Here is a 144,179-nt window from a genome sequence, read left to right as displayed (position 1 = left end):
CTTCATCCAGTTCATGGTCCTCGGCTATGTCCCTTGGGAAACACTGTGCAAAAAGATCAAACTCAAGACGCTTGTGCATGTGGAGACTGAGCCACATGTCGATGAACCACCAGGGACCTCCCAAGTTGCCGATGGGCTGGCCGAGTAGGAGTTTTCTGGTCAATTGGTGAAGGAGGTGATAGGCTGCACCGAGCAGGTATCGGCCGAGGGGAAATCGGCCACCGTTAGCCAGTCTCTGTGCTGCCGATAGATAGACGGAGGTCGGGCCTGCCGATCGGCCACAGAATACGAACTTGTCCAGCCACATGTTCAGAAAGGTGGTTTGTTCCTTTATATCGATGGACCCCGTTTTGCGGTACTTCTGAATATACCCGGACCAGCCGCCGATGGAGCGGGTTTCTACCTTGGCACTAGGCGTGGTGTCAAAGAAATGGGTGCTATCGGCAGAAGATACATCTAGGCCAGTGAGCATAACTACATCGGCAAGTGTAGGGGAAGCAGGGCCGTGGCCAAAGACGAAGGCATTGAGCGTGTCCGACCAGAAGTATGATGCAGCTATCAGCAGTGATTCATTCCTATGCATATCGACAATGGACAACCTGATGCATTGGTCTAGTTTTCTCTCGCCCCATTTGACTTCATTTGAGTGGCTGACCCTCAAGAACCAATCCTTCCATCCCACGGTAAGACTGGGCCAGGAACGGAAGGCATCCTTCCATAGATCCAAAGAGAAATTCTCGGCTCTAAAAGGGATCCTGTTGGTTTCTGCGTTAATGAGGTCGGTTGGATCTGGATTCCCTAACGGACCAAGACATTGGAGGTGTGGTTGATCGGTGGGGATGACGATTTTGTTGGACAGATTTTAATGGTTTTGAAGGTAAAAGAAGAAACAGAGAAAGAAAAAGAAAATGTTCAGTAAAATAGATTGCGGATGAACAGGGATGCGAGAAAAAGCACAAAAGGTGGAGTGAAGAACTGACCTCAGGAACGGTGAAGTTGATGGCCATCTTGCCACGAAGAGGATGATCGAGGGCTTCGGAGTTGGTGAAGAAGGACTTCGTCGGAGATCTTGGAGCTCTCGAACAGTGCCGCTGCCGGGAAAATGGAGTTGGAGCTGTGGAATGATGTGATGGGGAAGGAGTACCCGAGAAGGAACTATTTATAGGACAAAAACGGGCAAGAGCAAATCTGACTTATCTCCTCGCCGTATCCGTGAAATCCAAGGGTACTCAGGTAGATATGGTAACTGATCGCACGATGATCAAGGGATTGTGCAGGCGATTTGACAGGAAGCGGTCATTATCCAGAGATATTTTACTGTGCGAGATCTCCTAGTCGGTCCATCGGCAGCGCCTTGTAACGGTCATATTGCCGATGGGCGAATAAAGTGAAGATAGCCGTTTGGGAGGATAAGATATGGACGTCCTGGTCAGTCCATCGGCAAGTCCCTGTAACGGTAATATTGCCGATGCGCGACTAAAGTGGAAATGTTCGTTGAGGATTTCGAGGAATCTGCACAGGAATAGGATCAGAGTTGTTCAGATTAAGGCTGTCGGTTGCTAGATTGGGAGCATTGATTGCGGAAAGACATCATTACTGCAGAGAATTTCAGAGCATTAATGATTTCATACTCCAAAATTGGGGGGCATGTGTTGACACCGTTTTTGGGCACGTACCCAGAGACCAGCAGAGTATAGATCGGCAGGTGGAGCAAGAGTAACTAGCTTGCAGAAGAGTTGCCGATGAGGATGGGTGCCGATGAAGAGAAGATTGAATATGACTAGATCCAAAGGTGGTGACGTGTTCTTGCCGATGATCAGTATTGGTGTTTGCCGATGGCCATAACAGGAAGACTGCCGATGACTCTGAAGGAAAGCGTGGAGGTTGCCGATTGATCTGTGGCGGTGTCCCGGTCGGTTACAACGGGGTGGTTTTATGTTTTCCTTAGTTGTTTAAATTTGTTTTGTATACAGATTCTGTTTAATTTAGAATTCGAGTCCTAATCGTGTCTGATTGTGGCTCTTTGAGCAGGGTATAAATGTAGACCCAAGGGTTTTGTAATCTTTCTATCAAAGAATCAATCAAACACAAGTTTCTACTCATATTCTAGCATCTACTTTTTCGATGACTTCGTCATAACTTTTTCTTTTCATTACGAGTTCTTAGGAATTCGTCGACTTAAGCTCGGCGTGTTCTCAAGTTCCGCGTGAATACCTCTTGGCCGTGGCATCCGGGTGCATCGCTGTTGTCGGGACCAAAGTATTCGAGTTATCACCTTTGCCGATAGTAAGGTCAAATCGGCTGGCACGCCTTAACGTTTAAATCGGGTATTAGCCCTTTGTGTTTGCAGATCAACTTTTGCATGAACAACATGACTGTCACTCCTGCGATCTACCTCAAGCTTCGGAATATAAGGGGTAATCACAGATAAATACGGTCTAGGCACCACGCCTACACAATATTTACCACTTACCCATTAATCTAATGAGTAAGCGCTATATGATCCTATGCATAAACATAATTCTAATCTAGCTACACTAAGCATATAATCAAGGTAAACTAATAACAATATAATTGAGAACATACGCAAATAGAATAAAGTCAATTCTAATATAATTAAATAGATCAAAGTCATATTCATAGTAGCAAGAACTAATATAAATATAACAAAGAGAATAAGAGTTTACCAAGAACTAAAGATAGATTCGGACTCCAAGATTGACTTGACTCCTTCTAGATCTTCTCCTTGTAGCTATGCTAAAGAACTATAGAGATCTAGTAGAGATGGTGGCTAAGAACCTATAGAGACAGGTCCATTCGAGGGACCCCTCTCTATCTAATTCTTCTCAGAAATTTCTTCTTCTTTCTTCTCCGGGGGGTTAGGCTCTTTATTTATAGCCCCCTAGAAAGCACCACAACCCTTGGATCAAACTGACTTAAACGTGCGCTTAAGATTAATCCTCAAAGTCAGTAGAGGCAAGATCCGTGAGGTGGAGCCTGATTGGCTCTGCCCTCCGGGCGGCCGCCCCTGACAAGGTGGGGCGCCCGCCCCTGCCCTATGGCAGGTGGGCCCCACCTTTCAGGTGGTGTCTTCTTGAGCCTTCTGGAGTATTCCTGAGTTGACGTTTCACATATTCTCTCTATCTAAATTTGACTTGTGGACCTCCTTTTATTCTTATTCTGAAAACCCCCTGCAGAAATAGACAATCACCAAAACTTGTGGAATTCTGTTAGTGATAACTTCTATAGCTCGATAGTATTCTAATTTTTGTCCTTTCTCATGCTATGTTGACGGTTAAAAAGAGTACTTATCTACCGTCAACAAACTCCCCAAGCTTATCTTTTGCTCGTCCCTGAGCAAAGATAGACTCAGTGATGGATGAGAAGTTAATACTTTCATGCCTCACAAGTACACATGTGTTCAAACAAGGTCTCTCCTCTAGATTAGAGTGAACTATTTTGACTCAAGACTCACCTATATTACCTTTCACCATGGAGCTTATAGCTATCACTTAGGTCTTGGGCAGTTGAAAGATAGAACAGTCAAGTCGAGCACTATGCTACTCACTCTTTGATCAACTATTACTCCAGAGTTTTTGCAAGATTTTCAAATAAAACTCAAGATTCCTTGTATGACACTTTCCAGTCTCTCATATGTGGTATTTTTGGATCCTCTCCAAGGCAAGTGAGTATGCCTTCTCTCAGCTCTCAGAATATGTGGTAGGACTAAGGCATAGTTGCCTTCTCTCTCTCTCTCATCCTACTTCTAATTGGCTTATGTGGAACTCATAGGTGGGAAAGACTATTCAAACCTACTTACATGTATTGCATAGTTAAATTATGGATCCAGAGAAACTAATTATACAATCAAGTCATATGTGCATGTGAGTGAATGAAGTGAATGATAAGGATGATGGTAATAATAGTGAGGGGTGATAACTGATGGTGAATATCTAATTCTACAATTGCTCCTTGGGGATAACATACCTCTCTAATCTAAGAATAAGGACTTGGTTGTCTTTCTTTTGCATTGGGACTTTTGTCCTCTTTCTTTCTTTTCTCATTTTTTAGAGTTCAGCCAACCCTTTCAATATACTGATAACAACAGGGAGTATCAACTGAAATAACTAGAACTTTATTGGATAAGTAGAAATAGACATAATAGCAATGGATATTTTTTGGGTATTCCCTCCTAGTGTAGGAGTAGAACAGTTTCTAAGTGGATGTGGAATGTATATGGGTGGTACTTCCAGGAACAGAAGTAGCACATAGTGATGTGGTGGATGTAAGTGGTTGTGTACTTTTGAGGACAGAAGTAGCTAAGATCAATGGATGGAGATCACATAATATTGGCTTTAACTACATGACTAGTTCCTTAGGGTCTACACAAATTAACTACACTCAATGCTTATAGGTTGAAATATAAGTGAAGGTTTTCCTAATCTAGCAAGCATGAGTATTTGGCTGTAGTAGGAATTTAAAACTCTCATCATAAAGGAACTCATCATGTAGTACTTTAAGATTTTCAAAATAAAATTCTCTAGAAATCTAGCATCTCTAGGAGCAACTCAAAATCTTCTCATATCATATTGTAATACCTGATTTTAAGGACAAAATCAGATATGCACCATATGTGAGTTTTAGAAGTCAAATCTCACATATAGCTACAAATAACGGGTAATATCAAAAGACAATGCATAAAATATTATATAACGTACATAATAAATTAGAGATAACCTTAAGCAGCAAACAACGGAAGATAACTCCAACTTCGGGTATTAACTCCACTCTACAGGATCCAACTGACTAGTTGATCACAAGCCTAAACTTCTCCTGAGGTTTGGGGGAAATAGCGAGAGTGAGTCCATGTCGAACTCTACAAGTATAGCAACTAGATTGTATAGATCCCACAATCTCATGATCAATGTGACATAAATAATGTAGAGCATTAAATAATAAATAATAGGCTTATTTAACACACAAGAATCATCACCGTCGATGCAAGAATCCCCAAGGCCGCTCCTGACCATGAGCTCGGCTAGTATACTAGTTTTTAACACTCTGCAGAGGTTGCACATCTTTACCCATGAGTCATGATTTACCCTTTCGCCCGAGGTGATCAGCCTCTTAACCCACTTCCAAGGAAGGTCGACAGGGATCACTATGAAGCCTTTCAAAGGTTTCGTCTAACAAGATAGGGCCATTAGATTTACTCGGCAGGCAGATATAGAGCCCCCCTTCCATGGCACATAACCCGCAGCCTATACACACGGACAGAGGCCACACTATACCCAACGTGTCTAGCCATTCTTACACCATTTAAGGTAACCACTAACAAGCTAGAAAAAGGTCCTCATACTGAGCTAAAGCCAGAGCCATTATAGCCCTCATGGTTGCACTGTTGTCCCGGTTATCACTTACAGATAAATCATCAAGTGGCTAAAAAGTCATTTTTATCATTTATTACTTAACATTAATCAAGTCACAAGATCATGGTCACAGAAATAAAATCCAAATGCTATACTTGCATTGATCCAATTGCTCCTGCTAGTCTTGCTAGCTCTGCTGATCTTACTTGTTGCCAAGGCTTTGATCTTGATAACTGTAGTAATGCTCATCGTCTATTCTCGACCATCGAATAGAAACACACAAGCAATCGGAACCAAACATACACGAAGCAAATAATAGAACTAAATTAGAACAAACACCAAACAATAAAAAGGTTTGAAACTAATCCATGTATCGCCACGAGCACACAGACGGAAAAAGCACGCTAATGAGAGCGTAATAGAACTAAGACTACCAAAAGATTTATTTTACGAGAAAAAGAAAACTATGAGTTTTATTTATTTTATTTATATATATATAATATGTATAAGATACTACAGGGAAAAATACCTAAATTGAGTTAAGTCAAATTATGTTTAAATTAGAAAGCCAAGGTAAAACTAATCATATTTTATTTAGAAATATTTAAGTAGTATTCAGATTAGTTAAACTCAAGTTGTTAAAGAAAATAAATATATGAAAACATCCATTTCAATTGCATATGACGTGAGTTAATTTAATCAAATTTTAATTTCAGAACACATTAGTGATTAGTGATAGCAATCAAATTGTTTTCACACTTGCGTATAACTTATTGAAGTGTAACTCATATGTTATTATTTTTAAAAAAAATAGAAAGCTAATCGTACCCATTACTAATTAAATTATATTTATTTATGTATGGAAACATGTGACGAATTAACATTGCTGCTACGTATGAAACTAACGAACAGAGCAAAACGGAGCTACAAAGACCAACGCTAAATGATTTCTTAAGCGGGATTAACTATAAATATTGGGAGTTAGCAAGAAAAACAAAGGTTTAAAGGAGATGAGTAGATATGTACCGTCCATAGACATATTTGACTGCTGATCCTTTTACTGGCCATGTATAGGCATGGGTGCGGAGCGCCACTTGCTTGCAGAGCACACGGTTTGATATTTGCTTGATGTTGTGTTCTGCATTAGCTTTTCTAGAGGATTGGATCTCGGAACTCCAAAGATGAAAGAGATTGACTGAGCATGCATGGGCTACCGGACCTGATATGCATAGAAACGCATGAATAGATTGAAGGACCTGCTACTGGCATATTGAGAAGGATGGTTGTTTGGGAGTCATGGCATACCAGCGAGAAGCACTTCAGCTATGGGCGACGGTGAGTTGTGGCACGAAAGTGAGCGCACACAGGAGGTGAATGCTAGCAGGATCTCGGCTGGGTGCACCATGGTAGGAGAAGGACGACACACCACCGATGATGAAGGTTGGACGCGATAAACCTTAGTACTTCCACACGTCGGCAGGCGTCAAGCATGTGGATACGATCAAAATAAATTTCCTACCTTAGAAATTCTCAAACTAGAGATTCTCTTAGAATAGTTTTGATATGCTTTGCCCAAGAGGTCGGTACGTATATACAGGGAGGAAAACTCTTCACATATAAATCAACTAGCGATATGGTACTAATTGATGATACATCTTCCACCTTTACTAATAGGCCTAAATAAAATTAAAGCCCATTAGTAAATAAAGACAAAGGCCTTTGATAGTTGGTGGAAAATAAGAGATTTATTATTTTCGAAATTAATTAATTTGTGGATAAAATAATTCTAGAAAAGTCTAGAATTATTATTTAAGCCACGAAAAATACTCCGAAAGCTCCAAAAATTCGGGAAAAATTCTCAGAGATATTATAGAACATGGGGAACCCGAATAACGATTTTGGAGCTCATGATAGGATTGTTTGGAGCATCTAAAAAATTAGATCATGCTCAGAGAAAAGGCTAGAAAAAATACTCGAGAAGTTTGTAGAGATTGCTTGATGGACGAGAAATTAAAAGAAGTGCTTTGAGTGACAAAGAAAAGATTTTCGGAAGCTCCTAATAAAAACTTGAGCTTAGAACCAAGGAATTTGGTTGTAGATAAAGATAAAGATGTACTGACCAAGGAACTAAATGCAATTTTAAAAACTTTGCTTAGTCTCAACAGATAAAGGAGCAATAAACAAACATCACATAAAACATATGTACCAACATGTATGCACAACAATATTGCTAAACCCTATGATGAATTTTAATTTAAAGAAAAAATTTATTTTACTATATTTTCATGAGCACAGAAATATAAAATAAATTACTTTATCTCTATTCTCAAAGAAGCAAAATTTAGGGTGTTACAATTCTACCCCTCTTAAGATGAATCTCATCCTCGAGATTCGGAAGACAGTTATCAAAGAGACGTAGATTTTGAATCTTGTTCATTTATTAATTAAATTTGATACTTAAGGACCATCAACACCAACCACTCATATAAACCAAACTTAGTTTTGAAAGCAGTTTTCCATTCATCTCCCAATTTCATACGAATCTGGTGGTACCCACTGCGCAAATCAACTTTGGAAAACACAACACCACCACTCCATTCATCAAGCATATCATCTAAACGGGGAATAGGGTGTCTATATCGAATGGTGATATTATTAATTGCCCTACAATCAACACACATTCTCCATGTTCCATCTTTCTTTGGCACCAAAATAACTAGAACAACACAAGGACTAAGAGACTCACGTACATAACCTTTATCGAGGAGTTCTTGCACTTGCTGCTGGATTTCTTTTGTTTCCTCCGGATTTCTCCTGTATGACGTGTGGTTTGGCAAAGATGCACCAGGAATAAGATCAATTTGGTGCTCAATCCCGCGTATAGGTGGCAGCCTGCCGGTATCTCACTTGGAAAAACATCAGCATACTCCTGCAAAATGTTATGGGCAAAGAATGCAGCATATCTTCAATTGAAATCAAAACACCCTTACATACCAAAGCATAAGCAATAGATGTGGAAGCAATTAGTTCATTAACATCAGATTTAGTAGCAAGCATGCAATGTCCATTTAATCTTATCTCATCTTTGTTATTTCCATTGGTATCTGCATTGTTCGTAATTTTAGCCTTGGTAATTTTAGCAACTTCATCACGTACGATAGCTTCGGGAGACATAGGTAGCAAAACAATTTTCTTATCATGGTGCATAAACGAATACTGATTTGATCTATCATGATGTATACATTCCTTATCAAATTGCCATGGTCTATCTAGGAGAATATTACAAGCTTCCATAGGTACAACATCACATTCAACAACATCATGGTATGAACCAATAGTAAAATTAACTCGCACCAGTTTTGTTACCTTGTCCATACTACTGTTGTTTAGCCACCGAATGTGATATGGATGTGGATGTGGTTTGGTGGTAAGTGCAAGCTTCTCCACCATGTTGCTACTAGCCAAGTTGTTGCAGCTACCTCCATCAATAATCAAACGACAAGAACGCTCTTTAATAACACACTTTGTTTAGAACAATGTATGCCGCTGATTCTGCTCTGCCTTCTCCACTTGAGCACTAAGCACACGCTGCACAATAAGACTCTCATAATGCTCTACATTCTCTGCACCTATCTTCTCTTCTGTTGCTTCATCCCTACCTGTATCATCAGCAGCAAGCAAAGCACGTGTATCATCATCAAAATCACTAGTAGAGGAATACCCACCATCAGCGTTGACCACCAAAACACGCTTTTTTGGACAATCTCGCTGTATGTGCCCATAGCCCTTGCATCGATGACACTAAACATCTCTTGTTCTTCCCGTGGAATTAACCGAGGAGGCACTAGCAATTGGTCTCTGGGCTGATTTGGTTGCTGTATTTGTGGAAGAATCACGTGGTTTGTCGCTGTAGGAAGGCGATGGTGCTATTGATCGGCTTGATGGAAGAGGTATACCACCCGACAATGTAGCAGATGTGCGTTGTTGCCAGGATTTCCCTGCAGAATTGTTAGATTTGGCATTAGAACATCATCCCTGCACTTCCCTTTCAGCTTTACAAGCAAGATGAAACAAACGGGTTATGTTAGTATAATCTTTATAAGCAAGAATGTCCTGGATTTCATGATTAACCCGCCCAAAAGTCTAGCCATATCAGGTTCTTCTTCCTCCTCTAAATTACATCGCAGCATACCCATTTGTAATTCCTGATAATATTCTTCTACACTTTTACCACCTTGTCTCAATTGCTGCAACTTATTAATCATGTCACATGCATAGTAAGAAGGAACAAATCTAGCCCTCATGACTCGTTTCAACGCATTCCAAGTTCTAGGTATGTTATTAGGATTTTTCTTGCCATGTTCTATCCACCAAACGGAAACAAAATCGGTGAACTCATTAGTAGCAGCCCTAGCACATGTATCCTCAGGGAATTCATGACATGTAAACTTTTGGTAAACAATAATCTCCCATGTAATGTATGCATCAGGGTCATATTTACCATCAAAAGGAGGTATTTTAAATTTAATCTTACTAAAAACATCATTATTATTGTGTACCTCGCGTCGGTGGTGGCCACCCATACCTCTACGGGTGTGACGTAGGCGACATCGATGATGAGTGTCTTGATCATCTCGTTCAGTATCAGCAATGTAATCATCATCATAATTGTCATCCACTCGTGTAATACCCGATTTTAAGGACAAAACCAGATATGCACCATATGTGAGTCTTAGAAGTCAAATCTCACATATAGCTACAAATAAGGGGTAATACCAAAGACAATGCATAATATATATATATATATAATGTACATAATAAATCAGAGATAACCTTAGGCAGCAAACAACGGAAGATAACTCCAAACTTTGGGTATTAACTTCACTCTATAGGATCCAACTGACTGGTTGATCATCACAAGCCCAAAACTTCTCTTGAGGTGTGGGGGAAATAGCAAGGGTGAGTCCATGTCGAACTCCACAAGTATAGCAACCAGATTGTATAGATCCCACAATTTCATGATCAATGTGACATAAATAATGTAGAGCATTAAACAATAAATAATGAGTATTTTAACACAACAAGAATCATCACCCTTAATGCAAGAATCACCAAGGCCGCTCTTGACCGTGAGCACGGCTAGTATACTAGTTTTAACACTCTACAGAGGTTGTACATCTTTACCCATGAGTCATGATTTACCCTTTCGCCTGAGGTCGCGAGTCTCTTAACCCCCTTTCTAGGGAGGTCAACAGGGATCACTATGAAGCCTTTCAAAAGTTCGTCTAACATGTTAGGGCCACAAGGTTTTCTGAGCGCGCAGATATAGATGCCCCCTTCCAAATGGCCCAATGACGTGCAGCCTATACACATAAGGACAGAGGCTCGCACTATACCCAAACGGCAAGCCCCTCTAGCACCCTTTTGAGTAACCGCTAACAAGCTAGAAAAGGTCTTCATACTGAGCTAAAGCCGGAGCCATTATAGCCCTCATGGTTGCACTATTGTCCTCGTTATCACTTACAGATAAATCATCAAGTTGCTAAAAAGTCATTTTTATCATTTATTACTTAACATTAATCTAGTCACAGGATCATGGTCACAGAAATAAAATCCAAATGCTATACTTGCCTTAAACCAATTGCTCTTGCTGATCCTTTTGGTTCTGCTGGTCTTACTTGTTGCCAAGGCTCTCATCTTGATCTCCAAAATAACACTCTTGATCACCCATGAATTGTTCACCGGCTAAACTCGGTCATCGATCACCAACACACAAACAAACAAAGACAACATACACAAAGAAAACAAGGCTATAATTAGAACAGTACACCAATCATATAAAAACAGTATGAAAAGTTTATAAAATGATTCTACGCATCGCTACGATCACACGGACGTAAAGATCACGAAAATCGGAGTTAAAACGTAGAAGATATGAATTTTCTAAGATTTTAAATAGAAAAGAAATTAATTAAATAGGGTCACATAATTAAAAGGTTTGAAACTAGGAAAATAAAGTTACTAACATGTAGAGCACATTAATACGAATCCAACGCAATTGGAATGGGCCAAAACGGAGTTAAAACGAATATTTTATAGCCAAAACAAGTTCAGTGGCAAACTTGTAAATTCTAGAAAACATATTTTGAATTCAAGCCGAGCTGTTTTACGTTTTACAAGTTGGAAAGCGTATTCAGCGAATGCGTAAAGGATGGCGGGTTTATTCCTAAAAACAGCAGGGGCTCTTAAGCAAAATCTACCCCGAAGGGGTATCTTCTAATCTCGGCCCTTTCTTTTGGATCGGATGGCTCAGAGTGACTCCAGGGGGTGAGGAGAGTTCCCTGGCCGGAAGAGAGGGAGACCACGGCGGCTCCATGGCAGGAAAAGAGCAGAGCTTGCCGGAGTTGGTGGAGACGGCACTAGGAAGCTCGGTTTTCGATGGGAAAAGTTCTGGGAGCAAGAAAGGACCCTCGCGAACTCACCTGGGGGGTTATCGAAGCTCGGGGAGGTCTCAGGAGAGGCGCACATTGAAAACCGTGGACGGAAGTTTCCCTGAACACTTCGACGACCTGCGACGAGTGGTATAGAGCATGAATTAACGAGAGGCAAGACTTACGGGCTTCGCAAACGCAACACGAAGCTTGGCAGAAAGGTTATGGTGGCCCGGAGACAATGGCCGTCGGATTTGGCAATGGCGGGCGGCTCCTGTGGCTCGGCGAGATACAAAGAACGAGGGGAACAACTCGGGTGGCTTCTGAGCGTATAGATGGAAAAAAGGTAAGCTCGGGAGATGGCCAAAGGTCTTATAGAACGCTCGGTTGGCAAAAAGGCAAGGAAATCATAGCTGATTCGCTAGAATCCTGCTCAGTCACGCTGGGGAAGAAAGGGAAGACGCCGACACGTGGGACCCACATGGCAGTGACTCAACGACGCGGGACCAATTGGTCAGTGAAAGAAGGGGGAGGCGCGCACGTCTGCGGGTTGAGCGGGCTGGTGACTGGGCCGCGCGTGGGGGAGAGGGGAAAAGGATGAGTGCGGGGCTGGAGAGTGTTTGGGGCCGGTGACCAAGAGGGGAGGGGACCTGGGCTGGCCCGCGCGTAGGTTAGGGAGCAGGCCGGAAGGGGGAGGGGAGGGTTTGGGCCTTCGGGCCAAATAGATGGACGAGGGGGTTTTGTTGTTGTTTTATTTTTATACTTTCTAATTTCCTTTCTTTTATTCCAAAGCCATTTTCCAATCTATTTTAAAATCACTTTTGAAATATTTATGAGCTTTAGTCAAATCACTCATGTCAACAAAAATTAATGCAAAGGCATGAATGTGCAACAAGTTGCTAAGTCCTATGATAAATTTTAATTTAATGAAAAATATTATCTCTCTATATTTCATGAACACAAAAATATAAAATTAAATCATTTTCACCTATTTCAAAAAGGAACAAATTTTAGGGTGTTACAACTCGGTCTTCCTCCTTGTTTTCTTCCTTATACTTCTCTTTATCCATTGTGTGGAAGTCAACAAAGCGTTTGAGAAGAGCAGCAAGACTTTTATCCATACTAGCAATAGATGCCTCCATATTCGTAATCTTGTTGTTTGTGGCAATCTGCGTGTCCTCCAACTGCCCAAGCTTGTCATTTGTCACATTCAAGTCGTCATCAAGCCCCTGTATGTGTAGCTTCACTTGCCTTTCAAAATGTTGTATGATGCCCTTAGTGTGAGGTGACTGTGGAATTTTGTTGGCATCCTCTGTCTCTAACATGGTTTAAAAAAACACAGTGGAAACAAGAAAAACAGGTGAAGAAATAAAAATCCTACGGCTATTAGGATGTGGCTACTGTAAGACGCTCTCTATCAACCTGTCTAACAAGTTCTTACCAATTCTTACCTTGCTCAATAGGAGGGATTGGCTACCAACAAATCCACAACAATGGACGAAGTGTATCGGTGCCGCAGCAATAAGACCTATCAAGCTGTAGAATATGTGTAGCTATAGGTGGGCTGAAACAAGGATCGAACTAGCACCACGTTAGTTATAAAAAGCAAGTTGAATAAACGCTCAACGGTGGTACTATGCTGGTCCTAGCCTAGACCGTGCTAGAGATGCGAGCCTAGACACAAAGGAAAAACACAGCACACCACCGGAAACAAAATGAGCAGCCCTAATAGAAACAAAAGGAACAACAATCCCCTTTTCTTTTTGGTTTTTTCTTTTTTATTTCTTTATTTCTTTCTCTTTTCTTTTTTTTGGGAACCTCGAAACCTGATTATATAAACAAAAGAGTACAAAATATCACTTCACCACTCTCACCCTCTCACTAGAGTAAGGCTGAACCTCAAAATTCAATATGTCTAGTGGATCACGTTGATGGAAACGCAGAATAGACCAACAAGTGGCTGCACCTATGATCAAGATCTACTCAAATTCCAACCCACAATATATTGGATGCAGTTGTGACTAGATGGTGACAAAGAACTCAAAACTCTAAAGGACTAAACTAAAACCAGCACTGGATACGACCGAAGCAAACACTCATTCAACCAGTCCTAACTAAGTAGTACTAGCCATGACACAAAGGATTTATAGGATTATGGAAAACAAATCTGCTATATTTTTTGGCTTTTTTTTGGACTATAGGAAAAACAAACACAATGAATTGGAAATCTCTCACCGATAAACATTGCTCTCATTACCAACTGATGTGAACCCGCTAGGGTTTTCACCCGAAATTTCGATGAGAGGCGCTGGATAACTCGATTGGTGAATGAAGATGACGTTCACGGCCCGACTACAACCTTCCAAGGCCGCGCCTTAGCAACCGATACACCTCCTCCAATGGCTGTCACTATCTTGTGGAGCGCAACACCCGGCCACTAGGGCACTCATCCTGCAAGCAATCGAAGAACCAGCAAGAACAAGTACTAAATTACTAGATGTAAATGAAGGTTTCAAACTCAATCTCCAATGCAGTGGGGTTCTGAAAACAAGAATACGGGTGGTTGGATCAGCACGTGCGTTTACAAGCAAGTAGCGAAGGCTAAACTTTATCTAATCAAAATCCAGTTGTTCATGGCAGCTCTACATGCAAATAAATAGAGGGGAGGACGACCAAAGGGGTGCTAGAGTCGTCCTCCAACCCTAGGACGTGTCCCTAATGGACTCAACTTGATACATGGGCCATTGGTCCAAAATAGGGTGATGCAGCACCAAAACAGAAAAAGATGTCGGCACAAAAACAAGGACTGCACATGACTCATAAGCTGCATAGATATGTGGTTGGACCTGAAAGAGCATCTAGGCCCCTAGTGATTTTGGTGATTAATGACAGTGTTGATTACTATGACTAACGTGTGTTTTGCAGAGGCAAAGTCATAGGTAAGGTCATGGTAAATAGGTACTCGATGGACAGGGATGTATATGCCTACTTAATAGTGGAAATCGTTTCGGTTTTCAAAGGATGGATGGACATCATCAAGACTAGACTAGGTCTAAGTGCCTTATGGTGAAGAAGGGCACTTAGAGTAGTTTAGGACTTTGTTTTTCTTTGACCGTACTATTAAGAGGGGCTTTGATCTAGTAGCTTGACTTAGGCAAGGCTTTAGGTTTAGGTGTGGTGCACACTTGGTAAACCTAGCACTAGGCAGCTCAGAGATAGTCCTTAGATCGAGAGGAACAAACTTTGTTTTGGAGCGATCGCGTTTCGATGAAGTTAGGGTGCCCAAGGGGGCATCGGACGCTGCACCGGACGCTCTGTGAGTGCGTCCGGTGAGGTCCTTAGCCGTTGGAACAGTGCCGTGCTTAGGGTTAGGCACCGGACGCTGGCACCAGACTCACCGGGCAGCGTCCGGTCCCTTACCCAGGGAGGTTGCAAACCTGCCCTGAGCACCGGACGCTACGGGTAGCGTCCGGTCCCATGCGTAGGGAGCATGTAAGTTTCCCCGGAGCACCGGACGGTGCACCGGACGCTGGAAGTTAGCGTCCGGTGACCTGTCAGAAGCAAGTACAGTTAGCCGTTATGGAGCACCGGACGCTCGGTGCAGTGCGTCCGGTGCAACATAATGTGCGTCCGGTGACCCCGTTTTCAGTGGAAAATGGTTGGCTGACCTTTGAACTTCGTGGGTAGTATTTATACTCCTCCACCTCATCCATGAGAGGCCTCTTGCCCATTTAAACATCAGAGAAACTTGTTGTGGAGCAAGAGAGTAGCAAGAGCCTAGAGAAGATTGAGAATTGAGTGATTTCTTGAGAGAATCCTTCTCTAGTGAGTTCCAAGAGTCAAGTGTGCATCCACCACTCTCTAGAGCCTTGGTTGGGTCAAGTGAGAGTTCTTTGCTTGTTACTCTTGGTGATCGCCATCACCTAGATGGTTCGGTGGTGATTGGAGGCACGAAGACCGCCCGGAGTTCTTGTGGGTGGTTCGTGTCAAGCTTGTGAGCGGTTTTGGGCGATTCACCGCGACGGAGTGTCGAAGAATCAGCCCATAGAGAGCACTTGGTCCTTGCACGGACTAAGGGGGAGCAAGACCCTTGCGCGGGTGCTCCAACGAGGACTAGTGGAGAGTGGCGACTCTCCGATACCTCGGCAAAACATCGCCGAGCACTTTCTTCCACTACTCCTTACATTCTAGCATCTAATTTGTGTTTCTACATTCTTAGAATTGTCATGCTAGAATAGGGTTGGAACTAGGTTGCAAAACTTTTTATCCGGTAGCTCTCTAGGTCACACTAGGCACAAGGGGTTGAATTGGAGCTTATAGGTTGCTTAAATTTTTAGAGAAGCCCAATTCACCCCCCCTCTTGGGCATCTTGATCCTTTCAATTGGTATCAGAGCCTAGTGCTCATTATTTAGGCTTTACCGCCTAGAGAAAAGATGTCTAACGGGGATGGACCGCCACCCATGTTCGATGGGGATGTCTTCCCGTATTGGAAAATATGGATGGAGTGATACCTTGAGGCATGCGAAAAGTGCCTAAAAGCGGCGACCGAAGGGTTTACCCCTCCGGCAAAGGACACCGCTCTTACTCCACAAGAGAAAGAAAACAAGAAGTGGAATGCGAAGGCCAAAAACCACATTTTTAGAGGCCTTTGCAAAGAGGTGTTCAACCGCGTTCGGAGCCACAAAACCGCCAATGAACTTTGGAAGGAACTTTGTGCGCTCCATGAGGGATCAAAGAGTGAATGCGAGGAACGTTATCACCTAGTGATGAACAAGCTTAATACATTTGGGATGCTTCCTAAAGATAATGCTAATGAAATGTATTCTCGCTTGAATGTCATTGTAGAGGAGCTAAATGGACTTGGGCTCACTCAAATGAGTGCGGCGGATGTAGTAAGGAAAATACTATGTGTGCTTCCCATTGAGAAATATGGGCACATAGTAACGGTGCTTCATCAAGGTGATCTCTCCACCGCTACAGCAACCGCCATATTGGGGAAGATCAATGCTCATGAGATGTACAAGCACATGAACCCCCAAGATGGCTCCTCATCGGCCAAGAAAGAAAAGAAGGAGTTGGCTCTCAAAGCTTCTCACAAGGGTAAAGCTAAAAAGATTGAAGTTGAGTCATCAACTTCAAGTGATGATGATGCATCTATTGCTCTCTTGGTGAGAAGAACCACAAAGATGTTGAAGAAGCTCAACAAGAATGGAGTCAACTTTGACTCCAAGAAGAAGAAGTTCTTCACAAGTAGCAAGAGGAAGCCCATCTCCGAGATGGATTGCTACAATTGTGGTGAGCTTGGTCATCTTGCTCATCAATGTCCAAAGCCCAAGAAGGACAAATACAAGAAGAAGAACAAAGAGCAAGATGATTCAAGTGATGATGAGAATAATGACAAGAAGCAATACAAGAAGAAAGGTGGCAAGAAGAAGGAGCACTACAAGAAGAAGAATGGCAAGGCTTACATTGTTGGTGATTGGCTCACCGACATTGAGAGCTCAAGTGGTGACTCCTCCGGCAATGAGAGTGATGATGAGAAGGTTGCCGCCATTGCCATCGATGCTCCATCACCATCATCTTCACCACCATCTACATCCTCAACACACCTATGCCTCATGGCTAAGGGTGACCGGAAGGTACAAAGTGAGGATGAGAGTAGTGAGAGTGATAGTGAATACGAATCACCCTCTTATGATGAACTTATAAAATTGCTTAACAAGTACACAAAAGTCATAAGAAAATCTAGAAGTGAAAATGAAAAGCTTGAACTTGAAAATGAAACACTTCTAGCAAAGCTTAAGTCTAGTGATGAGCTTAGAGACCAAAATGAGATCATGACCACTAAGCTCAAGGAGCTCAAACTCTCTTTAAAAGAGCTCAAAGAAAAACATGATAAACTTGAGAGTGTGCATGATGAGCTTATCACTAGATATAGAGCAATGAAGGAAGAGCTAACAACTCTAAAAGCAAACTATGACAACCTTGAAATTGCTTATGAACTTGCAATTGATGAAACACATGTTGCTACTAACAATGTTGCTAAGCTTGATGAAGCCACATCTTGTGATGAGCACAAGCACAAGAAAATGTGTTGATTGCAAGGGCAAGAAAGTGGTAGTGGCCGAGAGTTATGAGGACACTATCAAGCTCAAGGATGAAATTTTCATGCTCAAGAAAGAGTTGCAAGATCAAGCCAAGCATAAGACCATCGTAATTGAGTCACTTGATCAAGACAAGAAGCTTGCATATGAGAACAAGTTGCTCAAGGAAGAAAATCAATATCTCAAGCTTGGTTTGATGTATGACAAGCAAGAAGAAGATGAGACATTCATCTTGGATGAGTTAGCTAGCAACAATGACCCAATCATCAAGAAAACTCAAGAGAACAACAAGCTCAAGAAAGAGAAGGAACACCTAACCATGGGGTTAGCAAAGTTCACAAAGGGGAAGGACCTTCAAAGTGAGCTTTTCATGAACACCGTCATGAAGATGGACAAGAGTGGAATTGGCTACAAGGCTCATCAAACAAAGCTCATCAAGTCACTAGCCACTCATGATCAACCAAGCAAGCCAAAGCCAAAGAGATGCTTTGAGTGTGGCCAAGAAGGACACTTTGCTCATGAGTGTAAGGCACCACTACCACCACCCTTGCCCAAGCATGCAAGACCATTTGCCTTCAATGCTCACTACATTGTAAGGGAAGACAAATGTGGCAAGGTCAAGGTTAGCTTCATGGGGCCGCCCAACAAGCAAAGGCCAAAGAAGATTTGGGTGCCAAAGCAACTAGTAGAGAAGGTCAAGGGCCCTAAGCAAATGTGGGTCCCTAAATCTCAAGCTTGATCTCTTGTGTGTAGGTGAACTACAAGACCAGTGGATCACATTGGGTAATTGATAGTGGTTGCAATCAACATATGACCGGAGATCCCCGGATGTTCACCTCTCTTGATGAAGATGTTGACAACCAAGAGAAGATCACATTTGGTGACAACTCAAAAGGCAAGGTCAAGGGACTAGGAAAGGCTGCTATATCAAATGACAACTCCATCACCAATGTGCTCTATGTGCAATCATTGAGTTTCAATTTGCTCTCGGTTGGACAACTTTGTGATCTCGGATTTGAATGCCTATTCAAGAAGAAGGAAGTGATTGTGACCAAGGAAGATGACAATGAAGTGATATTCAAAGGCTTCCGACACAACAACTTATATGTAGTTGATTTCTCATCCGATGAAGTTGATGTCAAGACTTGCTTATTCACCAAGACTTCACTTGGGTGGTTGTGGCATACAAGGTTAGCACATGTTGGAATGGGCACACTCAAGAAGTTGATGAAGAAAGAATTGATTAGAGGCTTGAAGGATGTGACATTTGAGAAGGACAAGCTTTGTAGTGCATGTCAAGCCAGCAAGCAAGTTGCAAACACTCATCCAACCAAGGCCTATCTCTCTACTTCAAGAGTGCTTGAGCTACTTCACATGGATTTATTTGGACCAACCACATATGCTAGTCTTGGAGGAAACAAATATTGCTTGGTCATAGTTGATGATTTCTCCCGGTACACTTGGACATTCTTCTTGCAAGACAAGGCCGAAGTTGCATCAATATTCAAGAAGTTTGCAAAGAATGCCCAAAATCAATTTGATGTCAAGATCAAGAAGATTAGAAGTGACAATGGCAAAGAGTTTGACAACACCAACATTGAAGAGTATTGTGATGAAGTGGGAATCAAGCATGAGTTCTCCTCAACATACACACCACAACAAAATGGGGTTGTAGAAAGAAAGAACTGGACATTGATCACCTTGGCAAGAACAATGCTAGATGAGTATAACACTTCGGAGAAGATGTGGGCCGAGGCAATCAACACCGCATGCTATGCTTCAAACCGGCTCTTTCCTCACAAGTTCCTAGAGAAGACACCATATGAGTTGCTCAATGGGAATAAGCCTGATGTCTCATTCTTTAGAGTGTTTGGATGCAAATGCTACATCTACAAGAAGTGCCAACACTTGGGAAAATTCCAAAGAAGATGTGACATTGGCTACTTGGTTGGCTATTCATCAAAGTCCAAGGCATATAGGGTCTTTAACCATGCCACAAACATGGTTGAAGAAACTTTTGATGTTGAATTTGATGAAACTAATGGCTCCCAAGAAGCAAGTGATAATCTTGATGATGTAGGTGGTGAACCATTGAGGGATGCTATGAAGAACATGCCGGTAGGAGACATCAAGCCAAAAGAAGATGATGATGATGTGCAAATTATTGAGCCACCATCCACCTCACATGTTCCACAAGATGAAGACAAGGATGTGAGAGATGCTCATGAAGACACTCAAGTCTCTCATGAACAAGCGGTGGCACAAGCACAAGATGTTGATGCTCCCCAACCAACCCCTCAAGTGGCACCAAGAAGAACATCACATCTCCTCCAAGATCACTCTCAAGATCTCATCATCGGGAGTCCATCACGTGGTGTAACTACTCGCTCTAGACATGCTTTATTTATTGAACATCATGCTTTTGTGTCTCTTGAAGATGAACCAAAAACTATAGAGGAAGCTCTTCGTGATGCGGATTGGATCATGGCCATGCAAGAGGAGTTGAACAACTTCTCTCGCAACCAAGTATGGACACTTGAAGAGCGACCCAAAGATGCAAGAGTGATTGGAACAAAGTGGGTCTTCCGGAACAAGAAGGATGATCAAGGAAAAGTGGTGCGCAACAAGGCAAGGCTCGTGGCAAAAGGCTTTTCACAAGTGGAAGGTCTTGACTTCGGCGAAACCTTTGCACCGATGGCAAGACTTGAAGCAATCCGTATCCTACTTGCATATGCATCTAGTCATGATATCAAGTTATTTCAAATGGATGTGAAAAGTGCTTTTTTGAATGGATATATTAATGAGCTTGTCTATGTTGAGCAAGCCCCCAGTTTTGAAGACCCTAGGTACCCCAAGCATGTCTACCGGTTGTCCAAGGCTCTCTATGGTCTCAAGCAAGCTCCTAGAGCTTGGTATGAGAGGCTTAGGGATTTCCTCATTGAGAAGGGCTTCAAGATTGGGAAAGTTAACACAACACTCTTCACCAAGAAAATAAATTGGGAAATCTTCATTTGCCAAGTTTATGTTGATGATATTATTTTTGGCTCTACTAATGAAGATTTTTGCAAGGAATTTGGTGATTTGATGTCCAAAGAGTTTGAGATGTCCATGATTGGCGAGCTATCCTTCTTCCTAGGATTTCAAGTCAAGCAAATGAAGGAAGGAGTCTTCATCTCTCAAGAGAAGTACACTCAAGATCTTCTCAAGAGGTTCAAGATGATGGATTGCAAGCCAATCAAAACTCCCATGGCATCGAATGGGCATCTCGACTTGGATGAGGGAGGTAACCCTATTGACAAGACTCTCTATCACTCCATGATAGGAAGTCTTCTCTACCTCACCGCATCTAGGCCCGATATCATGTTCAGTGTGTATATGTGCGCTAGATATCAAGCAATGCCTATGGAATCTCACTTGATTGCGGTCAAGAGAATTCTTAGGTATCTAAAATACACACCTTGCTTAGGTATGTGGTATCCCAAAGGTGCAAGATTCCAACTTGTAGGCTATTCCGATTCGGATTATGCCGGGTGCCGGATTGATAGAAAAAGCACATCCGGAGGGTGCCATTTCCTAGGTAGATCTCTTGTCTCTTGGATGTCAAAGAAACAAAATAGTGTTGCCTTGTCAACTGCCAAAGCGGAATACATTGCCGCCGGTGCTTGTTGTGCACAAATACTCTACATGAATCAAACTTTGCTAGACTATGAAGTAGTACTAGACAATGTACCTTTGTTGTGTGACAACGAAAGTGCCGTAAAACTTGCAAACAACCCGGTTGAACACACCCGCACAAAACATATTGACATCCGCCACCACTTCCTTAGGGATCACGTTGCTAAAGGTGACATATCTCTAGAGAATGTGGGAACGGAAAATCAATTGGTGGATATCTTCACAAAACCCCTAGATGAAGCTAGGTTTTGTATGTTGAGAAATGAACTTAATGTGCTTGATCTCTCTAACTTCACTAAAAGATAAAAGTTATGTGTTGAAACTTGTAAATAGCTTTTGCCTTGCATTTCATGCATACGAAAACTAAAATACAACTTGCATGTAGGGCTTGTCTAACATGGTTAAGATAACCCCCTTTGTGTGTGTGAAAAAGCTTAACCTTGGTTCAAACTTGACAAGCATTAGTTTACTTTCAAGCATTGCATTACAACTCATATCATATGCATGCTTGTTAGTTGATCGTTTCTTTTCGGTTATTCTTTGAGCATCCGCTGTGTTCGTCCATAGATAGGGGGAGCATTCAAAGCTCTTTGTGATCCAAAACCCCTAGCTTTATGGCCATATGATGCTCCTTGGTGATTTCTCCAATTATATTCATAAAAACTACTAAGCCTATGGCTAAATATTTGTGAAAATTTGAGGGTTTGAGAGAAGTCACTCCTACCAGTTCCATTTAGTGTTTATTTGTGTGTCTTTGAAGATGGAACTTGGTTGGGTCAAAGTCGGACGTGGTGCTTAGTTGAAAAAGTGCTCAGAGGAGCACCGGACGCTGTCTCGGTGCGTCCGGTGCGTTGTGAGTGCCACACTGCACTCACCGGACGCAGGAACAGTATCCCTGCAGCGTCCGGTGAGTTGCGTCCGGTGCTCACCTGGCGTGCTCTAGGGCACCGGACGCTAAAGCCAGCGTCTGGTGGCCATCGTCCGGTGCGATGCAGTTTTGCATATCTCTCTGCGCATGAGTCCGGTGGTCACCGGACGCGTCCGGTGCCACTTTAAGTACGTCCGGTGACCCCACGGAGGGCACATTTAACCTGCGCCCGGGGGTTGACTTTGGGACAGTATCTTCTTTCCCCGCGCGCCGTCGTCTTCGCCCGTGCCCTAGCCTCGCCGAAATCGCCGCCGCCGTCGAAGTTCGTCTTCTCCGGCGACCTCGAGGCTTTTCCCTCCACGCGCAGATCCTCCTCGCGGCCCTCTCTCTTTCCCTCTCCTCGCAGGGAACTCTTTCCTGTAAAGGAGGTTAGGGTTTGGGTAAGTCCTAAGTTTCCTGCCCTCAAGGTGTTCGATTCAATGTCTGAATGAATTTAATTGTTGTTTTTGACGACAATTCGATTCGTTCTCTCTTTGTAGCACTTTGAGGATTGGATTCGCGTTCCCCTGCAGATCTCGATCGCAATCTTTCATCTGGAACGCGTCTCGTCACCCGATCCGCGTTGATCTCCGCTGTCAGTTAGCCTTTGTCGGCAGTTCATTCAGTAGTTTGCTCGTGCGATGGCTCGTACCAAGAACATCAGTGGTCCGGCAGCTGGCTCAGGAGGGGCTCTAGGAGGTGATGGTGGAGGTGATCCTCCTCGTCGCCTGTCCGCGGCAGAGAAGGGCAAAGGCAAGAAGCTAGCCACCAAGAAGCGCAAGGCCAGCGATAGAGAGGCAGAGGTGGCAGAGGCAGTTGCAGCAGCAGCTGAGGCAGCCGAGAGGGGTGGTCGCTCAGGTGCCCTGAGGATTGGGGATGACCTCACACCACAGCAGCGACATGCAGTTCTTGAGACAGAGGCTCTTCATGGATCCCCTCCAGGCACCGTTATGATTGGAGGTCAGCGGGTCAGACTTGTGGTCAGAGATCTAGCTCAAGAGGATGTAGATACAGAGGTAGAAGCCCAGGCAGAGGATCCAGTAGAGGCACAGGAGCAGCCCCTCAGAAGGTCGACTCGTGCACGTACCCAGGCCATTCCACGCACTGGTACGCCTGGCCAGTCTACCTCCACTGCTCGTGCCACACCAGCCAGAGGCACTCCAGCTTCTCGTCAGAGGCCAGTCAGGATTCACAGGGATCTCACTCTAGTGTCAGCCCGCGAGATCCAGCAGCTACGCTTTGTCCCGTTTCCTACTTGGTTCCTAGCTGCTAGGGATCCTCGAGCCGGTGCCAGGTTCTATACAGTCGTCCAGGAGGACATCTACGAGGCACTGGTTCGCTCTCAGTCTCAGTTCAAGGAGCACAGAGTGATTAACCTTGAGATACTCGGGAACGTGGTTGGGGCAGATATCCGTCAGTACTTCACCTACCTCCACGGCCTCCCAGAGTTGCTTGCTCTCCCTGGTACTTACTGTGAGCAGTGGGTTCGAGAGTTCTACGCGTCAGTGTGGGTGTCTCCGGATCATAGTTATATCCACTACGCACTGGCAGGGACTGACTACAGGGTCACAGCACAGAGGGCCAGAGAGGTGCTTGGGCTGCGAGCTTCTCCCACCAGGTTTCACCAGCTGTGCTACGGGAACTTTGAGCCTCCCCGACGTCCTCATGGTGGTGAGATACCACCGGTTGACTTCGTGGCTCCTTGTTTCCGTCCACCTTTTGGAGAGGGCTCCAGTCGGACAGTGGGAGACTTGACACGACCAGCTAGGATCCTCGACTTTGTGTTGAGGAAGACTCTTCTCCCCAGGATAGGTTACAGAGATGGATTCACTCGTATCCAGCAGTGGCTAGTTGCTCACCTCATCTCCCAGACGGAGTTCGACTTGTGGGATTTGATCATTTCAGAGATTGAGGACACTATCTCAGAGAGTTTCAGGGGACGGCGTCAGTTGCCATACGCACATTGGATCACTTTGCTTATTCTCCGTGCCAGGCCACTACCCCTACCAGCTCACTTGCAGAGGGAGTTGACAGAGTCAGACACAGTCTTCCCCCACTACGACCCCAGGCAGATGCTGCAAGCACACCACGACCTCGGAGCTACTCCACCTCCTCGTGCACCACGTGGACCGGTGCCCCCACCTTCTCCTCAGGGCACTCGTAGTACAGCAGCTGTACCAGAGACAGAGGAGCAGCAGGACATAGCCATTGGGGCTTTCGCAGATGCAGAGGCTGAGGGAGAGTTTGACTTCGCCTCAGACAGCTCGGATGATGACTATCAGCCGTCAGTGTCAGACCTCCCTCCTAGAGCACACGACCACGAGGCAGGGGGCTCTTCTAGTGCTTTAGACCCAACTTTACTTGCTATCTTAGAGGGTATGAGGGCAGATCAGCGCCGTGCACCTGAGGAGCAGGCGAGGAGAGACAGGGACCAGGCTGCCATCAATGCAGCCGTGCAGGCTAGGAAGGATGAGCTCCAGCGACAGTTTCTCACCTTTCAGGAGCAACAGCTTGCGTTCCAGGCCCAGCAGACAGCGATGATGGCCGCTATCATGGCCGCCTCAGGGATATAGATTCCGCAGATCCAGCTCCCAGGCACTTTGACTGTCAGGCCACCCACTCCAGCGCCTCCGACTCAGAGTCAGTCACAGCAGCCCTACAGCTCCCAGCTCAGAGTCAGCCGTTCTCGACGCCCAGCACCAGGTCTCCTAGGGTGCTATCTCCTCTGGCTTTGAGCAGGTACCTCAGTTTATGCCTCTCCGCTCTGGTTTTACACCGCAGTCAGCGTCAGCGTCACAGCTAGTGTAGGACTCGTCGACAGACCCGCACCTCAGCTTCTCCTACAGTGCTCTGACTGGTGACCCTACGCCTCCACCTCTGCAGGCTCCAGCCGCCTTTACGGCGCCAGTCACCACTAGTGAGCGTCTGTCGTCGTCTGTAGCGTCGTCCGAGCAGCTTGCACCGTCTTCCACAGTACTAGAGACGTCAGCTACAGCGACCGAGTCCGTGCCAGCTTCGTCAGTAGGACTCGAGCAGCCAGCACAGCCAGTGACAGCTCCCGCACCTACAGAGCAGACCCGGACCGCTTCGTCAGCTCGTGCAGCTTCAGAGGGTCACTCCACCTCCTCTGCCTCGACGGCTGACAGCTCGGACGATGCAGCTCGCTTCGAGGCCGTGCCGCAGGACTCCACTGCTTCGCCTCCTCCACCGGCTTCTTAGTTTTTTTGGCGTTTGATGCCAAAGGGGGAGAGAGAGAGTGTGAGTATGAGAGTTAGGAGTTAGGGGGAGCTAGAGAGCTAGAGAAGAGAGAGTGTGAGTATGAGAGTTAGGAGTTAGGGGGAGCTAGAGAGCTATAGAGGGATTTTTATTCTTTTGAGATGCTTTTATGTGTGCTACTCCACCATGCATCATGTTTATGTTTATGCATTGCACTTGTGTGAGATACTTGGTTGTGAGACATGACTTGTGCTTATTGTGATATCTTAATGTCATGTGTTTTGGCTCATATTACCTTTGGTTCCGCATTTTACTCCGATGTACTTATGAGCCTTGTGATTATTATCCTGTTGTATACCACTCACATATTTGGATGCAGGGTGTTGGACTTGGTTGATATAAGCATTGCTAATCCCTTTGCTCTTATAGTAACATTCTTATTGAAACCAAGTCATTTGGAAACCTCCACTCTTTTCATACTCGAGGTTGTCATCAATCACCAAAAAGGGGGAGATTGAAAGAGCATCTAGGCCCCTAGTGATTTCGGTGATTAATGACAGTGTTGATTACTATGGCTAACGTGTGTTTTGCAGAGGCAAAGTCATAGGTAAGGTCATGGTAAATAGGTACTCGATGGACAGGGACGTATATGCCTACTTAATAGTGGAAATTATTTCGGTTTTCAAAGGATGGATGGACATCATCAAGACTAGACTAGGTCTAAGTGCCGTATGGTGAAGAAGGGCACTTAGAGTAGTTTAGGACTTTGTTTTCCTTTGACCGTACTATTAAGAAGGGCTTTGATCTAGTAGCTTGACTTAGGCAAGGCTTTAGGTTTAGGTGTGGTGCACACTTGGTAAACCTAGCACTAGGCAGCTCAGAGATAGTCCTTAGATCGAGAGGAACAAACTTTGTTTTGGAGCGATCGCGTTTCGACGAAGTTAGGGTGCCCAAGGGGGCACCGGACGCTGCACCGGACGCTCTGTGAGTGCGTCCGGTGAGGTCCTTAGCCGTTGGAACAGTGCCGTGCTTAGGGTTAGGCACCGGACGCTGGCACCGGACTCACCGGGCAGCGTCCGGTCCCTTACCCAGGGAGGTTGCAAACCTGCCCTGAGCACCGGACGCTAGCACCGGACACACCGGGTAGCGTCCGGTCCCATGCGCAGGGAGCATGTAAGTTTCCCCGGAGCACCGGACGGTGCACCGGACGCTCGGTGCAGTGCGTCCGGTGCAACATAATGTGCGTCCGGTGACCCCGTTTTCAGTGGAAAACGGTTGGCTGACCTTTGGACTTCGTGGGTAGTATTTATACTCCTCCACCTCGTCCATGAGAGGCCTCTTGCCCATTTAAACATCAGAGAAACTTGTTGTGGAGCAAGAGAGTAGCAAGAGCCTAGAGAGGATTGAGAATTGAGTGATTTCTTGAGAGAATCCTTCTCTAGTGAGTTCCAAGAGTCAAGTGTGCATCCACCACTCTCTAGAGCCTTGGTTGGGTCAAGTGAGAGTTCTTTGCTTGTTACTCTTGGTGATCGCCATCACCTAGACGGTTCGGTGGTGATTGGAGGCACGAAGACCGCCCGGAGTTCTTGTGGGTGGCTCGTGTCAAGCTTGTGAGCGGTTTTGGGCGATTCACCGCGACGGAGTGTCGAAGAATCAGCCCATAGAGAGCACTTGGTCCTTGCGCGGACTAAGGGGAAGCAAGACCCTTGCGCGGGTGCTCCAACGAGTACTAGTGGAGAGTGGCGACTCTCCGATACCTCGGCAAAACATCGCCGAGCACTTTCTTCCACTACTCCTTACATTATAGCATCTAGTTTGTGTTTCTACATTCTTAGAATTGCCATGCTAGAATAGGGTTGGAACTAGGTTGTAAAACTTTTTATCCGGTAGCTCTCTAGGTCACACTAGGTACAAGGGGTTGAATTGGAGCTTATAGGTTGCTTAAATTTTTAGAGAAGCCCAATTCACCCCCCCTCTTGGGCATCTTGATCCTTTCAGGACCCATTGGAAAGTAGACTTCATAAGCTTTCCAACAAGTGTAGGAACGTCCCAGTTGGAGTTCATATGACGCTGTGGTGACCCATACAAGTTGGATTTATTTTCCAGTCCGAATCCAACTCCCAAAACGTGTTGGGTTTGGACTCTTTGTTTCCTTGCTTTAGAAGCGATGTGGTAGCTTGATAGAGGATGTTGTGGAGGCTTGGACCTGATCTCCAATCACCTTTGTTAAGTTATCACTCTTCCCATATGCAATCAGCCCTTGAGTTGGTGTTGCCTCGCATTCCGAATGCAGTTGAACCTTCCCTTGTTGATCTTGTCCATTATTCCTGAGCAACACGAAAGTGCACGTGTCTCCATTGTCTAAATATGATTGACAAGAGTTTAAAATTGAACTTACTTGAAGGATGAGTTGACAGACACGTGCATGAGTAAGAGGGCCAACTAGTGTAGGTGCGGATATATCGATGGTGTTGATGTCCTCATCATCTCTCAAAAATTTCTCGTAGGTTTAGCACTTGGTAGTGATGGGAGAGGGGAGCTCGAGTTATCTATTTTCTGGAAAGAAAGAAGTGAAGCATTCTGTTCTATGTTCGCGAGATCCAGAGAGGGAGGAAATGGAGCGCTCAGCCTAAATTACTTGACCAGCCAGCTCTCCCAACAGGCAACTACAGTGCCGTTTGCCACAACGGGCAGTAGCATAGGCACTGAGTGGCCCTCTGCATTCTCTCAGCAATGGGCCCCATCAAATAAATGAGAAAGTGGCAAAGAGCTGCAACCTTCAGCAGTTCACGCGCATGCACGCCTGCCACTCTCTATTTTAAATGAGACGAGCTGCACCTCAAAACAATTAAGTACCTACTTGTACTTGAGTGGACCCCACGCTATGAATAGCAAAGGTCAATGGCTGCCTCCTTTTCTCAAAGCATATTCACATATGCATGCAAGTATGCAAAACAATGCACGAGACGGGCAGCAAGCAGCAGCTGCAAATACTTTTAACTGATTCCAACTAGCTGCAACTACTTCCAGCTTTCTTTGATCTGCTTGCTGTTGGACTGCACACTAGTTTTAACTAGTTGCGACTATTTCCAGTTTCCTGCAATCATATTTATTTGCTTGCTATTGAGCTGTGCACTGATTTTAACTGGTTCCAACTAGTCGCAACTACTTCCAGCTTTCTTTCTCCTGCTTGCTATTGGACTGCACACTAGTTTTAACTAGTTGCGTGTAACACCCGATTTTAAGAACAAAATTAGATATGCACCATATGTGAGTTTTAGAAGACAAATCTTACATATAGCTACAAATAAGGAGTAATATCAAAGGACAACGCATAAATTATATAACATACATAATAAATCAGAAATAACCTTAGGCAGCAAACCACGGAAGATAACTCCAAACTTCAGGTATTAACTTCACTCTATAGGATCCAACTGACTGGTTGATCACAAGCCCAATACTTCTCCTGAGGTGTGGGGGAGATAGCAAGAGTGAGTCCAAGACAAACTCCGCATGTATAGCAACTAGATAGTATAGATCCCATGGTCTCATGATCAATTTGACATAAATAATATAGAGCACTAAACAATAAACAATGAGTATCTTCACACAACAAGATTCATCACCCTTAATGTAAGAATCCCCAAGGCTGCTCGTGACCGTGAGCACGGCTAGTATACCAGTTTATTAAACACTCTGCAGAGGTCATACATCTTTACCCATGAGTCATGATTTACCCTTTCGCCTAAGGTAGCTAACTGTTGACGGTCCTTAATGCTCACATTTAACCGTCAACTAATCATGGAAAAGGATCCAAATGCAACCAACACCCAGACTAAGGGTTTTATCTGACAGAATTCCACGAGTTTTGGTGTTTGTCTATTTCTGCAGGGGGTTATCAGGAAATATGGAGGAAAGGCCCACACGTTGGGTTTACATAGAGATATTAACGTGTGCGCTAATTTTCTATCATCTAGAAGACTCCAGAAGCCACGGGAACGAACGGGAGGCCGAGCGGGCCTGGGGGCAGGGCGCCCGCCCTCCCTCTTTGGGTGCCCGCCCAGCTACAGGAGCCAATCAGGCTCCGCCTCGCGGATCATGCTCCACCGACCTAAAGGATTAAGGAAAACCGTGCGATTAAGGTCGGTTTGATCCACGGTCCACGTTCATTTGGAATGGCTATATAAGCAGGCTCCCTAGCCCTTGGAGAATATACCTCTTCTATAGAATCAAAGCTAGGGTTTTAATTATTCATCCATGTAGAGAGGATCCCTCTAGTTCATCTAGTTCTAGTTCTAGTTCGTCTAGTTCAAGTTCTAGTTAGTTCTAGTTGTAAACTAGAAAATAGGGAGAGAGAAGAGGAGAGCGGAGGAGGTGCCGGATCTGTCGGATCTTCCTCAACATTGTACTTTTGCAGCAACCGGTTCGTTCTTCATCGTTCTCCAAGTTCTTCAATTCATAATTCCTGAGTTCTTTAATTACTTTTATTTACATTCAAGTTATTTATTGGATTCCCGCTTGCATCAAGTGCTCTAGTCTTTATAACGCTAGAGTAGTAATTAATAGATTAGACGTGGTGTTTAGTCTTGCAATTACCTGGAATTGCATCCAATCCTGCGGATTATTGTGGTAGCTCTAGGGTAGTGACAGCCCTAACGATCGATGTATCCCACCTCGTTTGGATCAGTGTTTGTAGAACCGTAGTCAGAGCTTCCTAGCCCCCTTCTCATCTCTTTCTGTGGTTAGTGTTCTGATGTCCCGAAATAAATAATCTTTGAAGTAATTCTCGATTCTTAGATCAACTAAAGAACTCTCAGGAAACTTTGGGACAACTTTTGTCTCGCTTTCTTCCCACTTTTTCGACTTGCTGACCTTAGAATCGAAATTCTTACATTCAAACAAAGAGAGAAGGAAACTTTAGGAGCAGCTTGGGCTAGGTTCACAAGCCTTAGCAATTCCGGTCCAAACCTTTCCCTACCTAACCATGTATTGTACTACCACTTTTATCGTGGTCTAAACAAGGAAGCTGCTCTTCACCTCGACATTGCTTCAGGAGGCTCATTCACACACAAACTCATAGATGAGGGGAGAGCTATCCTAGAGAGAATCCTTGAAAATACCCCTTTCACAGGCATTTATGATGAGTTTCCTGAAGAAGAAAAAGAAGTCGAGCCTGATCCTAAACCAAAAGATGAGGAACTTGCAACCAAGTTAGAAATTCCACCTGACCCATCTATTAATTTGGTTGTAGAGAAACCTCTTGATAAGGGAATGCAAAACCAACTAAGGGATGATGAACCACCACCTTTAGAGCATCCCTTTGAATTCGAGGAAGATCTTTTTGAAGATTATGGAAACACCTCGAATTTTCCTATCCAAACACGACCTCTAGCAGGGACCACTCAATCCGTTCTAAGAGTAGAATCTATTGACATAGAACACATCAAAAGCCTTTCGGCTATTCTGAGTTATGAATGGCTAACAGAACTAGAGCTGTCTCCTGAGGTAGCTCGGATCATCACTCCTTCAACCATTCTTATGTGCCAAATTAGAGGGTCTGCTAGGAAGGTCCACTACAATCCATATGTTGGGATAAATGTTATTTCCAAGGAGTTAGCTGACACTCTTTATCCCAACGAGTCCATAACCCCATCTCAAAAACTTTAACAAAGTCCATCTAGATTAATTCTAGAAAGCCATGGGGTATTAAGGGCAGTTCCTGTAAGAATCAAGGACTCTGGAATATGTCTAGATTTTCACATTTTTGACATACCGGAGATTCCTCTCTTGATTGGCAGACCAATCATGAAACTTCTACAAGAACAACCACAACGAGGTCATTTAGACTTCAAGGTTGGGAATTCCACTATTGTTGTTCCTCTTGCTAGATCAATTAACACGATAGTGGAACCCAAACTTGAACCACATCCTATTGAGGAGATCTTAATGCTGACTCAAGAGGAGATGGCCCAACCATTCTTTAATCATGAACACCTTGTTCAAGAAGAAGAAGAGTTGGTAGAACCCGTTGAGCTAGACAAAAATGAACAACCTTCACCTCCTTCGATAGAATTAAAACCTCTTCCTTCTGGCCTTAGATATGTCTTTTTGCACAACAACCCAAAAACTCCAGTAATTATCAGTGACAAGCTTTCCGATTATGAAACACAACAACTTGTCACTATTCTTGAAAGGCATAGATTAGCATTTGGCTACTCTCTCGAAGATCTCACGGGCATTAGTCCCATTCTCTGCACTCATCATATCCCTATTGATCCCAATTTTACACCTTCAAGGGAACCACAACGGAGACATAATAATGCTATGCGAGAGGTTGTTAAGAAAGAGGTCCTCAAACTCTATAATGCTGGGATTATTTATCCTGTGCGACATAGTGAGTGGGTTAGCCCTGTCCAAGTAGTGCCAAAGAAAGGAGGAATGATGGTCGTTAGGAATGAGAAGAATGAACTCATCCCTCAACGAATTGTCACTGGGTGGCGTATGTGAATTGACTATTGAAAACTCAACAAGGCTACAAAGAAAGATCACTTTCCGTTATCTTTCATTGATGAAATGTTGGAACAGCTTGCAAACCACTCTTTCTTTTGTTTCCTTGATGGATATCACCAAATCCCAATCCACCCAGATGACCAAGAAAAGACTACCTTTACATGCCCGTATGGAACTTATGCATACCGACGAATGTCGTTCGGACTGTGCAATGCTCCAGCTTTCCAACGGTGCATGATGTCTATTTTCTCGGACATGATTGAGAAGATCATGGAGGTTTTCATGGATGATTTTACCGTCTATGGCAAAACCTTCAATCATTGTTTGGAGAATTTAGATAGAGTCTTGCAGTGATGTGAAGAAAAGCACTTAATCCTGAACTGGGAGAAATGCCATTTTATGGTTCAGGAAGGAATAGTGCTAGGACATAAAGTGTCTGAACGTGGTATAGAGGTGGACAAAGCAAAGATTGAAGTTATTGAAAAACTTCCACCTCCCATGAATGTGAAAGGAATGCGTAGCTTTTTGGGACATGCAGGGATCTATAGACGCTTTATCAAGAACTTCTCTCAAATTGCTAGACCCCTAACTAGTCTCCTAGCTAAGGATGCACCTTTCATCTTTAGTGATGAGTGTCATGAATCTTTTCAAACTCTTAAGAAAGCACTCATCTCAGCCCCGATTATCCAACCACCTGATTGGAATCTTCCTTTTGAGATCATGTGTGATGCTAGCGATTTTGCGGTTGGTGCCATTTTAGGACAAACCAAGGATAAAAAGCACAGCTCAATTACACTATAACTGAAAAAGAGCTTTTGGCTGTTGTCTTTTCTATAGACAAGTTTAGATCTTACTTAGTGGGGGCAAAGATAATCATCTATTCAAACCATGCTGCTCTCAAGTACCTCCTCACTAAGAAAGATGCTAAGCCTCGTCTAATTCGATGGATTCTTCTACTCCAAGACTTTGACATAGTGTTGGTGCAAAAGCTGATCTACAAACACAAAGGGCTAATATCCGATTCACACGTTAAGGCGTGCCAGCCGATTTGACCTTACTATCGGCAAAGGTGATAACTCGAATACTTTGGTCCCGACAACAGCGATGCGCCCGGATGTCACGGCCAAGAGGTATTCACGCGGAACTCGAGAATACGCCGAGCTTAAGTCGACGAACTCCTAAGAACTCATAGTGAAAAAGGAAAATATGACGAAATCGTCAAAAAGTAGAAGCTGGAATATGAGTAAAAACTTATGTTTGATTGATTGATCGATTATTCATTACAAGGCCCTAGGGTCTACATTTATACCCTGCTCAAAGAGCTACAATCAGACACGACTAGGACTCAAATTCCAAACTAAACAGAATCCGTATACAAAACGATTTTAAATAACTAAGGAAAACATAGAACCATCCCCTCGTAACCGACCGGGACACCGCCACAGATCAATCGGCAACCTCCACGCTTCCTTTTAGAGTCATCGGCAGTCTCCCTGTTATGGCCATCGGCAAGCACCAATATTGATCATCGGCAAGAACACGTCACCACCCCTAGACTTAGTCACAATCACTCGTCTCTTCATCGGCAGCTCCCCTCATCGGCAACTCCTCTGCAGTCTAGATACCGTTGCTCCGCCTACCGATCTGTACTCTACTGGTCCCCGTGTACGTGTCCAAAAACGGTGTCAATACATGCCCCCTAGTTTCAGAGTATCAATTTCTTAATGCTCCAAAATTCTCTCCATTAATGACGCCTTTCCACAGTTAATTCTCCCAATTTGGCAACCGACCGTTAAAGCCGAACAACCCTGGCCCGATTCTTTCGCAGATTCCTCGAATTTCTCAACCTCCCAAACTGGACACCCCACTTTATTCGTCCGTCGCCAATATAACCGTTAGAAAGAGCTACCGATGGACCGACTAGGAAATCTTTGCACAGTGAAATATTTCCAAAATCATGACCGCTTGCTGTCAAATCACCTGCACAATCCCTTTATTACCGTGCGAACAGTTGCCATATCTACCTGAGCACCCTCGGGTTTCACGGATGCGGCAAAGAGATAAGTCAGATCTGCCCCTGCCCGTTTTGTCCTATAAATACTTCCTTCCCAGGTACTCCTTCTTCATCTGTCATTCTACAACCCCAAAATCCACTTCCTTGGCGGCGGCACCGTTCGAGGACTCCAAGAATTCTAGCAAGAACTTCCTCCAACAACCCTCGAGTTTTCGATCTTCTTCCCTGCGAGAAAATGGCCATCAACTTCATCGTGCCTGAGGTCAGTTCTACTTCTCTCCTGTATTTTCACTGCACCCCTGTTCATCCACAGTTCATCTTACTGAATACTTTTTTTCTTTCTTTTGCTCTTGTTTTACCCCCAAAAACTTCTAGGATCTGTCCAATAGAATCGTCATCCCTACCGATCAACCACACCTCCAATGTCTCGGTCTGCTAGGGAACCCAGATCCTACCGATCTGATCAACGCAGAGACAAACAGAATCCCCTTTAGAGCCGAGAATTTTTCTCTAGATCTGTGGAAAGATGCCTTTCGTTCCTGGCCCAGTCCTACCAAGGGATGGAAGGATTGGTTCTTGAGAGTCAGCCATTCAAATGAAGTTCAGTGGGGTGAGCGAAAACTGGATCAATGCATCAGGTTGTGCCTTGCCGATATGGATAGGAATGAATCATTGTTGATTGCTGCATCGTATTTCTGGTCAGACACACTCAATGCTTTTATGTTTGGCCATGGTCCTGCTTCCCCCACACTTGTCGATGTGCTTATGCTCACCGACTTAGATGTATCTTCTGCCGATAGCACCCACCTGTTTGACACCAAACCCAGTGCTAAGATAGAAACTCGTTCCATTGGCGGTTGGTCAGGGTACATCCAGAAATACCAACAAACAGGCCCTGTCAACATAAAGGAACAGACCACCTTCCTGAACATTTGGTTGCACAAATTTGTATTTTGTGGTCGATTGGCAGGACCAACTTCTGTCTACTTAGCAGCAGCAGAAAGATTAGCTAATGGTGGCCGATTTCCCCTCGGCCGATACTTGCTCGGCTCGGCTTACCACCTCCTCCATCAAGTAGCCAGGAAACTCCTGCTCGGCCAACCCATCGGCAACTTAGGGGGTCCCTGGTGGTTCATCAATATGTGGCTTAGCCTCCATATGCACAAGCGTCTTGAGTTCGACCTCTTCGCACAACGCTTCCCTAGGGACATAGCTGAGGATTATGAACTGGATGAAGAAGAATCGGCAACTCGTCCTCCTCTGAACTTTGGTGAGGCTGCCATAGTTTTGCCTGGCACAGGTGGTAACGCAGACCAGGTTAGCCAATTCTTTCAAACTTTGTACGAAGGCTTGACCAGAGAACAGCGAGCATGGATGCCTTATGAAGATCCGGACACCAGATTTCCTTTGGTCTTCCATCCATTCAATGATGCTCTCAACAAGGATCACGATGTGATGATGGCAATCATCACCCCAAGAGCCATACCAGTTAACTTATTTGGTGGTGGAAAAGCTTCCATCCAGACCTACGAATTCTACAACCCATCGGCACTAGCTCGTCAACTAGCTTTTGGCCAACTGTCGATTGCACTCTGCTACACCGATGTGATAAAGCCAAGGGAGACCATCACCAATTATCTCGAGTGGATCAGGGTAGCCCAACTCCCACCGAATGCCGATACAGATGTTGATCTATCGGCTTGGGTTCCAGCTCTCTTCATCACTCAGGCATATAAACAATGGTGGGAAGAATGGAAAGAACATATGTTTTGCAGATCGGCTCTCACATACCATGGCATGATCGATCCCCAGTACAAAGTCCCTGATAATGCTATAAGTATCTCAATACCGATGTTTTAATTTCTTCACTGTCCTTTTCAATCGGTAACCCCCTTTCTTTGTCACATACAGGTTGACGATACATCACCATCGATTAGCAGGAGTGGCAAGCCGATTGAGCTTTTTCCATCAGGTCCGATCTCCTCGATCGGCAATAACGCTCCCACCTTGGCTGCTATAATGCATTGTGGTGTGCGCCTTAAAAAAGTTACCACTAAGCGGACAAAAACATCCCCATCGGTAGCTGCCTCTACTTTGGCATAAGCCTTCAAGGTAAACTTTCGAATTCTTTTATTCACACCGATTTCATTCTTATACTTATCATACTTGTACTCACAAACTTCTTATTGTCATACCAGCATACCAGTACATCGGCAAAGACCAGAAGTTCGACTGCCGATGCCCCCCAATCCAGTCAACCGAAGAGGAAAGGCTCCAAGAGTACCAGATCACAAGCAAAGCGCCAGAAAACAACAACGCCTCCTCTTCCCCCAGTATCTCCGATCCCAGTAGAATCATCCCCTTCTTCTCCAGAAGCTCAGACACAGCAGATACCTTCTCCTCAGCCACAAGAAGAAGAACCCCAGCCAGAGGACCTCAGCCAGAAGACATATCGGCTGACGTGCACGAGCAAACTGCCGATCCAGCAAGTTCAATCATAGCATTGGTAGTTTCCTCAATCCAAACAAGTACTGCTCCCCCTCAAGGTAACATACTCTCTATGAAATCATTGCCGATGAACCTACTTTTCCGTCTTATAATTACCTCTGTTACTCTTTCAGCTGACATAATCTCATCGGCAACTCGAGCCGATCAGCCCGTGATTCCATCGGCTTCAACCAATCAGAGGCGAGAGATAGCTCTGAAACAAGTAAGTTACCTGATCTCTACCTGTATTGTTTACCAGTGCTTGATCATAGAATAACTTATTTTATTTTCTTTTTAGGAGCAAGACTCTCCTAACAGCTTGTTCTCCTTTCCCATCGACATCTCTGAGGATGAAGGCGAGGAGGCAAGTTCTTCTCGAGCAGTTGGAATCACATCGGCAGAAATCAGGGCAAAGTTAGAAGAATTATCAGCCCTCCTTCATCAAGACACAGCCCAATTAGTCGATGACTCCGATCCGGCCAAGGCCTTGTTCAAGACCCTAAGAGGCCAAATTCCCGCCGATGCCGAAGAAATCCTTTTTCAAGCTGCACATCTAGAGAGCCGTCAGATGCAGTATCAAAAGGCTGCCCAGCGTCTTGCCGACAGAGCTGCTCACGCTCAGCTCTCTGAGGAGATGATGAAAGTAAAGCTCCTTGCCGATGAGAAGCACAAGAGCATCGGCATTCTGACATCCTCAGGAGATGTATTGAAGCAAAAGATTTCTGATCTATCGGCGAGAAGGGAAGCCCTGTTGGCAGAACTCAAACAGGTAGAAGAAGCCTTGTCTCAAGCCCAACAAGAAGAAAGCCAGCTGCCTGAAACGATCAAGCTTCTTGAACAAGAGCGAAATATCCAAGCCCGCAAAGCACTGCAGATGAAGAAGAAGCTAAAACCAGTGGAAGGTTCTGCCGATGATGACGTGAAGGAAATAGAAGAAGCCAACCAGATCCGTCTGCACGCCATATCGACGATCCAGGCGCTGTTGAACATGTGAACTCTTCATCGACGACATACCCTGCTCTCTTCTTTCCAATCCTCCTGATATTTTGGTCTAGCCGATAGGACTGTTATCGGTACCTTTTAAAACATTGAGTTTAGCCCCAGACACACTTTGATCTAGCCGATAGGAATGTTATCGGCATTTTAAACTCTTATGCATCAACCCATATGCTTGGGTGATATTTCTTTAAATACTTGCCATTCAATGCTCTAGAAAATTCAACTCCTTCGAGAGTTTCTAAGATATAGGCATTGCCAGGAGCAGACCGATTTACCCGATAGGGACCTTCCCAATTGGGAGACCACTTCCCAAATTTTGAACTTTTAGACTTGATCGGTAAGATTAGTTTCCATACTAAGTCTCCATCGGCAAACTCCTTAGGTTTTACCTTCTTATCATACCATCTGGCAACTCTCTTCTTATTCTCTTCTATACTCATCAAAGCTCTTAGCCGATGCCCTGCTAGATCATCCAACTCGTCTGTCATCAAAGTAGCATAATCATCGGCAGCCAATTGATCTTGAAAAGATAATCGCCTAGACCCAGTCTTAATTTCCCAAGGAAACACTGCATCATGTCCATACACCAACGGATAAGGTGAAACTTTTGTCGACCCATGACAAGCCATCCGATACGACCATAAAGCTTCATTTAACAACGTGTGCCACCTCCTAGGATTATCTTCAATCTTCCGTTTAATAAGCTTGATAATTCCTTTGTTAGATGCCTTGGCCTGCCCATTAGCTTGAGCATAATAAGGAGAATAATTTAATACTTTAATTCCCATACCGATTGCAAATTCATCAAACTCCCCTGACGTGAACATAGTACCCTGATCGGTAGTAATTGTTTGAGGAATTCCAAATCAGTAAATAATATGCTCTTTCACAAAATCAATCATATTAGTCGATGTAGCTTTCTTCAAAGGAATAGCTTCAACCCATTTGGTGAAATAATCGGTGGCAACCAAGATAAACTTATGTCCTTTGCTAGATGGCGGATAAATCTGGCCGATCAAGTCAATAGCCCATCCTCGGAACGGCCAAGGTTTGATAATAGGATTCATGGCCGATGCGGGTGCTCTTTGAACATTGCCAAATTTCTGACACCCTTGACACCCCATGAAATATTTAAAGCAATCTTCAAGTATGGCTGGCCAATAATACCCATTCCTCCTGATCATCCACTTCATCTTAAAAGCCGACTGATGTGCTCCACATACTCCTTCATGGATTTCTCCCATTAAACTTTTAGCCTTATCATCACCTAAACACCTGAGAAGAATCCCATCAATAGTTCGATAATATAACTCATCTTCAAGGAGCACATACTTGGTGGCTTGAAACCGAACACGTCTCTCAACTTTCTTGGACGGATCTTTTAAATAATCAATGATTTCTTTTCTCCAATCATCGGCATTGATTGCCGATACTGCGTTTATCATGGTCTGATATCCCGAGGCACGCTGAGCCAACCGATTGGCCTCTTCATTATGCAACCGAGGAACATGCTCTAATCGGAAATCCTTGAACTCCCTTAATAACTGCATACTCATTTCGTGATAAGTTATCAGGACTTCGCTGCGGCATTCATAGCTTCCAGCTAATTGATTTATAACCAGCATAGAATCCCCAAAGACTTCAACAACATCAGCATGAACTTCTCTTAATAATTCCAACCCTTTTATCAAAGCTTGATATTCGGCTTGATTATTTGTTGATGTGGCAACAATCGGCAAGGAGAACTCATATTTCCTTCCCCAAGGGGAAATTAGCACTATGCCGATTCCTGCCCCCCGGTCACACGTGGATCCATCAAAGAAGAGTGTCCAAGGTACAATTTCCAAAGTCTCCACTGCACCACAATGTTGAGTCACAAAATCGGCCATAATCTGTCCTTTAACCACTTTAGCCGATTCGTAACGCAGATCGAATTCCGATAGTGCCAAAATCCACTTACCGATTCTACCACTCATGAACGGCATAGATAGCATGTATCGGACCACATCATCTTTGCAAACAACAGTGCATTCGGCCGATAGCAAATAATGTCTTAACTTAATACAGGAGAAATACAAACATAAGCATAATTTCTCAATAGCCGAATACCTGGTCTCAGCATCAATCAACCTTCTGCTTAAATAGTAAATTACACGCTCCTTCCCTTCAAATTCTTGAATCAAAGCCGAACCGATGACCATCCCATCGGTAGATAAATACAATCTGAAGGGCTTTCCTTGCTGAGGTGGAATCAGAACTGGAGGATTTACCAAATAATTCTCGATTTCATCTAAGGCCAACTGTTGTTCTTTCCCCCATACGAACTCTTGATCGGCTTTCAATTTGAGTAAAGGACTAAAAGCACGAATTTTACCAGACAAGTTAGACATAAATCTCCTGATAAAATTTACTTTGCCGATCAAGGACTAGAGCTCAGTTTTGTTGGTAGAAGCAATTATTTTGTTTATAGCATCAATAGATCTCCTACTAATTTTAATCCCCCTTTGATGCACTATGAAACCAAGGAACTGTCCTACCGATACACCAAATGCACACTTGTTAGGATTCATCTTCAAACCATGCTTCCTTGTGCATTCCAACACCTTTCGCAAATCGGCAAGATGTTTTGTGAAATCTCCAGACTTAACCACCACATCATCAATATAAATTTCCACCAGCTTGCCGATGAACTCATGAAAGATAAAATTCATGGCCCTCTGATAAGTAGCACCAGCATTTTTCAAACCAAAGGTCATGACTATCCATTCAAACAACCCAACATGATCAGGACACCTAAATGCTGTCTTCAGAATATCTTCTTCAGCCATGAATATTTGATTGTATCCTGCATTGCCATCCATAAAGCTAATGATTTGATGCCCAGCCGCAGCATCAACTAGCAGATCGGCAACCGGCATTGGGTAGCCATCCATCGGTGTAGCTTTATTAAGATTCCTGAAATCAATGCAAACCCGAAGCTTCCCATTTTTCTTGTAGACTGGAACAACATTGGAAATCCATTCGGCACACCGGCATTGCCGAATAAATTTAGCTTCAATAAGCTTGGTTATTTCGGCCTTAATATCAGGAAGGATATTAGGATTACATCGGCGAGCTGGCTGCTGATGTGGCCGAAATCCAGACTTGATAGGCAACCGATGTTCAACAATTGATCGGTCTAAACCAGGCATCTCAGTATAATCCCAAGCAAAGCAATCTTTATATTCCTTTAACAAATCGGTTAACTGCTGTTTACACTCAGAATTTAACTTAGCACTAATGATGCGTCACGTTGTCCCGATCTTCACGACGTAGGAAGAACACCGATAACTAGCTGAAGAACAGCCGGATAACTTGCTGCAAGCAGCGATAACTAGTGCAACCTGGCAAATAAAACTCGAAGCCAACCACCGTCTTTAACCGGCAACCTGAATCGAGGATTCGCCCAACCACACTCTCAAGGAACCAACCAACACAGCCTACAATCAATCAAGGAATACCTTGAACGGAGTAGGAGCACCAATTGGGAGCGGATGAAGCCGCCGCCTATGTAATCCCGCGAGGAAATCACAAGAGCAAAGGGGTAGAGATCACTCTCTGGATTTGTTAGCACGCAGCTGAACAAAGGGGTTCTGTATTTCAATTATCAAAGTCTTAGATTACAATGAGTCTTAGGGGGTATTTATACTAGCAACAGCCCTGCTAGATAGGTTTGAAAACGAAATAGAGTTTCTGAGGGAAGACAATGTGAAAGGTCCCCTCGAAATGGATTCCCGAAGTGGCTTTGCGTGACTGTTGGCCTCCAGAGCAGTTTCCAATAAACTGACCATAACTTTTTATTGGGAAGTCCAAATGATGAACCGTTTCTTGGGTGTGAAACTAGACTCAAAGGGCTTTCCATCAATGTATGCCAACCAGCACGAAACTTTGTAGATTGGTACAGTTTTACTTGGCAAGTTGTACCAACATTCTGTCATGACATACTGTTGACCTTCTGAGCAGTCTGTACTAATTCTGGTCTGCAGGCAATATGGAGTATCCAAACTGGTCGCCACTAAATTCATTGGAAAGTAGACTCGTCAAGCTTTCCAACAAATGCTCATGGACCTTCATAGCATTTGTGAGCAAAAAGTTATGAAGATTCTTTGCACTGGTCCGTTTTTGACTTTCACTGGTCCGTTTTTGACTTCTTCTGGAACTTGCACTGGTCCGTTCTTCATGGTCCGATTCTTCCTTCTCTTCTTCTATATACCTGAGTACAATCAAGGTACAACACTTAGGTAGTATATAATTATCATTAATGTTAAAATGAATCTCACAAAGTAGCGCGTGGACCTCTTGTTGTAGCTTCTTTGCACGACTACGTGTAATCGGTCCATCGATGACTTGAGCTGGTGTCGGTGTAGGTGAAACTTGAGTGGGTGTAGCTTGACTTGGAGCTTGTGACATCTTGCTTGGTGGCATGGTCATATCATCCTCCCCCCCTTGAAAAGGAGTCATCCTCGACTCTAAAGTGTCTTCACTTGTGAATGGTGAGAGATCAGCAACATTGAAGGAGTTGCTCACGCCATAACTTGCAGGAAGATCAATCTTGTATGCATTGTCATTGATCTTCTCAAGAACACGAAATGGACCATCTCCTCGTGGCAGCAATTTTAATTTGCGCTGCTGAGGAAAGCGATCCTTGCGCAAGTGTATCCACACCAAGTCCCCGGGTTCAAATAACACCTTCTTCCTATGTTTGTTCATACTTGCAGCCTTGCGTCCTGCCTTGAGTTCAATTGCTTCCTTGGTCTTCTCGTGTATCTTCTTGATGTATGCAGCACGCTTGGAGGCTTCCATATTGGTTCTTTCCTGCAATGGAAGGGGCAACAAATCTATCGGAGCAATAGGTTTGAACCCATATACAATTTCAAAAGGACACATATTAGTGGTAGAGTGTACTGCCCTATTATATGCAAACTCCACATGTGGCAAACATTCCTCCCAAACCTTCAGGTTCTTTTTCATCATAGTTCGCAGCAACATTGACAATGTGCGATTCACCACTTCAGTTTGTCCATCGGTTTGAGGGTGACAAGTGGTGGAGAACAAAAGCTTGGTTCCGAGCTTTGCCCATAATGTTTTCCAAAAGTAGCTCACAAACTTGACATCACGATCAGATACAATGGTTCTAGGCATTCCATGCAGCCGCACAATTTCCCTGAAGAACAAATTAGCAATATGTGAAGCATCGTCGCTCTTGTTACAAGGAATAAAATGAGCCATCTTTGAAAATCTATCAACCACAACAAAAATTGAATCTTTTCCTTTCTGAGTTCTAGGCAACCCCAAGACAAAATCCATGCTTATGTCTTCCCAAGGAGTTTTAGGAGTAGGTAAAGGAGTATATAAACCATGAGGGTTCAGTTTAGACTTAGCTTTGTGACAGGTAACGCATCGCTCCACGAATCTGATGACATCTCTTCTCATCTTGGGCCAATAAAAATGATCTTCTAGCAGCTCATAGGTTTTTCTTTGTCCAAAATGGCCTGTCAATCCTCCCCCATGAGACTCCTGCAACAAAAGCAATCTAACCGAAGAATTTGGAACACAGATTTTGTTAGCTCCAAACAAAAATCCATCATGTATATGATACTTTTCCCAACCTTTTCCATTTTTACAATGATTATATGGTTCTGAAAATTTAGGGTCATTACAGTACAGTTCTTTCAAACTTTCAAGTCCCAAAACCTTTACCTCAAGTTGGTTTAGCAACACACTCTTTCGTGACAGAGAATCAGCAACAACATTGTCCTTACCTTTCTTATATTTCACAATGTATGGAAATGTTTCGATGAACTCAACCCATTTGGCATGACGACGGTTCAGTTTTGCTTGTCCTTTCAAGTACTTCAAAGCTTCATGATCAGAGTGAATAACAAATTCTTTTGGCCATAAGTAGTGCTGCCATGTTTCAAGCACACGCACCAAAGTATATAATTCTTTATCATACACAGAATAATTCAGTTGAGCACCTCCTAGTTTTTCACTAAAATATGCTACAGGTTTTCCTTGTTGCATTAAAACTCCTCCTATCCCAATTCCACTAGCATCACATTCTATTTCAAAAGTTTTAGTGAAATCAGGAAGAACAAGTACAGGTGCTTCAGTCAAACGTTTCTTTAATTCTTGAAATGCATTTTGTTGTGATTTTTCCCATTTAAAGTCAACACCTTTCTTTGTCAATTCATTCAAAGGAGCAGCGATGGTACTGAAATCTCTCACAAACCTCCTATAAAAACCAGCAAGGCCATGAAAACTTCTTACTTGACTTACATTTGTTGGAGTTGGCCAATCCTTGATGTCTTTCACCTTGCTTTCATCCACTTCTATGCCCTTTCCTGACACAACAAAGCCAAGAAACACAACGTGGTCTGTGCAAAAATTGCACTTCTCAAGATTAGCAAATAATTTCTCCTTTCTAAGCTCTTCCAAGACTTGCCGAATATGATTCACATGTTCCTCAAAAGACTTGTTGTAAATTAAGATATCATCGAAGTAGACAACAACAAATTTTCCAATGAAAGCTCTCAAGAAATGGTTCATTAATCTCATGAAAGTACTAGGAGCATTAGTCAAACCAAAAGGCATAACTAACCATTCATACAGCCCAAATTTTGTTTTAAATGCAGTTTTCCATTCATCCCCTGTTTTCATTCTTATCTGATGGTATCCACTTCTCAAATCAATTTTAGTGAATATGTTGGAACCACTTAATTCATCAAGCATGTCATCTAAACGTGGGATAGGATGGCGATAGCGAACAGTGATGTTATTTATAGCTCTACAATCAACACACATTCTCCAAGAACCATCTTTCTTAGGTACTAAAATTACAGGAACAGCACAAGGACTTAAACTTTCACGAACAAAACCTTTATCAAGAAGTTCTTGCACTTGCCTTTGTATCTCCTTTGTTTCTTCTGGATTGGTTCGGTATGGTGGTCGATTAGGTAGTGCAGCCCCTGGAATGAGATCAATTTGATGCTCAATCCCACGAATTGGAGGTAGTCCCGCCGGTGTTTCTTCTGGAAAAACATCTCCATAGTCCTACAAAAGATGAGACACAACACTAGGAAGAGAGGTCATGTCGTTAGCTGAAATTAAAATGTCTTTGTATACAAGTACAAAGAGCACTTGTTCAGGGTTGTTCCTCACTTCTCTCATTTCAGATTTTGTGGCTAGCATGACTAAATTCTCTCCCTCTCCTTTCTTTTTCTCCCTCAAATTTGGCTTGTGGCACTCACTCACCGAATTGTGGATGGCACTCAATTTCTTTTGCTCTCCTTCCTCTCTACTCAGTGGAACAATTTCAGATTTCTTTTGTAAATGTTCAGCCATGATTTGTTGGGGTGTCATAGGCTTGAGAACAAACTTCTTCCCCGTTAGATTGATAGTAAACTGATTTGTTCTCCCACAATGTTGGCTATATCGATCATATTGCCATGGCCTTCCAAGCAGCAAGTGACACACCGACATGGGCGCCACATCACACTCTACTGTGTCAACATATTCACCAATCTTGAATGGAATGTTTACTTTATATCCAATCTTGATATCTCCTGAATCATTCAGCCACTGTACATGATATGGATGAGGGTGTCGTAGTAGCTTCAGGCCAAGTTTATCAGCCATCTCACGACTAGCAAGATTATGGCAGCTCCCTCCATCAATAATCACCTTCACCACCTTATCATGTACCTTTGCTCTGGTTTGAAATAAATTATGTCGCTGCCCATTTTCAGCTTCTTTCATTTGAACACTCAAGATTTGAGTCACCACAAGAGCAGCACCATGCTCAAATTCACAGCCAGTATGTTCCTCATCTTCATGGGCTTCACCAACATGTTCTTCCTCAGCTTCCTCTTCACTAGCTGATTCAAATTCTCCACTATCATTCACAATGACCACACGATTATTTGGAAACTCTCTTGATACATGTCCACGGCCTCCACACTTGAAGCACTGAATTCCACTACTCTTGGAAGTGGAACCCACTGAAGTAGTGTTTGATGCTGCTGGTTTTGAACTTGCGACAGCAGTGTTCTTTCCACTAAAAGTACCCTGAAAATTAGATCGTGAGCCTCCACTTGAGCCTTTCACCAGGGATGGTTCAGCAGAAAACTTGGTGATTGATCTGCTTCCTCCAGAGATGTTCCTCATACCAAAGGACAAGGACTTGCTGCTCTTAGCTTCTTGCTGCAATTGACGTTCAGCTTTGGTTGCTTGATGTACCAAATCAATAAGATATCGGTATGGCTGAATATTGCGATGCAGCGCAGCCATAAAACGTGCAATAGTTTGCTCTTCATCTTCATACACATTGGCTCTAATCATAGATTTCTCCATCTCCTTATAATACTCTTCAACAGAGAGACTTCCTTGCTTCAAATTCTGCAATTTATCAAAAAGATCACGCCGATAGTGCTTCGGCACAAAACGACTTCTCATTTCTCTCTTCATTTCATCCCAAGTTGCAATAGGATGTCTTCCATCTTCTTCACGATCACTGAGGAGCTGCTCCCACCATATTAGTGCATATCCTTCAAACTCCAGAGATGCCATTGCCAGCTTCTTCTCTTCTGAATAATTATGCAAGCGAAAGATTTTATCCACTTTCAGCTCCCAAGTGAAATAAGCTTCAGGATCAGACCCACCATCAAACTTTGGCATGGTAAACTTCAGTTTTCCTAGCCTCTCCTCATGATTGCCTCTTCTACGATATCGGCGACCATATCGATATTGAGAATGATCATCATCATCCTCTCTTTCAGATTCTTCATTATCATGATTTCTTCGACCTTGACCTCTTCCCCTACCTCGGTTCCTCCTTCCTTGTTCCCTTGAGCTTCTACTAGCAGCACTTCTATCACTCATATCTCCATCTTCACCATGGTTGCTTGCTCCATCATGAGGTTGGCGACGCCTTCTGATTTCAGTCATAAGGTTCTGAAGATCTTGTGTCAACCTATCTTGCTTTTCTTCTATGCTTTGTCGGAGTTCATTAAATTGTGCCAAAGTGACACAATCCTCTATTCCATCACCCATCTTCCTGTAAGGTTAGCTGAATACAAATAATTTGTATTTGTGGAATATGAAAATTTGGTGGCCCTCACAACTCACCTCTCTAACCACCAAGGCTCTTATGAATTCCTCTGCTGCAGATTACAAGGAAAACAAATGTGTGGTGGCAACTGCAAGTGATGGCGAGGCGAATACAAGAACAGAGAGTACCAATTACGATGGTTTTTTTATGTGGAGCTTGGTGGGGAGTAATACACAAGGAATGCAATCTGAATTCTAGTTGTTGTAAAGTTAAGTAACGATCCAAACTAGAAGTTCTTTGCCTAGTGCTGATCAAAAGATTCGAAGTGTATAAATAGATCACACACACGAAAAGAAATTTCAGAACTGATGCAAACAAGGAGTATGATTGGGATGCAAGTGTTGCAATCAGACCCAACCAAAGTTTTGCACCAAACAAAGATAGCAAACTGGTTGTAGAACTTGATATGAAACTTTCAGCACTTGTGCACATAGACCAACTAATCTTTCACACTTTCTCTCTGAACCTTTCTCAACTTTTTTTTTCACTTCAGTTTTTTTTTGCACTTTCTTTTCTTTTTTTTTGACACACTTTTTTTTATATATAGAACTAAAAACAGGGATCAGATTATGATACTTGCACAACTAAAGACAGAAATAAAACAACAACCAGTAGCTAGATAGGATCAAAGTTAACACAAAGGATGATATAGGCTATAGAGATTTTTTTTTGTGGGAATTTTTAGATATAAAAGAGGCACAAAGAACACGCGAAGGATAAATGATCAGCAACTAAAACAAAGACTCTAATGGACTGCGACTTAACCGAACTCACTAAAATAACAGATTGAAACAAAGGTCTAAGTAATATATTTTTCTGGCTTTTTGGTGGATAGGACGAAGCAAAATTTATATGTAGCTAGGGATAAAATTCCTACCGTGGTAACGAAAGCTTTGATACCAGATGATGCGTCACGTTGTCCCGATCTTCACGACGTAGGAAGAACACCGATAACTAGCTGAAGAACAGCCGGATAACTTGCTGCAAGCAGCGATAACTAGTGCAACCTGGCAAATAAAACTCGAAGCCAACCACCGTCTTTAACCGGCAACCTGAATCTAGGATTCGCCCAACCACACTCTCAAGGAACCAACCAACACAGCCTACAATCAATCAAGGAATACCTTGAAGGGAGTAGGAGCACCAATTGGGAGCGGATGAAGCCGCCGCCTATGTAATCCCCCGAGGAAATCACAAGAGCAAAGGGGTAGAGATCACTCTCTGGATTTGTTAGCACGCAGCTGAACAAAGGGGTTCTGTATTTCAATTATCAAAGTCTTAGATTACAATGAGTCTTAGGGGGTATTTATACTAGCAACAGCCCTGCTAGATAGGTATGAAAACGAAATAGAGTTTCTGAGGGAAGACAATGTGAAAGGTCCCCTCGAAATGGATTCCCGAAGTGGCTTTGCGTGACTGTTGGCCTCCAGAGCAGTTTCCAATAAACTGACCATAACTTTTTATTGGGAAGTCCAAATGATGAACCGTTTCTTGGGTGTGAAACTAGACTCAAAGGGCTTTTCATCAATGTATGCAAACCAGCACGAAACTTTGTAGATTGGTACAGTTTTACTTGGCAAGTTGTACCAACATTCTGTCACGACAGACTATTGACCTTCTGAGCAGTCTGTACTAATTCTGGTCTGCAGGCAATATGGAGTATCCAAACTGGTCGCCACTAGATTCATTGGAAAGTAGACTCGTCAAGCTTTCCAACAAATGCTCATGGACCTTCATAGCATTTGTGAGCAAAAAGTTATGAAGATTCTTTGCACTGGTCCGTTTTTGACTTCCACTGGTCCGTTTTTGACTTCTTCTGGAACTTGCACTGGTCCGTTCTTCATGGTCCGATTCTTCCTTCTCTTCTTCTATATACCTGAGTACAATCAAGGTACAACACTTAGGTAGTATATAATTATCATTAATGTTAAAATGAATCTCACAAAGTAGCGCGTGGACCTCTTGTTGTAGCTTCTTTGCACGACTACGTGTAATCGGTCCATCGATGACTTGAGCTGGTGTCGGTGTAGGTGAAACTTGAGTGGGTGTAGCTTGACTTGGAGCTTGTGACATCTTGCTTGGTGGCGTGGTCATATCAACTAATAAAAGTAGGTTTAGGTTTATCACCACTACCTATATCTACTTCTATCAAGTCATCGGCCGATGTGAATCCCTGGCCTAATTTTCCATCATCGGCGAACCTATCCATTAAAACTCCTCATCAGAACCGACTGCTTGGATCGGTGGAATTTCATAATCGGCAACTTTGAGGAAATCCTTCTCCCAAATCTCTCCCGAGATACACCTAGTTCTTTTATTGTTATCTGCTTCTGCCGATGCAATGACATAAGAATAGTCTCCCGGGACAATCTCAATCTTGTCACCTACCCACTGAACCAAGCATTGGTGCATTGTAGACGGGATGCAACAATTAGCATGAATCCAATCTCTCCCTAGTAGCAAATTATAAGCACCCTTTCCACTGATCACAAAGAAAGTTGTCGGCAAGGTTTTGCTGTCGATGGTCAACTCGACGCATATTGCTACCTTAACCGGAGACACATTTCCCTCAAAGTCTTTTAGCATCATATCGGTCTTGGTCAAATCCTGATCTCCTTTTCCAAGCTTCCGATAAACTGCATATGGCATTATATTGATAGCAGCTCCACCATCAATCAATATCTTGGCCATCGGTTGACCATCAACTCTCCCTTTGACAAACAGAGCCTTAAGATGCTGCCTTTCATTGTCGGCAGGCTTTTCAAAGATGGTTGTCATCGGATCCAGAGACAACTGAGCTATCTAGTCGGAAAACTCCAACTCCTCGTCATCACTGGATGGCGCCAGGAATTCCATTGGCAACATAAATACGATGTTAACATCTGACGATGGCCCTTTCCCCTTAGGATCTGATGGTCGCTAATCCCCAGACTGACCAGAATTCTCACCCTTACTTAGCTCTTCTCGTCTCTCGCGTTGCAGTCTCCTCTTCTGTGTCTTAGTCAACCCCTCTGGACATCATGGGGGAAGGGGTGACTGCCTTGCCGATGGACGACGATGTTCCCTTGACTCCATCTGATGTGTATTGGCGTCCCTGCAAAATATGAACTCATCGGGAACTCGTGCATTAGCCATCTCCTCAAGCTCTTCCTGATTCCTGGGAAAATATTCAACACGATCACCAAGCCTATCATGCACACTGAGTCTGCCCCCCCAGCCGATCATGAACGGACGCTCTTCCCCTAATCGGCCCATTAAATCGCCGATCGTCACCGTGATAGCGCCGGTCAGATCTGTCATACCGATCATAACCATTGCATTCAGGGCAATCTCTAACAGTGGGCAGCTTGATGTTCTGCTCCTAGCAATGGATAAAGAACGGGCGATTCCAATGATCCTTGTGCCGATTCCACTCTTGACGGCGTCTTTCTTCTTCCCGACGATAATCCTCTTGCTGGCGCCGATACCGATCCTCACGCCGCTGCCAAGTTTCCCGAGGCCTTCTATGAGTTATCACAATACCGGATCGGGAAGGCCTTCCTGAGTTAGTTCCCTCTTGGATTAAACCTTTTCCTTTGGCATCGGCAACAGTAATTTGATGCTGGGGATCTACCGATGCACTCTTCTCAGCTGCTTCCGATGTCAAGACTTTGGTTTTTCCCTCAGCATCTAACATATTTGTTGGGAAAGGATGTTGATCAATCTTCATCGGCTTCTGGGCTTTGGAACTATCAAATTTGATTCTCCCAGATTCTATAGCCGATTGCAGTTGTTGTCTAAAAACTTTACACTCATTGGTGCTGTGAGAAGTTGCGTTGTGCCACTTGCAATATTTCATCTTCTTCAATTCCTCAGCCGATGGGATCACATGATTGGGTGACAACTTGATTTGCCCTTCCTGAAGTAGAAAGTCAAATATCCTATCGGCTTTAGTGATATCAAATGCGAACTTCTCTGGCTCTTTATGCTCGAAAGGGCAAGACATCGGCTTCTTATTCTTTACCCATTCTGCCAAGCCGATGACTGGCTCCTCATTAGAATCCGAGCTTGTTGCTTCATCAACAAATGACACCCTTTTGTTCCATACTCTCTTGGGCTCAAAAGGCCTGATATCTTGATTAGATATTCTCTGCACCGAATGACTTAAGCTTTCGAACTCCTGAGAGGCATACTTGTCCCTGACATGCGGTAACAAACCTTGGAAAGCTAAATTGGCCAGCTTCCGGTTGTCCAAAACCAGACTATAGCATTTGTTCTTGACCTCCCGCAGTCTCTGCACAAAACTTTCAACCGATTCATCATTGTGTTGCTTCAATTTGACCAAATCGGTGATTTTCTTCTCATGGACTCCAGAAAAGAAGTACTTATGGAATTGCTTCTCTAGATCGGCCCAAGTAATCACTGAGTTAGGAGGTAATGATATAAACCAAGTAAATGCCGATCCAGATAATGATGACGAGAACAAGCGAACCCTTAACCCGTCCCTGTTAGCAGCTTCTCCACATTGGATGATGAACCTGTTGACATGTTCCATGGTTGATGTGTCATCCTGTCTAGAAAACTTAGTGAAATCTGGTACCTTGTACCGATTTGGAAGTGGAATCAAATCATATGCAGGAGGATACGGTGTCCGATAAGAGTAAGTGTTGACTTTGGGTTTTATCCCAAATTGGTCTCTCATTACTTCAGCAATCTTATCGGCCCAATAAGCATCGGCATCTTGCCGATGGGGTGGGTTGTGGATCTGGCGCCTGCTGATACACTTCCACGTGTCGTTGAGGCGCACGATCTGCATGGAACATGGGGTTGATTGTCTGACCACCAAACTGTTGACCAAGATTCATCGGCTGGTTGGGCAACCCTTGATTTTGGAACCTGGGGTAGATCTGGCCTTGTTGAAACCCTGTAGCCTGATGATTCTGTTGGGGCATTTGTGGAAAGACTTGCTGCCCAGGCCATCCACTATTAGCATTCATCGGCATAGACCCTGCCGATGTCTGGTAATTGGGCATCATCATTGAATTGACATACCCTGATTGAGTCATAAACCTCTGTTGCGTCGGCATTGAATCTGTCGATGCGTTAGGCATATGGAACGTTGGAGCTTGAGAATTCCCATTGTAAGGCCTTGCAGTAGTAGTTGTAGTATACTGGGGACTCTGATTCATCGGCATATTTGGAGGTGCCGATGCCATAGGAGCCTTGCCTCTCACATCAGCCGTCTGAGATATGCTAGGTGTCTTCAACGTCAACTCTAGAGGCATACCACAACCCCACCAGTTAGGAGGAGGGACCGATCCCGACATCGCCAATGCCAATAGATCTGTAGCAAGCTTGATCTGCTCATCTGAAGTAGATGGATTGGTCGTCATCGCCGTAGATTGCGCGTTAGTGACTCCTAACGTGCTTGGAGGAACAGTAGTTTCTGTGCCCCAGCGGACGCTGCAGCCGATGGAGCTGTGACCACCGGTGATCCTGGCTGATGATGAGAAGGGCCCACATAATTTGGTGGCAATTGTCCTTCTTTGAAAGTTCTAACCACGGCATTGAAAACCATATTGGACAGCATACCAGCTTGATTGATCAAGGCACGGTTAACAGCACCATCAACCATGTCTTGAAGTTTACCAGGATTGGCTTCAAAAGTAACCTGCCGAGGTGCCGGCAGTGCTTCTTTTTGGATCACCTCGCCACTCCTGTTGATGCTGAAACACTTCAAACATTGCTGCTTGTAGTCCACCATGGCTGAGATTGGCTTCTGCTCATCTCTGAGATTGGCTTCTGTCACGGGGATGACGTTCTCCAAGTCGAACTCGGTAGTCGACATGTTGATCTTGATCTTGATTTCAAGTCCCACTGGGCGTGCCAAAAGATGTGTTGGTGCAAAAGCTGATCTGCAAACACAAAGGGCTAATACCCGATTCAAACGTTAAGGCGTGCCAGCCGATTTGACCTTACTATCGGCAAAGGTGATAACTCGAATACTTTGGTCCCGACAACAGCGATGCGCCCGGATGTGACGGCCAAGAGGTATTCATGCGGAACTCAAGCATACGCCGAGCTTAAGTCGACGACCTCCTAAGAACTCGTAGTGAAAAAGGAAAATATGACGAAATCGTCGAAAAGTAGATGCTGGAATATGAGTAAAAACTTATGTTTGATTGATTGATCGATTATTCGTTACAAGGCCCTTGGGTCTACATTTATACCCTGCTCAAAGAGCTACAATAAGACACGACTAGGACTCGAATTCCAAACTAAACAGAATCCGTATACAAAACAATTTTAAATAACTAAGGAAAACATAGAACCATCCCCTCGTAACCAACCGGGACACCGCCACAGATCAATCAGCAACCTCCACGCTTCCTTTCAGAGTCATCGGCAGTCTCCCTGTTATGGCCATCGGGAAGCACCAATATTGATCATTAGCAAGAACACGTCACCACCCCTGGACTTAGTCACATTCACTCGTCTCTTCATCGGCAGCTCCCCTCATTGGCAACTCCTCTGCAGTCTAGTTACCGTTGCTCCGCCTGCCGATCTGTACTCTACTGGTCCCCGTGTACATGTCCAAAAATGGTGTCAACACATAGAAATCCGAGATAGGAAGGGAGTAGAGAATCTCGTAGCCGACCACTTGTCTAGGCTTCAATATAAGGAAACACATGATGAGCTTCCTATAAATGACTACCTAAGGGATGACACCCTGCTTAAGATAACACATGCAGATCCATGGTACGCAGACATCGTAAACTTTATAGTAAAAGACTATGTTCCACCTGGTATAAACAAAAGGATGTTGCTTCACGATAGTCGTTTCCACCTTTGGGATGAGCCATATCTTTTCCGAGTCTGCGCTGATGGACTCTTGAAAAGTTTTGTTCCTATGGCTGAGGCTACTCAAATTATGGAAAGATGCCATGCCTCGCCATATGGAGGACACTACGGAGCATTCCGGACACATGCTAAAATTTGGCAAAGTGGCTTTTTCTGGCCAACGATGTATGAAGATACAAAGGACTTTGTCAGGAGAGGCCACCGATGTCAAAAACATGGGAATATCAACTCACGAAATGAAATGCCTCTCACAAATAATCTTCAAGTAGAACTTTTTGATGTATGGGGCATTGATTTCATGGGGCCATTCCCTATGTCCGAAAATTGCGAGTATATCTTAGTAGCTGTGGACTACGTGTCCAAATGGGTAGAAGTCCTACCTTGTCAATCAGCTGATTCAAAACATGCCAAGAGAATGTTCCATGAAGTAATCTTTCCTCGCTTTGGTATACCCCGAATAGTTATAAGCGATGGAGGTTCCTACTTCATCGACAAAATCTTCCAGAAGTACCTAGCCGACCATGGAGTTCGACACAACGTTGCAACACCATACCATCCTCAGACTAGCGGTCAAGCCAAAACATCTAACAAACAAATCAAAAATATTTTACAAAAGACCATAGGTGAGATGGGTAAAGGGTAGAAGGACAAACTTCCGGATGCACTTTGGGCATATAGAACTGCATTCAAAACACCCATAGGCATGTCACCTTATCAACTTGTATATGGAAAAACATATCATTTGCCTATGGAAGTAGAGTTTAAAGCTCTCGCTAGCGAGAATCGTCTGATGCAACTATCTGAGCTAGAAGAATGGAGAGAGAAAGCCTACCACAATTCAAGGATCTATAAAGAGAGAACAAAACGATGGCATGATAAGAGAATCAAGCACAAGGAGTTTAAGCATGGAGATAAGGTTCTACTATTTAATTCAAGAGTTAAACTCATTGGGCATGGTATGCTACGAAGTAAGTGTTGACGGTCCTTAATGCTCACATTTAACCGTCAACTAATCATGGAAAACGATCCAAATGCAACCGACACCTAGACTTAAGGTTTTATCTGATAGAATTCCACGAGTTTTGGTGTTTGTCTATTTCTGCAGGGGGTTATCAGGAAATATGGAGGAAAGGCCCACACGTCGGGTTTACACAGAGATATTAATGTGTGGGCCAATTTTCTATCATCTAGAAGACTCTAGAAGCCACGGGAACGAACGGGAGGCCAAGCGGACCCGAGGGCAGGGCTTCCGCCCTCCCCCCCTTGGGTGCCCACCCTACCCTGGTGACCAATCAGGGCAGGTCTCGTGGATCGTGCTCCACCGCCTTTGAGGATCAAGGAAAACCGTGCGATTAAGGTCGGTTTGATCCGACGGCCCATGTTCATTTGGAAGGGCTATATAAGCAGGCCCCCTGGCCCCTGGAGGACATACCTCTTCTACAGAATCAAAGCTAGGGTTTCAATTATTCATCCAAGTAGAGAGGATCCCTCTAGTTCATCTAGTTCTAGTTCTAGTTCATCTAGTTCTAGTTCTAGTTAGTTCTAGTTGTAATCTAGAAAATAGGGAGAGAGAAGAGGAGAGCGGAGGAGGAGCCGGATCTGTCGGATCTTCCTCAACATTGTACTTTTGCAGCAACTGGTTCGTTCTTCATCGTTCTCCAAGTTCTTCAATTCAAAATTCCTGAGTTCTTTAATTACTTTTATTTACATTCAAGTTATTTATTGGATTCCCGCTTGCATCGAGTGCTCTAGTCTTTGAAACGCTAGAGTAGTAATTAATAGATTAGACGTGGTGTTTAGTCTTGCAATTACTTGGAATTGCACCCAATCCTACGGATTGTTATGGTAGCCCTTGGGTAGTGACAGCCCTAACGGTCGACGTATTCCACCTCGTTCGGATCGGTGTTTGTAGGACCGTAGTCAGAGCTTCCTAGCCCCCTTCTCATCTCTTTCTGTGGTTAGTGTTCTGATGTCCCAAAATAAATAATCTTTGAAGTAATTCTTGATTCTTAGATCAACTAGAGAACTCTCAGGAAACTTCCTCTCTTCCCACCAAAAATAATTATATAGTTATCCTTGGGCGATCTTGAATCTTAATTAGTACACTCAGATTCCCTGTGGAAAATCGATACTCTAGAATACTTCTAGGTGAAAGCTACATCGGTATTCATGCGCTTGCGGATTTTTCTGTTTGCGTTTAAAATACCCCACAGTAAGTAGGATGGACCATACAAGGTTATTGACACTTCAACTCATGGAACCATTACCATCCAAAACGACATTGGTAACACTTTTAAGGTAAATGGCCAACGCTTGAAAATCTATCTCGAGCCACAAAACAACCTGGTAGAGTAACTTGATGTGACTGAGTTCATAGAATTCTCACATTAAGCTCTCATAAGCTCTAGACAATTACCTAACCCTTAACATGCTCCACGAGTTTTGTTGTCTATTAGGGTTGTGCAGGATTTTGAGGCTTAAGAAGAGTGAGACCGAACATGCAGGCCACAAGAGTGAACGACTATGTCAACATCCAGCTTGGGGGAGGCACCCCCACGTGTATCTAGATAAGTATTACTTTTCTTTCTTGGTTTTATTTACTGGTATTTGAAAATAAATAAATAAAAATGCATAACCATGAAACCAAACAAAGTTTTTCTTTTGAGTAATATACAATAGTTTTGTGTAATCCTAAGTTTTAAATAAAATAAAAAGAAAGTTTGATCCAAGTCTAGGTAATTGACAACATGATATGAGAAGGTCTGAGCTACTATTTAACTTGTTCCAAGTTTCGCTAGAGTTCTGGAGATTTTATCTTTTGAAAATCTAAAAATTCAAAAAAAGGGAGATTTTGTTTGACATAATACCTAGAGTCTTATAAGATATAAATATTAAAACTGTGGGCACTTGCTTGTTCAAACCATTGTTAATTCTTGTAGTTTTGGTTGAGAGAATTGTCATGCTCCAAAGATCAAGATCTTTTTGTTTTAAAAAATATAAAAGATTCACTCTTCTGAAGTATTATTGCGTTAGAGGCATGGGACTATGAAAAAATTTGATTAAAAAAAGAGAGTGAGACGAGAGGTAAAATGGACAAGTGTCCGAAGTAGAATTAGGGGTACAAAGATACCCACCTAAGTGGAAAAAATGGACACGTGTCCGATAGTAGAATTAGGGGTACTTGGTGCCCACTTGAAAAAAAAGAGAGAGATTGAAAAAAGAAAGAAAAAATGATAGCCCATGGTCCCTCTAATAAGCAATATGCCAGTAAGAGATGACAAACTTTTCAAAAAGGTCAAAGGTCTTGATCTAGGAGTATGACATTCCTCTCCCTTGCTCCGAGCATTGACATAGCAAAATGCAAAGTAAGTATGCTAAAACTTTTAAAGCTCTACTTATATATCTTTCGAGAAGAAGGCAAATGCCTCAGTTTTATTTTGGAAACTTACAAAAAACTCCAGAACAAAGGTAAGACAGAAGAACTTGAGACATAGTGCTTGACTTGATCGTTCTGTTTTTCAATCACTTAAGACCTTAGTAATAACTTAAAAACCCTGTAGTAAGAGGCATAAAAGTAGCCCCTGTTTTCTTGCTAATTTTAGCTTTGCTCAGGGACGACCAAAGGTTAAGCTTGGGGGAGCTTGTTGACGGTCCTTAATGCTCACATTTAACCGTCAACTAATCATGGAAAAGGATCCAAATGCAACCAACACCCAGACTAAGGGTTTTATCTGACAGAATTCCACGAGTTTTGGTGTTTGTCTATTTCTGCAGGGGGTTATCAGGAATTAAGGAGGAAAGGCCCACACGTTGGGTTTACAGAGAGATATTAACGTGTGCACCAATTTTCTATCATCTAGAAGACTCCAGAAGCCACGGGAACGAACGGGAGGCCGAGCGGGCCCGGGGGCAGGGCGCCCGCCCTCCCCCCTTGGGCGCCCGCCGAGCTACATGAGCCAATCAGGCTCCGCCTCGCGGATCATGCTCCACCGACCTAAAAGATTAAGGAAAACCGTGCGATTAAGGTCGGTTTGATCCGACGGTCCACGTTCATTTGGAATGGCTATATAAGCAGGCCCCCTGGCCCTTGGAGAATATACCTCTTCTACAGAATCAAAGCTAGGGTTTCAATTATTCATCCAAGTAGAGAGGATCCCTCTAGTTCATCTAGTTCTAGTTCTAGTTCTAGTTCATCTAGTTCTAGTTCTAGTTAGTTCTAGTTGTAATCTAGAAAATAGGGAGAGAGAAGAGGAGAGCGGAGGAGGAGCCGGATCTGTTGGATTTTCCTCAACATTGTACTTTTGCATCAACCGGTTCGTTCTTCATCGTTCTCCAAGTTCTTCAATTCATAATTCCTGAGTTCTTTAATTACTTTTATTTACATTCCAGTTATTTATTGGATTCCCGCTTGCATCAAGTGCTCTAGTCTTTATAACGCTAGAGTAGTAATTAATAGATTAGACGTGGTGTTTAGTCTTGCAATTACCTGGAATTGCACCCAATCGTGCGGATTGTTGTGGTAGCCCTAGGGTAGTGACAGCCCTAACGGTCGACGTATCCCACCTCTTTCGGATCGGTGTTTGTAGAACCGTAGTCAGAGCTTCCTAGCCCCCTTCTCATCTCTTTCTGTGGTTAGTGTTATGATGGCCCGAAATAAATAATCTTTTAAGTCATTCTCGATTCTTAGATCAACTAGAGAACTCTTAGGAAACTTCGTCTCTTCCCACCAAAAAATAATTATATAGTTATCCTTGGGCAATCTTGAATCTTAATTAGTACACTCACATTCCCTGTGGAAAATTGATACTCTGGAATACTTCCGGGTGAAAGCTACATCGGTGTCCGTGCTCTTGCGGATTTTTCTGTTTGCGTTTAAAATACCCAACACAAACCTCTTAACCCCCTTCCAAGGGAGACCGGCAGGGATCACTATGAAGTCTTTCAAAGGTCCGTCTAACAAGTTAGGACCGCTTGGTTTCAGTAGTGTTGATGCAAAAGCTGATCTGCAAACACAAAGGGCTAATACCCGATTCAAACGTTAAGGAAGGCCAGCCGATTTGACCTTACAATCGACAAAGTTGGTAACTCGAACACTTTGGTCCCGACAACAGCGATGCGCCCGGATGTCATGGCCAAGAGGTGATCACGCTGAACTTGAGAACATGCTGAGTTTGACCCGACGAATTCCTAAGAACTCGTAACAAAAGGAAAATATGACGAAGTCGTCGAAAAAGTAGATGATAGAATATGAGTAAAAACTTGTGTTTGGTTGATTGATAGATATCTCATTACATTGCCCTAGGATCTACATTTATACCCTGTCCAAAGAACTACAACCAGACACGACTAGGACTCGAATTCCAAATTAAAAGGAACCCGTATACAAAACGACTTCTAACAACTTAAGGAAAACATTAAACTATCCTCCACGATCAATCGGCACCCCATCCTGAGTCAATCGGCCACCTCTGCGCTTTTCTTCAGAGTCATCGGCAGACTACTTTTCACAGCCATCGGCAACCACCAGCATTGGCCATCGGTATGAACGTATCACTACTCTTGGACTTAGTCGTATTTGTCTACTTTTCCATCGGCATCAACCCTCATCGGCAACTCTCTTGTAGACTAGTCACTGCTCCTCCACCTGCCAATCTACACCTCATTAATTCTAGACGCGTGCCCAATGATACGTGTCCAAAAAACGGTGTCAACACATGCCCCCTAATTTTGGAGTATAAAATCATTAATGCTCCGAAATTCTCCTCAGTAATGATACCCTTTCGCAATTCCTTCCCTTGATTGATAATTAATTACCAAATCTAAACAACCTCAGCCTGATCCTCCCGCAGGTTCCTCGAACTTCCCAACCTTTTCGAACTGAATCTCTCCAGAATACTCTCATCGGCAACATTTCCGTTAGACAAGACTGCCGATGAACCGACCAGGAGATCTTGCACAGTAAAATATCTCCATAATCACAACCACTTGCTGTCAAATCACCTGCACAATCCCTTGATTATCGTGCGAACAGTTACCATATCCACCTGAACACCCTCGGATTTCATGGATGCGGCAAAGAGATAAAGTCAAATTTTACCTTGCCCCTTTTGTCCTATAAATACCTCCTTCTCTGGTACTCCTCCTTCATCTTATCATTCTACAACCTCAAATCCACCGTCCTGGCGGTGGCATTGCCTGAGAACTCCAAGAACTCTAGCAAGGACCCCCTCCATCAATCTTTCGAGCCCTCGATTCCTTCTTCTCCCCAGGAAGAGATGGCCATCAACTTCGTCGTTCCTGAGGTCACCCTACTATCCTTCTTTTATATTTTTACTGTACTCCTGTTTATCTACAAATCTAGTTATTGAGTACTTTTTCTTTCTTTTGTGTTCCTTCATCCTCTATCTCTTTAGGAGTTGGCCGATAAAATCGTTATTCCTACCGATCAACCTCACTTCCAGTGCCTTGGTCCATTGGGAAACCCAGATTCTACTGATCTGATAAACGCAGAGACAAATAGGATCCCCTTTAGAGCCGAGAACTTCTCCTTAGATTTGTGGAAAAATGCTTTCCGTTCCTGGCCCAGTCCTACCAAGGGATGGAAAGACTGGTTCCTAAGAGTCAGCCATTCAAATGAAGTCGAATGGGGTGAGCGGAAATTAGACCAATGCATCAGATTATATCTTGCCGATATGGAGAGGAACGAGTCGCTCCTGATGGTTGCTTCGTACTTTTGGTCAGACACACTCAACGCTTTTGTATTCAGCCACGGTCCTGCTTCACCCACTCTTGCCGATATACTCATGCTTACCGGCTTAGGCATATCAACTGTCGATAACAGTCATCTGTTTGATAATAAGCCCAGTTCTAAAGTAGAGATTCGCGCCATCGGCGGTTGGTTTGGGTACATTCAGAAGTACCGGAAAACAGGATCCGTTGGGGAAAGTGAACACGCCATTTTCCTGAACATGTGGCTGGATAAGTTTGTATTCTCTGGCCGATTGGCAGGGCCAACTTCTGTCTATCTATCGGCAGTAGAAAGACTGGCCAATGGTGGCCGATTTCCTCTTGGCCGATATCTGCTCGGCTCTGCTTATCACCTTCTCCACCAGGTAGCTAAGAAACTCCTACTAGGCCAACCCATCGGCAACTTAGGGGGACCTTGGTGGTTCATCAACATGTGGCTCAGTGTTCACATGCACAAGCGCCTTGGATTCGATCTTTTTGCACAGCGCTTTCCCAGAGACATAGCTGAAGATTACGAACTGGATGAAGAAGAATCAGCAACTCGCCCCCTTTGAACTATGGTGAGGCTGCCATAGTTTTACCTAGCACTAGTGGCAACGAAGACCAGGTCAGCCGATTCTTTTAGACTCTCTATGAGGGTCTGTCCAAAGACCAGCGAGCATGGATGCCCTATAAGGACACAGAAACCAGATTCCCACTCACTTTCCACCCCTTGGATAATGCTCTCAACATGGACCATGATCTGATGATGGCAATTATTACCCCGAGAGCTATACCGGTGAACTTCTTCGGCAGTGGGAAAACCTCCAACCTCACTTATGAGTTCTACAACCCATCAGCACTAGCTCGTCAACTGGCCTTTGGATAACTGCCGATCGTGCTCTGCTATGCCGATGTGGTAAAGCCAAGGGAGATCATAACTAGCGGTCTTGAGTGGATCAGAATAGCTCAACTCCTACCAAATGCTGATACGTCAGACATCGATTTATCGGCTTGGATCCCAACTCTCTTCATCACTCAGGCATACAAACAATGGTGGGAAGAGTGGAAGGAGCACCTGTTCTGCAAATCGGCCCTCACATACCGCGGCATGATCGACCCTAAGTATAAAGTCCCCGAAAACACAGTAAGTCTTCAACCGATGTTTCACTCCTTTTATTATTTTACGCTTATCGGTAACTTACTTCTTCCCTCTTAAACAGATCGACGATACACCACCGATAATCAGCGGGAGCGGAAAACCAATCGAACTCCTACCGTCAGGCCCGATTTCTCTGATCGGTAACAATGCACCGACCCTGGCGGCTTTAATGCACAGGAACGTGCGTTTCAAGAAAATCACCACCAGACGAGCAAAGACATCTCCATCGGTTGCTGCTACTGCCTTGGCACAAGCTTTCAAGGTAAATCCCTAGCTCCTTCAATTTATACCGATTTCATCCTATATTTACACAGCCTTTTTCAGGACACATCCGCTGCCATGGGAACTTCATCGGTAATTTTATTGCTTCAACCAAAATCTCATCAATACTCTGTTATATTTGTACTTATGAAACTTTTGTTGTTGAATCGGCAAGGACCAAGACAAGTGTCGATGCCCCCAGTCTGGCCAAGTCAAGAGAAAAGGCCCCAAGAGTACCAAGTCACAAGCGAAACGCTAGAGGACTGCATCACCTCCTCCTCCTCCAAGGTCGCCGATCCACGTGGAATCGTCTCCTTCTTCACCAGAAGTTCAGACACGGGAAGCGCCATCTTCACCTCAGCCACAAGAAGTACCTCGGCCAGAAGAGATATTAGCCGATGTACTTGAGCAGACTGTCGATCCAGTGGGATCAATCATATCATCGGTAGTTTCATCAATCCAGACAAGCACTGCACCCTCTCAAGGTAAGGCTCTGCCCATAAGGTTATTTGCCGATGGATTTTTTTATAAACTTGTAACACTCATTATTATTATATAATTTTTTAGCTGATACCATTCCATCGGCAACTCCAGCCGATCAACCTGTGGTACCATCGGCTTCAGCTAGCCAAAGGCGAGAAATTGCCCTGAAACAAGTAAGTCACCTGATTTCTATTTTTATCACCACTAGTACTTGATCATCAAATAACTTATTTTATTTTTTTTCAGGAACAAGATTCTCCCGATAGCCTATTCTCCTTTGCCATCGAAATTTCTGACGATGAAGGCAAGGAAGCAAGCTCTTCTCAAGCAATCGGAATTTCATCAGCAGAAATCAGAGCAAAGCTGGAAGATCTGCTGGCCTTACTTCATCAGGATACAGCCCAACTGGTTGATGACTCCGATATAGCCAAGACTCTGTTCAAAGCTCTTAGAGGTCAAATCCCCGCCGACGCCAAAGAGATTCTTTTTCAAGCTGCACACTTAGAGAGCCGCCAGCTTCAGTATCAAAAGGCTACCCAACGTCTTGCCGATAGAGCCACTCATGCCCAACTCTTGGAGGAGGTAATGAAAGTGAAGCACATTGCTAATGAGAAACACAAGAGCATCGGCATTCTAAAATCATCAGGAGATACGCTGAGACAAAAGATCTCCGACCTATCGGCAAAAAGGGAAGCCCTGTTGGCAGAGCTTAAGCAAGTAGAAGAGGCTCTGTCCCAAGCTCAACAGGAAGAAAATCAGCTGCTCGAAATGATCAAGACTCTCGAACAAGAGCAAAACATTCAAGCCCGCAAGGCACTGCAGATGAAGAAAAAGTTGAAACCAGTGGAGGGCTCTGCTGATGAAGACATCAAGGAGATAGAAGAAGCCGACCAAATCCGTCTGCACGCCATATCGGCTATCCAAACCCTACTGAATGTATGAACTCTTCATCAGCGGTGCGTTTTGCTCTTTCTTTAAAAACTCCTGATTATTTTGGTCTAGCTGATAGGACTATTATCGGCATCCTTTTGAAACATCGTATTCAGTCCCAGATACACTTTAATCCAGCCGATAGGAATGTTATCGGCACTTAAGCTTTCATGCATCGACCCATACGCTAGGGTAATATTTCGTTAAGTATTTTCCATTCAATGCTCTAGGAAATTTAATTCCTTCGAGAGTTTCCAAAATATAAGCATTATCAGGAGCAGACCGATTTATCCGATAAGGACCTTCCCAATTAGGAGACCACTTCCCAAATTTTGAACTTTTAGTCCCAATCGGTAAAATTAGTTTCCACACCAAATCTCCATCAGCAAACTCCTTAGCTTTTACCCTTTTATCATACCACCTAGCAACTCTCTTTTTATTTTCTTCTATACTTATCAAAGCCCTCAACCGATGTCCTGCCAAATCATCTAACTCGTCTTTCATCAAAGTAGCATAGTCATCGGCAGCCAGCTGATCTTGAAAAGATAGTCACCTAGATCCGGTCTTAATTTCCCATGGTAGCACTGCATCATGTCCATACACCAACTGATAAGGCGAAACTTTAGTCGACCCATGACAAGCCATCCGATATGACCATAAAGCTTCATTCAACAATGTATGCCACCTCCTAGGATTTTCTTCAATCTTTCGTTTGATAAGTTTAATAACTCTTTTGTTGGACGCCTCAGCCTGCCCATTGGCTTGAGCATAATAAGGAGAAGAATTCAACACTTTAATTCCCATACCAATTGCAAATTCATCAAACTCTCCTGATGTAAACATAGTACCCTGATCTGTAGTGATTGTTTGAGGAACACCAAATCGGTACACAATATGCTCTTTCACAAAATCAATCATATTAGCCGATGTAACTTTCTTCAAAGGAATAGCTTCAACCCACTTAGTGAAATAATCAATGGCAACTAAGATGAACTTATGCCCTTTGCTTGATGGTGGGTAAATCTGACCGATTAAGTTAATAGCCCATCCCCGGAACGGCCAAGGTTTAATAATTGGATTCATGGCCGATGCAGGTGCCCTTTGAATATTGCCAAATTTCTGACATCCTTGACACCCTTTGAAATATTTAAAGCAATCCTCGAGTATAGTCGGCCAATAATACCCATTTCTCCTAATCATCCATTTCATCTTAAAAGCCGACTGATGTGCTCCACATGCTCCCTCATGGATCTCTCCCATCAAACTTTTAGCTTCATCATTACCTAAGCATTTGAGAAGAACTCCATCTATAGTTCGGTAATATAGTTCACCCTCGAGGAGCACATACTTGGTAGCTTGAAACCTGATACGTCTCTCAACATTTTTAGATGGATCCTTTAAATAATCAATAATTTCCTTTCTCCAATGATCGGCACCGATCGCCGATAACGTGTTTAACATGGGTTGATATCCCGAAGCATGCTGAGCCAACCGATTAGCCTCCTCATTATGTAACCGAGGAACATGCTCTAATCGGAAATCTTTGAATTCCTTTAAAATAATTGCATACTTTTTTCATAATAAGTTATCAGGACTTCACTTCGGCATTCATAACTTCCAGCCAACTGATTTATGACCAGCATAGAATCTCTGAAAATTTCAACAGCATCAGCATGAACTTCCTTTAATAATTCCAACCCCTTGATCAAAGCTTGATACTCAGCTTGATTATTCGTTGACGTGGCAACAATCGGCAAAGAGAATTCATACTTCCTTCCCTGAGAGGAAATTAGAACTATGCCGATTCCTGCCCCCCGGTCATAGGTAGATCCATCAAAGAAGAGCGTCCAAGGAACAATTTCCAAAGTCTCCACCACACCGCAATGTTGAGTCACAAAATTTGCCATAACTTGTCCTTTTACTGCATTAGCCGATTCATAACGTAGATCAAACTCCGACAGTGCCAAAATCCATTTGCCGATTCTACCACTCATAATCGGCATAGACAACATGTATCGGACCACATCATCCTTGCATATAACAGTGCATTAGGCCGATAGCAAATAGTGTCTCAACTTAATGCATGAAAAATATAGGCATAAACATAATTTTTCTATTGTCGAATACCTGGTCTCAGCATCAATCAGTCTTCTACTTAAATAATAAATCACACGCTCCTTTCCTTCAAATTCTTGAATTAAAGCTGAACCGATGACCAGCCCATCGGTAGACAAATATAATCTGAAGGGCTTTCCTTGCTGAGGTGGAATTAAAACTGGAGGATTTGTCAAATAATTCTTGATTTCATCTAAGGCCAACTGTTGCTCTTCTCCCCATATAAACTCTTGATCGGCTTTCAATTTGAGTAATGGACTGAAAGCACGAATTTTACCAGACATATTAGATATAAACCGTCTGATAAAATTTACCTTGCCGATCAAAGACTGAAGTTCAATTTTGTTGATAGGAGCAACTATCTTATTGATGGCATCAATACATCTTCTACTAATTTAAATTCCTCTCTGGTGAACCATGAAACCAAGAAATTGCCCCACCGATACACCAAATGCACACTTGTTAGGATTCATTTTTAAACCATGTTTCCTTGTGTATTCCAACACCTTTCGCAAATCGGCAAGATACTTTGTGAAATCCCTAGACTTAACCACCACATCATCAATGTAAATTTCTACCAGCTTGCCGATGAACTCATGAAAGATAAAATTCATAGCCCTTTGATAGGTAGCACTAGCATTTTTCAAGCCAAAGGTCATGACTATCCACTCAAACAACCCAACATGACCAGAACATTTAAATGCGGTCTTTGAAATATCTTCTTCAGCCATGAATATCTGATTACATCCTGCATTGCCATCCATAAAACTAATAATTCGATGTCCAGCCGCAGCATCGACTAGTAAATCAGCAACCGGCATTGGGTAGCCATCCATCGGCGTAGCCTTGTTAAGATTTCTGAAATCAATGCAGACTCGAAGCTTCCTATTTTTCTTGTAAACTGGGACAACATTGGAAATCCACTCGGCATACCAACACTGCCGAATAAATTTAGCTTCAATAAGTTTAGTTATTTCGGCCTTAATATCAGGAAGAATATTAGGATTACATCGGCGAGCCAGCTGCTGATGTGGCCAAAATCTAGATTTGATAGGCAACCGATGTTCAACAATGGATCGGTCCAAACCAGGCATCTCAGTGTAATCCCAAGCAAAGCAATCTTTATATTCCTTTAACAAATCGGTTAACTGTCGCTTACACTCAGAATATAACTTAGCACTAATAAAAGTAGGTCTTGGCTTATCACCATTACCTATGTCTACTTCTACTAAATCATCGGCCGATGTAAACCCCTGGCCTAATTTTCCATCATCGGTGAACCTATCCATTAAAACTCCACATTATAACCGACTGCTTGGATCGGTGGAATTTCATAATCGGCAACCTTGAGGAAATCCTTTTCCCAAATTTCTCCTGAGATGCACCTAGTCCTTTCATAAGTATCTGCCTCTGCCGATGCAATGACGAATGAAGAATCTCCCGGGACAATCTCAATCTTGTCACCTACCCACTGAACCAAACATTGGTGCATTGTAGACGGGATGCAACAATTGGCATGGATCCAGTCTTTCCCCAACAATAGATTGTAAGCACCCTTTTCACTGATCACGATGAAAGTTGTCGGCAAGGTTTTGCTGCCGATGGTCAACTCGACGCATATTGCCCCCTTAACCGGAGACACATTCCCCTCGAAGCCTTTTAGCATCATATCGGTCTTGGTCAAATCTTGATCTCCTTTCCCAAGCTTCCGATAAACCGCATATGTCATAATATTAATAGCAGCCCCACCATCAACAAGTATCTTGGTCATCGGCTGTCCATCAACCCTACCTTTGACAAACAGGGCTTTAAGATGCTGCCTTTCATTGTCGGCAGGCTTTTCAAATATAGTCGTCATCGGATCCAGAGCCAACTGAGCTATCTCGTCGGAAAAATCCAGCTCCTCATCATCACTGGACGGTGCAAGGAACTCCATCGGCAACATAAATACCATGTTAACACCTGTCGATGGCCTTTTTCCATTAGGATCCGGCTGCTGCTGATCTCCAGATTTGCCAGAATTTTCTCCTTTGCTCAAATCTTCTCATCTTTCGCGCTGCAACCTTCTTTTCTGCGTTCTAGTCAACCCTTCTAGACACCATGGAGGAAGTTCTGGCTGCCTTACCGATGGACGACGATTTTCCCTTGACTCCACTCGATAAGTATTAGCATCCCTGTAAAATATGAACTCATCGGGGACTCGTGTATCCACCATTTCTTCAAGTTCTTCTTGCTTCCTGGGAAAGTACTCGACACGGTCACCATGTCTGTCATGCACACTGAGCCTGCCCCCAGCCGATCATGAACTGAAGTTCTTCCCCTAATCGGCCCATTAAATCGCCGATCATCATTTTGATATTGTTGATTAGGTCTATCATACCGATCATAACCATTGCACTCAGGGCAGTCCCTAACAGTGGGCAATTTGATGTTTTGTTCCCAACAGTGGATAAAAAACGGGCAATTCCAATGATCTTTATGATGATTCCACTCCTGTCGGCATCTTTCTTCTTCCCGACGATAATCCTCCTGTTGGGGCCGATACCGATCTTCACGTTGCTGCCAAGTTTCCCGATGCCTTCTATGAGTTATCACAATGCCAGATCGGGGAGGCCTTCCTAAGCTGGTTCCTTCCTGAACTTGACCCTTGCCTTTAGCGTCATCAGTAGTAATCTGATGTTGAGGATCCACCGATGCACTTCTTTCAGCTGCTTCTGACGTCAAGACCTTGGTTTTTCCCTTAGCATCCAACATATTTGTTGGGAAAGGATGTTGATCGATCTTCATCGGCTTCTGAGCTTTAGAATTATCAAACTTGATTCTTCTAGATTCTATAGCCGATTGCAGCTGTTGCCTGAAAACCTTGCATTCATTTGTGCTGTGAGACGTTGCATTGTGCCACTTGCAATATTTCATCTTCTTTAATTCCTCAGCCGATGGAATCACATGATTGGGCGACAACTTGATTTGCCCTTCCTGAAGTAGAAAAATCAAATATCCTATCGGCTTTGGTGATATCAAATGCAAATTTCTCTGGCTCTTTATGCCCAAAAGGGCAAGACATCGGCTTCTTATTTTTTACCCACTCTGTCAGGCCGATGATTGGTTTCTCATCAGAATCTAAACTTACTGCCTCATCGACAAATGACACCTTTTTATTCCATGCTCTCTTGGGCTCAAAAGGTTTGATATCTTGGTCAGAAATCCTCTACACCAAATGACTTAAAGTCTCGAACTCTTGAGAAGCATACTTGTCTCTGATATGCGGCAACAATCCCTGGAAAGCCAAATCGGCTAGCTGCTGATCATCCAAAACTAGACTATAGCACTTATTTTTGACCTCTCGCAACCTCTGCACAAAACTCTCAACCGATTCATCGTTGTGTTGTTTCAGCCTAACTAAATCAGTGATCTTCTTCTCATGAACTCCGTTTTTCTAGATCGGCCCAAGTGACCACTGAGTTGGGAGGTAACGAAATAAACCAAGTAAAAGCCGATCCAGACAAAGATGATGAGAACAAGCAAACCCTTAACTCATCTTTGTTAGCAGCTTCTCCACATTGGATGATGAACCTATTAACATGCTCCATAGTTGATGTATCATCCTGTCCAAAAAACTTAGTGAAATCTGGTACCTTATACCAATTTGGAAGTGGAATTAAGTCATATGCAGGAGGATACGGTGTCCGATAAGAGTAAGTGTTGACTTTGGGTTTTATCCCAAACTAGTCTCTCATTACTTCAGCTATCTTATCAGCCCAATATGCATCGGCATCTTGCCAATGAGGTGGTTGTGGATCTGGCACCTGCTGATATGCTTCCACGTGTCTCTGTGGTGCACGATCTCCATGGAACATCGGATTGACGATCTGACCACCAATTTGCTGACCAAGATTCATCGGCTGGTTGATCAATCCTTGATTCTGGAACCTAGGTTGGACTGGTCCCTGTTGAAACCCTACAGCCTGATGATTCTGCTGAGGAGTCTGTGGAAAGACAAACTGCCCTGTCCATCCACTGTTAGCATTCATCGGCATGGGACCTGCCGATGACTGGTAATTGGGCATCATCATCGAATTGACATACCTTGGTTGTGTCATAAACCTCAACTGCGTCGGCATTGGATCTGCCGAGGCGTTAGGCATCTGGAAGGTTGGTGCTTGAGAATTCCCAGTGTAAGGTCTTGCAATAGTAGTTGTGGAGTACTGGGGATTCTGATTCATCGGCAGATTTGGAGGTGCCGATGCCACAGGAGCCTTGCCTATCACGTTAGCCGCTTGAGATGTCCCAAGACATTTTGCCATAAGTTCTGGGGGCATACCATAACCCCACCAGTTGGGAGGAACAGTCCCTGACATGGCCGATGCCAATAGATCTGTGGCAATTTTGATTTGCCCGTCTGATGTTGATGGATTGGTTGTCATTGGTGTAGACTGCGCATTAGTGATCCCTAATGTGCTTGGAGGAGAAGTAGCTTCTATACCTGCAACGGCTGTAGTAGCCGATGGAGCCGTGACCAATGATAGGCAGGACCCACATAGGTTGGTGGTACTTGTCCTTCTTTGAAAGTTCTAGCCACAGCATTGAAAACCATGTTGGACAACACACCAGCTTGATTGATCAAGGCATGGTTAATAGCATTGTCAACCATGTCTTGAAGTTTACCAGGATTGGCTTCAAAAGTAATTTGCCGAGGCATCGGCAATGCTTCCTTCTGGATCACCTCGCCACTCCTGTTGATACCGAAGGATTTCAAGCATAGCTGCTTGTAATCCTCCATGGCTTTTTCCATAGCTTGCTTCTGCTCATCTCTGAGATTGGCTTCTGTCACAGGGATGACGTTCTCCAAATCGAAATCGGTGTTCGACATGTTGATCTTGATCTTGAATCTGTCCCACTAGGCGTGCCAAAAGATGTGTTGATGCAAAAGCTGATCTGCAAACACAAAGGGCTAATATCCGATTCAAACGTTAAGGCGTGCCAGCCGATTTGACCTTACAATCGACAAAGGTGGTAACTCAAACACTTTGGTCCCGACAACAACGATGCGCCCAGATGTCACAACCAAGAGGTGATCACGCGGAACTTGAGAACACACCGAGTTTGACCCGACGAATTCCTAAGAACTCGTAATAAAAGGAAAATATGGCGAAGTCGTCGAAAAAGTAGATGCTAGAATATGAGTAAAAACTTATGTTTGGTTGATTGATAGATATCTCATTAGATTGCCCTAGGGTCTACATTTATACCCTGTCCAAAGAACTACAACCAGACACGACTAGGACTCGAATTCCAAATTAAACGGAACTCGTATACAAAATGACTTCTAACAACTTAAGGAAAACATTAAACTATCCTCCACGATCAATCGGCACCCCATCCTGAGTCAATCAGCCACCTCTGTGCTTTTCTTTAGAGTCATCGGCAGACTACTTTTCACAGCCATCGGCAACCACCAGCATTGGCCATCGGTATGAACGTATCACTACTCTTGGACTTAGTCGTATTTGTCTGCTTTTCCATCGGCATCAACCCTCATCGGCAACTCTCCTGTAGACTAGTCACTGCTCCTCCACCTGCAGATCTACACCTCATTAATTCCAGACGCGTGCCCAAAGATACGTGTCCAAAAAACGGTGTCAACAAGTAGTCAGTTCGTGTGATTCTACACCGTAGGGAATCCACGGTCTGCTATCCCCCATTTGTGCCACGCGAGTAACCTCTAACAAGCTAGAAATGTTACTCATACTTGACTAAAGCCAGAGCCATCATAGCCCTCATGGTTGCACTTTTATCCCGGTTATCACTTACGAATAAATCCTCAAGTTGCTAAAAAGTCATTATTATCATTTGTTGCTTTATATTAATCTAGGCACAAGATCATGGTCATAGAATTAAAACCCAAATGCTATACTTGCCTTGATCCAATTGCTCATGCTGGTCCTGCTGGTCTTACTTGTTTCCAAGGCTCTGATCTTGATCACCGAAATAAAGCTCACTCTAAACTCGGCCACCAATCATCAACACACAAGCAAATGATGCCACACATACACAAAAAAAACAAAGTTACAATTAGAACAGTATACCAACAGTAAATAAATTTAAATAAAAGTTTTCCAAAATCATCTACACGCTGCTACGATCACGTCAACGCAAAATTCATGCAAAAAGGAGTTACGACGCGAAATCTACGCATTAAACGGGACTACAAAGGCTATCTACAGACTTTTATTTATCTAGGAAATCTAATAGTGGTGAACCTAGACAACAATGGTACCAACGCGAAGCTCATGAAATTATGAAACTAACGCAACTTGAACGGATCGAATCGGAGCTAAAACGGAGAAGATATGAATTTTCTAAGTTTTCCTATAGAAAAGTAATTAATTAAATAGGGTCACAAAATTAAAATGTTTCAAACTGATAAAGCAGTTAGACTAACATTTAGATCTCACAAATACGAACCTAACGCAAGTTGAACGGGTCAAATCAGAGTTAAAATGAATATTTTATGAGCTAAACAAACTTAGTGGCAATTTTGTAAATACTAGAAAACGTATTTTGCATCAAATCGAGCTGGAAGTACGCTTTCAAATCAGCAAAGCGTAAACCTAAATTCTGCTTTGCACTGCGGGTTAGAAATTAGAAAACCACGGGGTCTCTTTAAGAAAAAGGACCCGCGAAGGGGTACAGGGCGATATCGGACGTTAGATTCAAAATGAACACACAGGATTAGATTGGAGGAGGGGGGAGCGGCGCCGGCGGCCGGAGTTGAGGAAGGGGCGGCGGCGCGCCATGAATGGCAGTGAGAAGGTCGCCAGTGTGACCTGCTAGACCGCTAGAGTGCATGGTTTTCCAAACCGAGAGCACCTGGAGAGAGGGAGTCAAGGCGAGTCCGTCCCAGGGTAAAACGGGGCCGAGGGAGTGGCCAGCGCGGCGGTCCATGGCGGCGCCATGGCCGGCTCCTCGGATCTCGCAGCTAGGACGCTAGGAGGCACCAAATCACATGGAATTTGATTGAGAAGAACGCGGGGAAAGAGTGGAAGTCACCAGCGCAAAGAATTGGAGCGGAAGATGGCTCAATTCACCGGATTAAGCGCGGCGGTCCGGCATCATTCCTGCGGTGGTTACTACGCGCAGCGAGCGGAGCAGAGGGAAGGGAAGAGTGGAATAGGGAGTGGGGAAAGGTGGCTAGGGCACTGGAGTTCCAAAGGAGAGCAAGGCGCGGGGAAGAGAGGGTTCCAAAGGAGTTCGTGGGGGAAGTGGGAGCGGGGCGCGGCTTCGGTCGGTGGTTTCGGCTGTAGAGGGAGAGAGGGGAGGAGGCGGTTGTGGAAGGAGGGGGAAGAAGCTGGCGTACGGGCCCCATGCGTTAGAGGGAGAAGGGAGGAAAGGAGGGCGGAGAGGGAGCCGTGGGCCGAGAGGAGGCCAGGCCGAAATGTGAGAGAGAGGGAGAGGGAATAGGGTTTTTCTTTTAATTTTTTTCACTAAATTTTTAAAGCTCATTTTTGAAATAGAATTTGAATTCAAAACTCCTTTGCTCAAAACAACACATCACCAAAAATAAAATGCTACTGCATGTATGCACCAAAATATGTTTCTAACCTTATATTAAATTTTTAATTTCCCAAAAATTATTATTTTCCTATAATTTAATGCTCACAAAATTGAATCAATAAATCAAATTCAACTATTTCAAACAAGGGAATTTTTAGGGTGTTACATTGCGACTGCTTCCAGTTTGTTTCAGCTACTTGCAAAAACTTTCACCTTGTTTCAGCAGCTTGCACTTCGTTTACGTCTAGACAACAGTTCACCTTCTGTGAATTTTCAGCACCTTTTCAAGTAGCTAACTTCACCAAAATATTCCAAAATAAATTGGACATTTAAATTAGCTTTTCATAAATATTTTTAGGCTTTCTCATGCAGCTCACCATGTCACTAAGCGCTAAGTAAATGTAAATGAGAAGCATACTTAGTGGCACTAGATAACCATTGCAATTAAAGATTTTCCCTCTTTATAGTACGATTATCTATCCTAAATCTACTCATACCCTCTAGGTGTCTTGAGTGGCAAAATAAAATGACCCTATTAAAAATACCTTGAGCTTATTTTGTTTTTTCTCTTTCTTCTTTTCCAAATTGGAGCACTTGAATATCATCTTTTGGTCACCTCCATCACTATGACCATCATCTAGCTCCATCACTTGGTGTGTACCAACCTATCTTTATATTTCACTCGTGACAAAGGTTAGTACACATAGGTTTCATCAATTATCCAAAACCAAACTAGGGCTTTCACATATTAAATACATGGGGCTTAGTAAAAAAAATTTAGATGCAATGCAAAACATATTTATTTTGTTTTCTAATGCAGGAATAAAGTAAAGATACAACTACTAATGCAATAAAGATAAATAAATATGCTTAAAGGAAAATACAGATAAATATCAAATTACCTCTTGGTGCGGCGTTTGGTGATTTAAGTCCTCCGAACAGGACCTTCTTGTTTGCTCACTGATCGAGGGACGCATTGGACAACGCCATAGGTGTTGTGTCCTGTGCAGGATTTAATTCTGAATTTACCTTTGGTTTCCATACATGCCTTGTAGGTGATGGCAACTTGGAGGAGAGAGTATCTGGAGTCACTATCTCTTCTTCTATTGGTTCCTCCTCTTTGACGGCGTTCTCCTCATCGGGGTATTGATCTTTGAATCTTGAAACCTCTCCTTCATAGTCAGCCCATATGTCTACAACATTCTTCTTCTTTTGGTGGTGGGTGCGTCGCCTTCTGCTTGACCTATTCTTCTTAGGATCCTCCTCAATTATATAATTACTATTGAAATGCAGGCATACCTTTTCTGAGGGGAATTGGAAGTGGACCTCTCCTGTTCCAATGTAAATGATGGCCTTGGTGGTGTTAAGGAACGGTCTCCCTAAGATGATGGGTGGATCACATTCTTCTCCCATGTCGACGACCAGGAAGTCAGTGGGGACATAGTGGTCTTCAATCTGGACAGGGACGTTTTTGGCCATCCCATCCACGAAGCGAAAGAACTGGTCTGCCAACTACAGCTGCGCATAGGTAGGGTCCATAGGCACAATACCATATAGGAATTCATATGTTACATTGGCCTTGATGTTGACACCCGATCCGGTGTCACAGATAGTGTTGTAGAAGTAGCATCTGTTGATGGAGCATAGAATGGTCATGACACCTGGATCGTCCTTCTTGATCAGATGGGGAGACTTGAGCAGGTGGTCATACTCCATGCGGATTGTAGTGACCATCTGTGTTGTCTCAGTCTTCGAGGCCTTCTATTTGCCCTTGTTCTTGGTATTGGCCTTGTTCTGGGTGTTACTCTTGTTCCTACCGCCAATTGTATCTTTCTGGGCAGGGAATGACAATGTCCTGTTCTTGAAAGAAAAGGCTTCCCTTTTGCCCTTGATGTTGAAAGTGATCTTGGAATTGCTGGCGTAGATGATAGCTCTGGCAGTATTCAAGAATGGTCGTCCCAAGATGATAGGCGACCTCTCATCAGTATCAGTGCTCACCACTGTGAAGTCTACAGGTATGTACGAGTTGCCTACTCACACACAGATTTCCTCCATGATTCCCATGGGGTAGTAGAGTGACTGATCTACAAGCCACAAACACATGGTTGTGTGTGATAAAGGATAATTGAAAAGTTTCTCATATATCACCATAGGCATGATGTTGAAGCTTACACCAAAGTCACAGATTGCCTCGTCGAAGTTTGCACTTCCAATGGAGATTGGAATAACCGGTCTCCCTAGATCACCTCTCTTAGTTGGTAGAGACAAGTCTAACCATGTTCCTTTTGGAGAGTCACTCCAGTAGCTTCTTGCATTGAAAATGTCTACAAGATTTGTACTTTCTAATTCCTCTAGTTGTTCAAGAATCTTACCTTGATCATTGGCAGCAGCAAAAGGAGCAAGCTGTTGTAACTGAGATTCTAGCATCTTATTAAAGCTAAGTTGATTCTTGATTTTATCATTAGATGCTATCTTCTTAGATAGACTATCCATTAACTTGCCCTAATTAAGCACTAACTCTCTTAAATGTGGTTGATTACTGTTATTATAAGAATTATTACCTTGGTAATTATCTGAGTGGTTACAAGAGTAGTTAGGCCGCTGTTGCTGGCGCCAGCCTTGATTTTGCTGAGGACAGTAGTAGTAGTAGTTGTTGTTGTTGTTTTTGATGTATTTCACATCCTCTCTCAGCTTTGGGTAGTTGGTACATGTATGCCTAGTTTCTCCACACTCTTCACAAGTCATGCCAGAATCATGAATGTGCATGACTTCCTTCTTTTCAACGGTTCTCTCATCAAGTCTTTTCATCAACAGGTCCATCTTGGAAGCTAGCATGTTATTGACAGCCGTTAAGTACCAAATATAACCGTCAACTATTGTATAATTTAATATAAAATAAATCACAAAGCATAGTTGTAGGTTTTGATTCTAACGAGTTCCACGAGTTTTGGTGTTCTCACTTGTTTTGTAGAAATATGCAATTTTCCATCAAATAAAAGTATGTCAAATGATGATTTGGGTTACACCATTGGGACGGGCTCATCGAGACGATCGAAACGGACATATCATTTTCTATATATGGAGTCTGGAGTGAAAAAATATTAATTTTACAAATAAAGGAGAATTACCACGAATGGGCCCCACGCCAAGCAAGGCCCATGATGTGAGAAGAGGCTCATATGGCATGATGAGAGGCGCCTCAAGCTGCTCCATTGAGTGGGCTCACATGAGGGATGATTGGAAGACCCAAGTTGATGTATAATAGCCCAACAGAGCAAACGGTGGAAAAATTAGTCCCACATCACCTGTCTAGAAGAGGTGGGAGGCATTTCTAGGCTATAAATAAATAAAGGGGTAGACCCTCATATTTTAGTGCACCATTATTATGAGTTGTAGAGGTGTCCCTCGAATGGATAACCTCTCTTCTCCAGAGATTAAAATATAGGTGTAGCAATTAGAAGAGACTAATATAGAGATAGAGTAGAGGAGTAGAGTTCTCGAGGAGTTCCGGCATGTCGGCGCTTCTTTTGTGTATTCTTCGGGGTACTTTGTATTCAACATTCTGATTCAAGTAAGCATTTGTTCTTATTCATTCTTAAGTTTACAACTCATATTGAGTACTTTGATCTATAGGTCCCTGTAGGTTAAAGTTGTATTCGGTAATGTAGGTGTGGTTCCTAGGCTAGGTTTACTTGTGGATGTCCCCTGATTAGCCGAATAGTGGTAATCCGCATAGGTGACAGCTGCGTTGGTTCCTCTGTAGTCCACTTCTCACTGATAGGATTGATAGGCGCCCCCCAGAAGTGCCGGTAGCAGATTACACTGTTTCTTCTCCTATTAGGTTACTGCCCAGTTAGAACAATATTATACAAAGCTTACTATTTGTCGAAACTAGAAGTCATTAGCTATTTCCTCTTTCTCGATATTTATCTTGCCTAATTGTTGGGTTAGGTCTATAGACTTAGTCATCATCACAATTGTTCCCTATGGATACGATATTTAAAACCTCCGGGTAAAATGTGACATTGGTACGATATTCGTGCGCTTGCGGATAATATTACTTAAATCTTATTTAAAGGAGTGTAGTTAATTTATATCAACACATGTCTACCTCCTTGAGCTGGTGCATTCCTCCACCTCTCTTGTGGGTCTGAGTTCTTTCTTCACTCCAACCTTGATTGGAGGCCATCTTTTCCACAAGAGCAGTGACTTGAGAGATAGTAAGTGATAAGAATGCTCCTCCAGCGGTAGAATTCATGGTTTCACGAGTGTTGTTGCTAAGCCCATGGTAGAATGTCTACATGATCAACCAATTCTCCATCCCATGATGATGACACTCGAGTACGTAATCTTTAAAGTGCTCCCAAGCTTTTGGGACTGTCTCATCATGTTGTTGCTAAAAACTTGATATTTTCCCACGAAGAGCATTGGTCTTGCCTGTGGGAAAGAACTTTGCTAGGAAATTGGTGGAACATAGTTTCCATGTAGTATTCTTATCCTTGTTGGCATAGAACCACTGCTTCGCTTTTCCCAAGAGTGAGAATGGGAAAAGGCGAAGTAGTATAGCATCTCTAGGGATGTCCTTAATAGTGAAAGTGCTGCAGATCTCCAGGAAGTGTTGGAGATGAGCACTAGCATCATCATGGCCCATCCCGTAGAACTGGCTTGCTTGCACCATGTTGATTAGCGCTGGCTTGAGCTCGAATGACCCATTAATGTCCACAGCTGGTCCAGTATGGATGTTGGCCATAGTGGGAGCTGAGAACTCATGAAGTGACTTGTCAGCCATGGCGTCAATCTCTGGTGTCAAATGTTGGGTATTCTTAACATCACTACCAAAAGTAGACTTAGTTTTCTAATTCTGATAACGGTGCCAAAAATACCAAACCTATCCCTCATACCACTTAAGCCAAGTTGTCATCCCCAGCATGATATGAGAGACGCGGTATTGAAATATACAATTGCTCATCTAAATAAATAATAAATGGGATCTGCAAGCGCACAGATTAATACCGATGTAGCATTTTAACCGGAAAGTATTCTAGGTATCGTTATTTATATTTTTACCACTAGGAAGGGATTAGTAACCATCAATGTTGATTATAGAATGGAATATGAGATTGAGTATCTATCATTGCATGTATAATTGAGAACAGTTATCTAACTCTTTCATACAGGGATAAGTGTCACATAAAGGATATATAAAGTGATGAATAGTGACAAAGATAATTAATCTGATCAGCATAACTTAGCCACATATAAATATGATAAGCACCTGAATTAGATATTCTAGCAAGTCATTAGCATGGAATTAGGACGAACTACAAGAATATTTCCTAAGTTATTCTTAACTATACAGTCTAGCATATCATAGTTAGTGCAATTATACTTAGCAATCATTGTGAGACAAGATTACGCCCATGCATAGTGATATTATCAAGGAATATAAGAAACATAGCAATCACTCCCCTGTAATAATGTTGCTCTGCCAGCCCAATACACGAGAGGGGGACTATATAAGAATCAATGAAGCTGTCACTATCACGAACTACCCCGCGATCTGGCATATAGGGTACAATCGCAGATAAATACGGTATAAGCACCACGCCTACACAATATCTATCATTTACCTATGGATCCGATGGATAAACGCTATATGATCCTAAACATATATATGATTCCAATCTAACTAAGCCAAGTATATAACTATGATAAACTAAGAACAATATAATCTTGAATATAAACAAGTAGAGCAAAGTCATAAGCAATATATTGAAGTAGAACAAAGTCATATTCATAATATTGAAGAACAAAGATGAACAATTAGAAGAACAATTAGAGAATTACCAAGAATCTTGACAGATCCAGAAACCAATCGAAGATTGACTCCTTGTAGTTCTAATGTTATGTAGCTATACTAATCTAGATGTCTAATTGATGTGGTGGCTCTAGGCTTAATCAGAGGCTTCTTCTCCCTTGAGGAATAATGAATTAGGGTTGAGAGGCTCTCCTCCTCTAGGGGCCAGGGGGTCTAGTTTTATAGTCCTTCCAAGTGAATATGGACCGTCGGATCAAACCGACATTGATTGAACGGTTATCCTTGATTCTTTAGGTCGGTGGAGCGTAATCCCGGAAGAGAGTCCTGATTGGACTCCAGCAGGGGGCAAGCGCCCTAGTCCCTAGGGCGGGCGCCCTGGGCCAGGCTCCGTTCTGCCTCCGCTTCGTTCCTGTGGCTTCTGGAGTCTTCTAGATGTAAGATAATTGCGCGACACGTTAATATATCTATGTAATCCCGACGTGTGGGCCTTTCTTCCGTATTTCCTGATAACCCCCTGCAGAAATAGACAAACACCAAAACTCGTGGAATTCTGTCACATAAAACCCTAAGTCTAGATGTTGATTGCATTTGGATCCTTTTCTTTGTTTATTTGATAATTAAATTTGATACTTAAGGACCGTCAACATCAAACTTTGAGTAGGTTGATCTTCTAACTCAGGAGGATTGGCAAGCTGAGATGGTGATGATGTTGATTGGTTCCTTCTCAACTTAGCCTTTGTCTTCCTGATCAATGTCTCTGGATTATCAACAAAGTTATCTAGGAGATCAAATCTGTTCATACATTACCCTGCATATGATAAAAATAGACAAAAAGACAAAGGTAAACCTGCATGAGTGAGAAGGATGGATGGTGCTCAATCCATGAGTGGATGCAGTGATGCTCATTATCCTTTGATACTTTCACCTTCTTCGGCAATGGCGCCAAAAATCCTTGTTGACACTTCTTAACGCAACTACTAAAAATAGACTCTTAAACATATCCCTAGCAACAACGTCAAATTTACTTAACATCACTTAAGCTAGGTTGTCATCAACATGATGTAGAAGTGTTGGTATTAAATCTATATGCTTTTCTAGGAATAAATAAATAAATATAGGATCCACAAGCGCACAGATAATACCGATGTAGCATTTTAGGTATCGTTATTTATATTTTTACCACAAGGAAGAGACTTGCAATTGATAATAAGCAATCAGCACTGCATGTAATCATGGAGATCTTAACCATGTCTTTATCTATCTCTCATGCAGGGTAAGTGTCACATAAGATAAATATATGAATATAAATAATAAGTGACAGATGATAAATAAAAATTCATAGTCATAAGATAAACATGATAATCATCTCAGTTAGATTACTCTAAGTCTATAGCACTAGAATGTATTAGAATAATCTATAAGAATAAATCCTAACTATGCTAACTATACTGTCAAAGCATACTTTGATTAGTGCAAGTACACCTAGCATCATCACTAAAAAAGGTTATATCTATGCATAGTGATATTAGCAACAAAGATCATGAACATAGCAATCACTTATCTGTAATAATGGTGCTCTACAATCCTTATAATCAGGAGAAGGAATACAAAGGACTCAATAGGACTGTCACTTCCGCGATCTACCTCAAGCTCCGGACTATAAGGGGTAATCGTAGATAAATACGGTCTAGGCACCACACCTACACAATGTTTACCACTTACCCATCGATCTAATGAGTAAGCGTTGTACAATCCTATGCATAAACATAATTCTAATCTAGCTACACTAAGCATATAATCAAGGTAAACTAATAACAATATAATTGAGAACATAAACAAATAGAATAAAGTCAATTATGATATAATCAAATAGATCAAAGTCATATTCATAGTAGCAAGAACTAATATAAATATAACAAAGAGAATAAGAGTTTACCAACAACTGAAGATAGATCCAGACTTCAAGATTGACTTGACTCCTTCTAGATCTATTCCTATGTAGCTATGATAAAGAACTATAGAGTCTAATTGAGATGGTGGCTAAGAACCTATAGAGATAGATCCATTCGAGGTACTCCTCTCTGTCTAATTCTTCTCAAAGAATTCTTCTTCTTTCTTTTCCAGGGGTCAGGGTCTTTATTTATAGCCCCCTAGGAAGCACCATAGCCCTTGGATCAAATCGACTTAAACGTGCGTTTAAGATTAATCCTCAAAGTCGGTGGAGACAGGATTCGTGAGGTGAAGCCTGATTGGCTCTGCCCTTTGGGCGGTTGCCCCTGATAAGGTGGGGCGCGCGCCCCTGCCCTATGGTAGGTGGGCCCCACCTTTCAGGTGGTGTCTTCCCAAGCCTTCTGGAGTATTTTAAAGTTGACGTTTCACGTTTTTTCTCTATGTAAATCTGACATGTGGACCTCCTTTTATTCTTATTCTGATAACCCCTGCAGAAATAGACAATCACCAAAACTTGTGAAATTCTGTTAGTGATAACCCCTATAGCTAGATAGTATTCTGATTTTAGTCCTTTCTCATGCTATGTTGAGGGTTAAAAAGAGTACTTATCTACCATCAACATCAACCAACCGAATTAAGGACTTCGTCGTGTGTGTTGTTTTCACTGGTGCTTCGGTCCTCCACATAGTCACGCCCACCATTAGACTAACTTCCCACGCAATCGAGGTACCATCTCCATGCAACAACGTGCTAGCCCTAGTCGTCGACTACGAGCAGCTAGACTCGATCACTAATCGCGACAAGGAGTTAAAAAAGAGACTCAGGGGTATAAAGGAATTTATATTAAGATAGTAGTACCTATTAGCTCTTGGATCCAAACAAGATCAAGCTAACTACTGGTCAGCTAACCACTACTTCTAGCTAATCACTAGTCCTAGTACATCTAAATAAGGCCTTAGTAGGTATCGTGCATAGAAAAAATGAAAGAAGCAGGTTTCCTGTGGCGCTAATTCCATGGAAAAACTATGGGAAGAAAACATCTAGTCCAACCTCTTTGTATTTCTTCCTATCGCATAGGATTGAGGCAAATTGAGCTCTAATACAACACAAATCTCGGGGGCACATCATAGTTGTCATTGTAGTGTCACTTTTCTCAACCACCTCCTTAGACGCGGCACCGAAATGTGACATAATCCTCCAGCATCATCTCTAGTGGTGGCAAACTACGAAAGCACTCGAGTCCGCCCTCGCCCGCAACATGTGGCACGTAGCCGCTTCTATGAGCTCAAAGCCAGGAGAGAGGAATAATACATGTGGTTGGAAAGGCACATGCAATATTTAGAGCTAGTTACTAGCTCTAAGTCAACTTCTCCAATAGTTTAGCTTTTAGCACATAGCTTTTAACATGAATAATCCTACATGACACTTTCATATAACTTTGAAATATGTGCAAGAGCTTAGCTCCTGATCGAGAGTAAGGCTAGATAACAAGTCGAGCTGGCTCGGCTCGGTCGGCTCGTTCAGGCTCGTTATGATAATGAGCTAGCTCGACTCGGCTAGTTATTTTAACGAGCTAGAAAGCCGACTCGGCTCGGCTCATTACAAGCTCGAGCTGACTTGTTAAGTTCACGAGTCAGATATAAAAAGTATATAAAATATAATATTTGTATTTATCTAAAGCTTAAAAATAGTAACAATACAAAAATGATATATCCAATAGCCTTAAGTCAAACAAAATATTCATATGAGCTAGCATGTCAAACATTTGTAAGGTGTAAGACATAAAGTAGTACAAAATTAATATAACGTTTAGCTCGCGAGCGGCTCGTGAGCTGGCTCGAGTTAGCTTGTTACAGCTAACGAGCTAAAATCTTGGCTCAGCTCGACTTGTTATCATAGCAAGCTGAGCCGAGCCAACCACGAGCTAAGCGAGTTAACGAGCTTTGAGTTTTTCATCCAGGCTTAATCAACAACTAGTTTTTCTCTCTTTTCTATTAAAATATGAAAAAATGCTTAAAGCTAACTTAAAAAATAATTGTTGAAGCTGCCCTAAGATCATGGTTGTCTTTGGAGTTTCTTTTCTTATATATAAATATTGTTCTTAATGAAAAGTAAAATTGTTCTTTGGTGATAAGGTCATAGTCATCTCTAATTAACTTTATGTTCGGTTGTTTTCTATGTTTTTCTTGTATAGTTCATGCAGGCACCTATTTTTCTATAAAATTTCTATAAATATTTTTAATCCTCTGTTTTCTACATTAATCCTATCCTATTTCGATCGTTTGTTTTTCATATTCGTGTTTCTTTTTCGCATTCATGTGTTCCAAAAGGACCCTTAGACTTTTTTGCAACATGTTGCTCTCCTATTTGAGTTTAACTAGCTCCAGACATACATGGCTATACAGCCCGTGACCCGGTGACCTGGTCCATGGCCCGGTGACTTGCCTAGCCCGAGGGACTAGGCCATGCCTGGGCTGCCACCCATGCAAGTGGCACGTCACGGGTACGGCGTGTTCAACAATCAGCCTGATGAAAATTAATTATTAGTGTAGTTGTGACTTGTATATATGTGTTGTTAATTATTATACTAGTAAATATGACAAAGTATTGGTGAAATGATGAAATGTTTTAAGATTTATTTAAAATATCGATGAAAATGAGTTGTTATTGGCTTGATGTGCTGTGAACCGGTACGATACGAAAATTGACCCACAAGCCGTGACCGAAGTCCACGTACAAAGCCTATAGAAGCAGAGTCCACTAGGCACGACGACCCGTAACGACCTGAGAATTGTGGCACGACACGGCCCGTTAGACATATACAGCTACAGAATAGTTGACTACCAACGAGTTAAAAGTTTATCTTAAAACTTAATTTGTGGCTCCTCAATTATTTGAATAGATTTAACTTTTCGCTTCTAGTATTGTCTATCGATGAAACAGGCTATGAAAATGGTTAAAAAAATAACGAGGTATCTAAACATCTGTACTCCTCATAGTTTTTGGCAGCGCTCCTAAGAAGACAAAAAAAAAAAAAAAAATCAGCGAATGGTCCCCAGCCCGCCACGGAGGCATCGTAGCCCGTCCACTCTGATCCACTGCATGTGCTGGGCCACGTGGCGCACGCTTTGTGCCACGAGGCCACGAAACCCAACAAAGAAAAAACCCGTGGGCCGTGGCCGCTCCGCCCGCACGGCGACTGGACTATACTGCTCCCATGAACCTCGCCGTCGCAGCCGCCCTGCCGGCCGTGACGCCGCGTTCCGGCGTCGTCCTCCCACGGGGCGGCCGCCGCCGCGGGGTCGTCCCTCTCGCGGCCTCGACCTCGGCGGCCTCCTTTACCTCCTCCTCCTCCTCGGCGGCGGCGGCGGCGGCGCCTATCTACGCGCCCACGCCGCAGGACCGGCCTCTCCGGACGCCGCATAGCGGGTAAGCGCCACGCGTCTCGGGGTTCTGAGATTCGGTAGTGTTCCTGGAGCCCAGCTGGGGAGTCTAGTTCGTATTTGGTTAGAGGAATGAGTTAGTCCATCATTTCTTCCGTATTTTTTTTTGTTTGGTTTGTGGAATGGTATGAGTTGATCCATGTCATCTCATTCCTCACAAGCTAATAGGAGTAATCAGTACTAGTATCATTTGACCTTATTTGTATCATTCCAGCAAATTTGAATAACTGAACATACGATGCACCGCCTTATCTAGAATGGTTTGATTCCTCAAACCAAAGACCCTGTAGTTGATCGAATCAGCCGACACATCGTCACATTTGCTTGATTCCTCAAACCAAAGACCCTATAGGCTATAGTTGATCGAATCAGCTGACACAGCGTCACATTTGCTTGATATTTAGGGGCATGAATGCGGTCATTTCAGAGCTCCAATTTGCAATTCACGCCCATTCAACAGGGCTCAGATTATCCACAATGCTGCTATTTTGTTACCCTCATTCCTGTTACACGCTGCTACGACCAAGTGCTAAAAGCCTGAGACAGACTGCTTAAATATGTCTGGACAATTTTGCAGGTATCACTTTGACGGCACAGCTCGACCTTTCTTCGAAGGATGGTACTTCAAGGTGTCGATTCCAGAGTGCAGGCAGAGTTTCTGCTTTATGTACTCTGTCGAGAACCCTCTCTTCCGTGATGGTATGAGTGATTTGGACAAGTTGGTACATGGTCCACGCTTTACTGGTGTGGGAGCACAAATCCTTGGCGCGGACGATAAGTACATATGCCAGTTCTCAGAGAAATCAAACAATTTTTGGGGAAGTAGGCTTCTTGCTCAGTCTCTCTGTCCTTTGCTGTTACTGTTTTATTTTGTACTTTGTTGTATGCAAACTCTGTAGTTAGAATTTAGAAACAGGTTGACATGATAAATTCATAGCATGTATACAATGTGGTACCTGCACTGCAAGTTCATGCAGATTTAAGATTTGCAATGAACTTCAGAAAATCAAGTTAGTGCTACTGTTCCAACCCTATTTGAATAAAATAGTATTCTGTCTTGGCATTTATACATGAAATTCATATCTCATGGTCCAGTTCCAGCGAAAATGTAGTGCACTGCTGGTCACCACAAAATTGGAAGTCTCCATGATACTAGTTGTGGACATCCCATGATGTATTCTTATGAGCAACTTAGGGCCAGTTTAGACATTTGATTGTTTTGTTCCACTACATGACCCCTGTTAGTTTATTATGGGTCCAAGCACATTTTTGTTGAATGTTTAACTACTTTTTCCTGCCATACAATGTTAAGACATTGGCAAAGTCACAACACTACAACTCAGCTTCTGATGTGAAAATTTGTAAAACATGGTGAAAATTATATTAATACTATCTCCATTTGGCAATATCTGTTCATTTTTAGGAAGCCTTGTTCCACAATTATTTTTCATCGAGGAAACCTATATTTAGCCGTTGAAAAGATCTTGAACAATTGTAACATGCATTTGATAGGGGCATGCACGTTCATTTCATTAACTTTTCCTAAATTTGGAGCTCTTGCTTTTGTTCACGATGGGATTGAATGAACATTATGAAATGGAGGGAGTGTTTACTTGAGACAAAACTAATATCAAGTCACTTCTGATGTAGATTAATGGTTACTCTCAGTTGAAAACCTATTTATACAAAGCTAACTATGTACTCCCTCCGTATAGGATTTAGAAGTCGTTCAGGACAGCGACACGGTCTCCACAACACAACTTTGACCTCTTATTTTTATAAAATTATTTAGAAAAATGATATATGTATACTTTTATGAAAGTATTTTTCAAGACAAATCTATTCATATAATTTTCACATTTGCAAACTCAACAATTTAAAAGTTATTGATGATTTATATTCCCAATGTGTTATGGTAGGCAACACCTACCAGCGCAGGCGTCAGCAAGGGGGCTGAGTCCTGGCGCATAGGGCTAGAATTTGGATAGTTTGTTAGAGTTTGAGATAGATAAGATTAGGTAGATTTTGGAAAGATATGATAGAGTTTGGGTTAGAGTCCAGGTTTGATAAAGGAATCAAAGTTTGTTAAGAGTTTGTTACCTAGATTGTAATAGGACTATAAAGTCCAGTCAAGTAAATGAATCAGGCTCAGCCTGGGATTGTGTCTAAGACACCCTTGGGCGCCCAGCACCCCTTCCCTGTTCCCTGTACGTCTTCCTGCTCTGCGGCGACGGCTCTCCGCCGCCGCCAACGCTCACGCCCTCAACCTCTCCACTCTCCTCCCTACAACCTCCGCAGCAAGGCCCAGCGCCGTAACAACGTGGTATCAGACTCCATGCCAACGACCGGGGATGCCTCCGCGCCGCTCGCGCCGTCGACCAGCGTGTCCGCGGCCACGGGTGCTTCGCAGCCGCTGACCGCCACCACCGGCGCTCTCCTCCCCACCACCCCGCCGTCCCAGCCGCCCACGCTCGCCTCCATCGCCGACTCGCTCGCTCGACTCACCTCCGCGTTCAACGGCATGCAGCTGCAGATGTCAGCCATGAACCATCAGCTGTCTGCCCAGGGCGCCAGACTGACGGCCATGGACGGCCAGCAAGGGTACCCCCAATTCGGCTTGCCGGGGTTCGGGGGTGTTCCCCAACTACCAGCGACCTCGGCACCGCTGATCACGGAAGTCACGACGGCTGCCGAGGACTCATCTGCGTCGGTGTTCCCTGCACTGCAGCAGTCATCCACAGCTCCGCAGGGACAGCAGTCCGCACCGGCGCCACCACCCATGGGAGTTCCAATCACACAGATCCAATTCCCTCACTCTCCCTCGCCAATCCCGCAGTTTGGCTCGGTTACGCAGAGTCTGCCACTGCCGGCCTCTGCCCACATGGCGCCTTCTCAGCCGACATGGGAGTCCGCCGCCGTCCCCAAGTATCACAAGATTTCCTTCGAAACATACGACGGCAAGGAAGATCCGCTGGGTTGGCTCAACAAATGTGAGCAATTTTTCCGGGGCCAACTCACGCGCGAGGTGGACAAAGTCTGGATGGCGTCATACCACCTCAAAGGGGTAGCCCAGCAGTGGTACCTCGTCCTAGAAACCGACATCGGCCGACCTTCGTGGCCGGACTTTCGTCGCTACTGCCAGCAGCGCTTCGGGCCCGCCATCAGCACTAATCACTTGGCGGACTTGGCGCGGCTGCCGTTCGGATCCAACATCGACGCATATATGGAGGCGTTCCAAGCACGGGCTGCAGCGTGCCCGGCTGTTCATGGGTGGACTGCCGGACTACATCCGCGTGGACGTCGAGCTCCAGGATCCCCAGGACCTCCAGCATGCTATGCGACTGGCCCGGGCATACGAGCGTCGCAATGCAGTCCTGCTGCCCACCTTACCAGGACCCCAACGCCCGGCGCGACGTCCACCAGCAGCATTGTCGGCACCGGCACCGACCAGTGGCTCGCCCTCCTCTGCACTGGCGCCTCCGACGCCGGCTGCGCGCTCCTACAAGCGTCTCACGCCGGAGGAGATGGCTGAACGTTGCAAGCTCGGCCTCTGCTACAACTGCGATGAGCAGTTCGTTCGAGGGCACAAATGCGCCCGCCTATTCTATCTGGAGGTGCCTGATTATATCGTCGAGGAGCCCGACGAGCCGGACGACGACCCACCAACCGAGCAGCCAGCGTTCGACCTAGAGAAGCCGATGATCTCACTGTCCGCGGTGACGGGCATCCGGGCGCGCGACACCATGCAGCTGCGTGTAAAGATCGGTGCCCACGACTTCACAGCTCTTCTGGACTCAGGGTCGACGCACAACTTCATCAACCCAGATGCTGCTAGCCGCGCAGGCCTACAGTTCACAGACAGCAATGGCGCCCAGGTTATCGTCGCGAACGGTGACCGCGTCGCGTGCCAGGGGCTCGCCCGCAGCGTTCATCTCCTTATCGGCAATGAACGCTTCACGGTGGACTGCTTCTCGATCCCGTTGGCTCCCTACGACATGGTCCTAGGCCTCACGTGGCTGCGTGCTTTGGGGCCTATACTTTGGGACTTCGCAACGCTACGGATGGCGTTCACCCTCCGAGGCCGCCGGGTGGTGTGGACAGGAGTGGGTGCGCCCTGCACTGCCCCATCTGTGGCCCTGTCTTCGGCTAACCTCTACACCGACAAGGGGGCAGAACACGCCCTTCTGGAGCAGCTCCTGGACGCTTACCAGGATGTGTTCACTAAGCCTGAGGGGCTGCCCCCGGCTAGAGCCTGCGACCATCGATTCATCTGAAGGCCGGCACAGAGCCCGTGGCGGTGCGGCCATACCGTTACCCGCAGCTGCAGAAAGACGAGCTGGAGCGGCAGTGTGAGGTGATGCTGCAGCAGGGACTCATCCAGTACAGTACCTCGCCTTTCTCCGCTCCGGTCCTGCTGGTCAAGAAACAAGATGGGACTTGGCGCTTTTGCGTCGACTACAGGGCTCTCAACTCGGCGACAGTCAAGGACAAATTCCCAATTCCGGTTGTCGAGGAACTCCTGGACGAGCTGCATGGCGCAAAGTTCTTCACCAAGTTGGATTTGCGCTCGGGATATCACCAGGTTCGCGTTTACCCTGCAGATGTCCACAAGACGGCGTTTCGCACGCATCATGGTCACTTCGAGTTCTTGGTTATGCCTTTCGGCTTGTCCAACGCGCCGTCGACGTTCCAGGCGCTTATGAACTCCGTTCTCAAGCCGTTCCTTCGCCGCTGCGTGCTCGTCTTCTTCGACGACATCCTCATCTACAGTTCCTCGTGGACGGAACATCTGCAGCACCTGCGCGCCGTCCTCGTCGTCCTTCGCGCTCATCGTCTCCACCTCAAGCGGTCCAAGTGCTCCTTCGCCACTGCTGCTGTCCACTACCTCGGCCACGTCATCACGGCCGAGGGCGTGGCCATGGACACCGCAAAGGTGGCAGCCGTGTAGTCTTGGCCGCGGCCACGTGCAGCGCGCGGCCTCCGCGGTTTCCTCGGACTGGCCGGCTATTACCGGCGTTTCATCAAGGATTATGGCATCATTGCAGCGCCCTTGACGCAGCTGCTCCGCAAGGACGCATTCCAGTGGTCGGAGGCGGCCGATTTGGCCTTCTCTGCTCTAAAGGCTGCTCTCACTTCGGCACCAGTTCTACACCTGCCCGACTTCGCCGCCACCTTCATCGTCGATTGCGACGCCTCAGGCTCCGGCTTCGGGGCAGTGCTGCACCAAGATGGCGCGCCGATTGCTTTCTTCAGTCGGCCATTTGCTGCACGTCATCTCAAGGTGGCGGCCTACGAGAGAGAGCTTATCGGCCTCGTTCAGGCCGTGCGGCATTGGAGACCCTATCTATGGGGGCGGGCGTTCGTTGTCCGGACAGATTATTACGCCCTCAAGTTTATGCTGGATCAGCGGTTATCTACAATTTCTCAACATCATTGGATAAACAAACTGTTTGGGTATGATTTCAGGGTCGAATTTCGTCCGGGCCGGTCCAACATCGTCGCTGATGCTCTCTCTAGGCGGGATGGCGAAGAGCCGCTGCTGGCTGCACTTGCAGGGCCGACAGTGGCTTGCTACGCGGCTGTTTCGGTTCCCACCTTTCGGCTCTTTGATGAACTGCGCAAGGAGGTGGAGGCTGATGCTGTACTCTGTGCCCGACGCGATGCGGTGGCGTCCGGGGCGCATGGTGAGGCCTGGACTGTTCGGGAAGGGCTCATGCTCCACAAAGGGCGTGTCTTCGTTCCGGCCTCGTCAGGCCTCCTCGAAGATGTTCTACAGCTCGCTCACACAGGAGGCCACGAGGGAGTACAGAAGACCTTGCTCCAGCTTCGTTTGGAGTTTTTCGTTGAGCACGATCGCCGCGTCGTAGGCGACTACGTGCGGTCTTGTGCGGTGTGCCAGCGGAACAAGACTGAAACGCTCCACCCTGCTGGTTTGCTGCAGCCCCTGCCGGTGCCGTCGCGCATTTGGGCGGACATCTCCATGGATTTCATCGAGGCGCTGCCAAAGGTCCATGGCAAAAGTGTTCTGCTGACCGTGGTTGACAGGTTCTCTAAGTTTGCCCATTTCATTCCTTTGGGCCATCCCTACACGGCTTCTTCGGTCGCGCGTGCCTTCTTCCAGGAGATAGTGCGTCTCCATGGCATTCCGGAGTCTATTGTCAGTGATCATGACCCAGTGTTTACCGGTCATGTGTGGCGGGATTTGTTTCGACATGCGGGGGTGAAGTTGCGCATGAGCACCGCTTTTCACCCACAGACGGATGGGCAGTCAGAGGCTGTGAACAAGACGATCACCATGTACCTCCGTTGTTTGACTGGTGATCGTCCCCGTGATTGGCTTGACTGGTTGCCATGGGCTGAATTCTGCTACAACTCAGCATATCACACGGCGCTGCAAACATCGCCGTTCCAAGTGGTTTATGGCAGACCACCACCGGACTTACTGCCATATACCTCAGGACATGCCCGCACTGAGGTGGTTGATGCTCTCCTGACCAGCCGGGATGAGTTCTTGGAAGAGGTTCGCGGTCGGCTTCTCCAGGCACAGCAGTACGCTAGGCGCTTCTATGATGCTCATCACCGTGCCCTGGAGTTTGCTGTTGGGGACTGGGTTCTACTGGGTTCTGCTACGTTTGCTCCACCGTCATACACAGTCCTTGGTTCCTGGGGGACGCAGCAAGTTGGGACCCAAGTATGCTGGCCCTTTTCAAGTGCTTGAACGCATTGGTGAGGTGGCCTACCGTCTGCAGCTTCCAGATGACGCTCATATCCATGATGTCTTCCATGTCGGGGTACTCAAACCATTTCGCGGCACACCGCCGTCGTCCCAACCAGTTCTGCCTCCTCTTCGTCATGGCAGGCCTTTACTTCATCCAGACAGGGTGCTGCGTTCTGAACTTCGTCGCGGTGTATGGCACGTTCTCGTGGAATGGTCAGGTCTGCCGGCGTCGGATGCTACTTGGGAGCCAGTTCCAGATTTCAGAGAAGCCTACCCCTCCTTCCAGCTCGCGGACGAGCTGTTTCCCGAGGGGGGGAGAGATGTTATGGTAGGCAACACCTACCAGCGCAGGCGTCAGCAAGGGGGCTGAGTCCTGGCGCATAGGGCTAGAATTTGGATAGTTTGTTAGAGTTTGAGATAGATAAGATTAGGTAGATTTTGGAAAGATATGATAGAGTTTGGGTTAGAGTCCAGGTTTGATAAAGGAATCAGAGTTTGTTAAGAGTTTGTTACCTAGATTGTAATAGGACTATAAAGTCCAGTCAAGTTAATGAATCAGGCTCAGCCTGGGATTGTGTCTAAGACACCCTTGGGCGCCCAGCACCCCTTCCCTGTTCCCTGTACGTCTTCCTGCTCTGCGGCGACGGCTCTCCGCCGCCGCCAACGCTCACGCCCTCAACCTCTCCACTCTCCTCCCTACAACCTCCGCAGCAAGGCCCAGCGCCGTAACACAATGTTTGACCCAAACCTTTCCAAAATGACTTCTAAATCCGATACGGAGGGAGTATGTCAAATTACTCTGTCATCTCTGGTTGATTGTACCTTGATGATATTGATTAAGTGATACCTTCCTGGTGGACCAAGGTTCTCCTGACCTCTGGTTGAGAGGAGATACCCTGTGTTTTTGTATCTCTCTATAGTTTGCTAGGTTGCTATTTCTTTATATAAGCTCAACTCAACTGCATGCCTTCGTGGGCAAAAATTCTTACTTTTTAATAGGGCATGGTTAATCACTGCAAAGAAAAAATAAAGTAATTAACTTGATATTAAAATATACAATTTGGCGCCTTTCGGTTTTTTTTATTAACAGTTAGTGTTGCTTTTCCTGGTTTCATGGAACTTTAGTACTGCATCACTGGTTGTTGAATTCCCTACTAATAAGCTGTATCTGGATAGGTAGGCATGAACTAATGCTGGGAAACACTTTCATTCCCAATAAAGAGTCAACTCCCCCACAAGGGGAGGTGCCCCCTCAGGTAGATGTTTTATGTCTTCTTTTGAAATCCAAGGACTCATAACATGATATGAAGTACTTTGCACTACACAGAGCTCCTTACTATCCACAAAGCACATTGGATGACATACACTTACCTACTCCATATCTGTCTATCAAGGGGGCACAATAGGGAATCGTTGTTTGTCCATGATAGTTTAACCTGATAGTTGCTGAAGTACAATATCTTTGATTTTGATAATAATATTGATTATATATACTGATATAAATATTATATCTATTTCTCTTCTGTTAACTTTTAAGTACGGAAAATATGATACTATTCATGCTTCAATGCCATTCATTTTTTTTTCTTTGGCGAAGATACTTTTGGGAACATGTATCACCAATTTATGTATTGATTCTGTCCATTAAGTACAAAAAAAGGTTCCTTGAGAAGATGGGTTTCCATTGATGTATACAATTATAATCCTGTATTAATATCACTATATCTTATTTTAATTAAATTATGACTGGGGAATATGAAATTTCCTGTTCTCTTGTTCATACATGATATTTGATATTTCTACTGGTTTATTGTTTTATTCTATCAAAATTTTGTAACATGTAAAGGGTTCTCATTGGATACTCAATGGTTATAGGATTTCTCTAAGCGTGTTTTGGAAGGGTTCCAAGTCACCCCAATCTGGCACCAGGGTTTCATACGTGATGATGGAAGGCATGTTATCTCATCTTATTAAAAGACTTGTTTTTTCTATTATTTGGCTGCTTGCATAGCACTGCAATAACAGTTGCTTAACATTTGTTTTGCTCCTTCAATATGTATGTAATAGTGGGTTCTCTTTGTTAACATTTGTATATTTTGCATAAGTTAGAAATTTAAATATGCTCACAGTTCAAGATGATAATAGGCAACATCTTTTTATTTCTCGGACATGCAAGATAGTTGTATAATTTCATTAAGAAAGAGATAGTACGCAACAGTGACAAAGTCACCTGAAACACAGACAAAACTCACTGACACAGCCACACCACAAACAAGAGAAAACATGAAACAAATGGCCCTTTTTAACATGACCAATTAGGTGCCAAGACTAGGAGTATTATCCCCCAGCAAATGACCTGACCTGCAGCTCCTGGAGTGCCTTCGCTCCAGTGGAGCACTACAAAAGGCATTCATAGTGACAGCCTACAGCACATCTTTTTTTTTTCTCGAACAATGCAGGAGAGCTGCATGTCATTTTATTAAGAAGCCTGCAGCACAGCTGTGACTCAATAGGCATCATCTCTATGGGAAGTTTGACTATATCTTGTTAGGAAGGTTTTCTGAAAAAAAAATATATCTTGTTAGGAAGCACCAGGAAAATTTAGAAAATGATCATCATTTTTATAGCTGTAATCTGAACTTTATAATAGCTGTGCTCTCTTGATCTTGTTGCAACTAAAAAACTAGCAAATCACCTGCAACAATACAGAGGCTAGCACACAAAAACACAGTAACTTTGCTCTAAGTCAGCGGATTGTGGGTAAAATATTAGATGGGTACTTCTGTTTCTTTTATTGATGTGAGCTAGTTGTACCATAACAGGTCAAAGTACGTGCCAAATGTCCAAACAGCTCGCTGGGAGTACAGCACTCGTCCAGTTTATGGGTGGGGTGATGTCAAATCTAAGCAGTTGTCCACAGCTGGTTGGCTTGCAGCTTTTCCTTTCTTTGAACCTCATTGGCAAATATGCATGGCTGGTGGCTTGTCCACAGGTTTGTCTCTGTGCTCAGAAAAATAAAGATATTGAGTTACTGATAGACCTGCTATTCATAAATTTGTTCTTGTTAGACAGCCAATATACCACTATTGCATTGCTGAGTTCACATCTCATTCATAAACTATGATGCACAGTAGCACTGTTGATTTGTACTTCTTAACGATGCATGTGAAAGTTTTCGTGCCCTACTTTTCAGTAATGCTTGCAAAAACCCTAGCAGCATGTAGTTCATATCTGGAGTGCAGCTGGTCCACTCTAAGATTGTTCTTATCTTCCATCAAATTACTTCTCTCTGTAAGACATAATCTGCTGCCCCCTTTCTCTCTTCTTCCTGTCCAGGACAGAGACATGGTAGTGGATCAGATCATCTCATGGCTGGTCAAGTCTCTAGTCCTGTAGAGTATAAGGCAATAGGCCATACTTGTACTAGTAGAAGTACACCAGCAGTATGGCTGGTACTAGTGTAGTTGTTGGCTGATTTCAGCCTTGTACCCTAGGAGTATGTAGTTGGTAGAACTGTACCTTAGAAGGTACATGTAGTGGTGTATATAAACCAGCCCAATGCAATGGAACCAGCAGCAAGTTCATTGCCACTCATTCAGTTCCAGTTTCAGTTCAAGTCTGAAACTGTGTGTGTGCTGTGTGTGTGCAGTAGTAGCTCAGGGCTTTTCTTCTACCTTGGAGCAGGGGAGAGGGAGAGGGGAGGAGAGCAGGTGCTGCTCACCTCGGTGCAGGGTTGCTGTGCCAACAAGTGGTATCAGAGCCGTACAAGCCGTAGCTAGGTCCCCTGACCAGCAATGGCGGAGAGTGCGGGCCGGAATGGTGGCGGGGAAGGTGGTGAGCGACAGCTCCAACCGGCGCCACAAGTTGAGGTGCGCGTGGTGAAGGAGTTCGGTGGCAGTGGCTCCTGGCCCATGCTCACCCGCACCAACTACGGTGAGTGGGCGACGCAGATGAAGTGGAAGCTTCGCGCGCGCAAGTGGTGGCGGGCGATTGAGGAGGATGACCGCACCGAGGACGCCCAGGTGGGAGTCATGGAGGCGCTCATGGCCTCAACGCCGGCGGAGTACCATGAGGCGCTGGGCGCGAAGGACACTGCGAAGCAGGCCTGGGAGATGCTGGAGTCTCTGCGCATTGGCTCGGATCGAGCTAAGAGGGCGAGGATTCAGCAGCTGCGCAGGGAGCTGAACGACATCAAGTTCAAGCCCGGGGAATCGGTGGAGGACTTCACCCTTCGCCTCCAGTCCCTGGCCACGCAACTGGCCACCTACGGCAAGAAGGTGGACGACGAGGACCTCGTCACCAAGCTGCTGTGCACCGTGCCGGCAAGATACTCGCAGCTCGCCATGTCCATCGAGACCATGCTGGACATCTCCACGCTGTCTCTGGAGGACGTGGCCGGGCGGCTGCGGGTAGCAGAGAGCCGCACCACGCCGGCGCCGGAGAAGGAGAAGCCCAAGCTCCTGCTGACCGAGGAGGAGTGGTCAGCACGCATGAAGGAGAAGAGGCGGTCCGGGGAAGGCTCCAGCCGTGGTGGCGGCGATCGCGGCGGTGGCAAGCAGCAGAGCAAGGGGCCGGCAGACAAGAAGAAGGGGAAGAAGAAGTTCACCGACCCGAATGCCTGCCGCAAGTGCGGCAAGGTTGGGCACTGGGCGCGGGAGTGCCCGGAGCGCAAGGAGAAGAAGGATGAGGCGCACCTAGCTCAGGACGACAGCGACGGCGATCACGCACTCCTGATGGGGGTGTACTGCGCGGAGCAGAGCGGCAGAGAAGAAGTGTTGGAGGCGGAGCAGAGTCCTGCGCCACTGGCTATCCATCGCTTTGATGAGCCGCGAGCGCAGGTCCATCTTGGGGTCGCCGGAGATGAGTCCGAGCAGAGGTGGTACCTGGATTCCGGCGCGAGCAATCACATGACAGGCTGCCGCGCCGCCTTCTCTGAGCTGGACGAGAAGCATGCCGGGAGCGTCCGGTTCGGGGACGGCTCTCGGGTGGAGATTCGCGGACGAGGGACGGTGCTGTTCAGGTGCAAGAACGGGGAACACCGAGCGCTCTCGGAGGTCTACTACATCCCCGAACTCCGGTCGAGCATCATCAGCTTGGGACAGCTGGACGAGCACGGCGCGGAGGTGCTTATCCGCGGCGGCGTGCTTCGGATCAGGGACCAGGACGGTCGGCTCCTGGCAAAGGTAAAGCGATCACGCAACCGACTTTACCTCCTTGATTTGAAGATCGAGCAACCAGTGTGCCTAGCAGCAGCATGCACGGAGAAGCCATGGTTATGGCATGGCCGGTTCGGCCATCTCAACTTCGATGCACTGGGCCGGCTCGGGAAGATGGTGGACGGCCTACCAGAGATTAGGCACGCAGGCGAGCTCTGCGACAGCTGCCTGGCAGGGAAGCAGAGGCGGCTGCCGTTCCCCAAGGCAGCCAAGCGTCGCGCAGAGGAGCTGCTCGAGCTGGTCCATGGGGACCTCTGCGGACCAATCACGCCGGCGACCCACGGCGGGCGGAGGTACTTCCTCCTGCTCGTAGACGATTGCAGCCGCTACATGTGGCTGCAGCTTCTAACGAGCAAGGCCGAGGCAGCGGACTCCATCAGGCGCTTTAAGGCGCGGGTGGAGGTGGAGTCCGGGAAGAAGCTGAAGGTGCTGAGGACAGACCGCGGCGGCGAGTTCACGGCGATAGAGTTCGCCACCTACTGCGCCGAGGAGGGGGTGGGGCGCCATCTCACTGCGCCCTATTCCCCTCAGCAGAACGGCGTGGTGGAACGCCGGAACCAGACCATCGTTGGGATGGCGCGATCGATGATGAAGGCGAAGAAGATGCCGGGAGCATTCTGGGGCGAGGCAGTGAGCACGGCTGTCTTCATCCTCAACCGGGCTCCCACCAAGGCGCTGAAAGGACAGACTCCGTTCGAGGCATGGCATGGGCGCAAGCCTAATGTCTCGTTCATGCGCACATTCGGCTGCATTGGCCATGTGCGCACCACCAAGCCAGGGCTTCACAAGCTGGAAGATAGGAGCACCAAGGCAGTGTTCCTTGGCTACGAGGATGGGTCCAAGGCCTACAGGCTCTACGATCCGGCTGGCGGGAAGGTGATGGTGTCCCGAGATGTCGTCTTCGATGAAGCGGCTGCCTGGAGGTGGGAGGAGGAGGAGACCGTTTTGGGGGAAGCTTCAGAAGGCGGTGGCATCAACGACTCCTTCGACGTCGAACACCTGGTGATTCAGGGCCATGGCGCAGCGGCTGAGCAGTCACCAGAGCCTGCAGCCGGGAGAGGTGTCGAGTCACCTGTTGCAGCAGAGGAGCCACCCAGTCCAGGCAGGACTGGGCACCTGGATACGCCCGGGCCGGCCTGGGAAGAGTTCCCTGGCTCACCCGAGCAGCGGACACCAGCTGCGGCCACCGTGGAGTACGCCTCGCCACCCTCCAACGTCTCAGACTTCGTGGATGCTTTCCATGAAGGGGAGGAGGTGCGGTTCCGGCGGGTGGACAACGTGGTCGGGGAGGCAGCCGTGCCAGGACTGGCTGATCGGCTGCTCGACGACGGCGCCCACACTTTGCTCTTGATGAGCGCAGAGGAGCCGGGCACGTTTGCAGCTGCGGAGCGCGATGGAGCATGGCGGCGTGCGATGCTCGAGGAGATGAAGTCCATTGAGGACAACCGCACCTAGGAGCTTGTCGATCCACCGGCGGGATGCCGACCGATCGGGCTCAAATGGGTGTACAAGGTCAAGCGCGACGAGCGGGGCGCCATCGTGAAGCACAAGGCACGGCTCGTCGCCCGCGGATTCGTGCAGCGGGAAGGAGTTGACTTCGAGGAGGTCTTCGCACCAGTAGCGCGCATGGAGTCGGTGCGACTCCTGCTTGCGCTCGCGGCAGCCAAGGACTGGCAGGTCCACCACCTCGATGTCAAGTCTGCCTTCCTCAATGGCGACTTGGCAGAGGTGGTCTTCGTCAAGCAACCGCCAGGATTCGTGCAGGCGGGGCAGGAGCAGAAAGTGCTGCGGCTTCGGAAGGCGCTGTATGGGCTGCGTCAAGCTCCACGCGCCTGGAATGCCAAGCTCGACGCCACCATGACGGAGCTTGGATTCACACGATGCGCCAGCAAGCATGCTCTGTACACCCGACGACGGGGGAAGGAGCACCTCATCGTCGGGGTGTACGTCGATGATTTGATCATCACCGGCGCGCGGGCAAGCGACATCGCTCGGTTCAAGGAGGAGATGGCCAGCCAGTTCAAGATGAGTGATCTCGGATCGCTGTCTTACTACCTCGGGATTGAGGTGAGGCAGGGGGCGGACTCCATCAAGCTTGGTCAGCGGGCGTACGCGCTCAAGCTACTGGAAAGGGCTGGCATGGTAGGCTGCAAACCAGTGGCTACACCGATGGAGGAGCGCGTGAAGCTCTCCAAACAGAGCACGGCGGAGAAGGTGGATGCCACCTTGTACCGGAGCACCGTCGGTGGTTTGAGGTGGCTCACGCATACCCGGCCGGACATTGCGTTCGCCGTCGGCTATGTGAGTCGCTTCATGGAGGATCCGCGGGAAGATCACTGGGCGGCAGTAAAGCGCTTGCTGCGGTACGTCCAGGGGTCAGCGGAGATGGGGCTCATCTTCCCCAAGCGTGGTGGGTTTCGGCTGTCTGTCTTCAGCGAGGCGCCACCCAGGACAGGGGAAGCAGAGCTGGCGGCTTACAGTGATGCGGACATGGCCGGGGACGTGGATGGACGGAGGAGCACCTCTGGGGTGCTTGTGTTCCTCGGGTCTGCGCCGGTTGCCTGGCAATCACTGAAGCAGAAAATGGTGGCTCTGTCCACTTGTGAAGCGGAGTATGTCGCGGCAGCGACGGCAGCATGCCAGGTGGTGTGGCTCCGGCGGTTGCTGAGTGAGCTCACAGGAAGTAAAGCTCAGGCACCGGCACTGAAGATGGACAATCAGCCGGCCATAGCATTGGCAAAGAACCCAGTTCTCCACGACCGAAGCAAACACATTGATGTGAAGTTTCACTTTCTTCGTGATTGCATCGATGGAGGGCAGCTGATCATCGAGTTCGTCGAAACTGGTCGACAACTCGCTGACATCCTCACCAAGTCACTCGGGAAGCTTCGGTTTTAGGAACTGAGGAAGATGATTGGCATGGTGGAAGTCAAATGAGGGCAGCAAAGATTAGGGGAAGATTGTAAGACATAATCTGCTGCCCCCTTTCTCTCTTCTTCCTGTCCAGGACAGAGACATGGTAGTGGATCAGATCATCTCATGGCTGGTCAAGTCTCTAGTCCTGTAGAGTATAAGGCAATAGGCCATACTTGTACTAGTAGAAGTACACCAGCAGTATGGCTGGTACTAGTGTAGTTGTTATTGCCATACTTGTACTAGTAGAAGTACACCAGCAGTATGGCTGGTACTAGTGTAGTTGTTGGCTGATTTCAGCCTTGTACCCTAGGAGTATGTAGTTGGTAGAACTGTACCTTAGAAGGTACATGTAGTGGTGTATATAAACCAGCCCAATGCAATGGAACCAGCAGCAAGTTCATTGCCACTCATTCAGTTCCAGTTTCAGTTCAAGTCTGAAACTGTGTGTGTGCTGTGTGTGTGTGCAGTAGTAGCTCAGGGCTTTTCTTCTACCTTGGAGCAGGGGAGAGGGAGAGGGGAGGAGAGCAGGTGCTGCTCACCTCGGTGCAGGGTTGCTGTGCCAACACTCTCCAATTGAGTTCTATCTTTAGCCCTCTTAAGAATTTGAGGTATCTGCTAAGAGTTTCTTTTGTTGCCCCACTCTGTCTGCATTTTCTGTCGGTCATGACAGTAAAATTGTATTTTTTTGATGTACCCTTGGGTTTCCCATGCTTCTTTCTCTCTTTGTGTACACACCTTTCTCATAAGATTGATTTGTAAGTACGGCCATAGCTCCTATCCATTTGGAGCATATGAACCAGTTAAAAAAATTGTGTTTTTTGTGTGGTTCATCTGGATGAATAGTTAGCAGAAGATTTAAAACTGCATCATATACATATGTACCTTTTGAACTGTTTGGTCGGTATGCCCTATGGAACATGACTTAATCTCCTGCTATTTGCATAATTGATTCCTTGAGTCATGCGTTTAATTGGAAATTTCTGAAATAATCTGTAGCAAGCCATATTATTATTCCCCTCAATAACTTCCTTCCAGAGTGGAGTAGTATTAACAACAGTGTTATGTGAACTTTTCAGGATGGATAGAATGGGATGGAGAAAGGTTTGAGTTTGAAAATGCTCCATCTTACTCAGAAAAGAACTGGGGTGGAGGTTTTCCAAGAAAGTGGTATTGGGTGTGTTATCTGTATTCATTGTGCCCTCTGATCCTCTATTAGTTATGATGCCATAAATTCATTATAATATCAAATGAAATCTTATATTATTTGGAATAAGAAGGCATGGTTTCATCCCATAATTAAAAAAAAGAATAATCTTTACCCTTCCTTTTAGAGATAAATTTATAAGAAATCGTGACTCTGCCTATAATGCACAATATGGAATTTGCTGCAAATTCTTGTAGCTGCTTATGAAAATTGCCCTTTTCAATTAGTCTTTTGTGCCAGCCACCCAGTCATGATTCATCACTGTGTGTCTAAGTCTCAGTCAGATTCATGTCTGTATGGTGAATTTTGCAAGTATGTTGTGGTTCTGGTCTGCTATATTTGTAATATCTTCTGTAAAATGGTAATTAGCGCTTAGCAACAAAGATTACCAAATGATTATTGATACTTGTTTCCTTGATGTGTTCTGGAAGCTATGGTCTTCCATTCTTTTTCCTTGTGAATTAGATTATTCCTCTTTATTCTTTATGTTAGTTGCAGTCTCATGGATTATCAATGTATTTAATTGAACCTTTGCTTCATTCAGATCCAGTGCAATGTCTTCTCAGGAGCTTCTGGTGAAGTTTCTTTAACTGCTGCTGGTGGATTGAGGAAAATTGGACTTGGTGATACCTATGAAAGTCCTTCACTGGTACAATTTGTGATACTTTGCTTTTCAAATTTAACCTGGTCCATACTTCTACTTCGCACTTATGTGTTGCGGGCATGCATCCATGAGAGGGAATTGGTGAGGGAGAGAGGAAACATCACACAAGGGAGAAGCTGACTAGAGCATATGTCAGGAGGCATGCACCTCAGTGAGAGAGTGGCAAGGGCTAGGGGTGGGAAAGAGATGAGGGCTGAAGGCACTTGGCCTCCATTCCTTTTTCTTTGGGGGAAAACGCAGGAGAGTTGCGTTTCATTATATTATAGAGATGAAACATAAGTTGGGTCCCCAACAGGCTCCTGACTCATATGGGGACCAAATATGAGTACCCCTCCATTCCTGCTTGCCTTTCCTTGATAGGCAGCCTCTCTTTATACAGTGAACTAACTTAACCCCTAAGCAATCAATTACAAACTGGCAATCTGGAATAATCCGGAGACTACCTAATATAACACTACTGAACCAAATGGGTAAGTAATCACGCATTAGATGATTAGAATCATAAACCTGCATGCATACTACAGTGCATGTGCATAGTTCCTGTGCCTCACTGGGTCAAGGTTGGGCAGGCAGGTTCTTGGGCCATGCCAAGATCCATAATAATTCATCATACCAGGATATGTGATCATGAAACAAGGATATTTGATGAAGATTATTTATGGACCTACTGGTCATAAGTGATTGTGAAAATACGATTTCTATCAAAAATATCTTGCTCATTCTGATCAATTACTGCAATAGTTATGCCACTAATTAGTACTTGAATAGCTAGATAAGTTCACACAGAAACAAACAAAACAAAGAAAGAAGTATCATCAGAAGCTTATTCATTTTGTTTCTTTCCATTTCTCTGTCAATTTCTTATGCTCAGCATGTAAAGAGTACATTAACTATCAGTATATGAGATATTGTGACCCTGCTGATAAGTTGTACTGTTAGCTCAAACCTAGTCCTCGACATACACATTTTACAGATAAATGAGAGGACTGTTAGAGGTAACCCAGATTTTGATTAGCCTTGAGGCAACTAACCCCAGGCGTCTCCTTCATATATATAGAGAAAGACAGATATTGCATTGATTACAAACAGCTCACTAGAGCTTTAAATAGACAGAATAGCTGCCTGGGTACCCGCACAACTCTTGGGCAACCCAAGGTCTTTAATGACAGAAATTAACTAGCACAGTTATCTAAGAAATGCTTAGGAAGCAGGGCTTATTAACTACATTTCTCCCCCTAAGGCCTGCTTCAATTAATCTTGATCTCCTTGATCCCAATCCTGCTCCTCATCTCTTCCAGCTTGGTTTTGCCCAAAGCTTTAGTCAGTATATCAGCGAGCTGATCTGCAGTGGGAATGAACTCTGTCTTGATGCTACCATCTTCCACACAATCTCTGATGAAATGATGCTTGATTCTAATATGCTTGCTCCTGTCATGGAAAACAGGATTCTTTGCCAAAGCCAGAGCAGACTTATTGTCTACTCTGAGTTCCACCACTTCAACTTTTCTTCCCAACAAATCTGCAAACAGTCTTGACAACCACAAAGCTTGGGTTGCAGCTGTTGTCATCGCCACATATTCAGCCTCACAGCTAGACAGAGCAACAACTCTCTGTTTGACAGACTGCCAGCTGACCAGGCTGGTTCCAAGGAAGAACAAACATCCAGTCGTGCTTTTGCTTGAATCAACATCTCCAGCCAAATCTGAATCACTGTAACCCACAAACCTTGCTTTGCCTGTTGATCTGGTGTAGCAGAGCCCATGATCTAGAGTACCAGCCAGGTATCTTAAGATCCTCTTCACAGCCTGAAGATGTTCAGTTGTTGGCTTCTCCAGAAATCTGCTAACATACCCTACTGCAAAAGCCAAATCTGGTCTTGTGTGCACTAGGTATCTCAAGCTGCCAACCAGTCTTCTGTACTGAGTTGGGTTTACTTCTTTTGCTGTGCTTTTCTTGCTTAACTTCAGCCTTTCTTCCATGGGTGTGGTGGCTGGATTACAACCTGCCATACCACCAATCTCAAGTATCTTCTTAGCATAATGGGTTTGCTTCAGAGTGATGCTCCCCTCTGATTGTCTCACCTCAACTCCCAGATAGAAGGACAGAAGACCCAAATCACTCATTTCAAAAGTTTGCTTCATCTTTGCCTTGAAGGCTTCAATCTTCTGCTGATTGACTCCTGTGATGATCAAATCATCAACATAGACTCCAATTACCAGTAGGGACTCACCTGATCCCTTCCTGTACATAGCAGCTTCATACATATTCTGCTCAAAACCCATCTGCTTGAGAGTCAAGTCAAGCTTGGCATTCCATGCCCGAGGAGCCTGTCTCAGGCCATACAGGGCCTTGTGCAACCTGTACACTTTCTTCTCTTCTCCTGTTACAGCAAAACCTGGGGGCTGTGTAACATAAACCTCCTCCTGGAGTTCTCCATTCAAAAATGCAGACTTCACATCCATGTGATGTACTGCCCATCCCTCTTGTGCTGCTAAGGCAAGCAAAACAAGCACTGATTCCATCCTTGCAACCGGTGCAAAAGCATCTTCATAGTCAACTCCTTCCTGCTGCACAAAACCACGGGCCACAAGTCTTGCCTTGTGCCTAATTACAGCTCCATGTTCATCCTTCTTCAGCTTAAACACCCATTTTAGTGAAATGGGACGGTGACCAGGACGGGGAGAAACAAGTTCCCAAGTCCCATTCCGCTCTACTGATCTCAGCTCCTCCTTCATCGCTGCTTGCCAATCTGGATCATCTTTGGCTTCTTCATAGCTTGTAGGCTCACCAGAATGGGTGAGATTCAGTTCTGCAAACAGCCGCTGCGCTGGCGGAGGGGTTGGCTGATCACCAATAATGTCATGAATCTTCCGATAGCGGAGTTCTTCATCATCATGGTAGGCATCCACCCTTTCATCATCATCTTCCAGGGGAGTCACATGCTCAACCTGAGGACTTGCTGGAGCTGGTGTAGGTGTTCTGGGTGACGCAGGCGCCTCTGCCTCCGCTGCGGGCTCCTCTGCTTCTGCTGCAGGCTCTCCTGCATCCACCGGAGAGGAACCAGGCGATGCAGGATGTGGCGGAGGAGATAGTGAAGGTGAAGCTGAACTTCCTGCTTCAGGGAGTTCCTCCGCCCATGGGAATTCAACAGAAAACTCACTGCCCGCTGCTTCTGGTGTGCCTACTGCTGGTGATGCCCAGTCCCAGCCGCGGCCTTCGTCGAACACCACATCACGGCTGACACGCACGCGCTGGGACACTGGATCATAGATACGGTATGCCTTGGCCCCCTCCGCATAGCCGATAAACACGCCAGCCTCTCCGCGGTCATCGAGCTTGCGAAGCTGAGTAAGCCGCCGGGTATAAGCCACACAGCCAAAGACCTTGAGGTGGCCGACTGTTGGTGCCCGACCGTGCCACGCTTCATAAGGAGTGACATTCTTCAGCGCCTTCGTCGGGGATCGATTCAGGATGTGTACAGCCGTCATCACAGCCTCCCCCCCAAAACCGAGAGGGCATCTGGCGTTGCTTGAGCAGAGCTCGTGCCATGGCCACCACTGTTTGGTTCCTGCGCTCAACAACACCGTTCTGTTGCGGTGAATAAGGGGCACTGAAATGCCGTTTAATACCTTCATCAGCACAGTATGCAGTAAACTCTGCGACGGTGAATTCGCCGCCATTGTCGGTGCGCAGGACCTTCAACTTGCGCCCGCTTTCCACCTCTGCTGCCACCTTAACCTTCTTGATTGCTTCTGCTGCTGCGTCCTTGGATGGCAGCAGCACAGCCCACATAAAGCGGGTGGCGTCATCGACAAGCAGCAAGATATAGCGGTTGCCTGCCGGTGTCGCTGGCGTGACCGGACCGCACAGGTCACCATGCACCAGCTCAAGCTGATTCTGGGCACGGTATGCTGCTGCAGCCGGAAAGGAACGCCGCCTCTGCTTGGTGGTAACGCAGGTGTCACACACCTGCTCAACATGGTCGACCACCGGCATACCGCGCGCCATCTCCTCCTTGCTGAGTTGCCAGAGTGCATCGAAGTGCAGATGGCCGAAACGCTCATGCCACTGCCACGCCTCTTCATCCTTGCGTGCCGCGAGACAGACAGGTTGTGCAGCCTCAAGATGCAGAATATACAACCTATTCTTCCCTCTGCGTACCTTGGCGAGCAGACGGCGACTCTTGTCCCAAATGCGAAGCACGCCATCATCAATCTCAACCTTGGACCCTCCTTCATCAAGCTGTCCCAGACTTATGATAGAGTTCTTCAGCGCCGGAATGAAATAGACGCCATGAAGAACCCTCTGCTCACCGGTCTTGGCTTGGAAAACAATAGACCCGACGCCCTTGATCTCAACCTTCGACGCATCCCCGAACCGGACCGTTCCTCGAACGCCAGTGTTCAGATCAGCAAAGAGCTCTTGGCGCCCGGTCATGTGATGCGTCGCGCCGGAGTCCAGGTACCAGCAGCTGTCCACCTCTTCTTCGTCCACGCCGAGGTAGGCGCGAGCGCGTGGCTCAAAGAGCTCGACGTGCTGCGCCATGTAGCTGTGCGCCGGTGTGCTCTGTTCCAGGCTGATGAACCCATGTGCCAGAAACAGAGCACCATCTTCATCGCACTCAGCGTACTGGGCGCGCGCCTCATGCCTTCCTTGGTTCCCACCACGCTGCCCAGCCTGATTTCCACCGCCACGACCTCCACCACGGTTGCCACCACCGCGGCCAGCACGGTTTCCTCCACCGCCGCGCTCTGCATCTTCACGGCGCGGCTGGGGACACTCACGTGCCCAGTGGCCTTCCTGGTTGCAGTTGAGGTAGGTGTTGGGGCCAACACGACCAGCACCTTTGCCTTCTCCACGTCCGCCACCACGGCCAGCACCTCTGCCTCGTCCGCGTCCACCACCACGGCCGCGTCCGCCGCCACCGCCATGCTGGTTCTTGAAACCAGAACCGCCAGCTTCTTCTGCGCACGCCACTGCTCCTCGGTGTACAGCAGCTTGCCGTTAATGGACACCGGCTCTGTCACAGCTTGCGCTTCACGTTCATCCACCGCCTTGAGCCTTCCTGTCACCTCCTCAAGCGAGAGCGCCTCGAAATCGAGGAACTGCTCGATGGCGACGACAATCTGCGCGTACTTGGCAGGCACCGTGCGCAGAAACTTCTCCACAACACGCTTCTCGTCGATGTCCCTGTCACCATGAAGAACAAGCTGCTGGTGCAGAGTTGACAGCCGCAGGGCAAAATCCTCCACCGGCTCGCCAGGCTTGACATCCATGTTCTCCCACTCCCGACGCAGCCGCTGCAACGTCGCTCGGCGGACCCTGTCCACACCGATTCGAGTCGCAGCGATAGCATCCCATGCCTCCTTTGCTGTCGCCTTGTCAAGGAGCGGGAGCCCCAAGTCCTTGGGCACAGACGCGACAATCACCTCCAAGGCTCGCCTGTCGTCGCGGTACTGCACTGGGCCTCCTTCGACAGCTTCCCAGAGATCGCGCGCCTGCATCCTGAGCTTCATCGTCTGGCTCCACTCATAGTAATTTGTCTTGTCCAGCATTGGCCATGATGTGCCGCTGCCGGAGTCGCGGTAAACCACCCTGCCTTGCGGTGATTCATAGCGGCCGCCGCCACGACGCCTTCTGTTACGCAGTGGTGACTGCGAACGGCGCCTGTCCCGCGATGGAGTCCTCTGGCTCCTCAAGTCCTCCTCTTCCTCTTCCTCCTCTTCCTCCTCTTCTTCTCCCTTCTCAGCAGCAATTTCGGCCCGCAGCTCCTGCGCCGTCCTTGCTGCCGCCTCTGCAGCAGCCGCCGCCTGCTGTGCTGCCTGGACTGCCAGCGCTGCTGCTTCCTCTGCAGCCTTCAAGCGCGCGGCCTTGAGCCTGGCAACGCGCTCAGCAGAGGTCGACATGGGTGGAGGAGGTGAGGAGTTGGCCTCGTGGCTCTCTGGTGTCTAACCTAGCTCTGGTACCAAATGTTAGAGGTAACCCAGATTTTGATTAGCCTTGAGGCAACTAACCCCAGGCGTCTCCTTCATATATATAGAGAAAGACAGATATTGCATTGATTACAAACAGCTCACTAGAGCTTTAACTAGACAGAATAGCTGCCTGGGTACCCGCACAACTCTTGGGCAACCCAAGGTCTTTAATGACAGAAATTAACTAGCACAGTTATCTAAGAAATGCTTAGGAAGCAGGGCTTATTAACTACAAGGACACACTTAAGGTCAATACTTCTTAGTAGTCAATGATTGATTTTGGAAACTAGGAACCTCTAATTTTTCAGCTAGTATATTGGACATTGGTAAGCCTGAGGGACTTAATCTGGAATATCGCTATATCATTTTTTTTTAGAATGGATGTTTATTTATTCATAATGGAAGCAATGAAAATTGTTTATATGTAAAATATATGAGTAAATAAGGTTGACTACATGCATCAGATTTTTTCTCCTCTTTTGCAAACAGGGGCTGTACTGTTTCTTTTGTATTGCTTTAAAATATAAGTTGAGTGATTATCCATTTTTGCATTAATATGTTTAACTCTCTCCTGTAAGTTTTACTATTTCAATCTCTGTAGCACGAACTTTTGCCTGAAACGTTTATCTTGTAATTCTAGTTACTTGGGCGATGCGGAAACATTGCAATAGGTGTGTTTTAATGGACAATCACCTAGTGTTAGTATTGTCATTAGGACAATAACAGGGGAAGCTGCCCTGTGGTTTGCAGACGGGGCTAAGGAGTTTAGGCTATTTACCTTGTGCTAGGTTGATAGTTCTTTGGCTGTGTTTTTTCTTTAGTTTGATGCATGTTTGTTATAATTTATTGAGGGTTTGAACTGATTCCGTACCATATTTTTTCTTTTTGAATAATATGATATTCAGCTCTGCTCTGTATTCTTGGCTAGATCATTTCTTTTCTTGCCTAAAGTTCTTCATATACAAATCTCTGCATCACATCGGGCACCTTAAATCAAATTTATAATTTTTAATGGAGTATAGCCTTTATACGTTGTAACAACGAAACAGAAGATATATCATGCAACTACGATGTATAAGTACTCTTGTTTTCTTTCCTGCAGATTGGGATACACTACGAGGGACAATTTTTTGAATTTGTACCTTGGACTGGAACAGTAAGCTGGGACATTGCACTGTGGGGTCGTTGGAAGATGTCTGGCGAGAACAAAACTCATCTGGTAATTATCGCATAATATTAAAGTTCTGTGAATTTTGCTTGTCTATCAAATGTTGGCTGAGATTCTAAATTAACTCATTTAGCATTCACAGTTGTTGGATATGAAAAGAACTTGCTTTGTAGCAGTCTCTGTTTGCAGCCAACCCTTTTGTTCTGCAACCGTTGATAAATATATGCATCCTTATTTTGCAGGTAGAAATAGAGGCAACCACTACAGAACCAGGAACTGCTCTGCGAGCTCCTACTATCGAGGCTGGACTGGTACCAGCGTGCAAAGACACCTGCTATGGGGATCTAAGGCTACAGTTGTGGGAAAAGAAATACGATGGTAGCAAGGGAGCGGTATGCTTGTATTATCATGAAGTTATTGACACCTGTTTCCTTAGCTCTCCTATAAGTCACTGTTTACTGTCACATCCTGCATGATCTTCATGTTCTTCGTTTTGTCCTTTCCTTATCTTTCTGGTAGCCAAAACCAATTTAAAAACAGTCCAAGAACTTGTAGACCAAATCAATCTTGTAGACCAAATCAATCTCAATCTTCATGTTCATGATCAGAAAGCCGCAAGTATACTATAAGGAATATGCTATATTACCCACATGTTAAGTCATTTTTGTCGCAGATGATACTCGATGCCACAAGCAACATGGCCGCACTAGAAGTTGGCGGAGGCCCCTGGTTCAATGGGTGGAAAGGGACAACTGTTACGAACGAGGCTGTAAATAACATTGTGGGCACCCCAATCGATGTAGAGAGTCTCTTCCCAATCCCATTTCTTAAGCCCCCAGGCCTGTAGGATCACCTAGGAATGTCACAATGAAGGGGGAAGTGTCATTGATATCAATGTGGATCATGCACTAAAATTTTGTCCACCTCAATAGTAATTCATGATTTTTCCTTGTTTATTACTACAATCCACAAACTACCAGGGTAGTACAAACATTTTTTTTCTGGACTAGTTCACTGCAGCGTACCCTTGCTCTGGAGTTCCAGTTGATCTATTCGTCCAAGTCTGCCTGATTTGATGTTCACCTAAACTGTTATACACCGTTTCTATTTAATCAGTTGTTTTTGCCTGTTTAAATGCTGTTTAGATGTCTGTTTTTCTTGAATAACGGCTAAATGACAAGTGGTCGACTGTTTACCATTTAAAGTTAGGATAAGACTGACCCGATTCCAACAGAGTTGAGACGCCGAGTTCACCGTTGCAGGGATGTGCCCAGAAACTTGTTGCAGGGATCTGACGTTACATGTGCATCAACATCTTTCTTAGCTCACAGTTTTCCCTTTTTTTCGAAAGCATGACGCTTTTCACAGAACCTTCTATTGTTGGGGAAGACTATTTCAGGGCAGATAGAGACACCTCTCTGAATATAATGGCAAAATGGAGCATGATAGGGTGAAGGCTAGAGTTATGGAGCCCATTTTAGCAAGGGTCCAAAAAGTTGTAGCAGAATTGTTGTCGTTCCCTTTTAGCCCGGTCTGAGTCTCTGAGATGTGATGCCATATGGATCTTGTAGGGCTGAAATTATGCAGTCCTCTTGCCCATTGCCAATGCTTTTGTTGTCCTGGTGGGTAGATCGGTGCCTAATAAGTTTATATATATGAATCAAACAGTTTTAAAATTAGCATTATTACTTAAAAAAGTTTGATGCGATGGAAAAGGCATTACTGTACCCACAAAAAAAAAGGCAGGCATTACTGAAAGGGTTTAGTATTCTGCTTCCCTAGACTGGTTTGTCATGCCCCAAATCCTTAGAACACCACGAGTCTAAACCAAAATATCTTGTAATTTAGAAAGGCAGACACATTATTTACATAATAACTACAATAAAATGCCAGGGCGCGAAAACTAAACCCACTTGGCCTGCCCTTTTGTTTGCATGAAGTTGACTCTTCTATCGGACACTGTAGCACTTTCGTTTTTATTTGATAAATATTATCTAATCATGGACTAACTAAGCTCAAAAGATTCATCTCGCGATTTACAGTCAAACTATGTAATTAGTTTTTATTTTTATCTATATTTAATGTTTTATGCATATGCCACAAGATTCGATGTGACGGAGAATTTTGAAATTTTTTGGAAACTACCAAACCACAACAAATTTATTCATTCCTCCATCAATTCTATCGTTTCTTTTCTTCTGCTCTTAAATGTCTCCGCCCATCGTTCTGACCATGCTAGTCCCCGTTCGCATACACCACATACGTACCATAGTGCCACCCAAACCACAAAAACCCGGACACACGCTCTTCCAATCGCTGACATGATAAAATAAAAACCTTACTGCACCATCGCATTCGCGTCGCGTCGAATCCATCTCGTCTCCTGTTTGTTTTGCCCTTTTTTTTTTGTGTGTTCCTGGCGATTTATGCCATCACATCTGGCGCTGCTGTCGTGCCTGCTGGTACTGGTCCTCTCGTTCGACAAGTTCCTCTTCCACTACCTGAGGCGCCGCTGGTTCTCCGGCGGCGGCAGCGGCGCCACCGTCCCGAGGGCGCCTGCCAAATCGCGGCGGACCATGGCGGCCGCCAAGTGGAGCGAGACGGCCATGCTCGTCATCGACATGCAGGTCTGCTTCTTCTCCTTCTCTCTCCACGTCTCGCAGGGGCCTGTTTCGGTTTCTTGATTTTGAGTTCAATTCTGGGTTCTAACGGCTTGGTGTTTGCTGGAATTGGTGGCTCCATCCAGAAGGACTTCGTTGACCCGGCGATGCGCAGCCCGATGCTGGTGGCCGGCGGCGAGGCCGTCGTCCCTGCCGTTGCCGAGGCCGTCGCCGTCGCAAGGGAGCGCGGCATTTTCCTCGTCTGGGTCAGTTTCGCCATCACTGTTCTTTTTGGCCTTCCCTATCTGCGCAGTTTCTTTGTTTAGTACAACATCTAGATTATTATTGGGTCAATGCAACGAGGCGTACTGATTTCTCGGTCCAATCGAAAGAGGAATCTTTTGTTGCGCGCGTTCTAAGTAAGTTCTTGACACGATGCTAGGATCCAAATTTGCTGCCTCCATTCCGTTTAGCTTCATTTTTTTTTGTTTGCGCTTTTGACACGCAAGGAACATCAGGAATTAGCACGTTCAGGGACATCTTTATCCAAAAAAAAAGGAACGTTCAGGGACAGAATAAAATACCTTTATCCCAGAGGTTTCTCCTTCAATGCAATGTGTGATGCGTGTCCCCTACCGTTAATAGGCTATTCTACTAATTTCCCTCTTGTCATATGCATGTGGTCGCTTCAACAATTTCTAGGTTCATTGACCAATGTCTTGTTCCTTTCTGGACCATCCTGTCCGTTGTAAGTGCACATGCCACTCCTGAACCTACTTTAGTCACAGCAGTACTGAGGGTTGTTTGGGTCTCAACATCTGCAGCAATTCAGCATTCGATGGCTGGGAAGTGCAATGGTTCTTGGAATTTCTCACTGTGTCTGCTCTGATTAACTACTAATTCGGAATAGTTCCCTTTTGCCTTCCACTTTCTCTAGGGATAATTAGAACCAGATCCTGTTAAAAAAAATCACAAAATTGAGGGTTTTACAATATATGATGTTTGCAATGAATCCATCCGATTTTTTTGAGAACGCAGGAGAATGTGCATATAGTTATTTTAATGATGATAAGGTAATGAGTTGGGACACCTGACCTACCATATTTCTTGATTAGCTAGTAGGCAAGAACACAAAGCCCATGTGTTAAATGTTTAAATAGTGTGTTCTTCTAAACTCTTCTTCAAAAGTAATAAAACAAATAATCTGTTGGGTATATATTTCCAATTTCAGGAACTTGTCCTGCAAAGAACTAGATTGTATACTGCTTGAAGCCTGAAGATTTTCTAATAAGTTATCCTGTATTCTTTAAATCATCTTGGATGTTCAGGTGTATTGGTGTACATGTACTGTGCTTAACATGTTTTTCAGATATTCACTGAAAACTTGTGGCAAGCAATATCTCATAGCATAACCTAAAGCTTTTCACATAAAGCAGCATATCATTCAGAAAGTAGAGTAATAGATTTAATCGTCTGGCCCTTTCGTTGCTCTCTGCCGAGACATTGATGTATAGTGAACTCGAGTGTAGGTTGTCAGAGAGCATGATCCTTCTGGAAGAGATGTTGAACTTTTCCGCAGGCAGCATTACTCTGGGGGAAAGGGTCCAACAGTGAAAGGTCTGAAAGGAGCGGAGCTGGCTGATGGGCTTGTTATTAAAGAAGGGGAATACAAGTTAGTGAAGACTAGATTTAGTGCTTTCTTTGCGACGCACCTTGATTCTGTCCTGAAAACTGCAGGAATAAAGAACTTGGTTATTGTTGGTAAGCACTGATATACATTTATTGATATGGAACTGACTGCCATTTCACTAACATTATATTGATTTCTGTATGATTATATCCTTGTTACTTAATAATGTTAGTCCTTTTCCTTCTGTCACCCTATTCAATTCTTCATTTTTCTACAATATAGCAACCTGTGCACCCAAAAAGGGAAACTTAGATGCCATTCTTTCTTTTCTGCTTGAGAGAGAGGTCAAGATCATAAAGCATTATGGTACTTATATATGTGCTTTGATTTTCAGGAGTTCAAACACCAAATTGCATTCGGCAGACTGTCTTTGATGCTGTAGCATTGGACTATGAGAAAGTTACAGTTCTTATTGATGCAACAGCTGCTGCAAGACCAGAAATCCATTTGTGTAAGTACTCATGCTTCATAAATCTCCTATATTACTTTCCACATCAAAATGATATTTCCACTCTTTAGAATTTTATATGCTATGATTAGACTGATGTTAGACATGTTCATTGACATTAAATAGGAAAAGCTTGTATTCTAGATTTTCTGATCTTATAAATTTATTTTTAAAAGCAGTAGATTATTCATAACGCTTATTTTTTACGGTATACATATTTTGTCCCACCCATACACAGCCAAGTTTTATTTTAATTTTTATTTTGTCCTATGTGATTGGATAGATATTTAAGTTATGGTATTGGGAAGTGATGAGCCAAAGAACAGACATATTCTGTGTCACAGTAATTTGTAATGTTCTGTTTCAGACTGCTACATCTTTTCAAAAGCTGTTCTTATCTCCAATTTTGTATGCAACTGTTAGTTGGAACTGTCTTTGTTGGACCTGTAATAGAAAAAAAAAATCCCATTAGAATTACCAATATCCTCTAGCTAACTAGATTCCACAGAGCAGCACAGCAGTACAGTATGCCTAGTATCAAATTCTGAATTCCCAATCAGGGCATTAGATAAAGAGTGTACAATTATTGATTTTTCTCTTGATTTTTTTGTCGAATGCAAGGCAGATACACAGTTGAAAGTGATCTGATAGATGAGAGATAACTTTTCATTGCAAAATATCGGCATAGTTTCAATCCATTAACAAATTATGACTTAAATTAGTGCTTTATCCACAGTTTCCATTGTAGTTATGGAAACAGGGCAATCTGTTTCGGAAAAAAAAATCCAGGTTCACAAAAAAGTTAGAATTGACAATATCCCTATGATTAACTAGATTCCTCAGCAGAAAACCCAACACTCTAACATAAAACTCTGTACTCTCAGTATGCATTGGATGAAGAGTATGTACATCTATTGAATTTTCAACATAGTTTTTTCTCAAATTGCAAGTAGGTACTCGTGAAGTTGTAGTTATCTGATGGTTAGACGACAGATCATTTAACCCTTCTATTTCGTCATATGTTCACATTTTTGAAGTAAACTAGGATCATGCCCGTGCGTTGCAACGGGAAAAAGATAGACCATACTCTGTAATAATTTAAGTTTACACGTGCCGTAATTACCTAAAATTGATGTGCTTGAGTGTAATACACACATCCATGTCATACAATCCTCTCATTTTTGCATATATGTAACATATCAAAAGGTTGACACCAAAGGTAAGACCAATAATATACATATTCATGGAGTACAATTCTAAGCATCAAAATCGTGTCTCCATCATCATACCATGGAAATAACTTCAATTCCTCATTTGCTGTCACCAAAAGTGCTTCTCCCTCTCATCCGTTTGGTGCGGCTTCGGCTCCTTGCAAGTGGTATCGTCGAAGTGGCACCAGACATGGCCTAAAATCCCTATAATACTTTTAAAAGTAAAATACATAAAATCTTAAGTCGGAATGAGGGCAATAATCTACAATGGAATGCACATATACTTTACAGTGAATAGCAAAAAAAATAACTAATAACCTAAAAACGGAGTGAATGATCCCATTGGGCATGAGCATCGACAAAATAGGATGGAGGTCGAGGCAAACCATCAGGAAGCAGATTGTTGGAGCCAAAAAAACACCCACCGGGAGCACCTCAAATTACCACTTGTATACCTACCGGTATCAATGGCAATTTATTTTTAGTATCCATGATTAATCATATTTTCTTTTCTACCAATAGTTAACTGTAAGATGGTATAAAAAATAAAATTGACACTATAGTAGCCCTGTGATATTCCTACATTATAAATGCCCACATATTCATATTAGAATCTAGATCAAATTATTTAGTCCACATTAGAAGATCACTCTTGCAGACCAATGCATACATCTATAAAGCAAAAGCAAAAATAAGTGAGATGTTTTCATAAAACAGAATATGATAGCAGTTTTTTATTTTATCTTGAAACTAACAAACATAATGTTCTCTCTCTCTCTCATTCCACCCCTCTCTCTCTCTCTCAACACACAAACGAACAAACAAACAAAATCACTCCCTTGTTTATGGAACTAACAATCCCCCTTTGCTTATCAAACACTATATTGATAAAACAGTCCAATGGAGCAGAAAGCCAGACACCTCCATATGTAAGGCTGGTATCATGAGAATAGAAATTCAAAATCATGATATGGATATAAATGCTAGATAGGACAGTCCAATGGAGCAGAAAGCCCGAAACCTCCATATGTAAGGCTGGAATTGTATTTCTAGTTTTCTTTATTTACTATAAGAAAAAGAGACTATATGACATCATCATGATGTCATCCTTTAAGAATCAGAGCCAATAGAAAAGGCCCTAGGTGGTGACCAAATTATATTGAATATGGGTAGCTGAACAAATTAAAGCTAATCTTTATGCCTTGATGTAGTCTGTATATGCAAACCACACCAACAGACATATTGCAGAGGCATATTAATATTATACAATCAATGAATCACAATTGAAGATTTAAGAGGCATTTATATCCACCAAGTACCTACAGAGCATACGACACTAAGGCAGAGAAGGATTAATTAGAGTATCCAAAACTTCAACTCAGCCGAGAAATGCCATAGTGCTAGCTTGCAGTCCTAAAATTGAGGTGTCTCAACACATATTCCACTTGGGATTATCTGAACCTGCAACTATGACCTATAATCAGTATCAACTAAAAGGGTAGAAGCCACTCAACAAATACAATGAGAATTAGAGAAGGTCATGGTTTTGAAGAGCTGCAACAAAAACAACATGAATCCTCCACTCACGGCATCAACAACAGAATCTCAGAATGAAGCTTTCTTTTGTAACCTTTAGCATTCAGCTGAGCTTCAAAGTCAAGTTAATTGGTCATGCCAAGGTTAGCTTCCTCGATGGCACCACCTAACTTGTTGTGCAGCCATTATGTCCTAGATCCCCGAGACAAAAGCTTACTTGTGTTGAATTTCTATAGAAAGTCAAGAACGTTCAGGAAATTCCTCCTGGATGCTGCAGGGAAAGAATGAGAAAAACATGATTCTAAGTTAAATGTTTGGAACACAAGAAGAACAAGACTTCATAAACAAAGTACATAGTACGAACAACAACAGACCAAACACTTCCACATCTAATGTAGAAAGGGTAACTGGACAGCCTCATCCAAAATGGGGATGCCAGTGCTGAATGAAGGCAAGACCTTTAAGTCAACCAATATTTAAGCTTCATTATTCTGTTTCTACTTTCTACTCTAGACCCTAACTGCTAATTCAATTTTGGCAAGTGAAGGGCGTCATAATGCAGAACATAGAGAGTTCAGGTTGTATATGGTAAAGCTAGACCCAAAATATATCTATGAAATTATGCTTAGCACAAGTTGTAATATATAGTTTATAAAGTCTTCTTATGGGGGCACAAGTTTAATCAGGAAAACATGTCATGGGCATAAAGAGGGGCGCCATAGGGCGCAAGTGTCCTAGTTAGGCCTTAAGCCCATTAGTGTTAATTAGTGTCTCTCTTAGTTATTTGTCTATAGGAATAGTACCATATTGTCTAGGCATAAGAGGTGTTAGTCCTATGTACCTTTTATATTCAGCCCATGAGGCACAATGGAAATAAAGCAATGAATTATGAAGAAACAATTCTAGTCTCCCTCAATCTCTCAAGCTCTTGGCAAAGCATAAGGCCTAGTTATCCCAAAGCTCTTGGCAAAGCATAAGGCCTAGTTATCTATATCCCAAAAATACCCACGTTCATAACATCTAGAGTCCAGCGATCCTCCTTCATCAGCCGGATCCTCCATCAGCCGAATCCTCCAGCACTTTCGATCCTCCATCAGCCGTTTCAAAAAAAAAAAAAAGATACCGATCCAGATCGCTGCGTCGCCTACCTCATCCATCGTGCCGCGCCGCCATAGCAACGCCACCAGCCGCCGCCGCACCCCCATCAGCACAGCCGCCGCGCCGCAGCCCCATCACCACCATCCACCGCTGCCACAATCATCGATCCAGATCCGCCACAACACATCGCCGCTGCCACGCTTTCCCTCGATGGATTTCCCTAAATTTGCGGGGAAATCTGATCCTGTGGGCTTCGTCAACCAGTGCGACTCCTACTTCCGCCGAGAGCGCATCATGGAGGAAGAAAAGGTATGGCTGGTTTCCCATAATTTGGAAGATGACGCCCGGGTTTGGTTCCTACAAGTCCAGCATGCTGAAGGCACCCCGGCGTGGCGTCGCTTCACTGAGCTCCTGCACCTGCGCTTCACATCGCCCCCGTGCCCCGACCTGCTCCACCATGTGTCCCCTGCTGCCAACGACACTTCCCGCATCTTTGCTGATATATTCACGCAGCTGGATCGGATCAAGGAGTTGCTCAACGCGAAGGATAAGAAGGACCGTGAATGTCGGGCGGCTGTACGTCTCCAGGCAGCAGCACGGAGACTCCTGGCACGTCGCCGAGCGCAGGCTCTTCGTGCCACAAAAGCATCGAAGGAGCAAGCAACGGTGCGCCTCCAGGCAGCAGTGCGAGGAATGCTTGTCCGTCACATGGTGCGGCAGATACGCATGCTCCTCAGCTCGACGTTGTCGTACGTGTTCATTCACTCGGACTCGCCGATACAGCCTGCGGCTCCAATTGCAGTGGAGGTCCAAGTATGGGTGTTTCCAGTGCAGCGACCTCGCATCAGCATCCAGCATCAGGCATCAAAGGCTATCTCATTCATCCTTGTGTCTGTCGTGGTGCTAGACACTTTCAGCATAAGAGCCGGCTGCTTCACACTCCACCCTTCAGCCTACATGAAGCCAGCAGAGGCGCTCTTCCCATGGGATCCAGGTGGATATCCTTGTATTTTAGTATTCAATAAAAAGGGGAAGCCGAGATGTAAAAGGCTTAACCCTATTTCGCGTCAGCTCTCCAGCTCGAGGACGAGCTGGGTCTCCAAGGGCGGGGGAGATGTCATGGGCATAAAGAGGGGCGCCATAGGGCGCAAGTGTCCTAGTTAGGCGTTAAGCCCATTAGTGTTAATTAGTGTCTCTCTTAGTTATTTGTCTATAGGAATAGTACCATATTGTCTAGGCATAAGAGGTGTTAGTCCTATGTACCTTTTATATTCAGCCCATGAGGCACAATGGAAATAAAGCAATGAATTATGAAGAAACAATTCTAGTCTCCCTCAATCTCTCAAGCTCTTGGCAAAGCATAAGGCCTAGTTATCCCAAAGCTCTTGGCAAAGCATAAGGCCTAGTTATCTATGTCAAAATATCCACCTCGTTCATAACAAAACATGAATACCGCATAGAGTAATATGTAAATATGAAACTCCGAAATCTCTAAATCTCTAAACATGAGGCAATAACACAACTCTCTGAATCTCTAAATTTCTAAACATAAGGAATCTCTAAATATGAATCCAACGATTTTTCTTCCCAATAATATTTTAGTCAGATCAAGGATCAATAAAAAATCAATAATCATCACACATAATAAAAAGAATTGGCAGTCATCACCCAGATGTCACAATCATGCATCACACTACAACAGTGCACACCATGAGACAAAAATAGACGAAGTGGATTCTGGTGCTTTCTTACTTCTTCTGACCAGCAAAGTGCACACCATGAAATGAATCTTGTCAACCACACTGACTAAATGTCGAGCATCATTGTCTCTATCTCTATTTCTATCTTTACAACTATTCAGTTAAGGCATGAATTATGTTTTAGCATACTTCTATATTACCAAACTGGACTTTAGTTATGTGGTCAAAGGAAGATCAGTAATTGATAATTTTTTGTGCAAGACTCTGCAATCTATAAAATTTGGTATAAAAGCAATCTAGGTTGTAAGGTATTATCAAAACAAATATCTCTAAATTTCACATAAACACCAGGGGGAACATATTTCAGGGTTCTTGCAGCCGGGCAACACACACATAACTACAGGCACGGATCCAGTAAAAGTCGTGGGTGTGCACATGCTCGGATCCAGTAAAAGAGTAAAGGACATGGGTGATAATATTTGAAAGGGGTCGAAGTTAGCAGGCATAATACTTGCATCCTACTATGGTGACACTGGAAGAAACATTTTGACGAGCAGCTTAGGAGCACAAGCAACACACCTCAATGGACTTGGTGTTGAGGAGATCCTCGCTGCAGGTGGCCTGATTCTCTCTCCTTGGGCGCTGGGGCTGGGTTAGGGAAGACACCGGAGAGGAGGTCGAGAGAGACGTCGCGGGACGAGACATTGGGGCTGGCACTGGGACAGACGAAGAGGCGGCGCGGAGTCGTCGGAGGCTGCCCCCTGGGCGCGGGCGTCAGGGATGCGCCCAAGGTTGTTGGGGCTAGACGAGGAGGAGGTTGTGGTAGCAGTGGCAGATTCGTCGGAGGCGCCCTGGGCGCGGGCATTGGGGATGCACCCAAGGTCGCGGCGTCAGAGGTCGACCTCAGAGCTTCGGATGGCCGCCAGTTGGGTCAATGGCCTGATCTTGACGGGTTCATGTTCTTGCAGCCGGGCTGGGCGAGGGTGCTGCTGCTGCTCGCAGGGCGCTGGAGCGAGCGAGCTATGCTGGGTGGCATCATGGATGACCTTCGTTGAGGGTACTGAAGGTGGAGCTACGGTTGAGCGTGCAGGAGAGAAGGACATGGGCGTCGTGCGGGTGATGCTCCAGTCATGCGCTTGCGGCAGGCAGGACGCCAGAGAGCCCAGGCGCTAGGCAGGGTGGCCGCACGTGCTCTCCGCTCTCCCCCGACGAACAGGCCAATGACGGCAGCATCTTCTATCGGTAGCGGCTGGCTGCTACGGTGCTACCCACGGCCGCCGGCACCAGGTGGATGGCTCGGGATAGGGCAGCGAGGAAAAACCACATCCTCCGCGGCACGGGGTTGCGGCTGCTGCGCGCGGCAAGGACCAGGGAGCGTGGGCGAGCGCAGGTGAGGACGGCATGGTAGACATGGTGCCTGTGCTACGAGCGGATGCGAGGAAGAGACGCTGTGGCATAGGCGACCGTGGCGCTAAGGGAAAGGGAGCGCAATTGAAGGTAGCATCTCGCAAGGGAGGGAGCGTTGGTCCATACATGGGGGAGCGTGCGTGCGTGCGCCTGGAGAGCCAACGAGTGTTGGGGTCCACCACGTGGGGATCCTACGCGTGCTGCGGAAGTCTGAGAGCCAGCGAGCCATCGCAAGTCTGTGGACGATTGGAGTCCAAACGTTTTAGTTGTAGAGATAGAGATGTAGGACTTTACCCATGCTTTGTGCAGGTTCACAAACGAGTTAGTTTGGATAGACACCATGTATAGACCTTAGCTAACAAACATTTCGGAAAGCTATGCGAACTTTTTTGAAAGGTGGGTTTTTCAGAAAGTAGTAGTTTTTTTAACTAAATAAGCATGAGAAAAGCCTGTTACAAAATATTGTTGCCTCAAGAAGAAACGGCCAGAGCTCCTGCTATCGAATTTAACACTGCAGCATCTGACAGTTGGCAAAGATGATATACTGTGATATACCGTCTTGTTAGATTCCTGGTGATTTTTTTTAACGCAATGGATTCCTGGTGATTGATGGCATCTACTACATGTGTTACCCAGCAAATATCAGGGATATGAAGAACATCGGAGTGGATACGCCAACCGTGGAAGAATGGCGCCGCTAGGGTCCGCTGCCACCTCACCCTGTCTCTTGGCAGCACCAGCAAAGAGAGATGACCTGATGTATGAGATGCATGCAGCACCTCCCTCCCTGCATCTATTTCCTTTTTCTAATCTCCGTCTAATTGCGTGACTGCACGTACGTAGCTGTAGTGTTATACCCTGTGACTGTGAGGTAGAACAATGCCAGATGGTGGTATATAGTGCTATATGCAAACTTGTAATTGTAATCCCTCTGTGTAGAGTTCTGTTCAGCATACCATGTGCTTCGAATACGGCACTGAATCCTGTGCGCGATACACTAATCTTTTGTTGTCGAGGTCGAAAACTCTTATAGTTGGCGCATCAGGTAGGGGGTGCTTTGTGCACAGATTCCTTGTGTTTTCATATGAGGATCCTCTTCAATTTCCACGACAAAGTAAAGTGCATCCAGGCGACTAGATCACCCTCGCCAGCATAGACTCCATTGCCGACCGATTCAGGAACTTGCATCTGCAGGAACCGAACCACTCGGGTAGGAGGAAGAGCAACCGCCTCCCGTCTGCATGTTCCTTGACAAACTTGAGGACGCCATGGTGGCTGGGACATTGGCGCTGGCACACCATATGAAAACTCTATGCTCCTGAGGCCTTCGCCAAGTTTAGCCAGAAGTTCATCCTCGACAATGCTCCTAGCAGATCTACGCTGGGTCCCATGGACCCAACACGGGCCTCTTCCCCGTTGCATCCAGACTGATCTCCCTGTGTCACACACACTCAGGCCTACTTTGGCAGCAGGGGATCCCGAAGGGTTTCCGGTCGTTTCCCCGTGGAGGAAGCCCGCGTGGATAATTTCCACACGGGCCGCTACTCAGACTTGTTTGGAAGCACGCGACACGGGGGTCTCCACCACGAAGGAGCCGGGTTTTGACGGAGAAACTTGTCCGGCCTCATCACACCGGGCGACATTCCCCGTCGACTCGACTCACCTCTTCTCTCGATATCTCGCAACTCGCCCCGACTCCTTCTCCTCCGTCGCTGCTGTTCAGCACTCGCCTCAACTCCTTCTCCTCCGTCGCCCCTCCGGCCTCGCCTCAGACTCTCATCTTGCCATCCCCGTCACCTCCCAGCCACCGTTCCCTTCTGAACCATCGTCGTCCCAGCCTCCACATCGGCTTCATCCCCATGCTGGAGAGACGTGACCACCGCAGCTGCTGAGAGGTGGGCTCGAAGATCCACTTCAATTCTTCTCAGATCTGTCTTCCCTCCGAACAAAGTTAAGGCAGTCTCAATCTGGTATGCATCCGCTCGATTCGTCCCCCTTCTCTATGTTCTCAGTGTCGAATTTCAAGTAGTGTTGTTTGATCCAGTTTACTAAATTGTTGATTCACAGGTGGGGTTTCGGTAGATTATTGGTTCTCAGTGTGCTCTTGGATTTCTTGTTTCTAGCATTGACTGGTTCTGGTAGATCCAGTTTACTGGTTCGTGAATGCACTTGTTGATATGAATTGGTAGCATGAACTGGTTCTGGTAGATCCAGTTTGACTCCAATAGTTGATATGAATTGGTGACATTCTTACTGATACAGTAGATTTTGATAAAAGGATACATTTTAATTGCTATATGCTTTGCTTCGGCCATTTGGAGCAACTTCATCTCTCATGTTCTAAAATTCATACTAGCATGCTAGAAGTTTATCTGCACAACTGCACATGGAAGCATTAACCATAGGTTGATAGTTTTCTTACAGGTGAAGTCTGCTGTGTCAGGTTCCTTTTTAATTTTTGACTTTGGTTTGAGGATTGCTGACTTTTGTTTCAGTGTGTGGATTAAAATGCCTATTAGTCACTACTTGCTGAATTGCTGTCCACAAAAACATTGTACATGTTTTGTGATTTAGGATAGGCCTCATTAGATCTTGATTGGAAAATTAAATACAGTAGCATTTAAGTGTTTCTTTCTGCATTTAAGTGTTGCAGTTCTTGAACACAACCAATTGGGTGGTATGATATGTTTTACATATTTAATTTTAGATAGATGTAGTTAGTTCTTTGAACTGTCCTATCTCTCACACTTGAGGACTGATGTGGATCTTGTGCAATATATAGTAGGATAGCAGCAGCTCTATGAATTTCTCCTTGTCATGTGCATGGTTGTGTGGAACTGCATTATTATAAGATCGCCAGTTCAGTTTTGACCAGTCCCTGCTAGAATAAATCTGATGGCATTGACGCACAGCTAACCTAAAATGTATAGTTCATTATTGCAAAAGTGCAGAATACTTGGTGGAAGCGGTGCATGATTTGAGATGAGTGAGGTGATACTTCAGTGCCTAATATATTCTTCTTACATTCCTTTGTCTTTGGAATCTAGTAGTCTTTTCGTAGCTGTATTATCACACCTGTTATTGCAGCGGGTTGAATAACTAATACTTTATCTTTAGTTTAAATTGCGCAATGATAGCATTGCATGACGTTATTCCTTTTTTTTCCTCATTTAGTATGCCATGTCTGCTGCTCATGTTTGTTTTAAGAACAACTGCAATCAGAAGCAATCGTCAATCCTAACCCAACCTTCTAGTTTATCTATATTTTTGGCAGGTACCGCAATCTGTCCTAATGCTTCATCCATTTTTTTCCAGTCATGCCCATGCTGCGATGTATGCCTAACTAACGAATTAATATTGTTCCTCTAGTATGTCATTTTTTTTCATGTTGATATGCTTAGAACTGAGGTCTTGTTTGTTTGTGACATGCCATTCTTTCACCATTGGGCTATAAGACTGCCATGTTTAAGTGGCTTAGAGAGCTTCAGCTGTGAAAGTGCATCAAAGAAAAACCGCACTATGCGAAACCAGCACGGTTATCAGAATTTGGTGTATTGAACAGATTATTTCAACCATTGTGCCAAGAATGAAGAACCCAAGCATTACCGGTTTCCAGGAGAAGAATTTTACATTTTTTTGTATATATGTTCATGGACTAGGTCATTATAACCCGGTTCATGTCTATCTATTGTATGTAAAGGATGGAGAACCATCTGCTTCAATGCTATCGCTAGATTTTAGATGATAATTATTAGACATGATTTCATATTTGAAATATTATTTTTGTAGTGAGAGACTTATTCCTGAGATTTTTCACGGTTTTGTGGTTTCAACATTAATCTATGGTAGCTTTCTTAAATTCTGATTTTTTATTTGTTTAAAATATTGTTTTAAAATTCTTCGATAGTGATAATGAGCAGCACCAGAAAAACCAAACATGCAAATAGCAACTCTCGGGAGTCATCAATTGGCTGCCAAACAGCCACAGAAAAACTCACCCCCGCATGGATATCCTCCCCGTGGTGGTGGCGGGATTCAAAAGTCCAAAAAATTCCACACGCGTGGCTATATTCCCTGGGCTCATTTGCCCCCGCTGCCAAAGTAGCCCTCAGGGATGCGGTGGCACCACGGTCATTGGCTCCGTGAAACCATGATGCCTGCTCAATTCAGTGGCCCCTATATAAATATGCTACGTGATAGCATCAGGCCTTGTTTACTTTCTCCCAAAAACCAAAAACTTTTCAAAATTCTCCGTTACATCAAATTTTTAAATGCGTACATAAAATATTAAATATAGACAGAAATAAAATCTAATTGGGTATGACTTCAACCATTCCTGAGGCCCGACATTTAGTTAACAATAGACATATTTTAGTTAATGGTCGTATAGTTGATATACCAAGCTTTCGTTTGCCTATAATTTACGATATAAATCTTTTGAGTCTAGTTATTTTATGATTGAAAAATATTTATCAAATACAAACGAAAGTGCTACAATGTTCCGAAATTTTACGGGCAGCAACTAAACAAGGCATCAGTTGCTAAAAAGTCCATATTATATTAGTTATTACATTCTTAATATATTTTGGAACAACATAGATGTCGTACATGCGTTCTACGATAATGTGAATGGACAATATTAAGATGGTGTAAAGTATTTGTGTCAGTTGATGTTACTAAACATAAAGGTTACTGCATAATACAACATAAGGTCTTGTTTGGTTGCTCTCTGTAAACTTTATCGTCTGTTACATCGAATATTTAGACACATACATAGAGTACTAAATATAGACTGTTTACGAAACTAAACACAGCTAGAGAGTAATTTGCGAGACGAAAGCCTAATTAGTCCATGATTGGACACTATTTGTCAAATAAGACAAAAATACTACAATACCTGTTAAACTTTAACACCCAACCAAACACCCCCTAAGTTTTTACGCAAGCTTTGGGAACAAATAAGTTTGTACTACACATATACTAGAGAAGTTGAAATATTCAAATACAACGTAAGTTTCAACGCAACTTGTACATAATAAGCTACTAATATATATTCAACTTAAGTTGACACTAACATTTTTTCTGAGAATTACCCAGTATAACGTACAACATAGTACACTCATTTCTATGTGCAAATCATACCCTTATGAGCACCTAGCAGCTCCAAACATATGAAACGTGTAAGCTTTGCAACTTTTTCGCAAATAAGAAGACACCAGTGCAAATGAATATAAAAACAAATCTTTATGAGAAAGTTACGAGGGCTTGAGAAAAAATGCAACCATTTTAATTTATTCATCACATCAGCGACGATAATGATATATTTGGTTTATTTACACCTTGCTATATGCACACGCACGGACGTGTCCACCATCTCGGGCGCCTTTGAGTCCGAGGACATGAATGCGTTCCCTATGAAGCCCGAGGAGGGCTATCTCGACCTGGTGAGTATCTCGAGCCATGGTTTCTCGAGCCTTGGTATCTTGAGCCCTGTTATCCTTATCGAGTTTTTTTTCTGATACTTGGCCTTTTCTTCATAGGGGGAGATCAACGTCAGATCATCGAAGCCCCCGGTGAAGGAGGATGAGGCCGACCGCGAGGTAAGAAGATCTTATGCTCAGAAGCAAAAGAAAGCGCTCGACACGGAAAAGAAGAAAGAGAAGAAGAAGAACATCGCTCGGCAGGCGCTCGAGCAGCGTCGGGCCAAAGCGAGGCGTGACGGGAGGCCTAAGGAGGATTCCCCCGACGAAGATGACGAGGAAGATGATGATGAGGATGACGAGGACGTAGAAGGAATGGGGGCGCATCTCGATCGCCTCCTGCAACCTCCTCCTCGAGCTGATATTCCGTCGATGTAGGAGGGAGCTCCCAAGGAGCCACAAGGAGAGAAGCTAGGAGGTCCTCAGAAGGAATCATTGTCTCGACGCCCACGTGGTGACACCCCTCCTGCTCCCACTCAGGGCCGTGTCGACCCACCCCCGCGTCCGCCCAAAGATTCTGGGCCCAGGCATCGAGTTAAGACCTCCACGACGGGGAGCCTCGAACTCGAGGTCGGGCTATCTTAGAGAGCTGGGCCGTGGCTGTGTTGGGTATTTTAAATGCAAACAGAAAAATCCGCAAGCGCACGGATACCGATGTAGCTTTCACCCGGGAGTATTCTAGAGTATCGATTTTCCACAGGGAACGTGACTGTACTAATTAAGATTCAAGATCGCCCAAGGATAACTATATAATTATTTTTGGTGGGAAGAGAGGAAGTTTCCTGAGAGTTCTCTACTTGATCTAAGAATCAAGAATTACTTCAAAGATTATTTATTTCAGGACATCAGAACACTAACCACAGAAAGAGATGAGAAGGGGGCTAGGAAGCTTTGACTACGGTCCTACAAACACCGATCCGAACGAGGTGGAATACGTCGACCGTTAGGGCTGTCACTACCCTAGGGCTACCACAACAATCCGCAGAATTGGGTGCAATTCCAGGTAATTGCAAGACTAAACACCACGTCTAATCTATTAATTACTACTCTAGCGTTTCAAAGACTAGAGCACTTGATGCAAGCGGGAATCCAATAAATAACTTGAATGTAAATAAAAGTAATTAAAGAACTCAGGAATTATGAATTGAAGAACTTGGAGAACGATGAAGAACGAACCAGTTGCTGCAAAAGTACAATGTTGAGGAAGATCCGACAGATCCGGCTCCTCCTCCGCTCTCCTCTTCTCTCTCCCTATTTTCTAGATTACAACTAGAACTAACTAGAACTAGAACTAGATGAACTAGAGGGATCCTCTCTACTTGGATGAATAATTGAAACCCTAGCTTTGATTCTGTAGAAGAGGTATGTTCTCCAGGGGCCAGGGGGCCTGCTTATATAGCCCTTCCAAATGAACGTGGGCCGTCGGATCAAACCGACCTTAATCGCACGGTTTTCCTTGATCCTCAAAGGTGGTGGAGCACGATCCGCGAGACCTCCCCTGATTGGTCACCAGGGCAGGGCGGGCGCCCAAGGGGGGAGGGCGGGTGCCCTGCCCCCAGGCCCGCTCGGCCTCCCGTTCGTTCCCGTGGCTTCTGGAGTCTTCTAGATGATAGAAAATTGGCTCACACGTTAATAACCACATTTAACCTGACGTGTGGGCCTTTCCTCCATATTTTCTGATAACCCCCTGCAGAAATAGACAAACACCAAAACTCGTGGAATTTTGTTAGATAAAACCCTAAGTCTAGGTGTTGGTTGCATTTGGATCCTTTTCCATGATTAGTTGACGGTTAAATGTGAGCATTAAGGACCGTCAACAAGCTCCCCCAAGCTTAACCTTTGCTCGTCCCTGAGCAAGGATGGACTCAAGAGTTTCTGTAGTGGTTTCATGCCTTAAAGGTACACATGCGGTTAAACAAGATCTCATGCCTTAAAGGTACTCATTTTTCCTTCCACCATGGGGCTTGCAACCGTCACTTGTGTCTTGAGCAGTTAAAAGATAGAACGGTCTAGTCAAGCGCCATGTCTCTTGTTCTTCGATTAACTATAGCTCTGGAGTTTTTGCAGATTTTCAAATAAAACACAGAGATTCCTTGTATGACTTTCTCTAGTCTCTCTTTTGTGGTATTTCTGGATCCTTACTAAGGCAGTAATGGTGTATGCCTTCTCTCAAAGTATGTGGTATTTTTGGTATGAGGCATAGTGGCATTGCCTTCTCTCTCACCCTAATCTAATAAGGTTTTGATATCTGGAGCTCATAGGTGGGAGACAGCTAATACATACTTACAAGACATTTATTGCATAGTCAAACCATGGATCCAGAAGAACAAGTCAATAAGTCAAATCAAGATATGCATGTGTGGCGAATGAATGGTGATAATGGTGAAAATAATGGTGAAAGTCTAATTCTACTTTTGCTCTTTTGAGGGGGCACATACCTTCCTTGCACTTGAGACTTTTGAGGGGAATGAGATGCTCTATATTTTATTTTTCTTTTCTCTCAGGTGGGTATCTTGTACCCATAATTCTACTGTCGGACACTTGTCCATTTTTACTTCTCGTCTCACTTTTTCTCTCTTTTTTTTTTGAGGTTTTGGGCACTTGCCCCTTTTTATTTCCTCGTATTCACTTTTTTTAAAGCACTCACCCTCCTGGAATAATGTAGCAAGTGGTAGTAACCAAAATATCTTAAGCATTTATTTCACGGGGAATAACAGGGATAGGATAATGTTTTTGGCTATTCTCTCCTAGATAGGAGTAGAATAATTTTGGGTGAATCTGGATATGGAAATGAGTGGATGTATGTGGATGCGTACTTTCGGAGTAGAAGTAGCATGTATGAGTGAATGTGCAAGTGAATCTTGATTTTAACCGCATGACAAGCTCCTAAGGGTCTACACAGCTTGACCACACTCAATGCTCATAAGCAGTAAAAAGTAAATGTATGGTTCATAGTCTAATAAGCATGTATATATGGCTGTGGTAGGATTTTAAACTCTCATCATACAGGAACTCATCATGCAACATTTTAAAGATTTTTAAAGATAAAATTCTCCAGAATTCTATCATCTCTATGAACAGATAAACAGCAACTCAACCTTCCCATATCGTATCCGTTAACGACTTAGACTTTAGATCAAGTACTCTTCCCCAAGTTTAGGTTTAGAGCAAATCTTAATTAATAACAGTCATGCCTAAACTTGAGAGAGATTTCAATTTTGAGAACTAGTCATGGCAGAGCAACTATTTATCATTTTCATGTGAGAGCTTATCGTGAGGGTTCATAGCAAACTTTATGTATTTATTTATTTAGCAAACTAAGCAAAGATATATATATATATATATATATATATATATATATATATATATATATATATATAAGCACAAAATCTTTATTTGGGTTTTTATGATTATGCATCTTTTTATTATTTGAGTAAAGTATAAACATGAGTAGAACACTTAGCTGGATAAATGGGGGTGCTCTCCCCCAAGCTGGATTTTGACGTAATTTCTTCTGATGTAGCTAGCAGGTGGCGGAGTTGTATTTGAATGTCGGCAGCACCCTGACAGCGATTAGGATGTCCTCCGTCTACTTAGTCTTCTTTGATCCTTGAATTCTGTGGAGCTCAAATAGACAACAAAGCTTTGTGGAACTAGTTAAGTGTTAGCATATATATCTGGCCTTTATCATGTTGAGCCTCCTCAATAAATGCTACTTTCTTTGGTAGGATCATAATTTTATTTTTATATTTTCATTTTTTATAGAGCAGAAGAATATTTTTATTTTATTATTATTATTTTTATGCCACCACAGTGAATGTACTTATGGGTTTTATGCCACTTGTATACTCACATGGGGCTTATTGGTTTTAACATTTTTATTTTTTTCTTTTCAAGATGATATGAACCTGATTAACTAAGCAAACTATTTCAAATAATTGAAAGGAAAAGGATAACTACCAAGTTTACCTCTTGGCAAGGCGTTCGGTGTTTTTAAGTCCTCCGAACGGGATTCGCTAGATGGCGTAGTCGGTGGTTCCGGCGGCGCCTCCTCTTCGTGTATAACTATCTTCTCTCTCCACACCTGACTCGGTGTTACGGTCTCCTCAGGACAGTTCTGCTCAAGCTGTATGTCTTCAGACCTTACCACTTCTCCTTCGTAGTCTGCCCATCCGTCCTTGATGATTTGCCTCCTCTGGTTGCGGTTGCGTCGTCTTCTTCTTGTCCTAACCTGCTTAGAGTCTTCAACTATATAGCTAGGGTTAGTAAAATATCGGCGTACCTTCTTAGAGGGGAAGTGTATGTGGACTTCTCCGGTTCCAATGTAGATGATTGCTTTAACGGTGCTGAGGAACGGTCTCCCAAGGATGATGGGTGGATCGTACTCGTCTTCTCCTATGTCAATAACCTGAAAATCTGTATGGACAAAATGACCGTCTATTTTGACAGAGACATCAGTTACTATACCTTCAACCTTTCAGAATGTCTGATCTGCCATCTAGAGCTGAATGTATGTCAGTTTTAGGGGCATGGTTTCGAACAGGAGCTGATAGGTGACTGCGGCCATTATGTTGACGCCTGACCCGGTGTCGCAAAGCGTCTTCTGGAAGTTGTATCCATTAATGGAGCACTGGATGCTTGGCATACCTAGATCGTCCTTTTTGGTCAGAAACGGTGACTTAAGTCGACGATCTTGACCTCCTTGAACTGCAGTGACCATCTTAGCTGACTCGGTCCACATTTGCTTGTTCCTGTTCCACCTGTTGGTCCTTTCCTTTGTTCATATCAGGATTGCTCTGAGATTTGTGTAGTCTTTTTCTTGAAGGAAAACGTCTCCTTCCTCCCCTTGATGTAGAAACTAATCTTGGCAGCACTAGCGTAGATGACAACTCCCGAGGTGTTCAGGAATTGCCTCCGTAGGATGATGGGTGCCCTCTCATCAGTACCAGTCTCTATCACCACGAAGTCTGGTGGGGCATACAAGGTACCAACTCGGACGCAGAGGTTCTTCAATATTCCCTTTGGGAAACTTAGTGTCCGATCTGCAAGCTGCAAACACATGGTTGTTTCTAGTAAAGGATGAAAGAATTTTTCATAGAGTACCCTAGGCATAATGTTGATGCAGGAGCCAAAGTCGCAGAGTGCTTCTGGGAAGTCCACCATGCCGATGTAGATCGGGATGACAGGGCGTCCTAGATCGCCTCTCTTGACCGACAGAAGGTCAGTAATTACTTCCACAACGGGGTTACTCCAGTAGTTACCTGCATCAAACATGTCTATAAGATTTGCAGATTCTAATCCTTCCAGTTGTGATGGTATACCGGGGTTAGTAGCAGGAACAACAACAGCTATTTGATTTAAGTGAGATTCAATCATTTTATTAAAGCTAATTTGATTCTTGATGGCAGTAGATAAATTATCCATTCTATTATTTATATTTTCTAACATTTTATCATTAGATGCCAATTTCTTAGATAGGTTATCTATTAGCTTTCCTTGATTAGACACTAACTCTCTCACAGGTAGAAAATTATTATTATTATTATTGTAAGAATTATTACCTTGATAATTACCTCAGTAGTTAGGCTTCTGTTGATTCCAACCTTGATTTTTTTGAGGACGGTTGTAGTAGTAGTAGTTGTTGTTGATGATGTAGTTTACGTCCTCAAGCATCTCAGGGCAGTGATTACCTGAGTGTCCAGTATCTCCAGTGTGTTTGTGCTCGTAGATCCAGGTTCTTCACTTGGTGGAGTCTGGGAGTTGTAAAACTCCTTCATATTTTGCTCGAAGTGTATCTGCTCATAGAGACAAGGCAGAGATCAAGTGCATGAGCCCTGTTGGTGGAAAACACCAACAAAACCAAAAGTGTATTTGTTCTTCTCTAACCTTAAGCATAGTGAGCAAGACAAAGTTGATGGATAATAAGATCATGAGTGTAGCATTTAAAACATTTGTCAGATCAGATCGCTCAACCTAATGGAAAGATAATCTATCTAAACTTATGTTTTTATATATATATCTTCCAAATATTGCGTGTGCAACATTTTAGTTCATATGATTAGGAGTGTGGGATCACAAAGGTGGAAGGACTAAACATATTGAATCGATTGGGTTGGTTAATCTAGAGTTGTAAATCATACATGTTTGTCTCTTTTATTCATGTGAACGCCAGAACCAAGGACAAGCTTATAAAAGTGATAGTCAAGTACCTTAAGATGTTACCTTACGTGAAGAGTGATGGTACAGTATCACCTTGTGGAAGCTTTTCTTTCTTAGCGGTTGTGCATCGTCTTTGTGGCACCCTCCATGGATTATCTCTTGTGAGCTATGCCTTCCTTGTGTAAATTGTTAACCTTCATGTGTCTCTCTCTTTGTCTCCAATGTGAGTTTATCTCAGGACTTCCCAGGTCGATATTGAAAGTTTTCCTGCAGGGGTTAGTCTAACAAAATATCCCATATCTACTATAGCATACTATCGGCTCAAAAATCAACCTAGACACCATGTCTAATTTGATTTAGGAGGGCATTTTAACCTAAGCACCATGCTTAATTTAAAATCCCTTGGAAGAAAGATCATCATTCCTAAACTAAGCACCATGCTTAATTAAGAGATAAATGAAACTACTCCAAACCTAGACATATACTAAAGCAAATAAAGGTAGCATGAGAGCATTTATAGAGATCTACTCAAGTGAAGATGAAGTAGTGTGATTAGTATTTAACAAATTGAGCATGTCTCAAAGGTAGGGACAACCAACATAGCAACATGGCAAAGGATGTTTTTATGTAAAGTACTACCCCAAGCTTGAATTTTGCAAAATTCAAGTTTGGATGAATTTAATTCAATGTTGTATGATGATTGGTTGGACATACCTTGTGCTTGTCATTCATCCGATCTTCTTGCTCTAATCCTGGAAAGGTTAGTGACAAGATTACCCGAAGGAATTTTTTACAATTATCCTTATATGCTCAATAAACAAGGTAATGTTGCAAATAATTAAAAGCTCATGTTACGATCTGATCAGTGCTTATTTTAGGACACTAAGCTTGTCCTTGAGAAACCATCAATTTATGTCGGCGAAGTGGTTTCCCCTCCAACGCTGACCTATATCAACTCAATGAGATCTGCAATATTTATTATAAACATATGCATCGACAACCGCCCTTTTAAAGTTTTTATAAATAGAAAGGAAGAGGGGGTTGGAGATCTCGAATGTGGTGATGTTGGAGAGACCAATAGATTGGGAAGATGTTGCATATGAGCATGGAGTAAATGAAGTGGCTATGAAATAAATTCCATGCTCATTAATGTTTGGAGTGAAATCCATGTGGTATGGTGAAAATGGTAAGGTGAGTGTGGTAAAAAAAGATAAGAAAAAGGATACACGGATGACTTGGTTCGAAACTAGCACAACTACCGTTCTCCGACAACGGCGCCAGAAAGCTTGTTGGGTATTTTAAACGCAAACAGAAAAATCCGCAAGCGCATGGATACCGATGTAGCTTTCACCTGGGAGTATTCCAGAGTATCGATTTTCCACAGGGAACGTGACTGTACTAATTAAGATTCAAGCTCACCCAAGGATAACTATATAATTATTTTTGGTGGGAAGAGAGTAAGTTTCCTGAGAGTTCTCTAGTTGATCTAAGAATCAAGAATTACTTTAAATATTATTTATTTCGGGACATCAGAACACTAACCACAGAAAGATATGAGAAGGGGGCTAGGAAGCTCTGACTACGGTTCTACAAACACCGATCCGAACGAGGTGGAATACGTCGACCGTTAGGGCTGTCACTACCCTAGGGCTACCACAACAATCCGCAGGATTGAGTGTAATTCCACGTAATTGCAAGACTAAACACCACGTCTAATCTATTGATTACTACTCTAGCGTTTCAAAGACTAGAGCACTTGATGCAAGCGGGAATCCAATAAATAACTTGAATGTAAATAAAAGTAATTAAAGAACTCAAAAATTATGAATTGAAGAACTTGGAGAACGATGAAGAATGAACCAGTTGCTGTAAAATTACAATGTTGAGGAAGATCCGACAGATTCGGCTCCTCCTCCGCTCTCCTCTTCTCTCTCCCTATTTTCTAGATTATAACTAGAACTAACTAGAACAAGAACTAGATGAACTAGAACTAGAACTAGATGAACTAGAGGGATCCTCTCTACTTGGATGAATAATTGAAACCCTAGCTTTGATTCTGTAGAAGAGGTATGTTCTCCAGGGGCCAGGGGGCCTGCTTATATAGCCCTTCCAAATGAACGTGGGCCGTCGGATCAAACCAACTTTAATCGCACGGTTTTCCTTGATCCTCAAAGGCGGTGGAGCACGATCCGCGAGACCTGCCTTGATTTGTCACCAGGGTAGGGCGGGCACCCAAGGGGGGAGGGCGGGCGCCCTGCCCCCGGGCCCGCTCGGCCTCCCGTTCGTTCCCGTGGCTTCTGGAGTCTTCTAAATGATAGAAAATTGGCGCACACGTTAATATCTCTATGTAAACCCGACGTGTGGGCCTTTCCTCCATATTTCCTGATAACCCCCTACAAAAATAGATAAACACCAAAGCTCATGGAATTCTATTAGATAAAACCCTAAGTCTAGATGTTGGTTGCATTTGGATCCTTTTCCATGATTAGTTGACGGTTAAATGTGAGCATTAAGGACCATCAACAGGCTGCCTTGAGCCAGGGGGAGGCGCGTCGAGGGAGCTCAAGTCCGGAGGGACATCGAGGAGAGGAGACAAAACCGGCGCCTATCGTCGATTCGAAGATTCCACGGGGCCCAACACGTGGCGGGCTCTCTAGGCCGCCTAGTGGCGCCCGCAGAACCGTGAGGAAGGTTGTCCTCCCTGTGGGGTGAGTCTCCCTAAACAATACTTTTATCCCTTTCCTACCTACGAGCCGATGTGCTAACCTATGCATGTCTTATGTGTCTTGTTTTAGGCTGAAACGGTAGCTGGAGGAGGCTCAACCCTCCACCACTAAAAGGCTCAAGATAGGGGCGGGCTCCATGGCGCCTGGCCAACCCAAAGGTATGCTACTGTATTTTTTCTCATGTTCTCAGGAATGGTTTCACTAGCGTAGGGCATTTTGGTAACAGGCAAGTAATTTGGCTGTTATTCTGGCTGTAGGCTCTTCTGACTCAAGACCCCCCACCGGTGGTGGCGAGATCCCGCCCCAAGCGCTAGAGGGGGGCGACATTCCAATGCCTGACCCTCTCGTTTTGGGTCAGGCAGAGGTCCTTCTACCTTAGGGTCCAGAAGGAGCCCCCGAGCCCCCTTAGACTAGGGGCAGAAGATGCCTCGACCGCTGCCGTGGCAAGGCCACGGCGGGCTCGCTCCCGCTTAGGGACCGCTCCGCGACGGAGGGCGTCGAGGCCTCTCAAACCGAGGGTGGGTGCCATGGCCCACTGGGCTACACGCGGACGAGGAGGATAAGAGGAAGTGGGAAGAAGATGAAGAAGAAGGAGGAGCAGAAGAAGAACACGGAGGCGGAGGAAGAGAGGGGTGGAGACAAGATCGTGTCTCCTCCGCTGTCGGGCTCACCCGTGAAAGGGGCGCCCGCCTCAAGCCCATAACAACAATAGTAGTAGCAGCGACAACAACCGCAGTAGGAGGGCTAGAAGGGGCTCGACCTATAGCCGGAGCAGCACTAGGCGTAGTAGGAGGTGCAGGAATCAGAGCTGCCAGTCTATGGCCCTCAGACTCCGGTGTGGCTAAAGCAAGGGGCACCAACTACTTGCCCGACTGAGCCAGGTTGGGACGACGGGGCCGTCGCGCTGGCGCTCCTCACACGCACGCCTATTGATCCCACATCAGAAATCAAAGGAACCCTTTATGGTCTCAAGGGGTCACCCCAGGCTACCTAGTGGGTAGGCGGCCATGGGCGGACGAGGCCGGGCCCTCCGGGGCTCATGAGGAAGACCCAAGGTTCCCTACCTTGGTCGATCTAATGCTGCGCCATGGGGGCTCGACCGACATCGTGGAGACGCTCCTGCGCTCAATAAAGGAGCGCTCAATGGAGGAGCTTCATTACTGGGGGTCCTAGAGGCTCCGGTTGTGAAACCCCATCGAGCCAGGGGAGCCACTTCTCGGGATGGATGACTGTGAGGAGATCAAGAAATGGGAACATGTCGAGGAGCTAAGGCTCTAGATGAAGCATGCCCTAGACTTGATGGTCGACATCGTCAACAAGGACCTAGCCAAGGCCTTTTTTGTGAGTGCTTTACCCTTCGTGTTTTTTGTACCATAAACTCTACTCATGTTTTTATTGGCTCTTCATCTTATGCTATCTTCCTTGGATGTGAATGAAACTTCCTAGATGAAATATGTTTTTATCCATGTGACCAAGGGCAGATGGGAGCAGGTAGCTATCCTCGAGCATCGGCTCCTTGAGTCGCAAGAGAAACTCCTTGCGTCCCAAAAGAAGCTCCTCGAGGTCCATGAGGACAAAGAAAAGAAGGAGAAAGCTTTGATCGAGGCTTGGGGCACTTTGGCGGATATGAACGGGAAGATCTATGTCACGCAGAACTATGCGCAGATCGCCAAGGAGGCCATGGAGAAGGCTTGAGAGGAGGCTGCCTAGGCCAAGGGGGAAGCTGCTAAAACCAAGAAGGACCAGAAGGCGGTGGAAGACAACATGGTCCTACTCACCGAGCATACTAGGAAACTTGAGACCGATCTGGCCGCCGCCAAAGATAGCTACACCGGGGTAAAGGCCCTTATCTTGGATCATGCAATTGCGCAAGGTGCCATGGAAGAGAATGAGAAGAAGGCCCGTGAGGAGCTCGAGAAGGAAAAGACACGCTCCCATGGCTCGATCATCTCCTCAAGCTCCACCCAACTAGCATGCCAGTCGGAAGTCCGCCAGCCATAGTTCTGGCTTAGTTTCACAGTTGTACTTGGTGATGCTCGTCGGAGGGTGAAAGGGGTAGGGCAATGGCGTGCTGTGGATGGCCTGGCTAAAGACTCGAGGCCCTGGTGGCTCGGGAGCCCTCTGGTCCTCATCGCTGTCGTAGCGCCCGCCACGGTATGCGCTGTAGCCTCGATCCTCAGTGTCCCTGTGCTTCTGTCGATGGTGCTCGTTTTGTCGACAAGGCGCTCCTGGATCAGCGCCGCCTTCTTGCCTCATGGAGGGGCTTCCTGGTGGACAGAAACCTCTCTTTCATTGTGTTTTGGCTCAACGTGCCTTTTTGTGGCCGCTCCTCAACGTCTGGAGGCTGAGCTTTCTACCTGCTGTGCCGCCATGACATGGAGCAAACCCTGAATCTCATCCCGTAAGTGGCATGCTTGGGAATTCGAGGGCTCAGGCATGTTGCGTAGTAGCATGGTTGCTGCCACTATGTTCTGTCCTGCTCGAGGGAAGCGATTGATGAGGCACTCTAGCTCCCTGTCCTCAATGATCTACCGGAAGACATCTCGGGCCCAACCTTGAGCTCCTCAGCCCTGCGAAGGCACTTGATCTTGCTCGAGAGTTCGCTCCAACTTGTTTAGTCGATCTTGATCTTCGTTGAGCTTGGCCCTTAGCTCTTGCAATTGCGCGAGCTGTGCAGCCTTGTCATCCTGGTGAAGTGGCGGGTTCGGCCGTCCCTCCTGTTCAGCAGTCCTGGGGTCTCCTCCTGCCGCTGGTGCAGTGGCGGTGGCACCAGCATTGCTGTCATCCTCAGTATCGTCATCTGTGGCCACGACTCCATCCACGATGTTGAAGCATTCCCTTATGGGGTCGTAGCTATCGGACTCAGAGTTGGGATCAGGTTCCACAGTGATATAGAAGCATCCACACCATTCCTCTGCCAGCTACTGCCTCAGCATGGTGAGAGTGTACCATCCTGGTCCAAGAGCTCGAGGCCTGCGTATTTGCGGGAAGCTCAGGTTCTTGGCTGACGATGGGATCTCCCTCTACGCTGTCGTGCTATGGGGGAGGGCCAATGGCCGCTTCGCTTGCGCACTGGCACTGGGACGGATCATCCTGGCGAGGGATGTCGCGGCGTTGTCGAGGCCAAATGGGAGCAGCCGCCTAGTGGCAAATAGCCCGTGTGGCAGTAAGGCAGATGGTGGTGAAGGTGCATGGCTCCTTGCCAGGGTGTTGAGGTCCCTCAGTGCCGCGGGGTGGTGTTTACTGTTGCAGCTCGTTGGTCCAACTACGATCCCCGAGCGCAGACTAGACAAGCCCCCAACCTGGGGGTTATGGTGGACTGCTTGGGGCCGTGATCATGCGGTAGTCGTAGGGTGGTGATGTTGGCGCTGATCGTGCCTCCTCTTGGGTGGGCAGGCATGGTGGTGAGGTCAACGTGCCCCCAAGCATGAGGGCACAATGTGGGCTCCACCCAGCCCTCTAACCGAGAGCAGGATCATGTCGTAGCCGAAACCGATGGACATGAACTCAAGGCTCCCAAACCAGATCACCATGGAGAATGGAATCAGAAAAATAGAGAAAGCCATCTGGAAAATGGGTGGGAAATCATTAGTGAACACACAGGATCCCTACCTAGCGCGCCAACTATCGATGTTTTAACCCTAGGGGGTAACACCAACGAGTGAATTTGTATGCGTGTATTCCTTTCTGGATGGTATGCAAGATGAACATATGGATTTATCCTGGTTTGGGCAAAAGAAGGTTCTACGTCCAGTGGGGGGAGAGAATTTGTATTATCTTGCACCTAAGTGCTTGTACAGGAGTGAATACAAGAGCTAGTGAGCGTGGACTCTAAGTCCTGATTGTGTGAAGTTGGGAGAGTGAGAGGCGGTGTATGCGAGCGTGATGTTCTACGTATTGTGTTGTCCTTATTTCAGCCTTGGTGCCCCCTTTTATAGATCAAGGAGAGGCACAAGGTTACACGATGTAGGTGCTAGAGTAGGCCTCGATAGGGGTATGGCGCGAGTGAACTCGAGGCTTCCGTACTGGCGTGGTCTCGACCGCTCTTGTTGTAGTGTACTTGGTGATGATGGCTCATGCGCCTCCTGGCTGACCCTCTGTATATCGCTTGGTATTGGTCCGTAGATACGCACACCTATACGTCCTTACGGTCGTCATGTTGGGAGTGGTTTGAGCGCCGCTGACTCTCGTCGCTCAACCCTTCTCTGGAAAGGAGCACGCGGGCTCGAGGGTCTGGCGGTTTAGGCGCTGTCCATATATGGGAGCGCTGACCATTACGTCTCAATGGGCTTTCTGACGGGATGTCATGCTGGTTGCTACAGTACCAGCGCTTACCTTTAGCTAAATCCGGGGATAAGGCTGATGAAATGTAGGATTTGACGGATGCATGATCCATCATCATGGTTGTCGTGCCCATAGGGTTAGGTGGGAGCTTGTCAGTCGCATTAAATGCTCTGAATCCCGTACCGGCGACTGGCGGCGGTGGTGTGCCTTTGCGCTCGAGGTAGGTTGGTTCGCTTGACGCTGTTTCCATAAGCGAGGGTCATCCGGCCTCGAGTCTTTAAGCATTCGCTCGACCCTATTTCCGTCTCCGAGACCAGGGTCGATCAGCGTGTGTGTTGTAGGTCGAGTTATGGTGTCGATTAGCGTGTGTTTTGTAGGGAGGTGTCGAGACTAGCTCTTGGGTTAACCTTTTGTTCTTTTTCAGGGATATCTGTTTAGGTACCACTTATTGATATCCTCGACATCAGTATATCATCAAAGTAAACCACCACAAGACACCCAATAAAAGCTCTTAAAACTTCATTCATCAATATCATGAAAGTACTAGGTGCATTAATTAAACCAAAATGCATGACTAACCACTCATATAAACCAAATTTAGTTTTGAGAGCTATTTTTCATTCATCTCCAAGTTTCATTCTAATTTTGTGGTAGCCACTATGCAAGTCAACCTTAGTAAAAATTACAGAGCTACACAACTCATCAAGCATGTCATTAAGCCTAGCAATAGGATGATGATATCGAATAGTAATATTATTAATGGCTCTACAATCAACACACATACGCCATGAACCATCTTTTTTAGGAACCAAAATCATAGGAACAACACAAGGACTAAGGCTTTCTCATACATACCCATGGTCCAAAAGGTCTTGGACTTGTCGCTGAATTTTCTTAGTCTCCTTGGGGTTGGTTCGATAAGCAGCTCAATTTGGCAATGTTGCAACCAGGATCAAATCAATTTGATGCTCTATTCCTCTCATAGGTGGCAGCTCCAGAGGTATCTCAGCTGGGAAAACATCCTCATACTTCTACAAAAGTTTAGTGATAACTGGAGGTACTCAACCAACAATCATCAAGTGAAAACATGACTCATTTGCAAACCAAAGTGTAGCAAATATCATCATCAGAAATTTCAGCAAGGTCATTTTTTGTGGCAAGCATAACTGCACCCTTCAATTTAATTCCCTCGGCCTTATTAATAGGTGTCAATTTATCCTTTTTAGGTGGGTAAACCAAATTAGCAACTTGTTCATTTTCAGATTTAGTACCACACAAACTAGCAGCAAGTTCTCTATCAGCTTGTACAATTTAAGCAGGGGTCATAGGTACCATAGTAATTTTCTTTCCTTTATGCATAAAAGTGTATGTATTACTTCTACTATAGTGTATAGCATCATTATCAAATTCCCAAGGACGACCTAATAAAAGTGAACAAGCTTCCATAGGTACCACATCATAATCAGCATAGTCAGAATAGGATCCAATGGAAAAAAGAAACCCTACAAGTTTATGTTACCTTAGCTTTTCCAGCATCATTATACCACTGAAGGTTATATGGATGGGGGTGTTGATATATGGTCAAGCCAAGCTTCTTGACCAAATCTGAACTCACAAATTATTGCAACTACATCCATCAATGATGACACGTGCACGATGATTGTTGATGATAAAGAAAATTTGGAACAAATTATGGCATTGCAGCTTCTCTAGTTGTTGTGCCTTTGTGCTAAGTGCCCGCTGCACAATGACGCTCGTGTAGGTCATTGTGTCATCACTTTCCATAACTTCGTCGCTCTCTTGCACAACTGGTTTGTCTTCATCATCTCCCTCAACATCAGAGGTGCTGATGTATCCATCTTCTGTAGCAATGTATGCCCACTGACTAGGGAAATCCTTTTGAATATGACCGAATCCTTGGTAGTGTCGACACTGAATGCTAGAGGTGCGTCCTGTGGAAGCAATAGAGGAGGCACTTTTTGCTGGTTCCTACAAAACATAATTTTTACCTGAGCTTGAGAGTTGTGTAGTAGTCCGGTTTTGGTGTCGTAGCTCCTCTAGAAGATGCTTACTGCTTGCTGTTGACGGTCCTTAAGTACCAACTATAATCATCAAATAAATAAAGAAAAGGATCCACATGCAACCAACACCCAGACTTAGGGTTTTAACTGACCGAATTCCACGAGTTTTGGTGTTTGTCTATTTCTGCAGGGGGTTATCAGGAAATATGGAAGAAAGGCCCACACGTCAGGTTTACATAGAGATATTAACGTAACGCACAATTTTCTATCATCTAGAAGACTCTAGGGTCCAATCAGGAACGCCCTCCCCCCTAGGGCGCAGGGAAGGTGATCGAACGGGAAGGTGATTGGGCCCGTGGGCAGGGCGCCCACCCTCCCCCCTAGGGCGCCCGCCCTGGTGCAGAGTCCAATCAGGACCCGTCTCGCAGATCATGCTCCACCGACCTAAAGGATCAAGGATAACCGTTCAATCAATGTCGGTTTGATCTGACGGCCCACGTTCACCTGAGGGGACTATATAAGCAGACCCCCTGGCCCCTGGAGGAGAACAAGTTCATCATAGAGTTGAGAGGAGCCCTCGAAGGATAACCTCTCCTCTAAATAGACTTAGGGCTTAACATCTAATGTGAGAGTAGAATTAGTTCTTCTAAGTTCTACTAGATTGAGAGAGATAGAGTGGAGGTGTAGATCGAAGGAAGCCCGGCCTGTCGGTGTCTACTCCGAGGTTGTACCTATGGGATCAAGTTCTCCTAACCCGAGGCTTGCTCCTAGGATTCTTCAGTAATTCGACTTCTAAATTCTAGTAAGTTCTTGTTTTATTGTTCTTTGGTTTATGAGTTTACTTTAATCTCTTCCGGTTGAGTTTAGAGTAATCATTGCTAGCGTAAACGTGGTGTTTGGGCTAGGGTACTCATAGATATCCCCTGACTAGCTGGACCGTGGTAGTAGAGAGGAACGTGATATTTCCAAGTTACCTTTGCAGCCCACATCTAGTTAGCAGGATGGGTAGGGTTTATAGGTGCGGGTCGAACATCCTCTGTGGTGTCTAGATTCTGTGAGCTTCCCCAATAGAATAGTAGATCATCCTTACCAAGGTTAGAACGAGACTATGGTTGTAGTCTTCTCTATACATCGCTCACATCGAATCACATTCTTTGTAGCCTAAAGGGTAGTAGCAATAGATTTGGTTAGTCAGATGCACGCTTTCTCCCAGTGGTAAAAATATAAATACGATACTCTGGATAATCTTCCGGGTGAAATGCTCACTGATATCCGTGCGCTTGAGGATCATTTCCTGATGGCGTTACCAAATATCAACAAGCATTTCTGGCGCCGTTGCCGGGAAGAAAGACGGTTTGCTGAGATAACTTTAAATCTTGCTATTATCTTGTATTATACTTTTATTCTTTTATCTTTTTATTTTTTCCATCTTTATGGATAACTCAAATTCCACACCTATTATTGAATTCTTTGCACCTTCAGAGACCAGCCATAGACCATGGGAGTCAACAAGTCCTGCCCCTAATTATGATCTATGTCCGGAGTTGATTGCAACAGGTCAAAACCAACCCTTTTCTATAGCTGAGGTCCTATCTTTTAATCAAGAAGATAATAAACTTTTAGCTACACCTAGGGAATCTTTTAATCTTTCTATAAATTCTGGTTTAAACCTAGCCCTACAAGACCATGTTTTTTCTCGATATTTTCACAATGGTCTTAATCATATAACCTTTGGTAGAGTCTTTCCTTCTTTATCTATTAGTAAAGGAAGGTATGTCTTCATTCGTGGACATCCTTCTTGCACTAGTCTTCATAAAAAAATCCTAGACATAGAGAAGGAATCATCTCCCAGACAAGGAAAGGAAGTTTCAATAGCCGATTTCCAAACATTTCAATCCCATGATTCAGCTATCCATCCCATCCTTGAGCTTAATAATTTCTACTATGCTCTTTCTCTTGAACCTCCCGATAATCCTATGAATCTCTCTAGACATCCCATGCATAAGAGTCACCAAGAACACAAGAAGGATCGAGAAGAGCAACATCAATGGCTGGAGGGCATTAAAAATCCATGTGCTATCACCATTGAATGGATAGATAAAACAAACTTGAGAGACAATCCTAGAGGAATTTTAAGCATTCATGAAGAATCATCCTTGGAGTTTGAGAATGAGAGAAACAACAGTGAGCATGGAAGTTATTTTATAAATACCTCACCAAGTCCTTGCTCATATAAAACATCTCCCCAATCAATTGGTCTCTCTAACCTTACCACATTTGAGATCTCCAACCCCCTCTTCCTTTCTATTTATAAAAACTTTAAAGGGGTGGTTGTCGATGTATATGTCTATAATAAATATTGCAGATCTCGTTGAGTTGATCTTCATATAGGTCAGCGTTGGAGGGGAAACCACTTCGCCGATATAAATTGATGGTTTCCCAAGGACAAGCTTAGTGTCCTAAAACAAGCACTTATCAGATCATAACATGAATTACTTGCAACATTACCTTGTGTGTTGAGCATATAAAGATAATTGTAGAAATATTCCTTCGGGTATTCTTTTCACTAACCTTTTCAGGATTGGAGCAAGAAGATCGGATGAATGACAAGCACAAGCTATGTCCAACCAATCATCATACAACATTGAATTAAATTCATCCAAACTTGAATTTTGTAAAATTCAAGCTTGGGGGAGTACTTTACATAAAAACATCCTTTGCCAAGTTGCTATGTTGGTTGTCCCTACCTTTGAGACATTCTCAATTTGTTAAATACTAATCACATTACTTCATCTCCACTTGAGTAGATCTCTATAAATGCTCTCATGCTACCTTTGTTTGCTTTAGTATATGTCTAGGTTTGGAGTAGTTTTATTTATCCCTTAATTACGCATGGTGCTTAGTTTAGGAATAATGATCTTACTTCCAAAGGTTTTTAAATTAAGCATGGTGCTTAGGTTAAAATGCCCTCCTAAATCAAATTAGACATGGTGTCTAGGTTGATTTTTGAGCCGATAGTATGCTATAGTAGATATTAGATATTTTGTTGGATTAACCCCTGCAGGAAAACTTTCAATATCAACCTGGGAAGTCCTGAGATACAAACTCACATTGGGGATAAAGCAGACACATGAAGTTTATTGATTTGCACAAGGAAGACATAGCTCACTCATCGTAGAGAGATGATCCATGGAACGAGACAAAGAATGTCACAAACACGATGCACAACCGCTAAGAAAGGAGAGCTTCCACAAGGTGATACTGTACCATCACTCTTCAAGTAAGGTAACATCTTAAGGTACTTGACTATCGCTTTTATAAGCTCCTCCTTGGTTCTGGCGTTCACATAAAATAAAGAGACAAACATGTATGATTTGTAACTCCAAATTAACAAACTCAATTAATTCAACATGTTTAGTCCTTTAATCTTTGTTCATAGTGCTACCTTCGTGATCCCACACTCCGAATCATATGAGCTAAAATGTTACACATTCAATCTTTGAGTAGATATAAAGAAAAAGACTTATACATAGATAGATTATATTTCCATAAGGTTGAGCGATCTGATCTGACAAATGTTTTAAATGCTACACTCATGATATTATTATCCATCAACTTTGTCTTGCTCACTATGCTTAAGGTTAGAGAAAAACAAATACACTTTTGGTTTTGTTGGTGTTTTCCACCAACAGAGCCCATGCACTTGATATCTGCCTTGTCCCTATGAGCAGGTACACTTCGAGCAAGACCTGAAGGAGTTTTACAACTCCCAGACTCCACCAAGTGAGGGGCTTGGATCTACGAGCACAAAC

At 44.6% G+C, this 144,179-nt stretch overlaps 2 protein-coding genes and 1 long non-coding RNA gene across 5 annotated transcripts; 2 read left to right on the top strand and 1 right to left on the bottom strand.

Annotated features, from left to right (window-relative positions):
- Positions 83,842-109,089, top strand: LOC8060379 (probable tocopherol cyclase, chloroplastic). Of its 2 annotated transcripts, XM_002453647.2 has the most exons (10): positions 83,842-84,132; positions 84,724-84,968; positions 92,041-92,120; positions 92,740-92,816; positions 93,687-93,856; positions 100,073-100,170; positions 100,745-100,849; positions 107,942-108,058; positions 108,250-108,399; positions 108,681-109,089. In XM_002453647.2, the coding sequence occupies exons 1-10, from the start codon at positions 83,921-83,923 to the stop codon at positions 108,852-108,854; spliced, it is 1,428 nt and encodes a 475-aa protein (XP_002453692.1). In that variant the 5' UTR covers positions 83,842-83,920; the 3' UTR covers positions 108,855-109,089. The 2 variants fall into 2 exon arrangements, with proteins under 2 accessions (XP_002453692.1, XP_021314484.1); XM_021458809.1 differs by lacking the exons at positions 83,842-84,132; positions 84,724-84,968; positions 92,041-92,120; ... (3 more) ...; positions 108,250-108,399; positions 108,681-109,089 and adding an exon at positions 93,871-99,604 and having other exon boundaries at positions 100,745-100,785.
- Positions 110,175-120,780, top strand: LOC8060378 (probable inactive nicotinamidase At3g16190). Its single transcript, XM_002453646.2, has 5 exons — positions 110,175-110,634; positions 110,754-110,873; positions 112,137-112,368; positions 112,632-112,748; positions 120,334-120,780. The coding sequence occupies exons 1-5, from the start codon at positions 110,434-110,436 to the stop codon at positions 120,396-120,398; spliced, it is 735 nt and encodes a 244-aa protein (XP_002453691.2). The 5' UTR covers positions 110,175-110,433; the 3' UTR covers positions 120,399-120,780.
- Positions 112,631-120,326, bottom strand: LOC110434555. Of its 2 annotated transcripts, XR_002452071.1 has the most exons (3): positions 118,870-120,326; positions 114,035-115,763; positions 112,631-113,189 (listed from the first exon to the last, which is right to left on the bottom strand). It is a non-coding gene; the product is annotated as an uncharacterized LOC110434555 (long non-coding RNA). The 2 variants fall into 2 exon arrangements; XR_002452070.1 differs by having other exon boundaries at positions 112,631-115,763.

The sequence above is a fragment of the Sorghum bicolor genome, chromosome 4 (assembly GCF_000003195.3).
Source record: "Sorghum bicolor cultivar BTx623 chromosome 4, Sorghum_bicolor_NCBIv3, whole genome shotgun sequence".
NCBI classification, from domain to species: Eukaryota; Viridiplantae; Streptophyta; class Magnoliopsida; order Poales; family Poaceae; genus Sorghum; species Sorghum bicolor.
Note: the sequence above shows the minus strand (reverse complement) of the source record. Positions and strands in the feature narration are given on the sequence as shown.

Coding starts and splice junctions, on each gene's coding strand:
- LOC8060379 (XM_021458809.1), top strand. CDS start 94,659: ATGGCGGAGAGTGCGGGCCGGAATGGTGGCGGGGAAGGTGGTGAGCGA.
- LOC8060378 (XM_002453646.2), top strand. CDS start 110,434: ATGCCATCACATCTGGCGCTGCTGTCGTGCCTGCTGGTACTGGTCCTC. Junction 110,874..112,136: donor GCGGCATTTTCCTCGTCTGG/GTCAGTTTCGCC, acceptor ACTCGAGTGTAG/GTTGTCAGAGAGCATGATCC. Junction 112,369..112,631: donor AAAGAACTTGGTTATTGTTG/GTAAGCACTGAT, acceptor TTTGATTTTCAG/GAGTTCAAACACCAAATTGC.